General features: G+C 41.7%; 3 protein-coding genes and 2 long non-coding RNA genes across 6 annotated transcripts in view; 3 read left to right on the top strand and 2 right to left on the bottom strand.

The window, feature by feature from the left end:
• The window catches only part of LOC141985440 (uncharacterized), a 13251-nt gene extending 10931 nt beyond the window's left edge, over positions 1–2320 (top strand). The window contains exon 5 of one of the 2 annotated variants that reach the window (XR_012638942.1): positions 2128–2320. This is a non-coding gene — a long non-coding RNA (uncharacterized LOC141985440). The remainder of the gene's footprint in view (positions 1–2127) is intronic. The other variant, XR_012638941.1, reaches the window with a different exon arrangement.
• Positions 2321–6409: 4089 nt separating this feature from the next.
• On the bottom strand, positions 6410–24634 carry DNAAF10 (dynein axonemal assembly factor 10). Its single transcript, XM_074949541.1, has 8 exons — positions 24358–24634; positions 18745–18845; positions 16883–17013; positions 15114–15215; positions 12294–12409; positions 11635–11769; positions 9463–9560; positions 6410–8027 (listed from the first exon to the last, which is right to left on the bottom strand). The coding sequence occupies exons 1-8, from the start codon at positions 24544–24546 to the stop codon at positions 7820–7822; spliced, it is 1080 nt and encodes a 359-aa protein (XP_074805642.1). The 5' UTR covers positions 24547–24634; the 3' UTR covers positions 6410–7819.
• Positions 24635–24670: 36 nt separating this feature from the next.
• Positions 24671–36080, top strand: PNO1 (partner of NOB1 homolog). Its single transcript, XM_074949542.1, has 7 exons — positions 24671–24986; positions 26417–26566; positions 29767–29850; positions 30831–30891; positions 32559–32676; positions 33926–33996; positions 34755–36080. The coding sequence occupies exons 1-7, from the start codon at positions 24759–24761 to the stop codon at positions 34820–34822; spliced, it is 780 nt and encodes a 259-aa protein (XP_074805643.1). The 5' UTR covers positions 24671–24758; the 3' UTR covers positions 34823–36080.
• Positions 36081–40286: 4206 nt separating this feature from the next.
• On the bottom strand, positions 40287–127650 carry PPP3R1 (protein phosphatase 3 regulatory subunit B, alpha). Its single transcript, XM_074949543.1, has 6 exons — positions 127412–127650; positions 77305–77344; positions 51788–51964; positions 47237–47296; positions 45828–46012; positions 40287–42433 (listed from the first exon to the last, which is right to left on the bottom strand). Exons 1-6 carry the CDS (start codon positions 127412–127414, stop codon positions 42386–42388), a joined length of 513 nt encoding a protein of 170 aa, XP_074805644.1. The 5' UTR covers positions 127415–127650; the 3' UTR covers positions 40287–42385.
• Positions 127651–131652: 4002 nt separating this feature from the next.
• On the top strand, positions 131653–139480 carry LOC141985441 (uncharacterized). Its single transcript, XR_012638943.1, has 3 exons — positions 131653–132572; positions 137825–137965; positions 139183–139480. It is a non-coding gene; the product is annotated as an uncharacterized LOC141985441 (long non-coding RNA).
• Positions 139481–144179: the final 4699 nt, after the last annotated feature.

Here is a 144179-nt window from a genome sequence, read left to right as displayed (position 1 = left end):
CGGACACGATTTAGTAACTGCTTTTTTTCTGAAATACAGTCAGTTTAGCCAAACAATCCACATCTATTTTTGAATAAATTTGATGGCCATCACTTATAGCAGATGAATGGAGCATTTTTGGCAGACTGTACCTGCAGCTCTTGTGTTTAGTCCCAAAACAGCAGAAGTGTCTCTCTTCACTTTGTTCCCCATCATCCCCTTTTTATTAGTCAACCCGGGAAACCCTATGTGTGGTGGGAGGTAGTGGAACAGCTGCCCCCAAGGTTGTTATGCTGATTGCACTTCCAGGATGCCCTTGTTTATGCCCAGGTTTCCCCAATCCCCCTGTCGCTGAGGCTCTGAGTTACAGTTATCATTCATACAGCCAAAGAGCATGGTGTGGCCCTGCATGCCACTGCCGCCCTGCATGCCACTGCTGCTTCTGTGCTACAGCAGAACACACCTCTTCAAATCACAGGCAACCAGCTAATGTGTGTTATGCCCTATGTACCATATATCTGCAATACTCCTTGAACCACAGGCTGGGCCATCTCTTGCAATCACTCATCCCATGCACCAGGTGGTGTGCTGTGACCACTGATCATAACACAACTAGTAGTAATTGTAGTTACCTTTCTGCTACCTACTTGTTGATTCTCATCTCAGAGTGTAAGCTCCTTGGGGGCAGGAAATGACTTCTTGTTATGTGCTTATACAGCACCTAGTACAGTAGCATCTTGTTCCCGGTTTGGGTTCTTCAAGCACCACCACCATGCAAATAATAAATAATTTTCTCCAGCAAGCAATTCTGATATTGCAATGCAAGTCCTCTGAGCCCTGCATGCCACTCTGCTTTTTCCTTATTATCGTCTTCTCTCTTTTTGGGTGGTCTGGTGTTGCTGCTATTTTTCTTGGCTTATATAGCCTTTCTATTATAGCGGGACAGATGGGAGAGAAGGTGTTGTTATAGTTAATAGCTTGAACATCTCTACATGCATTGCAGCCACATATATAATAATCACTTGTGATGGTGGAAGTGTATTTTGTTTAAAATTCAATCACGATTAAGAACTAATTAACATTTTTCAATGAAGAAAAATCTGCATTCTGGACCAAGTTCCGACTAGTGCACAGAAATAGGCAGGATACATCCTCCATGTATAGGGCTAGATCCTCAGCTGGTGTAAAACAAGCTAATTCCATTGATTTTTATCAGTGAACCTATGCTGATGTATACTAGCTGATAACGTGGTCCAGACCCAGGAAAAGCCACGTGGGTATGGCTGAGATCATGCCAGAAAAAGTTCCCCTTCTGTGATGTGATCCTACTAAGAGTAGGAATAATTTGCACGGGGAACCATGGATAGTGGCCACTCAGGTACATTTAATAAATTAAGTCCTCTGCTGTAGAGCCATAGGATTTCAGAAGGGCCAGAAATTAGGTTGCTAACTTCTGCTCCATGATCTGGGGCTGGGCGGAGGTTTTCTGAAACGTGCTTATGTGCTGTGCCAGAGAGAATTTGGCCCTGTGCCTTTCATCTCTGATACCAGTTACGATTTTATTTAGAACGTGCTTGAGTGTTACAGGCTCAATGCTGCAAAGGCTCAGAGCCAGTCTCTAGCAAGAGGGGCTGTGACTATAAATAGAGCAGGCTGAGCAGCTAAAGGCCACTTTTGGTCTGCTTGAGTTCCTTGTTTAGCAAGTCGGGGGGTGGGGGGAGGGAACCCAATCAGGAGGAGACACCAGGCTGTGTCTGCACTGGCAGCAACTCCTCTCCAGTCCAGCCAGTAAGTAACTTTTTAAATACACAAGTAAAGCCATCCAGGAAACCTTAATTAAAGTATTATCATCCTGTTGTGCTTTCCCCCAGGCCTTTGGCAAACTTTGCCCCTGAGGGGAGCATTCCCTATTTCCAGGGAGCTCTTACGAAACAAGTGACTTCCCTGAATATAATCCAGAAATAGACAAGGTGTTAAAGACAAAGACAGACAGACAAGTTCTTGTCCCCATGAAGCCCAGGAGGTTTATGGAAGAGTCTAGGGCTCAGCTTCAGATGTTAAAATGTACCAGCTCTTGCTCTAATCATGACTGTAATAACCTGAATTCACAAGAGGCTTTGCCTACAGTTGTTTATATTGTTGATAAAGTTTTGTCTTTAATGCAGGGGGACACATATGATCACACGACCGACAGCTAGTCCAGCAGAAAAATAAACCAGCTCATTGTAACTCGCCTTATTTATTTTTCCATGTATCTCTGCTCTGAGCCGTTTCACAATGTGTCTAATTGATGCAAAGCATTTCACATTAGAAATAGATCCAATTTCCACAGGTTAATGACAGAGGCAAACTCCTGTGTTACTTTTTCAATTATGATATTACATTTCACTTATGATCAAATGTTATGAGCATTAATATCTCTAATAGCAGATTTTAGAATCAGAGTAGCTTGTTCTTTTAATCTCCATGCTCTCACCTTCAACAGCAGGGTTGCATCCAGGATTTACAAGTAGAAGGAAGTCCCCATCTAAAATGATTTAAGGGCATGTGCTCTTCAGGGTCATACTACTTGTGCACGTGGAGGGGATTATTTGGGTCTAAGAGACATGAAACGCCTAATATTATCCTTGCATGAAAATCGTTCAAACCTTAGGAAGACAGTTTACTCTCATTAGCCTTTACTTTCTCCCTGATGTATAGTTTGGATACTTTGAAGGAGCACCTACATGACTATATGTATCCACCATGTCAGTCGTGGGCAATCTGCTGGAGGGCCACGAGACAGTTTGTTTACACTGACTATCTGCAGGCACAGCTGCCCGCAGCTCCCAGTGGCCGCGGTTCGCCGTTCCCAGCCAATGGGTGCTGCAGGAAGCATCGGCCAGCACGTCCTTGCAGCCCGTGCTGCTTCCCACAACTCCCATTGGCCGGGAATGGCAAACTGCGGCCACTGGGAGCTGCAGGTGGCTGTGCCTGCAGATGGTCAGTGTAAACAAACTGTCTCGCGGTCCACCAGTTTATTACCCTGACGGGCCGCATGCGGTCCGCGGGCCACAGGTTGCCCACCACTGCACTATGTGCAACGCCAGTGGCTTTCAACCTGGGGTCCACAGACTATGTCTAAGGGGTCCACAAAAGGTGACTATGAAAATAAAGTTTCAGATCCCAGAAAAGGTATTTCATTTTTCTGATCAAAATCAGACCCATCTAAAGGTCAAAACCCAGAAGTTTACCATAGAAGTCCACAGTTTAGCACCCTTTCTTATGTTGCATCAAATGCCCTGCCGAGCACGTGCAATGTTTATAGTTGAATTCTGTTCAGTCGGTTTTTAGTCTAAGACTTCTATGGTAGGGTCCATGGGCCACAGGTTGAATTTTCAAAGAGGTCCGTACCTCCATTCCACAAATGAAAAACAGGTGAAAACCACTGTGCTACACTATAACTAGAGTGAAATCATTGGACCTACCCTGGTGGCACACAAAAGGTTAACACTGCACATTATATATATACAGTCACACCCCTCCTCTGCCCTTGATTTCTACTGAACTTTTAAATTCTTGACTCAAACTTGGAAATAATAGTCTGTGAATACGTCCATCCTTTATGACTATTGCTAAAATAACCATCTGGCATAAATACCTGCAGTGCACATGCGTCTCCACCAGGGGACAGGGCTGTCCAGGGTCTTCAGCAGTAACCACCACACAGGCAGTATGCTTTCTAACTGTAGTCACAAATGAATTCTCCTTAAGGAGAAAAGGATTTGCATGAGTAAAGCCTGCAGCTGCCCTACGAGAATTAAAATTCTGTTATAGTTCCAGGTAAACTGCTTCATCATTTACAACTATCAAATATATTTACTCTGCTATTAATCTCATTAGTCATCCTGTGACACGCACTGACACACACAAAATATATCCATAATGCTTTTGAACCCAAAGAAGCTCTCCTGAATTTCTGTACTAATGCAAACATATTATGATTTACAAAATACAGGCTGTATTTGCTAAGCATCAGAGCACCAAATACATTTGGATTACTCCTTTCCTTTTGCTTGGAGTCACATTTAGGGTGTTACATTAGTTATAGTATAACATATTGCAACTTTTATAGCACCTTCCCTCAGAGCCCCTTAAAGTGATTTACAAACACTAATGAATTTAGCCTCATAACACTGCTGCTAGGTAGGCAGCATTATGCCCAGAAGAAGGAACTGAGGCACGAGGAGGTTATGGACACATTTTAAAAAGTGATCTGTAACCTGTGGTGCCTTGACTGTAGGAGTCCAATTTTAGACACCTAGAGTCGGATTTTTCAGAGGAGTTGAAAATGTGCAGCTCCTAATGATCTGGAGTTGTCAGCATTTTGTATTGTGAAAAATCAAATGCTGGGATCTAACATTGGGCACCAAAAACAGGGGCAACCAAAAAGTAAAGGCTGTTTGAGAATTTGTGCCTTTGTTGGCCAAGGTCACAATGAAATGCTGTGCCAGGCCAGGGGAGAGATCTATGCCTCCTGGATCTGCGCTAGTAAAAATAGCTCAGGCCGTTCTGTGATTACTGTCTCTCAATGGCTTCTGGATCAAATGTGCTCACTTTACAAGTAAAAGGGTATTTTTTTCTGCCAGCCCATTTAGAATAAATGGTACATCCTTCCTGCACAAGCCAACCCTCAGGCTGTCTCCGCATGGGTGAGAGGGATGACTCACAAATAAGGCAAATTGTTATTGCATAAAATTGGAAAAACCCTGGCTTTGTCTTGCCAAAATGAGTCAACTTTACATTCAAAACCCAGTAAGTCATAACACTTTTTGAAATATGGTAGGAAGGGATTATTTCCCCATTTTTAAACAGTATCTAAAACATGTTAAGAGCATTCAGAAAGGGTTAGAGTTTCCCCTCACGCTAGTGAAACTCCATTGACTTTACACTAGATGAGGAGTCAGGCCCACAGAATGTCAATACAATTCTTGATGCTAGGTCTTGTTTTGAGAATCCACGTGGCTTATGTGGTATTTGCAGACCGTCATAACTAAACACATTTACATAATGAAAAAGAACACTGTAGTTGGTACAGGACTATTTAAGCAATACAAAAAAGATCTGGGGCTGTATAATGGAGCTCTCATTGTGACAGTCCTGGGCTGATACAAGTCAGCTCAGGTAAGGTATGTATGGAAGGAAGAGTCTCTCTATGCTGTTCTGTTATCCACAAACTTTGGAACACAGTCAAAAAATCTCTACTAGTGTAGACGTTTTTATTTTCTAACACTCCCTCAGTGCTGCTGAGGTTCAGTATCTGACCTGGGGGTAGGCTTTGGCCTTTGGTTGCGCCTCAACTTCTCTCTCTGTAAAATGGGGACATTTACCTACGTCATAGGACTAGGATTCCCTTTTTGCAAAGTGCTTTGAGATTCTCTGCAAGTAAGAACTAGAGAAGTGCTATCAGCATTGTGTTTAGAATCCATTCAAAAAACCAGTCACCATAAGGCAGAAATAGCCAAGAGCTGTGGCCCAAGCCTACAACTGGAGATCTGGCAGTACATAAGCCTATGAAGTTGGAAGCAGCAGCTCCTCCTCCTGCAGCCACACCTATGGACCAGTTATGCAGTGGGAGCAGAACTTAGGTTGAGCCTGACACTAATCAGAGGGAAAAAGAAGAGGCACTGAGCTACTGCAGCATGCAGCCAATGCTCAACAAGGAAGTCAGGGCTCATTTATGCTCCTCTTCCATCCTGCTGTGGGTAGGGGAGTATCTCTGACACTCATATCAGAGCTGAATGGGGCAAGCAGAAAGTGACAGGGACCCACTGGGGCATTCCCAAAGCACCATCCATCCTATACACTGAATATATCTAGGGTCCTGTGGCAATAATTCTGTGTGATCATGTAATTAAAGATGGTTTCATTATGCATATACACAAGGGGACTGAATTAAGATTACACAGGAAGGGGCTGCTCTGGCACCAGGCACAGAGGACAGGGAGACTGGCTCTCGTGTGTTCTTAATGGCCCCCGTTCTGACATCTAAGCATCATCGAAGAGGAGGAGAAAGCAGTCGCATTGAGGAAAGGTGCAAATACAGGGAAAGTCCTACTCAGCATAGCAAAAGGCACATCCATGACACCAGTGTAACCTCCTTGTCGAAGTTCAAATCCCTGCTCCAAACCAAGGAGGTCCCAGAGGTTCTCGGCAGAAGAGCTATGAGATTTTTTTTATTAACATGAGCAAAAAAGTGTTATTTTTTTCTCTAATCGCTTTCTCAGAAATGGCTGAATGGTTTTACTTGAAGCTTTCCAAAACAAATTGAAGCAAATAGCCAACATGGAAAATTAAAGACCAAATAGTTTAAGTTTGGCAAAGTTCAAAGCAACTGACTAATAATGGGAAGTGTTGGGCAACCTTAACTATAAGCATCAATACCAGCTCCACCTATAACTTCTATGGCCAATTTGCAAATGTAAATCTCACCAGATGCCGGGTTCGTTTTATAGTAAACTGGAACCTTGGATCTTACAGGAGAATTACACTGACACAGCTCCATCTTCCGTAGTAAGCTGTGACCATTGGGATCCACTAGAAGTGCAAACTTACATGAAATCACAAGTGGCTCAAATTTATTACTGCTGCACATTTCCAAGTAATGAGAAGACAGGGAGCAGTTCACTGACAAAACATCTTGTTTTTTGAAAGTTTAGATTAAAAAGGACACCAACTATACCTCCCACTTCTGTGAAAGTGTTGTACTTGCTGTAATTAGTAACATCTAAAGCACTACTATACATGCACACACATACATATTTGTCTTATTCCCAGTTTTTTCACTCTGAATTTGCCTGCATTGTGTATATACATGTTTCTCTGTTTCCCCTGCACAGCCAGTTTCACCTAATATTTTATGCTTTCACACAACTACAAAAGGGGAGAAAAACACTTAAAAAATAAGGAAACATTTGCAGAGACTCAGAGAAGATATAGTACCTGAAACTTCTTAATTCTTTTTTGGGGATTTTGACTAGATTTCTATTTGATGATGGCCCTTTTCTTTTTTAAAAAATTGATTTTATGGATATTATGGTTAATTTGATAAAAAAATCCCTCTATTTTGGCTGCTGTACAAAGCTTTTAAAGGTGGAAACAATAAAAATGAAGAAACCAGGAAGAAATACATCATTCTGCAGCAAACCCAGCTTCTTGCTACAAACTGTTTCCTTTTTTGCAAACCTAATTAAATGTATTCTTCCCACACATCTCTGTTTCTTGGGTAATATACTTCACATTACAATAACACAGGACACGTTTTTATTGTAGGATACAGTGTAACAAATTAATTAAAAATGAACAGAAGAACATAAGTCAGGCCAGAGAAATTCACTGTCCCTTCAATGTATTTTCTAGGATGGATCATAGGTTAGTTTCCCTAATAACTAAGAATGGAAAAATATATGATAAAAAACATAGAAAGCAAACAATTTAACAAGAGCGAACGGATTAGTGCTACTGAAGGGAAAAAAGCAATTACCTTGAGAAGAAACAGTTTAAAGTAACATCTGAACTTGCAGACATTTTAAACACACCAAGCAGAAGGCACATTTCATTTTAAAGGTAAATTTACATTAGAAGGTAAAAAAAGTTAAGCCTAGCCAACCTTTTCCAACAGCAGCATAGTATGTAGTCAAACAACTGTACCTCAATTTATCTGAGCTTTCAATGGAAAGATCTGTTTTTTAATTCTTTAAACCAGCTTTGTTAAAGGAGACATTCAAGTTATAAATAAGAAAGTCTCTTTTATATACACCCCTCAGACTATGTCGCTTTCCTCCTGAAAATCAGTTTTTTGTCAAATTTTGCTGAGCTTCGTCACGATCAGTACCCTCACAGTCTGGTCAAAAGCACTGCAGACACACAGACCCTTTTTGTCAGGGCTCCAATCAAGGCTAGAAATGGGCTGTGTTGACAAAGTCACATTCTGTAAGAGACTGACTGAACCTGCAACCCCCATCTCAACTCCTTCAGAATCCTTCTTTGAGCGCTGAGCAGGGTACTCACTGCCAATAAGAAATAAAACAAAACCAAACAAGCATGGTTTTAGAATATGTACCATAGACAAACACTACAAGAAATACCCACCCACAAACACACATTTGTTTGTTTTTCACAAGTCCAATTAGAAGGTGTCTCAGGTTTCCTAGAGACACTGAAAAGATCTGTGCTAAATATACTGAATCAGAGTTAATCCAGCTAAGTCAATTTAAGTGAATAAAGGATAAAATGCTATATGATGAAATTCATCCCAGTTCAGGGAATCCATACAAGGCCATCAGCAGCATTTGAACCCTGCATTAAGGAACAAATTCAGACCTCAACATCCAAGCCCCAGTAACCAAGCCAGGCCTCTCTCACTTCCAGGCTATGGAGCCACTCCATCTGAAGTAGGCTCCATTGGTGCTTACAAAGTCCACACACAGGAGTAAGAGAGGGTGGCCAGGGGATGAAACTGAAGGATCCATTGGCTCTGCCCACTTCTTGTTAGCATGTGAAGTGTTACTGCAGAGCAGTGCTCTGTGCCATGTAGGGAATATACACCCCTAGTACAGTCCTCTGTATCCAGCTTATTCTGCACAGAAGAACTGACTAGGGATCCTCAACGAACTCCCCTTGACTCTCAGGATTAGATCCTAAATGTGAAAAGCAGCATTGTCTAGTGAACTGAGCGTGAAGCAGTGAAACAGGAGCACCCAAATTCTAACATACCCTTTGTTACTTGCTAGCTGTTTAGTTTTTACCCTTGGGCAAGTGACTTAACTTTTGTGTCTCAGCTTTCTCTATATAACTGTAAGGATAATAGTATCAGCAGGGTAGCCGTGTTAGTCTGGATCTGTAAAAGCGGCAAAGAGTCCCGTGGCACCTTATAGACTAACAGACGTATTGGAGCATACCCATGAAAGCTTATACTCCAATACGTCTGTTAGTCTATAAGGTGCCACGGGACTCTTTGCAGCTTGTAAGGATAATATTAACCTACCTTATGGAGTTGCTATGATGACTAACTTATGTTTGCACAGAGCTTCTAATACGTAAAATGCTAAGCGTTATTAAATAATTTAAGTCCAAAGCCTTTTTATACACTTCTCAGCAATACCTGCCACAACAAGAACTTTAAGAAATCTATTATTCAATTTAACATCTCATTAACTGACAATATAATTTAGATCTTGATTATATTAGGTTAAAGATCAAGGGCCAAATTCATCCTTGCTGTAAACCCACAATGCCAATCAAGTTACAGTAGGGACTTTTTCAGTCTCTATTATGAAGTCCTGCCATGGTGTGAGAAACTACCTATTGTTTGTAATTTAATGAATTTAAATACATCTTTGGTTTGAACATGGGCCCCATACACATTTTCCAGGAAGACTTTTTACAACACATGGTAGTTTTGTTATTTTTTCACCTAATTTAGAGTGGATAGTGAACACTTACTATTTCCAGAGATGAAGGCTCCCAGCTCCTCCACTAGTCATAAAGATATCCCTGTTCTGTGGCAGGTGCCGAACTTGCCACATGGTGGATTTGTGAGCCTAATAAATACCAGAGTTAGACAAAAATTAGTTACAGATTAGTCTCGTAAGTAAGGACTTAAGCCCTGATAAATATATCTGAGTGATTACAGTAACTTTAAGCATATTAGTAGTTTTCAAGGGAGTATTCACCTTCAGTAGGACTAGTAAGGTAAGTAAAGTTAAACATGTGCATATGTGGTTGCAAGGCCATAATCAGGAACAAGAATCATGTAACTACTGGATTTCCATACTCAGATATGAAGTAGTCATTATAAAGAGAATTATTAATGCTAGCCTATGACTCTCTTCAACAATTACCAGAATTTGCTATCGAACATATTACAAAAGCCATGAAAAAATGAGTAAATATAAAATTCAAATCTAAATCATGTAAGCAGTGCATGTAGCAAGAATCAGAACAAACCAAAAAAGGCTTCAGACAATTATAGATCTCTGCTAGTAAGCAAGTTTCTGCATATGTCCCAAAAGGAACTGTTTAACACAAATTATGATAGGATTTTCATTTTAATGTTTTGATTGCCATGAACACAAACTAAATTAATATTTTTAAGTGTTAAATGGTGAAACTAGTACTCTCATTAATACGTTTAATCTATTACAAGCTTCAATGATGTCAAAAAAAAGCAAATTAAATATACTGACATTGACTTATTACTGATTTAAACAGTCACATTAGTAATTTTATCGTTAAAATGCCTGGCTCTTGCCAGTGAATTTTACTCATCGTCAGACTGCTACTCATACAGGACCTGCACCAAACAACATGGTGGATAAGAGACATTGGGAGAAGTGGGGAGAGGTCACTAGGGCAAAGATTCTCCATCTTTTGCATTCTGTAGACACCTGTATAGAAAATCTTCTCTCTGGACCTACCTCCACTCCCTGTATCCCCAGTCAAAAAGTGCTTGATTATCTGTGGGCCCTTGGTGGTTCCCAGAATGAAGCTTTCTGAGAAAAACCATTGCAGTAGACTCAGAATAACTCAGTTTATCTTCAAAAAGAGCAAGGAGTACTTGTGGCACCTTAGAGACTAATACATTTATTTGAGCATAAGCTTTCGTGCGCTAAAACCCACTTCATTGGATGCATGCAGTGGAAAATACAGTAGGAAGATAGATATACACACACACACACACACAGAGAACATGAAAAAATGGGTGTTGCCATACACACTATAATGAGAGTGATCAATTAAGATGAGCTATTATCAGCAGGAGAAAAAAAATCTTTTATAGTGATAATCAGGATGGCCCATTTCCAACAGTTGACGAGAAGATGAGAGTAACAGTAAGAGGGGGATAAATAAGCACGGGGAAATAGTTTTACTTTGTGTAATGACCCATCCACTCCCAGGCTTTATACTTGGGATACAATTAAGATTCAAGTCCCATCATTTTAGATTGCAATCACTTTACATTACACTTCCAAGGTACACATCTACTTATTAAACCAATAAATAAGAATACTAAAGCACTGGAAAAGACTCTCTGATAGCTAATAAGTGGTGTGCTAGGCTAGGCTATCACATCTAGAAAGAACTCAATATTTACGTATGTCCCCCTGGCCTACAAGCAGTGGACATCCTCCATATATCTCGTTTCTCTGCTTTTACATCCTCCTCAATGTCTCATATTGTGGCGAGCGTCCTTCTGGCCAAGTCCACCCGCAAAAACCCTGGCCTTAAATGGACAAAAAGGAAACTCCTCTGAACGACAACACTCCCTCCTCCTCAGTGAGTAGATCATGAGCAGAAGCCTCCCACACAGCAGCATACAGAACAAGCAGCCTGCTCCACTTTCCAAATCTTGAAATGATGTATGTTACCTTTCATATGGTTGATTCATGTTTTTTGAAGTTAAGGTTAGATGCTAACAAGCACTCACAAATCCCACTGAAGTCAGTTGGATGATGGGATGCTCATCACATCATATGACTGCCAATGAACATTCAATCTGCCCAGCTTCACACCTCCTACGTAATAAAGTTAAGCTTGCAATGTTTCCAGAGCAGCTTTGGAAGAGTAAGTATGAAATTTCTCCCTTAACAAGAAGAGCCTTCCCTTATACCGTACCTTCTCTGAAATGGAAGCAAAACCTTTAGTTGGATGCTGAGTTCTCATATCAAAAACATGAAACTTTCCTTCGAGCGATGTGGCCACTAATTTATTCATATTTATATCTTTTCTGTCAAATTCCACACTGCAAACCTGGAAATAAAACACACACATATTCACTCTGAAATTCAGCTTATCACTGAAGAAGCATTTATTTTAGATTTGTAAAATATGGGCCATCATAATCTCTAGGTACATTTACAATGGTAATAAGAATGCAACTGACTTAAGACACAACCAAATTCAACAAGATCATCTAAAAACACCTGAACCTACTCAAACAGCATGTTCTCAAAATACCTGCATAAATTGATAGGACTTACAGCATACTCTGAAAACAAATAATATAGGACAATGGTTCTCAACCTCTTCCCTACTGCGAACCCAAGTTACAAAATAAATAAGTTTCAGGACCCTGTCCATCTAGCCATAAAGATAAGAATGATCCCCAACCTAACCACCCATGAACTAGGTTTTGTTGGCCCAATGGAGAAAAAATCCTCTGTAGATTTTATCCTAGTGAGAATCTGAGTAGGTTTCAAATAGATACAGTGACCCTTTAATTCTTCCACATTACAAACAAATTTAAATTAAAACATGCCTTTATGACACATTACCCCGTTCTTAATGTTGGTCTCCCATCGCAATGACATGTTTTTTAGGTCAAATAATTTAATATCACCATTGTCATAGCCAGCACACACAACACGCTCCTCTTGATTGTAGGCATTGCCTGGAAATAAAGAGAGAACTATTTAGATGTATAAAAAATTATCCCCACCACACTGTAAAACAGTCATGAATTAAAGTCTGCAATTTTAACCTGTATTTGTACCAGGAAAAAAAAGTCATTGGAACATTTGTAATTAGTGTGTTAGGTGAAGGATCTGATTTTCAAGTAGTCTTCAAAATAGCTAGTTCTACCCTTTAAAACAAAAGTACCCTACTGATCATCCCCGATTCCTGCCTAAATTGCATACACCACCTCATATATGTATGCATCCCCTCCAGAAATGGTTGTGTCTGCTTATCAATATATGTTCCTGGGTCTAATAACCAATTTCTGCATAGCAATTCAAATAGATGTTGGTGCCTGGAAAACTATAGACAACTTCTCTCTGTTCCTATATAATATGATGAATTTTCAGAAAATATTCTAATATATTTAATTCATGCAATTTAAAAATACAATATTCTCTAAACAGTAGATGACGTGCCTGATCCTGATACTCCTATTCACATAAGCAATCCAAAAGCATCCGGCATGTGACTATACTCTGAACCATACACAGGCTTTGCAGTACACCATGGCACAGAGACAGCTTTAGTAGACCTTCTCTCTGCAGTCTTCAACACATTCCATCATAGAGCCCTGCTGAGCTGCTTACAAGACCTAGCTGTAGGAAATGGTGCAATACTATTATAAATCATTTCTCTCTAACAGTACCCAAGAAATAATGACAGAAAGCGGCTCATCTCCAAGAGTCCTCACATGTGGAGTTCCACAGAAATCAAAACTGTCTCCCTCATCTTCAGTATCTGTAGAACTCTTGGAAAGGATCTGAGAGATATGGGAGCTGTTGCCAAAAATATATTGATGACACCAAGCTCTGTAACACCTTCTCAGCTGACACGATCACCTATGCATCACTGTCTGAAAGAAATTAGCAACAGGGTGACAAGCAGATGGCTCAGATTGCACTCAGGCAAGATTTAAGCAATGCTGAAGGGAAAGGGAAATAATGAGAAGCTAGTGAAGGCTCAAGGTAGTACATAGTCTCTGGGTCTTAGCCCTGGTTTACACTGCAAGCTTTTGTCGATACAAGTACATCACTAAGGAGTATGGAAAATCCACATCCCTAAGCGACGCAGTTATACCGACCCAACACCCGGTGTAGACAGCTATATCTCGACGGAAGGTCTTCTCTCGTTAACATAGCTGCTAACTCTTGGGGAGGTGGAGTACCTACACCAAACAGAGAAGATCTCCCATTGGCATAGATAGCATCTTCACTAAGTGTTACAGAGGCACAGCAGTACTGTACGTGTAGACAAGACCTTAGTGGAGTCATCACTAATTCTGAACACTTAGATAGCAACAGTGATAAGCAATGCCTTCCACTACTTTACCAGAAAAGTACAGCTTTTACTATGGATTTAGTGGCAGTAATCCAAGCATTTATCACTAAACTGATCAATTTAACCCACTGAATCTCTAGCTAATGATGGAGGAAACCAAAAATACCAGCTTGTACAGCACACAGAAACTGGTCTCCTTAGCAAGAAAAATGCTGAAAACACAGACTGATACTCTGCTCAGTTCATTAGCTCCCAGTTCAAGTCTCTGTTCTTAATATTTAAGGCACTTACGTTGGAACTGTGCTACATCAGAGACGGGCTCTCAATCCACTGAGTCAGCTAAATTCTTCCTGGACAATGCAGCTACAAGTACTGGGATTAACCTTTCCAGAGTCAGAGATAAGCTCTTCACTGCAGGAGGCCATTGTCTGTGGAATAGACTTAGGTCTTTCTGTAAATTAAGTCGAAATCTGATTGCTTTCAGAGTATGTTGCAAGACTTGTCTTTGACAGTTTTGGGAACGCCTTTTTGCAAAAAGGCAATGAACAACAAAGCTACAAAGTAAGCAAAAGTTAACTAACAGGAGAGCAGTGAAAAGCAGCATCTGCTATGGTGCGATCTCCATACAAAACTTAATTACTGTATGGAGGTACTAAGGTACTTATATAATCTTTACTTATGCACGTTATCCCATTGAAGTCAACAGGACTATTTGCGTGTGTGAAGATTATTCACATCAGGAAAGGCAGAAGGATCAGATTATTTCTGAATGAAAATGCACAACTAAAGGGAAAGATGCACTAAATATCTTCAGGTTTCAGAGTAGCAGCCGTGTTAGTCTGTATATGCAAAAAGAAAAGGAGTACTTGTGGCACCTAAGAGACTAACAAATTTATCTGAGCATAAGCTTTCGTGAGCTACAGCTCACTTCATCGGATGCAACTGAATGCATCTGATGAAGTGAGCTGTAGCTCACAAAAGCTTATGCTCAGATAAATTTGTTAGTCTCTAAGGTGCCAGAAGTACTCCTTTTCTTTTTGTAAATATCTTCAGTGTAAATCCCAGTTTATTTCCCCCATACACAGCTGAACACAGAAGAGCCATATGAGAGGAAGGAAAAGCAGTAATTGGCCATTTTCCATTACCAAAAGGCACTGCAAGAATGGCATGGGTTAAAAAGTACAGAAAGTAGTTTAAGTTGGACATTACCACATTTCTTGACTTAGAAAGTTTAACAGAAATAGTCACGATTTGTTTGTTTTGATTGTCTTGATTATCGCCTCCCTGCTTCCAGTGGCAGACGAGATAGATAGCTGCTTGCAAGTTACAGACTAAAACTGAAAAGCTTATCAATTTACCAAATGCTACTGTCCAACAGTCTCTCTTGCTCTCGCTTTGTACTGGTTCCATATTAGCAACAGGTGTATCTTTTTGTCTTGGGTCCCACACTTTCACAGTTCCTGTAATAATAATTATACTGAATTTTAGATTACTGATACAGTAGCATATTGTATGCATTCTCCACTCTCCAACTTGCTTTAGGGAAGACATTCCAAACATTTCCATGTCTGATCTCTAACAAAGCTGATTGCATTTATGGAAAGAAAAACAGAGCAGAAATGAGGAAAAGTGTTTTGTTTCAACACTTGAAAAGTTCACTGACACACAGCCTATCCAATTTCAACTAAGTAATAGTATGATTCACATTGCTAAACAGAATTGTCTACAGTTTGCTTTAAGTTCTAGCCTTCTTCCTAACCCTATCTTCATTCCATGGAAGTGGTACAGTTTCCACAGCTCATTTACCATAATTTGTATTTACCTTGTTTCATATTCATTCCTTTCCACCCTCTGTTATGTTGATTTTTTTTTTTTTTTTGGGCTACAGCCTCTAAATGAAGTGAAAACTTTGTCCCCTGTCGGACTCAAAATAGAACAAACAGCATATAGATCTCATTGCAATATAATTGTAACCATATCAGATGGCAGCCAGAGATTCCCGCAGTTGAAGAGACCCACCTCGTCATTGCCAAATTCACTAGGCTAAGAAAAATAACTGCCAAGGTGTGGTAATGGATTGGAGCAATCAATAACTCTGGCAATCAACAAACCAGTTTTCCCACTGGCACTCAAGTGTAAACTGCCATCTCCTCCCCACCTCCACATTTAATTGCATTGGTTTTAAAAACCATGATTGTTTCAAAACAAAAAGGTCAGTTGGGCAATTATCATTGGGCAATTTTCAATATGCCATAGGGCTAACAGCAGCAGTCACAGGAGCCACCCATAGATACAGAAGCTGCCTCCGTTATAGCTATCAGCAGCTGCTTAAAAAAAGTTGCAAATGGCTTTAAAACATTCCACCTTATACATGAACACAAAAAGGCATGAGAATGTGTAAAATAGAGCACCTATCCCCCTTTAAGGGCAGTTGTGACCCTGAGTCAGCCAGCCTTGTTCCAAGGCTTGGCTGCTTTAAGAAGTGGCATTCTGGGACTTGTAGGAAGGACAAGCCAAGCTGAAGTAAGTCCTCTGACATGGCTATATTAGAGGAAACACCTGTGGCTCAGTCACTTAGTAAAGAGAGAGACCCCTGTAGGAGGCTAAGCTTGCTGGGCAAGGGAACCTCAGTTAGGAGGGTCTGTAAGAAAGGCTAGACTGGAGGCCTTGGATGTAGAGTAACAGTCAAGCAGAGTGTAGGAAGAAGCCCATTCACTGGCCCTGCACCATCAGGGAAAAGAAACTGTTTGAATCTGGGGAGTGCTTGAAAGGACTGTGAAGTCTTGGAGAGTGAGCTAGAAGACTTGCTTTGAGCTGAATTGTTATTTATGTTGATAAACCAGACCCTAGGAGGGGAGAGTTAGTTCAAAAGCATCAGTGATGTGGCACTATGATTGACATGGAAGAAGGTAAATTAAGGCACTGGATGTGCCCAACTGGATAAGCTGCTGCTAACCAATTCCTTCTAGGCCCCACATGAGCTGGCTAAAATGTATTTTATCCTATTAGGCCAGTTTTTAAAGTTTCATTGTAAAGTCAATGCAGACTGGGCTCAAACTCCAATCAAATCTTGTAAATAGTATTTTCTTGGCAAAGATTAAAGGAACTTTAAGGCTTGCTAACTCACCATCTCGGCTCCCGGTCACAATTTCTGGTGCTCCTTCTCCAATCCCTAAGCCACCTACGCCATCTATACTATTTATGATTTCTTTATGGCCCTTCACAGAGTACACTGGAATCTCTGGAGCTTCCAAGTTCCTAGACAACAGAAAAGAACAGACAGTATATTGTATACGTGTTCCATGGTGCTCTACTTTACTGTACAAAAGGGAGAGAACGCTGTATCCGAATGCATGCTACAAATGCAACATGATGGCTCAGACTTGCGCCGAGAACAAAACAGCAAAGTTACAACCATAAGGCTTTCTTCTAGAAAGGTCTAAAATGGAAAAGGGTGAAACTGTTTCCCCACTTGTGTATGATTTCATCTACTTTTGAGGCTGTTCAGAATTGCTCTATTAACTCCAAAAAAAATGTATGGATCTCGACTATTCATCTGATTATTCAGTCTTACCATGCAAATGAATCTGCCCTGGCAGCTATGTGCCTTAACTAGTCAGTCAATCATTTAAAATCAGCTAGTCTCAGTCAGTATTGCACAAATCACTGGTCAGAATGAGTAAGAAAAATAATTTCCCTGAATTAGGGATCAGAATGCAACTAAAGCTGGTTAAGTTCTGTGAAGTAGAAATTTCAATGAGAGAATGCTACCTCTAGGTACTGAATGTCATTTATGAAAAAGCATGTTGAAGCCAAGCAGCTGGAAGCTTACAACAGAACAGGTTAAAGGGAACAGTGCATACAGATCTCGATCTACCCACAAACACGAAGAGCCAGGTAATACTATTGAGGATATCTGCTTTACTATTCAATTCATTTTTCTACGTTAAACTCCTCAATGTCCTACAAGTTGCATGACATCATACTACCCAAATTTATATTTGGTATACAAATTTTAGAATAGTATTTTAATCTAGGACAACTCCAAAAAATTAGAATCCTCACATTACAAACTTTTAATATTGTTTATTAGGATGGACTCAGGGTCAAAATGTTGTATCTAACTGTATTTTCAGTGAGGATTTAAGATGACCCTTTGGATCCATTTTAACCAATTCTCTGCCTGAAGATCTTCATCTTTAAAGGAAAGTCCATCATTTCTGCTTTAATACTGGTCTTCTATTTGGAATCCTCCCTGGTTCTTACTTTTCTTCTAATTTTCCAATTCTGCTTTGTCTCTCCTCAATTCCTTGTCATTTAAAGAGCAACCATACAAACTAACAGTCACCCTCTATCAATACCATTCTTAATATTCCAGTGAAATGGAACCTTTCACTAGTCTCTTGGTGGAATGCTATAAATTGTATCAGATAATTAAAATCTATTTTGAAAGTCTGTAAAAGTTTCCTTTTATATTTTCAAAAAATTTACCTACTTGTATTAATCTGAACATGTTCTCTGAATCCGGCTGTTGGTAACAATAGCCAAAGCATTAAGAAAAACGTGTTCATAATCTGAACTGTAAATTGAATGTTGAAAATAAACCTCATTTTAGAAACTGCCAGAACACACATGGCTGTTATTTTTTACCCAAAAGCCTCTTTTCCACATGAGGAACCTTTAGGAATAGGAAAAGCTTTCTGCTACCTGGAGCTAGAAGATTTAAATGAATCAACAATATGTTGTTTTGTCTTAATTTTGTTCAATAGTTTTACTTAGGATGTAAATTCTTCAGGAAGATACTGTCTCTGTTTGAGTGTGTATGCAGTGCTTACCACTCAAGGGAATCTGATCCATGACTGGGGTCCCTAGGCACAACTATAATACAGATAAACACACAAAAACAGGGCAAATACAATAGGCCTGAATTGTGAGTTCAAGTATATCATGTACAGTAAGGGGTATCCTGAGAAGAGCTAGTATTCTTACCATATATTAAGGTTTCCACCAAAGTCCCCAGTAGCTAGATATCTCTGCTGTAGAGATGTAGCACCAAAAGTTCCACATTTAATAGGTTTGGCCTTTTCAATCTAAAAAGGGTAAAATTTTTGTTAGCATATTAAAAAATCTCAACAAAACCACACAATGGATAAGCAGCTGCTTGAAAGCCACACTACTAGCAGGCTTCAGTGAACTTTCAATAAGATATTCAGTATGAAATGCAAACGAAATATTCTGTGGCAAAGGTATACCACATTTTAGCTTATTCTATGATTTTAAAACTTCATATCACTACATAATGTCGATTTGATTGTAACGAGCTTTTAAGAAAATAATCACTCATTCTCCTTCCCTTTACCTGTCTCACTAATGATACTCAAAGGCTGCTGTCTCTACTGATTTGCAAATATAAAGCAGAGGAAATTTTAGCTCTTCTCAGAGATCTGCTAGCATGAACATAACAGATAATTAAACCATTCTTTCTATTAGTCTGGAGCAACACTGTTTGTGTGCCTTCTATGTTGCGTCCCTACAGAACCCTATAACTTGAGAAAGTTTATGTACTATTATCCCTGTAGATCTTAAACTCTCTTTATACAACTGAGGCACTATTGTTACTGCAGATTAGTAAATCCTCAAAGGTTACTTCAATTTAAAAAACAACTGCTCTACGTAAGCAGTCTGTGCACCTAAAAATCCATCATGGTGCCTAAAATTGATGAAACCTTGTATAACTAGTGTCAACAACGTTGCATACATTCTTTACACATGTAGCTACTAACTGAATACCTACAAGCACTCAACGCGGAGAGGACTCATGAAAATCTTTAGTTATATGGCCAAACGCTGGACCTTAAGAAGGAGAATTTTGATATTCATTTAAAACAAACAGTAAGTTTTGAGAATTTTACCTGAAAAGATATCATTTTCAAGTCTAACTAATAAACAGATGCAAAAAGATTATTAAAGCTCAATGGAACATCAAAAATCATGAATTAGACTCCCAAAAAGATGAGATTTAAAAAATAAAACTGAAGTTCTTTTTATTTGCCCTCTGGGTTTTAAGCACTCAGGGTCACATTCTCAAACTTTTCTTCACAGCCAAGAGCGCTAGGAACTATTTTTGGTTTTAAATTGAAGATGAGATTCCCACAATCACATGAATCCAGAAGCTGGAGCTTTAAACCCTCCCAACGTGAGACCTGGCAACAGTGTAACTAGGCTACACCTCCACAACAGGAGGCTGTTGAAACCTAATGATGTCCAGCTACCACAATTCCTTTTAAGAAGGTGCAGATAAATTTGGGTGTGTCCCAGTAACAGCCAGGATAACGGTTTCGGGGATATGTGCATAATTGTGAGATAGTAATGGACAGAAATTGATTTAGAGGAGAGGTGGCATTTCCCCCTCACCCACACAACTGATGAACAGAAAAGAAACCAGGTAGAGGATCCAGCTAGAGGAACCTCAGCTAGTTAGTGAGAAGCATTTAAGGTCAAGGAGTACTAGGCTGGAGGATGCATATTATAGTCTGGGGATAAGGGAGGAGTATTTTGAGAGCACATCCTGCTCTAAATCCAAATAAAGACACATCCTGCTCTAAAATTCAAATAAAGTACTGTCTGATTTGTAAAAACTCGATTAGGAACAGTAAACTGGATAAAACATTCATATATACATACAGCAGAAAAAGCTACCTGAGCTGATTTTAGGAAACAAATTAGCAGCCAGCATTATTGCAAGGTGCCTGCTAAAATCCCTGAGATCCCCAACTGAAGCAAGAAAGTACTACTCTAATTACAACAACAACAAAAATATTTAGCTTCAAATCAGGAAAAAAATATGTTACAGACAGGTGGTTTTTGCCATCCTGAGTTGAACAGTAAGAAGTCAGACTAAACTTTTTAAAAGATAAGGAGAAAAATTTAAATGTTCCTTTCACATTTCTAATGTATTACTTTTAATGGGGGGAGGGGAGAAAAGAACTCTAGACAACACAGCTAGGATCTTTAAATTTTAATCCTATTTTAAAACAGCCTTAGTAGAACCACTCCTTCACCCTCTCTTCACATCCTCCCACAATGCATGCAGCATATAGCTTTCAGAGTAACAGCCGTGTTAGTCTGTATTCGCAAAAAGAAAAGGAGTACTTGTGGCACCTTAGAGACTAACCAATTTATCTGAGCATAAGCTTTCCTGAGCTATAGCTCACTTCATCGGATGCATACTGTGGAAAGTGTAGAAGATCTTTTTATACACACAAAGCATGAAAAAATACCTCCCCCCACCTCACTCTCCTGCTGGTAATAGCTTATCTAAAGTGACCACTCTCCTTACAATGTGTATGATAATCAAGGTTGGCCATTTCCAGCACAAATCCAGGGTTTAACAAGAACGTCGGGGGGGGGGGAACAAGGGGAAATAGGTTACCTCAGGCCCTACGCTACCAGCACTCCCAGCTACCTTCGAGACACCACTGACTTCCTGAGGAAACTACAATCCGTCGGTGGTCTTCCTGATAACACCATCCTGGCCACTATGGATGTAGAAGCCCTCTACACCAACATTCCACACAAAGATGGACTACAAGCCGTCAAGAACACTATCCCCGATAATGTCACGGCTAACCTGGTGGCTGAACTTTGTGACTTTGTCCTTACCCATAACTATTTTACATTTGGGGACAATGTATACCTTCAAATCAGCGGCACTGCTATGGGTACCCGCATGGCCCCACAGTATGCCAACATTTTTATGGCTGACTTAGAACAACGCTTCCTCAGCTCTCGTCCCCTAACGCCCCTACTCTACTTGCGCTATATTGATGACATCTTCATCATCTGGACCCATGGAAAAGAAGCCCTTGAGGAATTCCACCATGATTTCAACAATTTCCATCCCACCATCAACCTCAGCCTGGTCCAGTCCACGCAAGAGATCCACTTCCTGGACACTACAGTGCTAAAAAACGATGGTCACATAAACACAACCCTATACCGGAAACCTACTGATCGCTATTCCTACCTTCATGCCTCCAGCTTTCACCCTGACCACACCACACGATCCATTGTCTACAGCCAAGCTCTGCGATACAACCGCATTTGCTCCAACCCCTCAGACAGAGATAAACACCTACAAGATCTCTATCAAGCATTCTTACAACTACAATACCCACCTGCGGAAGTGAAGAAACAGATTGATAGAGCCAGAAGAGTTCCCAGAAGTCACCTACTACAGGACAGGCCTAACAAAGAAAATAACAGAACGCCACTAGCCGTCACCTTCAGCCCCCAACTAAAACCCCTCCAACGCATTATTAAGGATCTACAACCTATCCTGAAGGATGACCCAACACTCTCACAAATCTTGGGAGACAGGCCAGTCCTTGCCGACAGACAGCCCCCCAACCTGAAGCAAATACTCACCAGCAACCACACACCACACAACAGAACCACTAACCCAGGAACCTATCCTTGCAACAAAGCCCGTTGCCAACTGTGCACACATATCTATTCAGGGGATACCATCACAGGGCCTAATAAAATCAGCCACACTATCAGAGGCTCGTTCACCTGCACATCCACTAATGTGATATATGCCATTATGTGGCAGCAATGCCCCTCTGCCATGTACAGTGGTCAAACTGGACAGTCTCTACGTAAAAGAATAAATGGACACAAATCAGATGTCAAGAATTAGAACATTCTTAAACCAGTCGGAGAACACTTCAATCTCTCTGGTCACGCGATTACAGACATGAAAGTTGCGATATTACAACAAAAAAACTTCAAATCCAGACTCCAGGGAGAGACTGCTGAATTGGAATTCAGTTGCAAATTGGATACAATTAACTTAGGCTTGAATAGAGACTGGGAGTGGCTAAGTCATTATGCAAGGTAACCTATTTCCCCTTGTTTTTTCCTACCCCTCCCCCCCCCAGACGTTCTTGTTAAACCCTGGATTTGTGCTGGAAATGGCCAACCTTGATTATCATACACATTGTAAGGAGAGTGGTCACTTTAGATAAGCTATTATCAACAGGAGAGTGGGTTGGGGGGCGGGGGGGAAATCTGGATTTGTGCGGGAAACGGCCCAACTTGATTATCATACACATTGTAAGGAGAGTGATCACTTTAGATAAGCTATTACCAGCAGGAGAGTGGGGTGGGGGAAGGTATTTTTTCATTCTTTGTGTGTATAAAAAGATCTTCTACACTTTCCACAGTATGCATCCGATGAAGTGAGCTGTAGCTCACGAAAGCTTATGCTCAAATAAACTGGTTAGTCTCTAAGGTGCCACAAGTCCTCCTTTTCTTTTAGCATATAGCTTGTATGCTGTTGTGGCAGCAGCACAAAGTGAGAAATGAAGCTAGCCAGTTTCTAGGAAATATCAATGTAATACCTGTCACTGAAGCAGATGCATTTTAAAGATGATCTTCAAAGTTCGGTTTTTGTAATTGGGTTTATGTCCCTTTTTTAATGATACATAAAGTTGGCCTGAAAGTTTATAGTTTACATTTTTTACCTTGTCAATAAAAGTTGGCCTGTGTGCAATTTGATTGCCACCCTTCACTCCAGTGGTGACTGCATTTCACTGCTACATATGTCTTACCAGAATACTTTGTGGTCATTTGAGACTGAGGTCACGTCTTCACTAGCAACATTAAAGCACTGGTCGTGGCAGCGCTTTAAAGTGGCTGTGTAGTCACGGCATAGCGCTAGGAGAGAGCTTTCCCAGTGCTATAAAAAAACCACTTCCACGAAGGGAATAGCTCCCAGCGCTGGTGCACTTTACAGCACTGAAACTTGCAGGGCTCACGGGGGGTGTTTTTTCACACCCCTGAGCGAGAACACTGCAGCACTGTAAAGTGCCAGTGTAGAAAAGCCCCAAAGGTGCCATTAAAACATAGCATATGAAGTGAAATTCATGTACCTTATTGATGACTGCAGCAAGGACACAATTGTTTGACCAGATCTTTTCCATCTTTCATTTGTCAGATGTGAGAGAAAAATGAGTCCGTTCTCTGCAGTTTTCCAGTATCCACGTTTACAGACTGGAAGCCAGGTGTTGACAGCATGGTGGGGCCATTTTAAAAAGTGAGAGGATAGCTTTGTGCTTCCAGACAGCCAGGGGCCGGGATGGCACAAGGCTTGTGCTCCGCAGCCGACTCCACGCAGGCCGGGCGCGTGCCCCACTGTTGCTATAGCAACCACCCCTCGCGGAACCGGGGCTGTGGGCCCCAGCGTTGCTATAGCAACCACCCCTCGCGGAGCCGGGGCTGCGGGTACTGGAGGGGCAGGACTGTCCCGGGGCCTGCTGGCCCCCACAGGAACAGAGAGCCGCTCACGGGGGCGGGGCACAAAGACGGGCCGATAAGAGCCACGGGCCTGAGAACAGCAGAGACCGAGACGCGGGGAGCAGGTGTAGCGGTTACCGTGGGGCTGCTCCCTACAGCCCCCCCGAGGTGTGTGTGTGTGTGTGTGTGGGGAGGGAGGTCGGTGTGTGAGCAGTCCCCCACCGCCCCAAAGGGCAGGGGGTCTGCAGCACCCGGGGGCGGTGGCGGGCCCCGCGCCGGCCGGCCGGCCGGCCGGCCACTCACCTCGCGCAGCAGGCTGAGGCGGCCGCTCTGCAGCTCGTAGAGCTGGATGACGCCGGTGCCGCGCGGGACGCTGCCGAGGCAGAGGAGGCGCGCGCTGCACGGCACCCATTTGCACTCGAACACGGTGTAGTTCAGCGACTGCTGCACGTGCGTGATCAGCTGCGGCTTCTCCAGCCCCGCGCCCGACATAGCGCGCGCCGGCGCCGCCCCAGCCGCCGCGGCCTCTGGCGACTCCACACATGCCAGGTGCGCAGGCCCAACGGTAACATCCGGGGCTCAGCCCGCCCTCCTGGGACTCCTAGGAGTTCCGTGATGGGGGCCTGAGGACGGAAGTGACGTTTCTGTGGTTCCGGCCTGCGTCAGCCCTTCGCCCGGCTCCGCCCGCACGTGTGAAGCGTTGCATGGAGGGGCCAGCGGAGGAAGGGACCGGGGGGAGCGGCCCTGCCGCGGCCCCGGAGACCCAGAGCGCGACGGAGGCTGGGGGCTTCATCAGGGTCGCCAAGCGGAGCAAACGGAAGCGGCGGGCGGCCGAGCTGGATGGGGGCGGCGGCGGGAGCCGCATGGACACGGGGCAGCCCTGGCCCAGCAAGAGGCCTGACTTCCCGCCCGTCTGCGGGGACGCGCTTAGGGTGAGCCGGGACGTGCCGGGCCTGGGCTCCGGGGGTGCCGTGGCGGGGACAGGCCCTGCCCGTGGGGCTTGAACTGGATCGAACCAGCCGCTGCCTGGAGCTCGCCGAGGTCCCGTTCGCCGTCAGCGAGCCGGCTGCTGCGGGGGACGGGGCTCCCCTGTGCCCCCTCCGTGCCCCGGCCTGTGGGTGCGGAGCCCGAGGGCGCCGGCACGTAGGCTGCGCTCATGGAGCGACACGCCGCTGTGTCCTGCCGCCGCGTGGCAGCGCAGCGCTCCGGGTTTTAGCGGGGTTGGGGCCCGGTTAAAACATGAGCGGGGTAGGTTTGAGCGGTGTCCTGTCGCCCTGGTCCTGTTGTTTTCCCAAGGTAAGTAAGGGCACACGGTGGGGGGCGGGGGAGATGGTTTTCACCTTCCTGCCGGCTGAAGCTGTCGTGTTAAAGGAGCGTTGTTAACTTGAAAGCCAGTCAGCTTTAAAAAAAGCCCCCCCAAAAAAGTAATAGGTACTAGACCTGGTCTTGAGTCCACCCGCAAACATCTGTGGTTTTGCGGTTATATAGCTTTGTAATGGTTTTTGTGCTCACAAACATGAGACATTGACTATACAGGGGAAACAATGAGACCAGTAAGTACTGTGCTGTCCAATGCAAAAACTAAACAAACATTTTATCATTCAGCTAAAATAATACTAGGAATGATAAGTAAACATTTTTAGTTAGAAGTGTGACTTTTCAGTCGACTGAAAAGGAGGACTTGTGGCCCCTTAGAGACTAACAAATTTATTTGAGCATAAGCTTTCGTGAGCTACAGCTCACTTCATCGGATGCATGCCCAACTGCTGTAGCTCATGAAAGCTTATGCTCAAATAAATTTGTTAGTCTCTAAGGGGCCACAAGTACTCCTTTTTTTTTCTGCGGATACAGACCAACACTGCTACTACTATGAAACTTTTCAGTGGACTGTGTCCCTTTAGCTGTATAGCAGGTTTATTGTTTATAATAATCTCCACAGGCACACTTTTTCTTAAGTGAAGGTGAGCTTGTTAATTTGGAGCTGAAGAACACTGTTCGGAAACTAAGCAGGAGTAGACAGGAAAACATTTGCAGCAAGAAGTTTCAGGTTTTTAAAAGTTGAAGTACTTGATAATAACTCTCCAGTTCCTTGGCACTGCCTGTTTCCAGTAAATATTAGTATTTAATCTCATCCATCATAAGTAAAATACTGGTATAAAACTTCTTTCACTGCTCTGGCAGTCTGTGCCTTCTATATTTTGGAGTCCCTGATATTTTTCCCTAACACGTTTTTTTCTTTCATTGGTGTAGTGACTTCAAGGCAAAAGCATGATTTGATGATTGAGCACTCTGATAAGCTGTCTTTTGGCAAGAATGATCATAGTGGTGGTTAGTTCTACTTGAACTTTTTTTTTCTTTCTAGAGCGGAAAAGATGAAATGAGGAAAATTCCTGTACCAGCAAACAGATATACTCCTTTGAAAGAAAACTGGATGAAAATATTCACACCTATTGTAGAACACCTGCATCTTCAAATCAGATTTAACTTAAAAACAAGAAATGTAGAAATCAAGGTAAGGAGAAAGCTCTTTCCTGCCGTTTTCATGCAGCACCTCAGTTCAGCTAAGTCAGAAAACTTATCTTTTGCTATCTCTTATTTGTTCAGAGCACAAAAACGTGTTAATTATCTAGATCCCAGTTACTAGCTATAGTAAACTAAAGTGGAGCCATGTAGAACATATGGGATCAAACTAAAACTTAACAGTTGTGTCCTGAAGTACTTTACTCATAAAGCAATAAATAAAACTTAGAGAAAAGTAACCCCCTGGCAATACTGACCCAGAGGCTGTTTATCTCTAATTTGACATCACATAAGGGAGGGAAAAAAATCAGTTTTTGAACAGCTCTAACCATTAGATTTGATTGCAGAATGCAATCCTTTGTAAATAGTTAAGACTGTATAACACTTATGTAAATGATTTGGCAGCCCAAAAACATAACTCAAACCTCATAATGACTTTTATTCATCGTAGCGGACAAGCAATCATAATTACTTACCGCATCTGTTCCTTCTGTCTAATGGACTATGCTCAAGTCACTTGGGATATAGAAAGTGATAGTTGCAGCCATAACTAAAATTCTTATTGACTGCCTATGCAGCTTAACAACTTTTAACAGCGTGTCTAAAGCTTGTGTTAAGCTCCTGACATGTGGGTAACTATATTTATAGTATGTTGTAATACTTTTATTAAGCTGTGTTCCAGATTAATCTTTAAAAGCCACGTTTTCAAATTTAAGCGTTGAAATGTGGAAGCTACTGGTAACTTCTTTCCCTTGTCAATAAATCTTATTCTGAGTACGGTCTTCACTACAAGACTTACAGTAGATAAGCCTGCATAAATGTCGTCTTTAGACAGTGTTCTGGTTTTTTTGACAGTTGTGACTTGGTCATAGATCTTATGTGTAATATACATAATATTGAATTTGGAAAATTGGAGATTTATAAATTGCTGTTTTTTGAGACTCTGGAATGTGCTTGAACAATTAGAGAAAGGCATTACTAACTTTTTTGGTATCACCTCTTGAGGATAACAATATTGACATGTTATACAAAATGTACAGTCAGTTTTCCTTTTTTTAATTTTTTTTTTTTATTTTTTAAATTCGATGTCTCCCACTGTCAAAGGAAACACGAATAAAATCCAGCATGATCTCCTCCCTCAGCCCCTAGCACATTCTGCTCCTCACTGAGACTTCAGGTTTGCTTTCCTCCTCCACCTTCTCCAGTATCCCCAGCCCTTTTTGTTTTATAATCTCAAACACAGACACACACACACACCCCCAAACACGTACTTCGATTCTTTCCATGCTCAGTACAAGCATCATTTGGTCTCCACAATCTTAAAATATAAATAGGAAAAAAGAAGCCCACCTTTATCCATATCACCATCAAATTATTGTCCAATCTCTCCCCCTATATTTCTGGACTTGCTCTCCCCTGCAGTCACTGTGTGGGGTTCTTTTCTTCCATTTCCATCATAGACCCTCTCCAGTCATGCTTCTGCCCACTAAACTCTAATATAAAGTTTAAGACCTGGCGGGACCACCAGATTGTGTAGTCTGACCTTTATGTGACAGGCCATTAACACCTACTTGCATACTCCCACTAACCCCAACAACCAAAGTTAGACCAGAATATTACAGCCCACAGGAGCCTCGATTACTGTGTGCCACAGAGAGGGAATGATGCATCTTAGTTCGTCCTAATGTCTGAGGCCCCTACAGTGGCAGGGAAATGATTAAGTGAGATGGCCAGATAATCCTGGCAAGTGACTCACATCCACATGCTGCAGAGGAAGGCGGAAAAACCTGCAAGGCTGTTGCCAGTCTCACCTTGGAGAGAATTCCTTCATATGGTGAACAGTTAGGTCCTGATTAAGTGAGCAAGAACCATCTAGCTAATTACCTGAGAGAGAGAATGTTCAGTGCACCTCAGAGCACGGCCCACCCTGTCCAGTGTCCCATCTCCAGCCATGACCATCCCTGATGCTTCAGAGGGAGGAGATTGGGGGGGGGAAGCCCCCAGAATACAGAGCTCCCACTCTCACCAGAGTCTTTAATGATGCACTTCAAGCCATGAGATTTGTCAAGGCTCTCCTCGCTCATCTTCCTCAACTAGTTGTCTGACTTTCTTGCTGTCTAATTTATTGCTCTTGACATTTTGTTTGCTCTTAATTTTTGTGGTTATCCTCCTACGTTACTCTGCCTCTAGTGTTTCATTTGGAGGGTCCTCCTCTTTTTCTCCTCTCCAAATTTTGGTGGTGGTCACACAAGGCTTCCTTGTTGGTCATCTATTTTTCGTTAGATACTTGCATGACTTTGACTATCTCCTTTATGCTGCTGACTCACAAAACTGCCTCTCCTTGTCCTATCTATCTCCTTGTCCAGACCTGCATTTCTGCGTATCATTCTGACGTCTTATAAATTTGTAGATAAGACCCCAAGGAATCACTATGATCTAATCTGACCTTCTGGATAGCCTACTCAGCAACATTTGTATCAAGTTCATAATGTCTGTTTGATCTAGGGCATATCTTTAGAAAGATATCCAGTTTGATCTAAGGACTTCAAATTATGGAAAATTCACCACATCCCTAGGTAAAATCTCATAGTTGTCCAATCATTAACTTTAATCTCATTCTGGCCAAAATAGTGGGCTTCCCCCGACACACACAGCTGTTGGCAGGAATCTCAACACAGATTGGCACACACATTCCTGTGTTGGAAGGAGATGCTAGTGAGGATTCCATTCATACAAGTTCTCAATACTCTGGTAGTCGGGGCCTGTTGCTGGTGGCTGTCAAACTGTCTAGTGCCTCCCTGCTTCTCATTTTGCTGCTCTCTATTTTAGGATGGCATGGGGTTTGTTCCAGGAGAAGGAAAACCTCAGTCCCGCCCCATTCTGGCGGAGGACTCTGTTGGGCATAAACTCTCTTGGTGGGGAGAGAGGCTGCCTAGCATTGATTGAGTGGTCTGGGTAGCAACACACATTCTCATGGTGGAGGGCCAGTATTAATTGAAGGCGCAGTGTTAATTCAGCAGAACTCCAGGGTCTCTGGACCCAAGCAGTAGATCAGACAGGAGGGGGTTGGCTTGGGGAACTGGTGTATTTCAGGCTGATGAGTAGACTTAGTTCTTGGACTAGTAGCTGTTAGGTGAGTTTCTCAAGTCCTGACCTCTTTCTCACATGCAACTTAATTTGTTTCTCATGTAGACTTGTAAAGAGACAAAAGACGTAAGTGCTCTAACGAAAGCAGCTGACTTTGTGAAAGCATTTATTCTTGGATTTCAAGTTGAGGTGAGTCTTCAGCAGCCAGGTGGTCCTAGTCACCTAGTCTAAATTGTGATATAAGTAGGGATAATAGAAACCTGCTGGCTTAAAATCCTTGGCTTCTGTGCAGGCTTGCCACGGGGATGCTGGTTATGGGGCATAGGTTTTATATAGTTTCCCAACACAGTGGTACAGTAAGCTTGCCTTTGTAAAGCTGGAGGAATGTGTGTTATGTAAACATTTTATTTCAAAACCACTCCGAAGGGATACGTTGAATCTCTGGTGATATATATTTTTTTTGCATAGATGTTTGTTTGAATTCGCTATTTTGCTTGTATCCATCATGTACTTCTAGTAAGGTTAACTTTTTGAAGAAGCATCAGACCATTTGATGCATTTTAAACTAAGCTTTAGAGGTCTCTTTTTTAACAAAACTTGGTATGCTGGTGCTTAAAGTAAATTATGAGTTGATTCAGGGTTGTAGACCAGCTTCATCATTTTAATTTTTCTGGTTATACACTGTCCTAGGGGAGGGATAGCTCAGTGGTTTGAGCATTGGCCTGCTAAACCCAGGGTTGTGAGTTCATTCCTTGAGGGGGCCATTTAGGGATCTGGGGCAGAAATTGGGGATCGGTCCTGCTTTGAGCAGGGGGTTGGACTAGATGACCTCCTGAGGTCCCTTCCAACCCTGATATTCTATGATTTTTCTATGATTCTATGCACGTGCACATTCCAGTGGGAGGTTGGTGTTTTGGGTGTAGAGAGCGTGATCGAGTATTTAAAACTCCTTCAGGGTTCCTTATACAGGAACATAAGCTGCACCCAACTAATTCTTCAGTGGATTAGCCTGATGCTGTTTGAGACATTACATGAGGTCATTCTGTGAATCTGTTCTATTATTTATGTCTTTCCAAAAAAAAAAAAAAAAAAGGTTTATGATGCAGATCCTTAAACATGTTTTGCTATCTGTATTCTGCAGCGTTATAACAATCTTTTTAATATTTTAGGATGCTCTTGCTCTCATCAGGTTAGATGACCTTTTTCTAGAATCTTTTGAAGTTACAGATGGTAAGTGTCTTCTGTTGCAAAACTTTCAATAGTGCATCAGGTGTCATTGTCTTCTCTGCCCAAAAGAAAATTGCCTTTGAATATTCAATAGAACTTGAGACCCGTTGTAAGTTGTTTTGTAGCTTAGTGTATATAAGCAAACAACATAAATCACAGATACTGTGCAGTAGTATATAACTGAACTTGTCAAATATTTATGATAATACGCTACTATAGTGTATTTTGCAAAAGCAGCAGTCTTAGTAATGAGACCTCACTACAGCACTCCCTGTTACATCTTAGCTGAAAAGTAGGGTGATTCTAGTTTGTAATGAGGATTATTGGGCTCATGTAGTGTTTGAGCAGTGGCACTGTGCCTGATGCTGTACAAAATAAGACAGACCTTGTCCCAAGGAGTTTTAGAGCCTAAATAGGAACGTGAGAATCAGCAGACCTGTGCTGCAATTTTTTAAGCATTGCGTGGGTTAATAGACATCTGCTATGGAGGTATTTAGCAAAAATAAGCAGCACTGCAAAACTGATTCTGAATTCAGAGGCAACTGTGACACCTTTCACTTGAATTTAAGACAGGTAAAATCATTTAGTGGAAATATTGCTTCCTGTAGTAAGTAGTCAGCCAGTGTAGTTCACTGCTGTGGGAGGTCAGTCTTTTTTAAAGAAGCCAGGGGCGGAAAAAAGGGTTGGATAACATAATCGGTAACACTCTGCACAATCTTGAAAAAGCATGTAATTCTCCTCGGGGACATACATTTCTTTCCTGACCCACAGAGTGAGCACTTTTACTCCTATATACAGCAGTACAAAATTGGCTAGATGCATGGTGGTAGCACAATTGCCTTTCTCCTGAAACATCAACAGTTTTGTTCAGGGTTAGAAGCAGTATATCAGACTTGTCAGGTTAGTTCTCATCTGGTTTATGAAAGCCTGTATTCCTAATCTCTGCCGCTTATTTGTGACAAATAATTAATGCTGTAGCTACCCTTTTCCTTGCCAAAAGAAGAGTTGAGGAAGTGCGTAGTGAATTTGAAAAGTGACATTCTGGGTGTGTTAGGGAATGCTATGGCTCTGGGTTTTAGACTGAGGGCTGGTAATGGTGTTTTGGCCCATCTGCCCCACACCTGACTCCCACTCATCAAATGCTGAGTGGAGCAGCAAACAAAATAAATCCTACCACTACAAAACACTATGCTGCATGTGTAGTTCTCTCCTGGGGAGAGGATGGGAGAACACGAACAACAACTGACAGATGTTAGTTACATTGCTGAATGCACTAATGGAAGGTGCTCAGATACAAAGGAATAAGAGTGGTATAGGAACCTAGATGTTTCTAATTTCAGTTCTGTTTTACATGAGCATGTTAATTGTTTTGATCCTCTCCCAACTCACTCAGGAATTGGTCCTTGTTCCCCAGCCACTTGAGGAGTGATTTCTGTTAGTCCTACACAGAGATCACTTTAATACTCCTCTCTGACACACTGCTAGTCTGGGGTGAGCTGCTGTCCCACTGTAGTGAATAAAATAATCCCAGTATAGTGTTTCCCTATCACCATAGAGGTATTTTGAAACTCATTCCTGTTTGTAAAGTGATTTGAAAGACCCTAAAAGCTGCTATAGAAATTCATATTCCTATTGGCTAATGAAATGCAGTTTTTTCCCTTGTGCTTTAGTCAAGCCTTTGAAAGGAGATCACCTTTCTAGAGCAATAGGAAGAATAGCAGGAAAAGGTGGAAAAACCAAATTCACTATAGAAAATGTAACCAGGACACGAATAGTTCTTGCTGACTCGTAAGTAGACTCTCCTTCTCATATTTAATTTCTAGGCAATGTGCGGTTCCTAAAACTTGTATTTGATCCTTCATTGATTCTTCCCTTCTGTGCAGTAACCCAGAATGCAGTGTTGTGCATGTAAATATAGGGACAGTTCTACATGATGGGGATTGTTCAAGATTCTTGCTCTCCAAACCAATGAATACTAACATCTTCAAAGTGCTTGAATTCTTGGCCTACATGGTAATGAAAAGTGAATGCTCCTTAGGGGCCAATAGTAGGATCAGCATCTGAGGCAACATCACTGGAGGTTGGAAGCTGAATGGGTAGGGGAGTTGTGTTCTGATGGTAGCTGAATGGTGTCCCCCAGAATTATAGGCTTCCTAAATTGCAGGAAGCTCAAACAGTATCAGTGAAGAGGTATGATATTTGAAAGAATGTACAGATGACAGGTAGCCATGTTTTGGTTATAAAGATGGAAGGTGCTCAAAATATGAAAATACATGTTTAAAGTGAAGCACAAATTAGCCTCCCTCTCTGACTGAATTTGAGCTATCCAGTATAATGATCTGGTGAAGGGAAGTTGATGGGGACTTGTTCTAATGCTTCCATGTTTGAGGAGACTTTAAAGGATAAGCTTCCAGAGGGAGCGCAGTTCAGCCTCTTCTCTTTTGTAGATGCAAGTTGACCCACTAAATAAAATGGAGGGGAAGGTCTGAGTATTAAGGTGCATCTTCATGTGATAGCTGGAAGTGCAGATATATAGTTTGCATCTACAAATGTGAGCATGCACAAGTTACATTGAAAAGGGTAGAGGATAGCAATGAGTTATTCATTGTTTGGGATGCTTAGTCTCTTTAAATGGGAAGTGGGATCTTGGACTTCCAGATCAGTTTCTCCTCTGGTCACTGCTATTAAACTTGGTTACAACTGCTTTCATCACAGAACAACTCAAAACCTTGACCTCTCCAATCTTGTGAGCTAATCGTAACATCTTTGTAAATAAATTATGCATCAGAAAAGACTATGGGACAGAGATTCCACCTATTGTTAGTAGCATGAAGTGAAAGGAAAACACCAGCTCAATCATGCTTGTTACAAGTGTTGTAATTAATAATGCAAGACTAGAATTCACTAGTACTTCGCTGCCAAAGATCTAGTGTGTTGATTCTTGATTCTCAAATTCACTTGAATACCGTAATATTAACTACATGCTTAAAGGGAAAAAACCTTTCCCAAATAACACTGTTTTGGTTGCTTGTTACAGGAAAATTCATATTTTAGGATCTTTTCAGAATATTAAGATGGCACGAACAGCAATTTGCAATCTCATTTTAGGTAAGCCCTATTAAGTAACTTCAGTCCCTTGTGCAAAAACATTGATTTGTTGTAAGATCTGTATTTAAGGGGAAACTGCGATCATTGCTGCTTTAAGTAGGGCTTAATATTTTTTTTGCTAGAGGATTATTCTAAATCTGAACTCTTAGATTTACTCACCTCATTCTTGACTGCTACTGCTGGGGAAAGATCTTCTGCTCCTAGGTACTCCAATTGTTGCAGAGTAAAGATAGCAGAATTGCTCCCTGCGTGTGTACCTCCCAACTTCGTGCTTTAAGCAGAGCAGGGAAGGGAGTGTTGAACGTCCACAGAGGGCTGCACTCACTAGTGACATTTCCTGTTTCTGGCTTTTGTTGTTTAGAACTAGCTAAAACAGATGAGTTGAAACTCTTACAGTACTGGGTTATTAAATGAAAAGTTAGCACAAGCTTAGTGTCCAATAGATAATTTGCCAATCCTCTCCAGCTAGGAATGACTTCTAAAGAAAAATCACTTGTAAACAACAAATCTATATTTCTTGCAATTAATTGCAAAGCTTTACCAAAGCATAGCGGCTATCTCCTCCTTTATATTGGAATCCTTAATCTGTTGACAAGCTGATGATTTCTTTTGGAGCCTCTTGTCAGTCAGGGAAAATTATCTTGGCAGTAATGCAGACACCTTGAGCTTTCAAAAGCAGCCTTAATCTTACAGCAGAGTTTGTACTAATGGTTATCTGTCAGTAGCATTTTATAATAATGTGTCTGTCTTCTCTGCAGGAAGCCCTCCATCAAAAGTCTATGGCAATATTAGAGCTGTGGCAAGCAGAGCAGCTGAAAGATTCTAAGACCCAGGACTCTAATTTGGGACTCTGTATCCAATATACAGATATTGTGGCTGGAGATCTTAATACACAGCTAATGTGTATAGAAATAACACAAGTTCTGCATGAAGCTTACAGGTGCTCAGCCTCCTTCAACTTGATTGGGAAGCTTAGAAGAAAATAGGGCTGCTTTTGCAGTCTGTTTTCATTCAGGCATAATGTCTGATCTTTTGACAAAATATTTAAGTAATTTAACAATCCTTGTATGTTCATTAAATATTAATGCTTTATCACTAATCAAAAGTATGGTTAATTTGATTGTATCTTTCACTTAAAGCAAGCATACTGATGAACAGGACCGTTGGTTTCTGAAGAAAGTGACTGGTTAGGAAGCATTGTAAACTCATGCATTCAGATTTCTTAAATTGTGTAAACTTAGTTCTTCGACCAGTGGCAACAGTCTGACTCATTTGATTGTACATCACCTTTGGTGATTTTATTTATAAAATTCCTAGAGAAGGGGGAAGCAGGGCCTGTACATATCTGAGCTGCAGACCAAAATCTTGTCATGATACTTTGTATAGTATACATCAGGAATCTCAAATTCTCAAATCACCACAAGGGCCACATGACTAGTACATTGGCCCAAGGGCTGCATCACTGACATCCCACCTCCACTCCACCCCTTCTATGAGGCCCTGCCCTGCGTCTTCCACCCCCCCCTTCTGACCCTTTTCCCAAATCCCTGCCCTGCCTCTTCTCCACCTCCTCCCCTGAGTATGCAGCTCCCTGCTCCTCCCTCCTGGAAAGTGCTAAGTGCTGCCAAACAGCTGTTTGGTGGTGGGAAGTGCCTGGAGGTAGGCAGAGGAGCAGGGATGTGGCATGCTGGGGGGGTGGCAGGTGAAAGCTTGGCAGGCTGCAGCAAATGTGGCATGTGTGTTTGAGACCCCTGGTATACATGATCACAGAACATAAGATACTGTACAGAAATGGTAATAGCTCAAGTGTTTAGTGTCCCTAGTTATGTTTTGGAACAGGAAAAGTACAGTTTTCCACACATACCCCTTGCTGGATATTGTCATCCACCTTGAATCTGGTCGTTAGGCTTTCTTTGACTTAAGTCATTACTCCAGATGATGATGGGCAGGGACATTTTCTTTCTTGTGATGAAGATGCACTCTCAGATTGAAGTGTCAAGTACTTGAACAAATTGATGCATTAAAAAGCAGTCACCAGGCCCACATGGTATTCATCTGAGATTTCTGAAGGAGCTTAGGTATGAAATGGCTGAGTTGTTCATAAATCTTTTGTAAAGATGGTTACTTTCCAAGTTTCTGCAATAATAGCTATGTTGTGCCTGTACTTAAAAAAAGCTCTGGCAATATCTGAGAAATCATAGACTAGTAAGTCTTCCATATGTACTTAACACATTTTACTTGTAATTATCATTTCAACCAAATCTGCCATCTGGAAAATCATATGATTAACCAGCATGATATGTACAAAGGAAAATAGCTTTTGATAAGGTTCCTCAGAGGCTACCGACAATAAGTTTCTCATAAGGTGAAAGACAAAATAGTGCCATGGATCCAAAAACTATTTAGGAGATGATAAAAGTGACCATTTAATCTGTTTTTATAGCAAAAGCACAACAGCTGCAAGGCCTGTGGTTCTCTATGTACTTATGTTCACTGTATAAATAATTGTTTGGAAACATAAGTAGAAGAAGCAAAGTTTAGATGTTATTTAGTCAGGACCAGAAGAACTTGAGCCATTTGACCAAGCTAGGTGAAAATGTAATGATGGATGAAGTTCAGTGTCAGTAAATGCAAAGTAATATACATTGCAGGGAAAACAAACTACTCATGAACCTTCCAGAATGCTAAACTATCAATGCAGGAAAGTGACACAGGTGATGTAGACATCTTAATGAAGACACCAGTATGCAGTTGCAGTCAAAGAAAAGGTGATTTAAGGAAGAGGATGGAAAATACACCTGTACAATAAAGAATATGGCAGAATTGGGGTGTGTTTAGGGAAGAATTAAAATAAAGGGCACAGAAAACCTCATGATTGAAAAGAATGAGATTGTTTACTTACCTTAATTTGCCCCCTTTAGGTGAGTGCATGACATTGCACCTTCAATTACATCACAATTTTTTTTTTCCACAGAACTCCTTCCTCAATGCACATGATGAATGGGTCTGATTGAGCAGCTATTCAATAACTTGTTTCCTCACTGTTTGCTGTAGGACCCCCAGCCTTATTTACTGCATCCTATTCAATCCTGGCTCCAAAGACAATTTTGTCATCAGCTTTTTGCTATAGTATTGAGTGCTTCCCAAACAACTTATTTTCACAACAGTGAGGGGGCTCTATACCCATAATACAGATTAAGGACTAAGGCAGAGAGATAGTAGACCCTTCTGATGATAAAGTTCAGGAGCTTGGTTTAAGATGTGGGGGGAAATTCCAGCTACTACAATAGAGGCAGTGGGGTAAAATGGGGCACAGTTGGGCCCAGCAATCTCCTGGGACTCACAACAGTGCAGGAAAGCTCCTCCTCACTGGGACCACCAGGACATATGTGGTAGTAAGTTTACTTATTGAATTTTCTAACTTGAGTGCTTGGCTTTAACTCATGTTTAATACAATTTTAATTTTTTTTAAAGGCAGTATATTAACTCCTACACCAGGCCATCAACAGATAGATCACCCACTCCTAGCTTTTCACCCCAGCCCACTCCTTTCCTTCCCCCTGGCTTGACTCTTGTCCGTTCTGTATTTGCCTAAGGTGGCTTCCTCTGCTACCCTACCTGGACACCAGTAGGGGCATCACTGAGAGCATCAGATAGAGGGGTTCCCTGTTACATTCCTTAGCTCAGAGGTCATGGAGGTTTTACATGGGTTGCAAGTACATGCATGAAACAGAGCATCTGCTATAAAATATATCATTTAAATACCTTCTGCAGTTTTGGCTGCTACTGCAGCAGTGCTGCCTTCAGAGCTGGGTGCCTGGCCAGCAGCCAGCACACTGCGGTCACTCAGCTCTGAAGCCGCGCATGCTGCCAGCATCACCACAGAAGTAAGAGTGGCAATGGGGTGCTAGTCAGTCTATTCTGAAGTGATATTTGTATGTTAATACCACTTTTCACTGCCTCCCAGCTAGCAAGCAATTCTGCTGTGAAAAGCGATTGTTTCTTCACATACCTCCTGGTATTAAACAGTAAATATTTAAAAATATAACTTTTCTGCTAATAATTCAATCTTTAATTTAAAAGCTGTGAGAAAAGATACATTCATTTTAAATAGGGTTATTAATTTAGCATTTAAAGTAGTGTTAAATATAAAATAGTGGTTTAATTTAGATGGGGAGGTGTCAAAGGGGTCACCCATACAAAAAGTTTGAGAACTACCCTAGTCCACAGCTGCCAAGCAAGTGGCTTCCCCCCTGCAGCCTAGTGTAGTCAGCAGTTGGAGCAGGGAAACAGAGCATGCTGGGTGCAGATAAGATTTTAGCTGCTTCACTCTGACCATGTGAAAACAGATTTTTCAGAGGCTTAGAACTTGGTCAAATTTCAGTTCCATTCTCAAGGTATGGGGGTACAAGGGCTTCTCAAAGAAATTCTAAAACCATTTTAAATATGGGAAAAATGTATTTTTCCCTAACTTTGTTCTCAAAACCAGCAGAACCATTTTGCACGAAACCTTCCAAAATGATTCCATTGCAATTTGCCAAACTTCAGCTGTTTGGGCTGAAAAGATATAAACAACGGAAGCTACGGTCTTATATGGGGAAGATGTCAGGCAAACTTCAGTAACAATGAACCAGCCAAATTCCTCCACTTTAAGCGTACTAAATACTTTCCCAATGTAAACAGGTCACTTGTTATGAAGGGAGATTTCTATTAAATGGAGCATCCTAAAAAGACCCCACTTCCATGTTCAAGTTTACACATTTTAAAATGGAATTTCAGGCCTATACCATCCTTCTGAATGCACGGACAGCGCGAGATATGTACCTGCCTGAATCTTGTACTATTGAACCAGCTCAATTTAAGTAAAGCAGTGAACCTATCTACTGGACAAGGTTCTAGTTCAGTAAATGCTGCTTGAAGTGGTACGGAGCGTATGCAGAGTTGCTGGTGCTCAGCACATCAACAGCAATACAGCAGCAGATTTCCCCTCAAAAATTTCAACTAGAGGGGCAGTTTTCAATCATGTGAAGCCTTCTGCTGGGGGTGTTAATATGGCTGCATGCTTAGAGAAATGAACCGCTGTAACCTGTTGAATAGTTTAGTAGCATATGTGTGCACCTCTGTAAAGGCACATTCTTGCACTTCAGGCACCTGCTCCCATTTATCACGTGCCCAAAACACTACCAAACTTGTTCTAAGGGTTTCCCCCCCCCTACTAATAGTTAGAATATCTAGGTGAGTTGTGATTTAAAGTTAGGCGGAAGATTGGCTTGTGTTGTCAAACTTCATCCCAATCCTGTCTGTCCTGCAACTTTGTCTTGTATACGCATTAGTACCGGTGCTGCTTTTTTGCGAAGGGCTCAGACATCTTTGCCCCAAACTAGTGAGGGCTAGTTAAATGGGAAGAAAGCACTATGATAAACTAATTTAGTCCTGCCATTTTACACACCAACTTTGAGAGCAGTAGAAAGAATAGCTACGTTGCACAAGAGTTTTCCTGAGGTAAGTGTGCACTGAATGGAAGCTACTGTAAAGCTAGCATTGGGTGCTACACTGAAGGACAAAATGCTCCTCCTCCCCCCACACTGGGCTAGCCCCCAAAAGAAGCTTCTTCTGAAGTGGGACATCAAAAGCAATGAAATAAACAGGTTTTGGTTGAAATAAAAGGGCTTCCAGACTAGGAGTGTTTTTCAGTACTTAGAAACCAGACAATTGTGTTTTCCCTCTGCTTTCTTCAGAAGATAGTGCACCTGCCTCCGAGGACAAAGATCATTCCAAAATGCCTGTCATCCTTGCATTGAAGTTAGAGCTTCCTTTTACCACCAAAAAACGTTTGAGCTAGTTGAGCTGTCTCCATGACGGCAGGTGGGTCCTATGAGACAGAGTTCTGTGTGGCTCGAAAGCTTCTCTCTCCCCAACAGAAGTTGGTCCAATAAAAGACATTACCTCACCCACCTTGTCTCTCTCATGTCCTCTGGATTGGCAGATGAGCATATAGGAGAAAAATAACCTTTATAAAATCATGTGCCCCAGTAACAAAGAGCAGGTGGCTCTGAAACACTGCAAATGGGAGACTGGCAATGTCCCCACTAACAGCTGGCATCTTCTAACGCACACAACTTTCAATAGGAATTTTATAGCGCGAGTACCCAATTTCTTTAAACTAACAGCAACTATGGAATTAGTTCTGCAACATTCATTTTTAAACGTGTAAAGTAAAGCTGCCTGACATGAAGCTCAACAGAAACATTTAGGACCCGATGGCAAGGTTCAAATATTTTATTTTTTTATTCATATAGTATGAAGGTTCTATAGTTCCCACAACATATGATGTAGCATGCAGAGGAAAAACTAAACATTCAACATAAACCGTTTTCCCCACACAAACTAAAAAAAAACCCTTATCCCCCCGATAAGGAAATAACAACAGCACTATTTGCTAGAACGCCAGCCAAGATATGCACAAGCAAGTAAGAGAAATAGAAAGCATTTGCTAAAATGTTTGTAACAAATACTTATGTACAAAAAATTCACAAAAGACTAGTTCCCCCTTGAAGCAGAGCACATGGCAGTTGACAATGGAACAGATACAACCACTGGCTGGGATTATAAGCCACGTACTGATCCAGAGGAAGAAAGTTACATGTAGTGGAGATTTTCGGTTTGAACATTAACATTTACCAAAGTTTGGCAACATTATCTTTTTAAATTATGCAAATTATGTAAACAAGAGGAACATTTCAATTCGATCTACATGCACATGTCATGCAAGGACACCAAGCACCTGGATTTCTCTCTCACAGACAGAGCCCATGATGTGCAGCACTCAGTTGAAGGAACAGCTATGGCAGACAGGTGCTCCATTTAAGTAGGTTCATACAACCTGTCCTTTCCACTGTTGATTATAAAACATTTTTTAATAGAAAAACTGCTATACAGCAAAGATGTACTATCCTAAAAATCTAGTAAATGTGTTTTTCTTCCAGCCAATAGTACCATTGCAGAAAAGGGAAGGGATGATATAAAGTTGTAAAACATGGCTCGCTACTTTTATATCACACAAATATATCAAGTTACCATCCATTAGAAATCATGATATGGACAAATCTAGGGGGGAAAAAAAAGAATTCTCCAATTGAAGGACTGGAGAAGAGGAAGAGATATAAATTTAGATAATGTGAAGTTTTCCTCCCTCTCTATGGCATAGGTTAACAAGATTCCCCCCGTATGAATCCTATATACATATATATCTCTATAGATAGAGATATATAAAATATTACCAGTTATTTATGCTACCTGTAGTACTTTTTTAAATGCAGAGGGGAAGCTGTTATGGTTGAAACAAATTTAGTGGCAAGAAACATTTTATAATCTCACTAAGCAATGTATAAAATGAGTAAATGGGAATCCTGCACAATTATATCAATCCTAAATTTCATTACGCTAAGTGCAAGAGAAATCATGAATGCATCAAACATTGTCAGCTGTTGTATCTGAAATGAATCTCACAGCTGATTTATATATCCTTAGGGCTATTTAATAGATGCAACTGCTCCCAGTTAGTAGGTGACAGAATGAAGTGACCATATAAGCATGCTGCAAGTACTATATGCATACAAGGACTAGTTCTTGGCATTAGCATTAAACTATATTTTTTCATACTATTAAGCAAAGCTGTACTACAAGTTATTTAGCAAAGAGAGACAGTCCCTGGTAATATATTAACAGGTATAAATAAACTTAGTCTCCTGTGTTACAAAAATGTAATTAAGGTTAATTAACAGGAAGCAATGCTTTGTCAGCCAGTCAATATATAGAAACATCTGAACAGCCACAGGAAAAGGAAAACAGTTGACCTAACACCCTGTTAAATTTTTACATTCTTCTATTATATATATATAAAACTGTGTGAAATAAAAGTAAGGATGTATATCCATATATTGAACGGTTAATGTTCTGCTTGGCACTTTGTACTCTAGTTTTGTTTCTGAATCAAGTATATTAAATTAAAGCCCATCTAACTACTACATATAGAAAGCTACATATATATCTATATATAAATAGACACACATATATATATAGATAGATATTTCCTTGTTATAAAAGATGAAGAAAAATAAATTAAAAAGCCAACCCCTTCCCTTTCTCCACCACACTGATATGCTCTTTCCATCTTGCTGTCCTTCAGACTTTAAAGTGCTACACTGAGTTATTGAGAGAATAAAGTTCAATAACACTTAGTTGGCTTCATGAGGCTCATGTTGGAAAATGTGGCTTCACAGAGAAAAATACTTCCATTTAAATACACAGAGAGCGTTGCTGGACGTCTTGAGCAGATCTTCAGAGATGGAGAAGAAAGCAAAAGTGTTGGGTGGTGCCCTAAAAAGAGTCACACATCTACCACCATCTTTTTGTGGATATCTAGGCCCCCTACAACCTGAAATGGGAATGAAAAACATTTAAAGTTAAGAGAACTGAGAATTAGTAAAATGACATTAAATAGCACACCACATAAACATACTTCTACTTGCATCCTCTTAGCAACTTGCTACCTCCAGTCAGTTGCTTTTTCTGCTGCACGCCTCTTTTCTGGCCTTTCCACGCCAGCTTACACTCCCATAGACTGAGTAGGCCAAATTCACAAGTAACATATAATGGGGTGTAAGTTATGGCAAGTAGGTTACATGTAACAGAATCTAGGTTAGTGCAACTCACACAGTGAGGGAGCCAGAAGAGAGAATAAATCATACCAGCTTATTCTCTCTTAGATCCACTTATACTGACCTCTGAATTAATTTGTCAGCTATGATTTTCATACACACAAGCCTCCTTGAATAGGAAAACTATCATCGCCTGAAAATTAAACCTGTGGAAGTCAACATGAGGAACCAGGAGCTTGGGGAAGCCCACCCCCATCCCTGGTAAAAGAAAGGGTGTGCACAAAAAATATGGGGAGCATCCAAAAAGTGTTTGGGAACTTCCAAAAACAGTAGGATACACATGTTCAGAAAACTAAGGGAAGATGCAAAAACAAGGAGGCAGGGGAGGAATGGGTGTGCAAAGGAAAAGTGGGGAAAGGTGTGCAGCCGAAACAAGGGAAAGACATTCAAAGAAAAATGATCGTGGAGGTAAAGGATGCATCAAAATCAACAAAACGTGAGAGAAAAATCAATGAGGGGAAATCAAAGAACAATGGCATAAGGGGAGGCAGAGATGGAGAGAGGTGGGATGAAAGGAATGGGTGAGGTATGGAGCAGAACAAACAAACATGGAAGAAACCCACACATACTGGAAACTAAAGAAAGGAGAGAGAGAACAAAAAGCAGAGGGGAACTGGGCAGAAACACTGTAAAAGAAATGCTGAGGACAATGGATATACAATGGGAGAGTAGAGAACAAGAGAATAAAAGTGTGAAAAAGGTTAGGGGACAACAAAGACATCACCTATTTAAATATGTATTGGCAGTACTGCTGTAGTCATGCTTGAGAAGGGAATTCATTCTAAGCTCTTGTTTACTAATGGATATAAATTACCAGAAAATTTACTCCTTATTATATTTCTAATGCTGGTCTTAGTCCAGAATACAAAAATTTTATATTTTAAGTTTGGTAAAAATTCCATGTGGCCATTTCTTAATTAAAGGAGCATGAAAAATTGAGATTTTAATCCTTTAAGAAAGTTTCCAAGTGTTATAAGAGAAAAGGATGTTTTTTCAAAATCTGCACTCAACACATACACCACACTTAATGAAGAATGAATGATTTGTATTGAACTGAAGCTATAACCTCATACAAAGAGCATACATGTGCTTAATACTTTTTTCATTGTATATCAAGCTATCCAGATTTACATGCCTCCATACTCATCAATTTAAATATAATAGAATCAAGATACACATACATATTTACTGTCATGTGTGATCATTTGATATTTTACAAAAAGCACTTGTATTTCAATGCATCATTTGCTACTTTCCTTTTAAGAAAAATATAAATTCTCATGTTAAGTCAATCTCGCGGTTGAGCATGTTATATGCATAAAAATCCCCAATTACAAAGGTATGATTATTAGACACATGATAATTCAAATACACTGCAGCTTTATATTAAATCAATTTTAAAATTCTAACGTCTATTAATTATTTTTCTTTTTATCACTTTATAGGACCAGAGCTTAGAATAGTTTATTGGTCCTCAGTGCATTTATATTGGTCCAACCAAGTAAACAGATAACACTGACAGCTCTTGCAGGACATGAAGTATCTATCCCACAAAATCATGTTATTCTGATGATTATTTCCATCCTCCCCTTCAATTGTGACATTTTTAGCAAAAGCATTCTCTCTCTCAGGTGCTTGGCTGGCTGATTCTCGTTCACATACTCAGAGTCGAACTAAGGGGATGTGAAGAAATTTCACCCCGTGTCAGATTGGCAGTGACCTTATGGGTTTTTCATCTTTGCAGGATATGGGTGTGGCACTTGCCAGGATTATCTGGATATATCTCACTTGATCATTTCCCTGACATTGCAGGGGCCTTGAGCACTGTTGCATCTTGGTCCCTCCTCTTCTCAGCCTGTAGCACATAACACTCTAGTCTCCTGTGGGATGTATTACTTTGATTTTATTTTGGCTGTGGTGTTTAGTCTGTGGGTCGTGGCCTGGGATATACAGAAGGCCAGACTAGATCATCTGGTGGTCCCTTCTGGCCTTAAACTCCATGAAAGAGACTCTCAAAGATGTCAGAGTACCTCTTCCATTCGTTTTTGTAAAGATCTCCACTCAACACATACACCACATCCAACACATACCCTTCCCATCCATGATCACGGACTGTCCCTGTGGCTACTAAAATAACTGTTTAGATGAAAAAGCAATTATAGAAATGTATTGGGTATTTTAAATTTACTTTTAATGAATTTTGCTGCACAAAACAAGGACAGTCTATTTCCATGGACCATTAATGGTCTGCAAATATGGTTTAGGAACCACTATTTTCTACCATTTGAAAGCCTGGAATCCAAGGCTCCTGTTTCTGGTTCCTCAATCTAGAACAGGGGTTCTCAAACGTTATTGCACCACAACCCACTTCTGACAACAAAAATTATTACAGGTTTCAAAGTAGCAGCCAGGTTAGTCTGTATCCGCAAAAAGAAAAGGAGGACTTGTGGCACCTTAGAGACTAACAAATTTATTTAAGCATAAGCTTTCGTGAGCTACAGCTCACTTCATCGGATGCATTACATGACCGCAGGAGGGGGGACAGAAGCCTGAGCCCACCTAAGCCCTGCTGCCCTGGGGGGAGGAGGGGTCAAAGCCCGAGCCCCACCACTTCAGGCAGGGGGGCCAAAGCTGAAGCCCAAGGACATCAGCCCCAGGCAGGGGGGCTTTAACCTGAGCCCTGAAGCCCTCAGGCTTCAGCTCTGTGCCCCAGCAAGTCTAAGCCAGCCCTAGCAACTCCATTAAAATGGGATCACGACCAACTTTAGGTTCCCAACCCAGTTTGAGAACTGCTGATCTAGAAGTTCACTTTTGCCATACAGCAATTACAGGCCTGGGTAGTTTTCAATTGTTTTTATACATCTCAACAAAAAGGATGCAACATTTAATCCACTGTATTTGCAGCACAATATTTTGATAATTTTTTCTATGGGCAGGTCAAATTGAAACATCTGAATGCTGAATAATGCAGTCAGTTATTTTATTATTAATTTTACTTACTGTAAGACAACAACGGTCTTATTTTAAATGTAATTGTGGCAAAACCAGTCTCTAGGTCAAACTCTATTTTAGTAAATTTAATATCAACATCTTTCCCTAAAGAATACTTACAGCACAGAACTCTTCAAAGGATATTCTTCCATCACCATCCTTATCTGCATTAATTATGGTTTTGTCTACAATTTGCTGTAACTGAGTGTCTTTGAGATTGTTCCCAACCATCATCTTCAGCACTTGGAAGAGCTCCCCATTGGAGATATAGCCATCTTTGTCCATATCATAAATCCGGAAAGCAACTGCAGAAAATGAGTTAAAGGAAAATTCAATAGTAAATATGACCTGCCAACAAAAATTTTAACTAGACTGAACACTTCTCAGGGGGCAGATACATAACTATGTATTTTATATGCACAACTGAGAAAAAAGGTTTTGCATTGTTTTCTGTAGTCACATTGATTTTTAAGTCATGAATTTATAAATCCTGGGAGACAAGGATTCTACTATATATCAGACACAGAACAGTCAACAATTCTACTATAATTTATTTAACCCTTTAGTATGAGAGATTTTTAACAAAATTAGGTTGGTTTAACTACGTTGGTCAGGGGTGTGAAAAAGTCACTCTTCTGACCAGTGTGGCTAAGCCAACCTAAGTCCCTGTGTAGACAGTGCTAGGTCACCAGAAGAATTCTCCTGTCGACCTAGCTACCGCCTCTCAGGGGAGTGGATTACCTAAGCCGATGGGAGCATCCCTCCTGTCAGAGTAGGTAGTGTCTACACTGAAGTGCAATGTTTGAAATGCAGACAAGCTCTGAGTGTAAAAGTATTCCATTAACACTGACAACATTAAGCAAACAACAAAAAATTCAGCAAACAAGAAGTGCATCATAAGCTGGGCCACTCACATTAGAGACAAAACTATGGCCTTCTGTGGCTCTAATCAACACCCCAACTGGTCAGTTTACAGCAAGCCATTTGAAAATGGTCTAAATCTGGGATGGGGGAAATGTTTTTTAGTATTTCGTGGTAACAACTTTCCTTTCTACATTCATATTATATCTCGGTTATTGCAATAAGGATTGAAAGAAAAAGCAAAGGTTTGACCACATTATGCTTCTGAAAGATACATTGTCAAAATTTTGCAGGAACAGTTTAGTATTTCTTTGTTTTATTGTATAAGCAAAAATCAAATGATTTCCATACTGTCAAAAGCAAAATGATGTGCCTTACTCATAATTCCTTTAATATAAAAAGGACGTAGACTTCGTTTTGCTCATTCAGTAGGGAATGCAACAATGCTACAGACGCAGCATGGTCAGGCCTTTTTGTGAAGGGACCAGTGACCTCAACAGGTACGGAGTCCCAACTCCTTCAAGATAGTCTCCACCTGTCCTGCCTGATGTAGACTTCTGTCAGAGAACATGCACCCCAGGAGGAAAAAGTGATTCCCAATGTTTTGTTAAAAGCAAACTACATTTGAAAAATATCAGAAAAGCTGTCATAAAAATCGAAGTACTTACACCTCAACTTCTGTTCCTTATCCCCTTTGACACTGAACTGGGAGACTCCTTCTATAAATTCTGAAGAATATAGGGCAGGAAAAGCATTTACAAATCAGTAGTGTAAATATATTTTCAAAGCCCTGTTTATTGCAAACAGAAACCAGAATATTCAGAAATTAAAAAAAAAAAAAAAAAAAGAAGAAGAAGAAGAATTTTTTTTAAAAGTCTGTATTATTGGGACTGTCCTTGGAACACAGCTTACCTCAAGAAGGAATAGTGTCTCCACATCCTTATGAAGGCATTTCTAGCTCCTTTCAGCAGGAAGCATCTCAAACCAAACACCATGCCCAATGTACTAATACATATCAAAATTTACTTAAAATAATCAAAAGCTTGGACTTTCTAGGAAATACAATTTATATAAATAAGGACTTGAAACACCAACTGTATTGACTTCAATTCGAGTTGTGCTGTGTTCAGTTCATCTCAAATCAAGCCCTAAATTTCATAATGGATTACATTAACGTGACCATATTTTTAATAAAACAGACACATAAATAGTATTTTTAAAAGGGTGTTATAAATAAATATGAATATTAACAAAATGAAACTCTTAAACTATAACAAACTCCAAAACCATGTAATTCCCAGAGCCAGATCTTGCAGCCTTTACTCACATGTGTAACAGCAAAGAATCAAAAGAACTACTGATACAAGGTACATAGGATCAGACTCCAGAGCAGGACTTTCTGAAGTCCTGGAAGGTAAGATGCTGACCTAATAAGAATTTCGTAGTTAAAATACAGTAAAGAAAAAAGTACAAAGGCTACCATTAGACTGGAAATACTAAGTACCATTTGTTGGCAAAAATCCCAAACAGCTTTCATTTTAACAATAAAATCAAACTGGTTTAATAAAATATTTTTGTAAACGTATAGGTAGAATGAAGAGAAGATCTAATACAGCTGTACTAATGTGATTTAGGTGACATTTTTCTTGTGTTTGTGAAAGATGTTAGATGGATATCAGAAAATGAGTTTCTCTAGAAAAAAAAAATATAGGTAGAACACAGGAGAAACAATGCAGGTTTCCCCACACTTCCCTGCAGTGTCTACACAGGGTGCCAGCAGTGTTTTTTTGTTTTGTTTTGTTTTTTGAGGCGGCCACCTGTTCAGCAAAAACTGGATTGAGACTACCATTCATTTACGTAAGTCACCAAACATGGCCAGATGGCAACAGTAGATTCACTGCCACAAAACACATTATGACTGCATCATTTTATGATACAAAAACAGACCAGTGCTAAATCATCTGTTACAGCTTTTCATAATCACATTATTTGAGTTCATAATCTCATGAACAATATAGTACCCCCGCTCCCCCACCCACGATGTCATTTTAACAAGTGTATTTTGACAATTATTACGTGCATTGTTTATATCGTTTTAGAGGATGACATTGTTGAGGAAAATATAGTCTTAAAATTCAAACATTCCAATTTAGTTGGGTTTTGTTTTTTGCTGTTGTGCTAGAACAGCTTGAATGTACTTCATGTTTATAGTTTTCTTCAAATTTTATTGATCAAAATATCTATATAATTGAAAATTTGGTAAATTCTAATCAGATAGGAAAAAATTAGAAACAGACTTTTTAGTCTAATCCTGAAAAAAATCCTACATTAATTTCAACGGGAGTTAAAGAAAACTTGCCACTCTGAGGATCTGATCCTAAATTAAAGAAATATTAAATTTGATAATTTGGCAGTGGAAAAACTCAGCCTCTGACCCTCTAAATGAGCAACATTTTAAATAATGTAGCTTTCTAATACTTACTTTAAAAGCAAAATAAGTTTCAACTGAATTCTAGTCATATCAGCATTCTCTCTTTTTTGTTTGAAAAAGTGGCAAACTATAACTACGGGTAAAAAAAGACTATTAAATAGAAAAACCAGTACTTCTATAATTTTTGTAATTTACAGAGAAACAGTTTTCAATCTAAACTGTCATAGAAAAATATCACATACAGAATATTTTAGTCACAGAAGAGCATGTTGTATGAAACACAAAAGTGTTGCAAATTATCTTGGAAAGATTCCCACACCAGTCTAGGCAACCTGGTCTAATACTGATGTAATGTACACACAAGATATGAGTCTGTCACGGATTCCATTATTTTATGGAACTTTCATGACTTCTTCTGGGACAGGACCGAAGCAGCTGACCAAAGCAGCATCCAGCCCCAGAGCAGGGGCCCCTGGAACAGCTTGCCAGTGGTCCGAGGCCTGCCGGAGTGATGGTCCTGATCCCAGTCCCGATCAGTCCCCTGGGGGCTGGAACAGCGGCGAGGCTGGAGCAGCTGCAAGCCCCAACAGCGCTTTTTTGCCCCTCCACAGGATATTTTTGGTAAAAGTCAGGGACAGGTCGCGAGCTTCCATGATTTTTTTTTTTTTTTATTGCCCACGACCTGTCCCTGACTTTTACTAAAAATACCTGTGACAGAGTCTTAATCTTAGTAATTGTGTAATACCTTAATCCTTAGGAAATATTCCAAGAAAAAAATCATGTTAAGAGGCTATAAAAAATTGGAACTTATTTCTCATAAAAAATGAACTATTTAGATCCAAATATTTATAGAATCATAGAAATGAACGTAGGGCTGGAAAGGAACATGAGAAGTCATCTAGTCCAGCCACCTGCACTGAGGCAGGACCTCAATCATGCATAATAGGTGTTTATCCAACGTGTTCTTAAAAACCTCCAGTGATGGGGATTCCACAACTTCCCTTAGAAGCCTATTCCAGAACTTAACTACCCTTACAGTTAGAAAGTTTTTTCTAATAGCTAACCTAAATCTCTCTTGCTACAGATTTTAGCCCATGACTTCTTGTCTTACCTTCAGTGAACATGGAGAACAATTGATCACAGTCCTCTTTATAACAGCCCTTAACGTATTTGAAGACTTATCAGGTCCCCCCTCAGTCTTCTTTTCTCAAGACTCAATGTCCCCAGTTTTGTAACCTTTCCTTATAGGTCAGGTTTTCTAAGCCTTCCTTCATTTTTGATGCTCTCTTCTGGACTCTCTCCAATTTGCCCACATTTTTCCTAAAGTGTGGAGCCCAGAACTGGACACAGTACTCCAGCTGAGGCCTCACCAGTGCTGAATAGACCGAGACAATTACCTGCCATGTCTTACATACAACACTCCTATTAACGCACCCTGGAATGCTATTAGCCTGTTTTGCAACAGCATCACTGACGACTATCATTCAATTTGCGATGCACTAAAATGCCCAGATCCTTTTCAGCAGTACTACCACCTACCCAGTTATTTCCCATTTTGTACATGTGCATTTGATTTTTGCTTCCTAAGTGAAGTACTTTGCATTTGATCTTTATTGAATTTTATTTCGTTGAATTCACACCAATTCTCCAACTTGTCAAGGTCTTTTTAAATTCCAATCCAGTCCTCCAAAAGTACTTGCAACCTCTCCTGGGTTGGTGTAATCTGAAAGGCTTATAAGCATACTCTCCACTCCATTATCCAAGTTATTAATGAAAATATTGAATAGTTCCAAATCCAGGACTGACCCCCTTCAGAAATCCCACTCGATACTCCCTCCTAGTTTGACAAGCAAACCATTGATAACTACTTGTTGAGTATGTTTTTTCAAACCAGCTGTGCAACCACCTTACAATAATTTCATCAAGACTATTTCCCCCATTTGCTTATGAGAATGTCCTGTTAGACTGCCAAAATCCTTACTAAAATCATGATATATCATGTTTACTGTTTGCCCCACTCCACTCATACAGTAACACTGAAAGAAGGAAATTAGATTTGGCATGATTTGTTCTTGCCAATCCACGTTGGCTGTTCCTCTTCACCTATTATCCTCATGGTGCTTACAAACTGATTGTCTAACAATCTGCTCCCGTATTCCAAGTATTTAAGTTAGCTTAGCTGGTTTATAATTGCTCGGGTCCTCTTTGTTTGCCCTTCTCCAGTCCTCTGGGACCTTACCCATCTTCCATGACTCTTGCTAATGGTTCTGAGATTGCTACAGCTAGTTCCATGTCTCTCTTAAACGTTTAGTTAAGTAAAACAGAACCCACACATTTGCAACTTTCTCCCACCCATCGTGTCTTTTTCATGTTAATGAGGAAAATCGTTTTTAGAATGCCTAGATTTAGATCGTTTCACGAATATATTCTAAAATGGACATCAAGCATGAAAGTGAAGTTAAGAATATGAACAGTAAGAAAGATTATTAAACAAAACACTTAAACCAACAGAAACTGTTATATTGGGTTATGCATTAGGGAATAAATACATTTAAGTCTATTTTATATACACGTTCACAGGAATTGTTAGTATCTATTTCTAATATATAAAAGTATCTTTATAAGCATGTTTCACCCTTAAGTGGATTTCACACTATTTCGTTCTTGTAAAAAAAAAAAAAAAAGAAAAAAGAATAAATTTTGTGTCAGAGCTGAAATCAACAGTTTCCAGGAGTTAGATCTTCTAAGAAAATACCAACATCATGAATGATAGAGCACTGTATCTTACCTTTGAAGTCCACTTCTCCATTCCCATCTGTGTCAAATATATCTATTACTCGCTGTACTAACGGGTTCTGTTGTAACTCAGGCAAAGACATGAACTCCTCCACACTCAAAGAACCAGAGTTGTCTAAATCAAGCTTCTTAAATCTCTTTCCTAGCCGTTTAATCTCATCTGCGTCAACTAAAGGGGAAAAAAAACTGCTTTCAGAAAGATTTCACGACACAAATTTGCTACTTAATTATAATGTTTGCTCTGATGTATTTAATTCAATGTTTCTCTTCCGGTATCACAATTGTGCCACATTTCTGCAAAACTCGTATACTACAGCCATGATCGCAGACACTTTTAATATTGAAAAGCTTTTATGGGAAGCCAGGTTTTCTATCAAAAGCCACTTACCAATTTTTTCCCCTGCACCAGCCATAGCACACAACCTTGTGACTCACTATAACTACTGTATGCTGACTCAAGATTTTAAAGGATTGATCATGTTAAGCTAATTCTTATTTATGGTCACATGGTATGTTCTGGCACCAATGACTGCAGTTGGCTGTGCAGCTTCCTAGCACTGAAACCCCCAGCCTGGGCCTGCCTGATGCACTCCCAATCAGAATCTGACACCAAGGAACCTTCGAGGAGGGGGTTTCAGCAGGATGTTCATTGGTTCCATCTAAAAGCACAGTCCTGTCATTTATAGTTAATCCTTAAACAGCTTAAACAGCTGAAAAAATCATGGATGATTTTTAATAAGTAGTAGTAAACTATTAGACTTACCATTAAACTAAGCATTAATGGTAATATTTAAAGAAAGGCAATTATGCTTTTTTTAGTTTATGTAAAACAGAAAGTAGTGGTGCTACTTTGTTATGCCAAAAAAACATACTCGTCGTATTTTACTACACCATACTGGAAACCTGTTTGGTGTTTTCACCATAGAAAGTTAAAAAGACTGATGGCCACAGCAAAGCCACTGCAATTTTGCCACCTAAAAATCTTGCAACAGACTTTTAAGAGACTCGGTAAAATTTCTTTATCAACCTCAAAACCAGAACCTCTCCCATCCACCCACCCAGCAGCCTGTCAGTGGAAGAACAGAGTAACCTACATAGGTACAGAGCCCACTTTATCACAATTATGATCAAATTTAAAACAACGTTATTAGAGAGACAGACAGACTTTGGTAACAACTCTTCAGATACTATGGTGATTGTCACAGAAATAGCTTTAATAAAATAAAAACAGACCTTTTGTACAAATATGTCCTTTCATTAAATTAGCTATACCCAAAATGTAAAAAAACCTCACTTTATGCAATATTTGACATCTGATGCTAGCTGAGATTTTTCAACAATATATTTTGCATAAATATTCTTCACAAGAGTTGTCAATCTGAACTTTTTTTTTAAAAAAAAATATACAATCATGTTATTATAACAGGAACAGTTATCTGTGCTTCCTTTAAAAAGTTAGTTTATTGGAAATACCACCAAGTGCTCTGCTCGTTCTGCAGGCGGAAAATTACTGTGATCAAACATACCCCTGTATTCACACCCTAAACACTATTTTAATAATCTTTGTACAACATATGCCTTGTGAAGTATCATTTGAAAGCTAATAACTCGCTGGTCAATAATATCATGATCAAATGTGCGTAACAACCTTATATGTAAAGTTATGAATTCCTCCTGAATGACGTTGGTAGCATATATTCAAACCCAGATAGCCCCTATTAGGCAGGACTCGTCAAGCAGGTCTTAAAGGAATGTGTGTTTACATCAATTGACATAAGTAGTAAACAAGGTCCTTGAGAAAGCAAGAAAGACAAGACAAATCTGTATTTTAGCAAAGCACAGCATGAAACGTCTCTCGCAATGACTGTCTCTGTGCTCACAGTGGGAATGAAATTTATCACAGGGTAACCTTCAGAAAAATGTAATTTCAAAGGGTGACTGCTACAAAAGTGAGGGGCAAAAACACAAGTTCTCTCTCCCTAGCCACCTCTCTCTCTTTCATCTAAGACAACAAAAGAAACAGCCTATGAACTTTGGGAGCAGACCCTGAACTGAAATTTGGTCACCCCTGTTGCTGGAAGCATATGGTAACAAGTGCACCGTGAAACAAGTTTGTTAAGTGTAGAAAGCGTTATCTTTATTTTTCTTTTAACCATTTCTGCCTGTAATGCCTTATACTTGTACTCACTTAAACTCTCTTTGTAGTTAAATAAACTTGTTTTATTCTTTAATTAAAACTAATCCACTGTTGTCTTTAAACTGAACTGTGTTGGTAACTCCATTTATGGTATCAAACTGTTGTATACAGATCCCCTTCAAGGGACAATAGATCTAATACATCTGGACAGGGCTGGACAGTGCACAACACACTTTGGGGGGAGGGGGAGAAAAATCAAGGACTGGGAGTGTGTTGGGGTCACCCTTCAAGTAGTAACCAAGGCTGCTGGAAGCCAGTGTGTGGCTGGTGTTTACTAACTGGCTGCTGTGGCCGAGTTGCTGGACCAGGGCTGTGACTATACACAGACACTCAGGGTGAAACCTGTATGCTGCTTGTGAGGAGCCCATGTTGCGAGCTACGGCAGCAAAGCATTGTGAGGCTCCCCAGGATGAAAAGCAGGGGTGACAGACATTTACTGGTCTGGATTGCACCCCAGAACATCATAATTGCACATGTATCTTAGGCCATGTCTGTATGTACAGCGCTGCAGCAGCATGTATGTACAGCAGCACAGGTGTACCGATGCAGCTGCGCTACTGCAGCGCATTGGGTGAACGCTCTAAGCCAATGGGAGAGAGCTCTCCTGCCAACACAGCACCGTGCACACAAGTGCTTATGTCGGTGTAATGTATGTTGCTCAGAGGGGTGGTTTTTAACACCCCTGTGCAACGTAAGTTATGCCAACATAGACTATAGTGTAGACACAGCCTATAGAATTTCATTAAAATGTGCAGGTTATCCTACATACTTCCTCTTATCACGGCTGTGCTCAGCAAACGTACAATAGCAGGAGATGGCATTCTCCTTGCTTTCTGTACCTCAGATTTGCTCCAACTGACCCATTCGGAGATCACAGATTTTGATACCTTCTTGCCTTTAAAAACAATAACTTAAAACAAAGAGCACTTTAGACTCATGGAACAGACTTAAATTTATTTAGAACATCCAATACTGTAAGTGCCTTTTTGACAGCCATTGCATGGCATTCCCTTTCCTTACTGGGAAAAGCTTTAGGATTGAATGATGACAACATGATCTCTTGAGACTGACAGAAAACTGGGGATGACTTTGGGAATAAAACATTGATTTGTGATCAATGTTGCTTTGTTGTAGAAAATGTAGAACTGTGGCTTGCAGAGCAAGTATCCAATTCTGCTCTGTCTGTCCAAAGTCATCATTTTTAAAAATGGTACCTTGATGGAGAAAAAGATTGATCTTTCTTCAGTAATTCATCAAAATACGGCAAGTAAAACTGACCAGAAGCAGACTGAAATCTCGGTGGAGGTGCATTATGCATCAAAGCTGGATGCAGTAGTGATGCTGTCCTCAATACTTTTTGCATCTGAATGCCTTGAAATCCTGTTCTTCTAAGCTGATCATAGGATAGTGGCATGCCTGATATTTTCCTCTTAAAGTGATCAGTTTTATATATCAGTGGTGGTACCTCAAAGCTGGTATCTGCTCTATTTGGTAGGGGCTGTGTGTGTCTATTGTCATGTTGCCCAGTCTCAAGGACAACTGCTTTCTCAACCAGTATGGAGCCTCTAGGGACATCCACATATTTTCCCTTCTTTGGACATAAGTGGAAATGGAGAGAAAAGGGTCTTTGGCTGCTTCTGTGATAGTACATCTGTCACTAGCATACCCTGTTCTTGTCTCTTGGCAAAGAGCTCAGGGATCTCACAGTTTTATCATAATGCAAAGACCGCCAATGTCAGATTTGTTCAGACTATCATGGAGAATACTTCCATATTCAGGTTTCATTCTGCCAAAATGATCTATCCACCCTACTGAGCTCTCTTCTTTTATGCAGAATTTTGAGATGTATGATTTCTTTTTCCCCAAGTCAGGCACACTATAGCTTCCTTCTGAATCCACACAGATATGGTTTCTCCCTGTCTGCAGAATAGGCAAAACTTCCAATCTACCAGCCTGTCTGCCCTGTCAGCATAACCCACAATAAATATGGCTCTTTGTCCCATCTAGAGACTGGACGATGTAAAGGACTTGTGAGTCTGCTAATTTCTGGTTTCCGGTAGCACAAGCTCTTGCTTTTAGATTGAGGTCTTGGGTTTGATCCATAAAGACAATCCAAGCAGCAGTGTCATTAAAAGTGGTGGCCTGTACGGGGATTTGAACTGCTGAGCAACTATGAAACTCAGGACATGCTTCCCTGGCCAGAAGGAGTTTGTACATACACTAACACAGTGTAGCACTCTGTCCCCATTGGCTGGACCAGTTGTAGAGGTTTGAGACTATTACTACCTCCAAGCCAAGAGATATAGTCCTTTTGCTCAGGCAGTAAAGACCCATACTCTCAGAGCCAGAGATCCATTTAAATCTTCACAGACAACCTAGCCAGGTGCGTCACTACGTCAGCAGCACTATGAGTCCTGGAAGAGGAAAGTAGTAGCTGGGGTAGACACAGCTGCAGTACCTCCGAACCAAGGTGGGGGAAAAGAACAAGGTCCAGAGAGGCAACCTGGTGCCCCTACCAACTTGGCCAGATCAGAATTTTACCGAAGATTTTTTTCTTTGTTTAACAGTTTATCGTAAAGTTCTGCAGCAGTAAGTCTGGATAACTGCTTGCAACTATGGAGACAGGAAAAAAAAAAAGGCAGGATCTTCAAGAATAGAATTTTTCCCCTGCTGTCAGTTACTGACAGTTCTGATTCTGCCTCCAGGGCTGCCAAAGCACGCTAAACACCCAAGCATGCTAAATACCCACTGTAGCATCTATGTACTTGTCTATGCTGAATATTGCTTCCTCAGCTGCCTGCACATGGAGCTGGAAAGAGATACAAGGTAAATAAAGCAGCTCTGAGCACCAGTTCATTTAATTACGCTTTGGATTGTTAACATGCTGCATTTCCCCTTGCCCATGATCTTCTGCTTAGAATGAACACTATCTAGGGTGTGTGCCTGCACAATATAGCATCTCACAGTAGTGCCAAGACTATGTTATTCATCAGTTCTACAGTGCAAACAATGCTGGCAGAGCTACGCTGAAACCCCTCTGGGCCTCATAAATAGCCTGGATCACTTTATACTAACCCTTATGCAGAAAGTGCTTAACAGATTAGGAAGGGGAAGCAAAATACTCCCAGCAATTGGCCAAGTTACAGAAAACAATTCCTCTGATAAAATCCACAGATAAGGTATGACTGTATGTTCCCACTCCTTATCAGTATATCAAAGATTTTGTTCACAGTGGGCTTGTCTACATTGCCACTTATATTGCTCAGGGGTGTGAAAAAGCCACCCCCTGAGCTATGCAAGTTACATAGAAACTTAAAGCGCTGTCCACATCACGCTATGTCGGTGGGAGATGCTTTCCCTCCGACATAGCTTCCACCTCTCATTGAGGTGGAGTAATTATGCCAACGGGAGAGTCAGCATAGCGCATCTTCACCAGACGGGCACTACAGTGGTGCAGATGCACTGATGTAGCGCAGTAGTGAAGACTAGCCCTAACTTTTTGCTTCTAGCAACAAAAGTTGCGCTAGGTTTTCAGAGAAAATAATGAAAACTATGTTGTATATACCAATATCTCAATTATTTGGAATGTCAGTCACTAGTTGAGCTCAGGGGCAGACAGCAATACATATTTTATTGAATTCCTGCCTATAGTTCCGCCCTCCCCCCCACCCCCCATCTGTGGGCAATAAAATGTTATAAGAACGAGCACAGTTTAAAAATAAGCCTTTTGGGTTGGGGGGCAGCTGTATCTTGGGAACCCCTTGACCAACTGACTCTAAATTTGTACCACTAACTCTATCCCAGGACTTCAACTGGCATAGCCACTTTCAGGCCAATCTGAGAATGTATTTAGAGCATTTTGAAAAACTGACTCCAGACAGAAAGCTTGGCTCAACCTTATCTGAAGTGCTGCAAGGGCCACCCCAGAACAAAAAAAGAAGCGTGAAAGAACATTCAGTTAAACATTTTACACCAACTGACTCATAACAAAAAGTATATGAGCATACAAGCGCACACCCTATTGTTGATTCAAACTGTAAAATTCCTCCAAGCCAAATAAAATACTTGATAAAGCACAAGAGAGAATCCCATAAGAAACCACTGTATATGAAGACTGGCAACATTAAAATACGCTGAGCTACAGGTAAAGGGCTAAATAGAAGAACTGGGATTTTAAATCAGTGAAAAAAAAAGTAAGTGCAGAAAAAGAAACTGGAAAGTGTAAATACAACCTTGAAACTCCAGAATAAATATACAGACCGAAAGGGTGATACAAAATTTTAAATTAAAAACAATATCTGAAGAATAAGAAAAGTTAATGAAAAAATGACAGAGAAACAACTAATGCCTTTTACCTTTCTTTAAAAACAAAAAAAACTTGCCTTAAAGTGGCAGAGGTTAGGAACAGTTTTTTACAGTGGGAAGGGGCGAAAGTAAAACAGTTGTATTATAAAAGTCCATTTAAAGGTGGGAAGAAAGTGTGCAAAGAAATGCTTCGTCTATCTGATAACATTTACCTCCATGCTTTCTTAAAATTCTGGCAGATACAGACACCACCTAACCATTTCTCTCTCCTCCACAAAATTATAAGTATTTAACTATTGTAGCATCAAGACAGTTTTCCCCACTCAGTTTAGAAGGTCTATTTTAAAAGTAAAAAATCATCATTCATGCCTGGCGACTTGTTTCAAAATTTCTTAACAGAGAAGATTATCATGGAGCTTTTGTAAGAAAAATGGGCAGCGCACCAATGAAATAAAATATACTGTATTTCAATGGAAGAGAAATTCACAGATTTTAGAGGCAAAAGAGACCACAATGATTAACTAATATGACCTCCTGTATAACACAACTTAAAAAGTACAGTCAAGGGAGAAGAGGTAATTACTTGCATATAATTGCTCACCAGAGGTGCAAGTGGTAGTAAATCCCCATGCTTAAAATCCATGCTCCCAGTCTAAACCAAGCAAGAACTCTCCAAGGGTTACTATGAAGTTTTCCAAGCTATTACCTCCCTCCCAAGAAGTGGCACATTTTACTTCTAAAGAAGGGCTACAACAACCTCTAGGGCCCATAATTTTCAGTTCCTTTTTCAACTGAAAACCACAAAGCATTAACCAATACACACGTTACCCAAACTCTGTGAAACATTGGAAAGTGTGGATCTACTGAAACCTGTACCTTGAGAGAACAGTTTCTTTCTGGAGAAAAGGCAATTACTTATCTGTAATAGTTGCAATAAATCCCCCTTCTTGGAAAGTTAAATGCTTCAGTGAGTTCTCCTTCAAAGAGCAAATCTAAGACAGAAGTGAAAAATAAGGAAGAGACTGCCAAGCCAGGCTGCAAATAGGTGTGAGAGCATCAGTGAACCAACTACCACAAGCAGCAATCATTACAATAGCATGATTTTATAACTGTAGGAAAATATCAAATGCAACTGGTGTTGCATATCCCATGTTCCCTTAAATATATACTGTAATTGGTGAGAGAAATTGATATATGCAACTTGAATATATACTGAAATTTCAAGACAGAAAGTTGAGTCTACACAACAATGTCCCCGCCTACCTTCAAAGATGTAGGGAAAAACTGCAAATAGTCTGATCCAGAATATCAGCATAATTCTGGAGATGGAATAGTTATCAGTTATAGTAGTAGGATAGTTATAGCGACATAATCAGTAATCAAAGTATAGAATGAAGTCACAAAAAGAAAGATAGGAATGGTCATTCCACCAGTTTGCCTTGCTCCAGTGAAGCATCCCAAGATCTTCTGATAGGAGATGTACCTAAAGGGTAAGATCACTCCAAACAGTCTAGCTTCTTTGAAATTGTGGTTCCAGTGCAGTCATCCTCTCAGAGGGCCTAGAAATGAGAAGAGGAAGTTACCTTGTGCAGTAACGATGGTTCATCGAGAGGTGTCCTCCTATGGGTGCTCCATTGTAGATGTATGTGCATCCCTGTGCTTCCAATTGGAGATCTTCAGTAGCCTTGTCCATTCGGCCCACACATGGGCTCTCCCCTCCTCGTGCTCTGTCTCAAGGCTAATTAGCACAGAGCAGGCAAACCACCCTCAGTTACTTCTCTACTGCAGAGTCCCTGATAAGAACTCAGGAGTAGAGGGAAGGAGGGTGGGTTGTGGAGCACCCATGGGGACACACATCTCAAAGAACCATCATTCCTGCACAAGGTAACTTTTTCTTCTTCGAGTAGTGTCCCTATGGGTTCTCCACTGTAGATGACTCCTGAGCAGTATCCTTAATGAAAGGTTGGGGCTTTGGAGTTGAGTCTGTTATGGATAATAATACTGTGGAGCCGAAGCTAGCATTGGAAGTAGAGTCCCCAGTGATCAGAGTGTTCTGTGAAGCTTTGTACAGATGCCCAGGTGGCTGCTCTGCAGATTTCTGAGATAGGGGACATTCCTGAGGAAAGTGACAGACAAGGAACCAACCTCATGGAATGTGTGTGAATTCCAGATGAAGACACTGCATTGCAAACATGATAACAGTGCTTAATACAGTTTGAGACTTTGAAGTGTCTCTGGGACGATACTTCTGTGCCTTTAGACGTTTCCACAATGGAAAGAAAGAGCATAGGGCATTTCCTAAAAGTCTTTGTCCTGTCCAGGTAGAAGGCCAAGGCTCTCCTGGCATCTAGCGTGTGCAATATGGCCTCGCTGTTTTCACAATGAGGCTTAGGATAAAAGGTTGGGAGGTGAATTGGTTGGTTCATGTGAAAAGATGAGTACACTTTAGGAATAAACTTTGGGTGTGGCCTGAGAGTAACCTTGTGTGAAAGAAGACTATAAAGGGTGTGTGTGCTGTAAGTGCTGCTATTTCCCTTATTTTCCTCACGGAGGCCATGGCCACCAGAAATGTCTTCACTGACAGATGTGTAAGTGAACAAGTGGCCATCGGCTCAAACAGTAGTCTAGCCAGGCTCTTTAAAACTAGATTTAGGTCCCATGTTGAAGGGGGGCATCTAGGTTGGGGAAAGAGGTTCATTATACCCTTGAGGAATCTCTTTGTAGTTGGGTGTGAGAAAACTGAGTATCCCTCTATTTGCTGATGGAAAGTTGCTATGGCTGCCAGGTGTACTTTGAGCAAACTGAAGGATAGCCCTCTCTTCTGAGAGCTAACATCACAGGGAGAGTAGCAGATATCAGGATAATGTGTCTGGAATTGCATCAAACCTAAAACCTGGTCCACTTTTGTAGGTAAGTATGATGGGTAGCCAATTTCCTACTGTACAGTAACACTTCCTGTACCTCCTCGGAGCAGGTGCTCTGTGTTGGACCCATGAAGTAGCCAAGCCTTGAGTCCGAGTATCTGCAGGTTAGGATGAAGAGTGTGTCCTTTGTTCTGCAAGAGGAAGTAAGGAGAGCGACTGGTGGACACGCTGCCAGCTTTGACAGGTACAGGTACCACATTTATCTCGGCCAGGTGAGCGCACTCAGTATGATGTTTGCTTTTTCCTCTTTTTATTTAACAAGACCTTCAACAACAGAGGGAATGGGGGAAAGGTGTAAAGAAGGCCCTTGTCCCATGGAAGTAGGAGAGCGTCACCTAATGAGTGCTGTCTGAAGCCAGCCCTGGAGCAGTAGTGTGGGCATTTCCTGTTCATGTAAGTAGCGAACAGATCTATTGTCTGTGTCCCCCATTGACAGAATGTGGAGTATTATGAAGTACTGCTGGGTCAAGTTCCCACTCATGGTCTTGTGAGAACTTGCAACTGAGACCGTCCGCTGTTGTGTAGGTAGGCCGCTGCTATCAGAACATTGTGGCAAATGCAATAGTTCCAGAGCTTTAGTGCTTCTGCGCAGAGAGAGGATGATCCGGCACCTCCCTGACAATTTATGTAGAACATGCATGTGATGTCTGTCACAACCTTTTTGTGTGAGTACCTCTGAGCCATGGGAAAAAGTGAACGCAAGCATTCCTGACTGTTCTGAGTTGAAGGAGGTTGACGTGGAGGGTTGCCTTTGCAGGCAACCATTTGCCCTGAGTTCTGAGATTGCTGAGATGTGAAAGCATGGCACGGTATTGCCACCCTTACGTATGCGCTGCTGCTTGCAGAGCTGGGCCCTCAGTCAGCAGCCACCATTCTCCAGCCACCCAGCTCTGAAGGCAGCAGAGCAGAAGTAAGGCTGGTATGGTATAGTATTGTCATTCTTACTTCTGCACTACTGCTGGCAGGACACTGCTTTCAGAGCCGGGTGCCTGGCCAACAGCCGCCCCCTTTCCAGCCACGCAGCTCTGAAGGCAGCGCAGACATAAAGGTGGCAATACCGCAACCCCCCTAAAATAACCTTGCAACCCCCTGCAACTCCCTTTTGAGTCAAGACCCCTAATTTGAGAAACACTGTTCTCCCCTGTGAAATCTGTTTAGCATAGGGTAAAAGCACACAAAAGACCAGATTTCACAGGGGGAGACCAGATTGCACGGTCTGTGATGCGTTTTTCATGGCTGTGAATTTGGTAGGGCCCTACCAATAGGGCCACTAGGGTGGTAGAAAAGGCATGGGTGGCTGAACCCATGGTTGGTCATACTAGGTGGGCTGAAGTCCAGACTGAGGGTATGACTGGGAAAGCCTGAGTTGGTAGCAGGAGGAAGCACAGTGAGAGTGATGGGATAGGACCTCCTCCTGGTCACTGTCTGACTCTTCACTGGAAAACGTGGAGCCGATACAGAGACTGGAGGTACATGGCTTGGTGTTGGTGGTTATTCCGGGGCTTGAGATGTACCCAGTACCAGAGCCCTGGTATCGATCAGAGGAAACTCTGGTTCCTCAGATACCATGAGGTCCTTAGAGAACCTAAATTCCTCTGGTGCCACAGTAATTGGTAGTCAGTGATTGCTGGTACTGAGACAATGGTACCAAGGGAGCAGGCAACCTTCACCACACTAAGTGGTCCAATGTTGGTTGCCTTACAGTCGTCGGTACTGGGGGCATCCATACCCACACCATCTTCCCAGATGCGGCACGGTCTCCAAACCTGTCCCTAACCGGCAGTACCACTGCTTCGATACCTGTGCCCAGGGGGTCCTTAGACATACCAGTGGTATCTGTCTCACAGACCCTGGCAATCTGTAGGTACTGTGCTTAGATGCCTTCGGTGCAATTGATATCGAAGAGACCTAACCTCCTCTGGCTGATTCAGGACTCACCTTGAAGCTCTTTTTTTAAGAGGTCTTGCATGGAGAGTCTAAGGATTTCTTCCTCGGTTTACTGGCCTGGAGAGGGAAGGCTGAGGAGAAGACTCATGTTGCGGGTCAGACGTAGGCTGCAGAGCTCCCTCCATGAGAGCAGCTTTAGTTTCAGTTCCCTTTTTTTTTTTTTCGGGATCTGGTGTTTAGCTCATAACAGAAGGTATACTTCTGTGGAATGTGGCCCTCCCTGAGGGCATGGACACAGCAGGAAAGCCCGCCCGTAATCGGAACGGACTCCTTGCAGGAAAGGCACCTCTTAAACCCGAGTGAACCGGGCATGCACTTTACTGGGGGAAATCCCCAGTTTAAGAGAAAAAAAGGGTAAAGCAAAAAAAAAATTACTTTTTTAAACAGGAGAAGAGGAAAAAAACTAAAGGAAATTCTATCAGATGATGCTAAATGAAGCATGTAACCCAGTTTACAACAATTGTGTGAAACAGCTAAACAACTTCAGCCAGCAAGATGTCTGATGGGTACCTTGGGACATCCTGCATAAAAAGGATGTCTGCTTTCCATAATCAAATAAAGGGATTGAACTTATTGTCAAAGGAAATAGTATCCAAAAATTTTCTGAGAGTGACCAGACAGAACCTGTTTTTCTTTTGGACAGTTTATACATACCATGAACCTCTGATGAAAAAAATGAGTAGCAGGAGTATCTTTCCTGGAAGCATTCTGAAAAATGTATTTATTATTACTGAGTGACGAGCCCTTCTAAAGAGTGTCATTGACCAGTTGTGTCCATTTGAAAATATGTTCTTCATTCTTATCAAAAATGGTAATATAAGGCGACCAGTATTAAGTCAACCAGTCTTGAATCTTTAGTTACCCACACCGATGAAAAGTTTTCTAAGAACATACTGGCGCAATGCTGACTAGAAAGAGGGGGCAAATTTCCAAAGAAGAAAATGTCACATTCCAAGGTGATGGCAAGATTATGGACAGTGGAGACAGGAATCTAAGATAAGAAGGGGAAGGAGGAGATGGAACAGAATTTGAGAATATTCCTTTAGCCCAAGAGAAGCACTTTGGTTTTAGACTTTTAGCTGAAACATAAGAAGCAAAGCCATCAGTCAGAAGATTACTTCCACACCACAAAACAGTGGTCAGATGAACCATCTGAACTCAAAGTTCAAAAAGATGGCCACTATTTCCCAGGTTCAACTTTGAACTGGAAATCTAGAAGCAAAGGGCTCTCAACCCCATTTCAAATACCAGGAGTTCTGTTAACTATTATTTTAACAGAAAAGGTTTCTACTCAGTCTGTAATGATGCAATGATTTACAGGACTTTTTTTTAAGTTTTTAAAACTTGAAAGTAAGAAAAAACATATTTGACATTTGTGTGGTTAAACAAAGGGGGACAACCCCTTAAAACCACTTCCTTTTCTATTCAGGTTGTTTGATTGTATGGTAAATTTCAGTTCAATTGGGATTCAGGTTAAATTACAGATGCTGAACAATAGGTCTTGTGCCAGAAATAGCTACTAAAATCTCAGTTCCAAAACAATTATCTTGAAGTTGTGAAGCAAAGGTGTTATAACCTAAACTGAAAAACGTTTCAAGCTATATTTTGAAAAAATTGATCAATAAATGCAGATAGATTGAAGTTCCATGTTGAATACATTAACTGCTATATCAGAACCAGACCAGCATTCAGTCTAGTTTGGCGTCGGCTTATACTGGATTCTTCAGAGGAAAGCATGGGGAGGATGACATACTTGTTCATGGCAATTGAGCAATACTAAACCATATGAGTGGAAAAATTTCTTCATTATCCTAACTGTTGATCAGCCTATGCCCTCAAGCATAAAACTCTTATAACTGCCATTCCCAGTTAGCATAACTGCACATACTATTCTTATTCATGTAAGTGTCTAATCATTTTAATTACTAAGCTATTTGCATCAATAATATATATCCCAGAGCAAGTTCATAGGTTAATTATACACTGCATGTCTCAGCAAGTATTTTTTAAAAATAAAAAAATTCTGTTCCACATGCTCAAATTTAACAAAAAATGCTTAAACTGTCAGAAAAATTCAAAGGTGGGTGAGGTAACAGAAGTTGGTCCAATAAAATCTGTTGATGAGAGAGACCAGCTATCCAGCTTACACAGAGCTCTTCTTCAGGTCTGGGAAATGTACTCTTCACAGCTAAATAGAAGGTGGAGCAGATTGTTTAGCATAAGTAGCTAATACATTTCAGGGGACCATTCAATGTGAACTGGCTTGTTAATACCTCTCCAGTCAGTGTTCTAAACATTGTGATAAAAAATTCCAATGGTATATTTAATCTTCATGAATTATCTTGGAAATGCTTTCACATTCTAAAAAATATTTTTAAACAAGGCCTCCTTTTAAAAAATAAACAGAAGGGTAAAAAAATGCAGAATGTAAGACTTGTTCTAAATCAAGTGTGTTTTTGTCTATTTTCATGTCTGTCTGTCTTTAATTTTTGGTGCCATCTGCTTGTTACAGTATTCTCTGCCCAGCAGTTTAACTTCATATTTTTACCATTTACATAAAAGAAAATGTCACAGAACAGATTTTATATCAGATTTTAAGTGGGGTACCCTGTTTTGCATAAGCAGTAGAAACGAAACCACTCTCCAAAAAGTTGAGATGATATTCTTACTCATATTCTTATTCATTCTTTTGATGAAGGCATGTTCTTCTCCATTCTTCTTGAAACCATGTGGGTAGATTCATTTACCTGGACTTCCTCCACAGATACACAGGTATCTCTGTTCTCACCCATCACCATTCTGCTCCTTCCTATAAAAAAACCTCTCTATATACCTGATAGCAATCTGCCCCACCAGTAAGGTTCATTTTTGACTCCTTTAAGTGGAGGAAATCAGAGCCTGAACGGAATCTTTACCAGCTGTTTTCTAGATCCCTAGAAGTTAACTCAGAAAGGTCATCTATTTCAACCACATAAAACATAAATCTGTGGATAAAGTATAAATCGTGGGCCATTCAGAGACAGCGAAAGAGATACTCTGACCTATGAAGATTCATAGGGGCAGTAGCTGCCAGTGAGCTTGCTGACTGAACTAAGGACAAGCAAACAATACCCAGCTCCAAGCACTGTTATTGCACATAGGCCCAAGGTCCACAATAGTAAGCTGGGCCACAGATCACTGAAACAGTAAAGGAGAAATTAACTTGATCGACATTTGTTGAAGCAGAGTTTGCCTGTACCTCAGTGGATTGATTTGAGTATCCTTGAGTGCTGGTTGGGGCCAGCATTCTTCTAACCTCACACACTGGAGAGGTAACCTTTATTGTTCCAGATTTCCTTAGATAGCTGAAGTGAAGATCCACTTAACCCTCATTTTCTGCTTTTTAGGTTTAACAGTAGTATTAAATGTTTTTCTTTTGAAATAATCTGGAGTAGGTAAAAAACATTTTCTGATACAAGTGTCATCAAGAGGCATTGAAAACTGGTGAAGAGTAGGAATGTCATGTGAAGAGGGGAGGTACAGCTGATGCCAAACCTATGAACTTTAACTGACTCCACTAACTGCTAGTCACCACAGAAAGGGTACCACCCATCAGTTGTAAATTGCTACTCTGAGGTTGCAAGAGATGCAATCCCACATATAGAGAGATTGGCATTTTAAATGGATATCTTGAAAAGACAGTCTGCTGGTAAAGAAATAAATTAATTCAGTTCTGATTATATTCATATGCCATTGAGAAAACCATCTAGATTTTTTTTAATAGAGTTCCAATTTCAAGTATTTCTTAACAGAAAGACTATTACTAAATGCTTCCTCATTCATCCAAGCAGCTGTTTTGTTAAATTACAGAGGCAACTATTAAACAGGTCTTACTAGTAATGCTGTAGGGAATTCTAAGCTCTTACATAAATCCATGGAAATGCAATGGAATGCATGTTCTTGGATTGATATTAAAATTAAAGATATTCATGGTATTCGTTCTAGGGCTATCGAAAGATTTTTTTTCAAAAACATTTGAATTATCTAGTTCCATTTAAGTGTAGTAGACACTTGAGTTGATACTCTTTTCAGATACTTAGCAAGTACTGCAGAATACATGGGTTCCCCCTCTAAAATGGCGATAGGGAGTGTAGAGATTACGGAGGCCCAGGACATGGTGGTCTCTTACCCCCTTATGCCCTTAGTGGCCATCCTGAATAGTGCCTCGAAAAACACTGACAACTAAATGCTTGTCTAGACTGCAAGTTACTGCATGGCAAAACCATGGTGTGAATCTACAGCCACACAGTACTGTCCTGCCTGGACACTGCTACAACACACTGCACTCTGGCGCTCTCAGGGTGCTGTAGCAGCGTCCACAAAGGACATTACTGTGTGGCAAGCTGGTGTGCTGCAGATTCACATCTTGGCTTGCCGTGCAGTAACTTGCCATGTAGTCTGGCCTTAACACCATGGTGAGGAGAGGAAAATCAATTCTCCTATCCATGATTTTTTTAAAGATGCAATTTTATAGCTGGCAGTCTGTCCACATATGCCAAGCAGTGATAGGTGCTTCAGAAATGCAGACACACAAAGAACTTTACATCTGTATATTTTTAAAAATAAAGTCTCTCAAAAAACTTGTGTTAATGATATTTTGCTAGACATCGATAGTACCAGTAATTACATGGCCATTGTTTCATAAATGGTAAGGCCAATGTTAAAAAAAATGTGCCCTGAAGTTAGGTCTAAAAGGTGGCAGTTTTGCAAAAAATCTTAATTTTTGTAGTTTTCCAATTTGTGAACATGGATCTTACCAAAAACATTGCTAGAAGTTAGCTTTGCTGAGAACAAAATATACCCTGAAATTCATTTTAAAAATAAGTTATTTAAGATAAAAGTTTCTCATTAGAATGGACTGCAGAGATCTCAAAATAAAGGAGACCTTCAACCAAAGCTCTCACCTCAAAGTCTTGTCTGATGCACAAATATAATGTTTCAGAGTGAGCAACTAAGACAGCCTCTATTTCAGTCTGAGGTCAAATGTCAAAAAAACTGATGCCCTTGAGAATGCACTCAACCACGTGCTTGCATATGCTTACACACAGCTGGTTTAATCCTTTTCATGGTTTCAGATGTGCCATTTACAATTTTTAAGTACAGAAAATAGATGTTAGGCTCAGATACTGAAATAAAATGTATGGTACAAAAGTATAAGCTTTAGTAGCTTCTTCTCAGGCAGAAAAATCTCAATTTTGAATAAAGGTGGAATATTAGGAACCTGGTTATATCCTATGCTCATTTACCAACTGAAAATACCAATATTTCAAAATGGAAGGTAGAATTAAATGAATCCTTCTCGACTAGTTAATGCTTGCCATCCTTTGACCTATACCCTAGATGAGCTGGGGGTTTTGTTGTTTTTCATACATACTGTTATGCTGAAATGTAGTGGGGATTGCTTGGTTCACAATCATCTGAGATTGGGTGTGAACACACCCTTCAGTTAACATAACTGTCAAGATGAGTTAATTAGAAGCCCCCCATCAAAGACAAAAGGGGATTGGTAAACTTGCCCACGAGCTTTTGCTGAGGATTTGTGCTTTGTGTGGGACTGGGGTCGGAGCACAAAGAACAGACAACAACAGAGAGGCAGGGGCAAAAAGCAAGAAAGCCAAGCAGGAGCGGTGTGAGCACAGTGTGACAGAGAGAAAAACTAGAGAGAGCACCTATGGGCTTGGTGTTGGCTAAAGAGGCTTGGAGCGGTAAGCTAAGAAACTGCTCTTTTTGTTCTTAGTTCCTCCTGTGTTTGGAGAAGGTCTTTGTACATGTCTTGCATATAATTAAGACTGCTTCAAAGTGAATACAAGACTCCCTCAGTTTCTACTTCCAACTGGAACGGCTCCAGGGCTCCACAAATTGACTAGCTGCTCAGGTTGAAAAGGGGCAACACTGATGTTGAAACTGGATCCCATTCCCAAGGACAGACTGGGAGCTGGTATTCTTGATGACCCAAAGTAGAATAACTGAGGTGCTTGCAGTAAACAAAAATGGCCAGGTGGATTTCAAACAAGACCCAGAACAAGAACTGGAAGTTCCACAAAAGGAATTAAAGCAGCACCTGGTCGTTTGTCAGAAAGGGGTCAGAGATGACTGGCAGGTGGAGTGAAAAATCAACACCCTTAAGCAACAATTATACCAACCTAAACTCTTGAGTGGACAGTGCTGTGTTGATGGGAGAGCTTCTCCTGCCGAGATAACTACAAGCTCTCAAGGAGGTGGATTAACTATGCTAATGGGAGAACCTCGCCCGTCGGCATAGGAGTGCAGCTGCAACACTGTAGTGCTGTACATGAAGACAAGCCCTCATCAACAGAAGCTGGTCCAATAAAAAAAAATATTACCTCACCCACCTTGTCTTTCTAATATCTGGGACTGACAAGGCTACAACTACACCATATAACTACTGTTCTCTGAGATGTGCATGCAGATGCATATTACACTCAGGTGTGTGAACACCCAGTGCACCAAAACCGGAGAACTTTGTCTAGCAGTACCAGTAGGGGCAGCACTTGTGCCCTTTTTGGCCACATTAGCCCCTCCCCTGCTTATTTAAGGGTATTGCTGCCCCAGCCCCCACTTCCTTCACAGGAAATGTCAAGAGTTGAGACTCCAATACAGAAGGGACTAAAGGTGGGCTGTGGAATTCGTGTCTGCACCCATATCTTGAAGAATAACAGTTACCATACAGGTAGGTAACAGTTTTTTCTTCGAGTAGTTGCAGATGTGTATTCAACTCAACTCTGGCAGCTCAGCAGGAGGTAGGCTCAGAGTCCACTTAAAGAATGACTGCAGAACTGCATTCCCAAAGCTTGCAGCTGATCTAGACACAGCTATAATAGCATAACATTTGGTAAAAGTATGTATGGAAGACCCAGTGGCCACCCTGAAAATGTTCAATATTGAATCATCGTTGAGAAATTAGATCAATGTTGCTTGGACCCTAGTTGAATGAGCCCATAGCTTTTGTGGAGGTGTGACCTGAGCTACTCCAAATGCCACTGTGAAATAGGAAAAAGAAAAGCAGTACTTGTGGCACCTTAGAGACTAACCAATTTATTTGAGCGTGAGCTTTCGTGAGCTACAGCTCACTTCATCGGATGCATCTGATGAAGTGAGCTGTAGCTCACGAAAGCTCACGCTCAAATAAATTGGTTAGTCTCTAAGGTGCCACAAGTCCTCCTTTTCTTTTTGCGAATACAGACTAACACGGCTGTTACTCTGAAACCTGTGAAATAGGAAGTTATCCATCTGGAAATCGTCCATGCAGAGACAGCCTGACCCTTCGCTCAATCCGCACAGGAGATAAAAAGGTGAAGTGATAAATGAAATTATTTAGTCCTCTCCAAATAAAATATCAAGCAAGGTCTCACATTCAATGCATGAAGCCACTGCTCATCTTCATTTGAATGTGGCTCAGGAGAAGGTGAAACCATGAAACTAGTTTAGGCAAAAATTTTGGATGAGGTCTTAGGGCCCCTTGGTCTTTGAAAAACTGAGTATACTTGGGCTCTGCTATTAAAACTGCAGCTCATTTACTCTTATTGCAGATGTGATAGCAACAAGAAAAGCTATCTTGGCACAGGAGGAACAGAGAATAAATTGCCAGGGGCTCAAACAGAGGACCCATAAGGGCAGCCAGCGCAGTATTAATGTCACACAAAGGAACCACAGCTTACACCACTGGAAAAAGATGAATGATATGGCGTTTGAGAAAATTGACTTCCCTTGGATTGGAGGATGGAACACAGATCGCAGCAAAGTGGATCTTGAAGGAGCTGAAGCATAGCCCAGAGGACTGAAGATGTAACAGATACTCCAAAATGTCCTGAATGCAGGTTAGCATTAGTTGAATCCACTGAGCTAGTGATTAAATTGAAGAGAGCTTATATTGGTAGCTTTAGTGGAGTTTTTTCTACTGTAGAGTAGCACTTGTCTAACTGCATTTCTCCACATCTAGCCACGCAGCTGTGACGTGCAGACTGCTCAGCACTGGATGCCAAACTTGAAACCAGTGCTCAGTTAGTAGGTCAGGATAAAGAGGAACAGATATTTGTGACGGAGGGTCAAACCAATAGACTGAGGAGGTTGGAGAACCAACACTGTCTTGGCCATGCTGGTGCAACGAAAATTAGTTTGACATTAGTTTGAGAATAAGCTGAGGAATGTGTAGGATCAGAGGAACGGTATACATCAGTGCCCATTCCCAAGTCAGCTGGGAGGTGTCAGTTAAGGAGCCTGGACTGAGACCCACTTAAGAACAAAACTGATGGCACTTCTTGTTATCTTTCACTACAAACAGGTCAATAGCTGAGATTCCCTATTCTGCAAAGACAGACATCAGCACACTGGTTTTCAGATACGATTTGTAATACTGGGAGAAACTCCTGTTGAGGTGATTGTCCAAGTGATGCTGAACCTCTGATAAGTGAACAGGTGTGGGAATGATGCTCTCCTTGATGCCAAACTGACAATATTTTATTGCCTCCTGACAAAGCTGGTTGGAGCAGGCTCCTCCCTGCTTGTTCATATAATTGGGACCCTATGGTCCATTTTGGTCAACTTCATAGACATTTTAAAATTGTAAATTTCATGATTTTTGCTATTTAAATCTGAAATTTCATGGTGTTGCAATTGTAGGGATCCTGACCCAAAAAGGAGTTGTGGGAGGGTCATGGGGGGCGGGGGGGTTGTAGCACTGCTACCCTTACTTCTGTGCTGCTGCTTGCGTCAGCTGCCTTCAGAGCTGGGCAGGCAGAGTGTGACAGCTGCTGAATGGGAGCCCAGCTCTGAAGCAAGAGCCACCACCAGCAGTAGCGCAAAAGTAAGGATGGCATGGTATGGTATTGCCACCTTTACATGTGCGCTGCTGTCTGCAGAGCTGAGCCCCCAGTCAGCAGCCACCACTCTCCAGCCACCCAGTTCTGAAGGCAGCAGTGCAAAAGTGAGGGTGGCATGGTATGGTATTGCCACCTTTACAACTGCGCTGCTGCTGGCGGGGTGCCACCTTCAGAGCTGGGTGCCTGGCCAACAGCTGCTGCTCTCCAGCCACCCAGCGCTGAAGGCAGTGCATAAGTCAGGGTGGTAACCCCCTTAAAATAACCTTGTGGCCTCCATGTAACTCCCCTTTGGGTCAGGATCCCCAATTTGAGAAATGCTGGTCTCCCCTGTGAAATCTGTATAGTACAGGGTAAAAGTACACAAAAGACCAGATTTCACTGTCTGACATATTTTTAATGGCCGGGAATTTGGTAGGGCCCTACATATAATACATTGTGGAGATGATGTTGGTGAATATATGTACCACTGTCATTTATCTGTGCCTGAAAAGCTCTGCACACATTATAAATGGCTCAAAGCTTCAGGATATTGATATGAAGGGAAGCTTCCTGTTCTGTCCACAAACCTTGAACCTTCAGTGTCCTCAGATTCACTTCCCAACTATCATGGAGGCATTGGTACCTATGGTCCTGACTGGAGAAGGATGGGGAAAGGGAACACCCTGACCCATATCGATCTGATCTGTCTACCTCTCTAAGGACTCAAAGATGGGCGGTGGGACTCCCACTAGGCCATTCAGTGACTAACAGTTCAGCTGATATACCAACTTCAAGCAGTCCAGAAACCTATTGTGCCTTGTGAAAATCGCCACATGGGAGTAAGTGTCCTGAAGATCGAGGGACACAAACCAGTCGCGTGCTGCACCACATAAATGCAGGCCCTCATGTGGCCTAGCAATCTCAGGCATACATATATTGTAGTTGAAGGGTGGGAATGGAGACAAGCACAGGCGACGAACTGCTTGAAATAGTTTGTTCAGCAGAAACAGCCTCGAACGTGTAGAGTCTGGTAGGGTCCCAATGAACTTAATTTTACATGTTGGTATTAATGCTGATCTTTTGTTCAAAAATTAGACCCAGACAATCAAAAGAGATGCAATGTGTACTGGACATGACAGATTACTTGGTCTCTGTACTTGTCCCTCACTAACAAATTGTTCAGGTATGGAAAGACATGAAGTCCTCTATCTGAAGCACACTGCTACTATGATCATGCATTTGGTAAACAGACAAAGGACAGGGCAAAGGGAAGTACTATGTACTGATAATTGTGACCTGTCACCACGAATCTCAGAAACCTCCTGTGCCTTGATAAAATCGACCCACAGAAGCAAGTGTCCTGAAGACAGTTGGTGGAAAACCCGTCATTGTGATTCAATGCAGGGAAGGCAGTGATAGGGACTAAGGCTCATGAGCCACAAGTGGTTCTTTGCAGTACATGATATTAAAACACTGATTTATTAACCAATCAGGATGCTTTTGCTACGTTATTAACCAACTAAGTTATCAACTTGCACTAAGTTATTAACTTATTTGCTGTGAGAATAATATAGTACTATAGTAAATGAAACAATGAATTCACACTACTGTGGCTCTTTTGGGTAATGTTGATTGCTAATTTGGCTCCTGAACCACTGAGGTCTGAGTATCACTGAGCTAGGGTAACCATGCAGAATCTTGTTTTTGATGTACTTGTTAAGACAATGGAGATTGAAGATAGGTCTCATCCCTCCTTTGGGCTTGGGGATGAGGAATTACCAAGAGTAGATCCCTTTCCTCAATTCTGAAGGGGAACCTCCTCTATGGTTCCCGAAGCCTAGAGAGCCTGAACCTGCTGTAGGCACCGAGACTCATGAGAGTGGACTCTGGAAAGGGAGAGGGTAGGAGGGTGGGAAGGGGGACCGAACAGGAATTGAATGACATAACCCAGTCCAACAGTGATTAACACTTGTCTGTCGTTAATGACTCTAACCCTGTAGAAATGGGACAGCCTGTCCGCAAACAAGAGGAAAATGACTTAAAGCTTGATGACTGGAATGTCTACCTCGGAGAGACCGTCCAGTTCACTGCTTGCATGACACTAATGAAGGACAGGCTGACTGGTTGAAATTGGGACCACAAGACCTTCTCCTACATGACTTGTCTCCCTTTCTGGAGAAATCCTGCTGTTTAGAGGGATAATTCAACTGAAAGAGCTGTTGAGAGTGATATTGCTGCTGTTGCCCCATGAAATGATGACTCTTCATTGCCAGGTTAAAAACATCAGATGAATGCAATGTAGCTCAAAAGTCCTTAAAGGAATGTAGCATTTCGTAAGTTTTGTCCAAAAACAAAAATCTACCATCAATAGGTAAGTCAGTCCTCAACGGTCTGTTGGAAATCGGGAGCTATATCGGAGTTCTTCAATCATGAAGACCTTCTCACTGGTACAGCAGAGGCCATAACTCCAGAAGCATCCACCATGTGCAAAGCTGACTGTTGTGACATCTTTACCACTAGATGGCCTTCTGCAACAAAAACCTTAAACTCTTCCCTGGAGGATTCTGGCAAATGATCTGTAATTTTTGCCACAGTGTCCCAATTTACAGAGTCATACTTTGGTAATGCGGATTTGTAAGGATGAGGTTGAATAATTTTTCCTCCCCAAAAGTCCCATTTTTTAGAGTCCTTGTCCTTTGGTGTCCTTATATCCCCCCGTCTTAACCTCTCATTAACTGCCTTTATGGCAAGAGTAAGGCACTGGATGCAAGAACAAGCTCTCAAAACGGTGCATAGGCACACAGTATGTCTTATCAGTACACCTCGCTGTAGGTGGTAAGGACGCTGGGTGTTCCATAGCATCTTCCAAGATTCCAGGTTCCAAGATCACTTCATTTATGGAGAGAACCACTCTCCCTGAAGCTGAGGACTGGAGAATATCCAGCAACTTTTAAGTGTTCTCCTGAACAAACACCCTATACACTCAAGGCTGAAGCCATGCACCTTAGGAGGTCCTGACACCTTTTAAAATTCTCAGGTACAGGGGAGGAAGAAATCTGGCACCACAGAGTTGTCCGGTGACGAAGAGGAGGAAGGAAGCTGAGCAAATTGCATCTCCTGTGGTGCCTGTAACACTGGTTCAGGCTGAACCAGTTCAGCAAGAGCAACAAACCCCCATCTGTGGCTGCAGCGTGGGAGGGTTCAGGAGGAGAGGCTATCAGCAGAATAAGTCCTCATTCTGGACTGAGGAGAGGATCAGGACCTCACCCATTGCACAACATCCCAGGGGTTCCAAGCTATCCCTGCTATAGGAGCAGTCCTGATCTGAGTACTAATGGTGATCCCCACAAGGTCTTGATAACTTTCAAAACTGATAATGAGAAGGTGACGGACAGGAGGAAGACATCTCTGCGCCCAACCCTGAAGAACCTTCCAAGTAGTCCACAGGCAATGGAGGAGCCTCCCCCTGGAAGGGCCATTAAGTATCCAGCCTCATCTTAAGTCTAGAACGCAGGATGTATCAGTGCCAACAAAGGTAAAGCAGTCAATACTTTAAGTACTTATAGGGAGCGGCCTCACACTCACATTTGGTACCAGAGCAGATGTTGGTACTGAAATCAAAGCCGGCATCAGTCCCACAGATGGAGCACGCACCAGAGTCATCACAGCACCAAAGATAGCACCTGCACTTACAAGCCCCTCAGTACCAAAAATGCATGAGATATCAACTCTGCACCCTGAACTGGAAAAGGCACAGAAGACAGTGCCAACAATAACAAGTCTGCAACCAATCCAGACAGTGCCAGGTACACAGAAGAAACCACCACAACTGAACATTCCTGAACTAGTGCAGAGTCAGGAACAGATAGGGAAGCACGTCCAATGCTGCCCGATATGCTACTTGCATGGGAACAGTTGGTGCCCACACCAATGGCGTTGGTTCCAAACTCAACAGAAGTCCCACAAGTGGTACAACAGGGAACGATACTGAGCCCACTTACTCTCACCTCACTCACTCAATGGCCCTATTCTAGCTCAGGTATCAGATCAATCACAGTGCTGATCTGCACTCATCTTAGAAGGAGAGGAGGAATCTCTCTTAGCTTTGGAATGGCCCCAGTCCATTGTAGGAGACCTTTTTCCTAGAAGGACCAGAGGAAGGAGAACTGTCTCTCTTTCTCCTAGAAGAGGAATCCAAAACTACCCAAACCACCACCTCTGCTGGCTCAGATGCCTTCTGGGGGGCCTGATGATCTATGGAGGTCCCCAGTGCCAACAACAGACCTCACGGCCTGCTTCAGTAGATACTGCTTCAAGTGCAAGTCTCTGGCCACCAAATTCTCTTCTTGAACAACATGCAGTTGAAGCACCTTTCTTTAATGTGCCCTTCCCAAAGGGACAAACAAACAGTGAGAGTGTGGGGATCACTACTGGGGATAATTACTCCACACGACGGGCAGTGTTTAAACACCAGTGGGGGCATCACACCAGGCAAATCCTAACTAACTAAACCTAAATCAACTGCAACTAACTCCTCTACGCAGGAAAAAATAAATAAATATCACAGATGACACTGTGAAACAAAACATCACATAAAAACTGCACTGAGCACTCCAACTCAAGCCATGGGCAATGAGAAGCAACTGATGGGGTTGGGCAGCACTGCCCTTAAATAAGCATGGGTGTGGCTAAGAGGCCAGAGGGTGTGAGCACAGCCCCTATGGGTATTGCTAAGCTGGGGGACACAAGCCTGAGTGGAAGATATGAGTACTACCACTTGAAGTATTTCTTGTAACATGTTAAAGACACTAGCATATAGGCCTTTTTTTTTGAAGTCATTTTTCACTTAGTGCAAAATGTAATTGGAAAATAACTTCTCTATGCTTGGTTATCTTGACCAGCCAAATTATTATTATTTAGCATGTGTATTATGATCACGATAGGCGTTCTGTTACAATTGGCACTGTACAAGCACAGAGTACCCGCCCCGAATAGCTTACAACCTATTTTTAAGACAAAATATGAGCAAACAAAGAATCAGAAGGAAAGGTTTTATCAAGCTTTCCACACAAGGAAAAAATCAGTCAGTCAAGGTGGGTGAGGTAATATCTTTTATTGCACCAAATTCTGTTGGTGAGAAAAGGAGCATAAAAAATATTACCTCACCCCCTTGTCTCTCTAATATCCTGGGACTGACACTACTATACTTCAGGCAGACTCTCTCTCACTCTCTCTCACACACACCCCCAGCTGAAACTTAAAAAAAGAATCGACTTACAGTGTGAGCACATTTCCAAAGGATAGCTTGCCTCATTTCCCTGCAATATAAAAAAGTTTTATTAGTGATAAAGTAAGCTTAGCAAAAGCTAATTTTAACAATGTTTAAGTTTAAATAGGAGACCATAAACAGTATAGTGTGTTTTGTTGGGTTTTTTTTTTAAATTACAGATTACTGTCAGTGTACTATTATATACATAATTCTGCATTACCAACAGGTACAAAAATTAAGTTTACCATGCAGCAGAGAAGAACTTTTAACAGTTAAGGATAGCAACATTATTTCCAGGAAAATATCAGCCATCAAGAAGAGGTTTGTAGCGACTAGTAACCCCAAACCTATATCCTAAACATTAAGTCACATTTTACATGCTACTTGTGCAAGTGCTTATGACAGGTTATATTAAAATAAATTAAAATGATTCAGTTTTCACACAATAGGTGCTTTATAATTTTATTTTAGATTCACAAAAAGGAATACATGTCCTTATAATGTATTAACATGGAGAACCTTACATTGCTGAACAATGGGATAGTACCAGAACAGGCCCCACCCACATCCTCCACATACACACAAAAAATCTATTCAAAGGAGAAATAAAGCACACAAATTGTTATTCTCTTCCCTAGAAGTTTGGAAATGTCTTAAAATACTGGGATTTAAACACATCAAAGTATTACTACTTATGTAACACCAGAGTGAGAGACTGGAATACAAAACTAAGAATTTAAAAAAAATTAAATCTGCTATAACAATCTTAGAAATGTTCAACTTAAAAATATTTACAAATTATAGGTTTCAGAGTAACAGCCGTGTTAGTCTGTATTCGCAAAAAGAAAAAAGGAGTACTTGTGGCACCTTAGAGACTAACCAATTTATTTGAGCATAAGCTTTTGTGAGCTACAGCTCACTTCATCGGATGCATCACAAAAGCTCACGATGCTCAAACAAATTGGTTAGTCTCTAAGGTGCCACAAGTACTCCTCCTCTTTTTTACAAATTATGTAACTACTGTAACAAGAACACAAAAGATTACTAAATCAAAAGTTACTTTTTTTCAGTTTGTATACTTCATGCATTTGAACACTCATGTGCAGTGTTTTTCAGTGGTCAGTTAGCAGGAGAGAATCTCGATAACTGTAAAGAGCTTTAACAAACAAACTAGGGAACAAAAAAAAAAAAAAAAAAAAAAAAAAACACAAAACCCTATACAAAAACTTAAGGGATTGTAAAAAATAATTTCAGGACAGCGTTTTTAAAGAACTCTCTACCAGAAAATGGAATAAATGTAAAGTTAGTCTACTTAAAAAATTTAAGATGACAGTGCTTCTTTAATACCGTAGATTGGGAAGGGTCAACCAGTTCAGCACTCTGGCAGAGAATGGATACTTAAGATCACTCACAGGCTAAAAAAAATTGCTTCATGAAAAAGAAATCCTACAAGTGGCTTGGGAATGTGACTGTATGTCAATAATAGGAGGAAGGGGTAAATCAAAACATCTCACAAATACTAAGTTTCCTCCTTTAAGAGAAGTCCTTTTTGTAGCAATATATTTGCTATTTATCCCTACTCTGTCTTCTTAGAAAGTACTCTGTGCCCATCTAATTTTTATAGAACAGTTAAACATGTACCCTTCATTTTCTCCCTAAATGTCTATTTAGAGCTTATACTGTAAAGAACTGGAATAAAAATTTAAATAGGGATAGTTAGGTCCAGGAAAACAATTTAAGAAGTGCGACTCGTACTCCAGGGAAGCTTCCATGAAGGAAAATTTTTCACTGCTAAGGAACATCAGAACTGCCTGTGCTACATGGGAGACCACCGATGGAGCCACAATAAAACTTGGGAAAACAAGTGAAGAGCAAAATATAAGTAGTCAAAACCTAAAAGATGCAGAAGAGATCTTTGGGAATGTGGGGAAACAGAACCAAAGAAAATCTTGACACAGGCAGAAACAGGAACCAAAGGATCCGGATAGGCTACCCTTACAGGATGAGGCATGAAGTGGTAAGAAAACATCAGACCGGAAGGCTGCAAATTAAAGGAGAAAGTTGCATTAAAAAAAAAAAACAGTGGACTTTTAGGTACAACATACCCATGCATTAAAAGACTGTTCTGAACCCGTTATGCATGAGGACAAAACTCATTCCTGGTATCTACAACAGAAATCAGTCTGGCAACAGAAACATAAAACGTTTCTGAGACATGAGAGAGAAATATTATAAAGGAACTTAATGTGCTGAGATATTTACTCAATTTATCAATTCAAATATAATATAGATGGCATATTCTCATTGCAATGACAAATATTTACTAATTATTTGCATGAAGGAGTATAGTAAACTTTGGAGGGACCGTAGGGGGGGGAAAAAAAAAAAAAAAAAAGAGACCTGAGCAACTAAGCAAAGTTATGTTCTGTGAAACTGGTACTGCTATTGAGAAAAGAGAAGAGTGCTTACCTATCCTGAACTGGAACTTTTGTATCTAGAAAGAAGACAACAGACACTGTAAATCACAATATAAAGTTTATATCTAATTTTTGCTAATCATCATAAAATATATGGTAGTTAAAAATTAATCACTTATCTGTTAGTGCTGTGTTGAGTGTTGATTCCCTGAGAGAATCCAAAAGTCTAGTGCATTCTTAAAAAGATCTTAAACCTTCATCTTGGTTTTCAGGAGTAAGTGCAAAAGCTATTCATACCATTCTTGCCAGTAAACCTGTGACTTGGACAAATTCAAACGTGTTGGGGGGTCCCCAATCCAGAATACCGGATGCCTAAACAATGAAAATTAATTCTCTCCTCTTGGGAGCAGGCCTTTTTAGTCAGTTAATCTGGTTTTAACTGTACAGCAAAATTAATTGCTTAATTCTTACTAGTAATCATTTAAACATGAATTGTTGCTAATATCTGATGTGCAAATACAATTCAATTCATATATTCACAAAATTTCCTGTGAAAAACTGGCATTTTTTGACCAGCTCCAGTAAAATGGTCTTTCTGCTACATTTGGAATTTGGTCAGTCAAATATTCCCTTATACCCTATTCTTCAAACCAACTTGTGTGTAACAGATGCTGAGGTGCATACTTCTTCCTTCATGACTGGGGGTGGGGGGGACGGAAATTTCGGTCCAGAAGATATGATTTCAGTGCTTATTAACCATGGATTACCTTACAAGAATCTAAAATATTAAATCTGACTCATTATTAGGGCTTGAACAAGACAAACTTTTTAACATTCTCTCTCCCAACCAAAAAAGGAAGACAAATATAGCTGCTGGTTTTGATATTGAAATGCAAAAGGAAATGGTTTTAAAATATATTTTTATTAAGTGGCCTGCCAACAACGTAAGAAATTCTTTGTTTTGTCCATCCAACAACACAGCAATAATATGCAGAGGTGCACGTGAAGTAAGACTCAGCATTGTAGAGTCACAGATAGTGCAAAGTGAATTATGAAGTTGATGCTTTTTAGTCCATGGATGGAGGGTATAAATTCACTCTCTCTCTCAATCCCTGTTGTGAGTAATTTCCAAGTGTGATGGTATTGGCAACAGGCAAGGCACCCTCACAGTTGGAATGAGATACTATACTACAGAGCACCTTTGACAAGGGGAAATTAGATTAATGTAGAGCTTTTTTCACATGGTGGTATATTTTCTTCTTGAGGGAACAGTTTCACTGGAACCTTGTTAATCTACACACTGTTATATGTTGTATAAAGAAGGCGCTCTCTCCATCTCAAAGAGTTAATGGCAGATGCTAGAGTAAGATTTAATATTACTATGACTTCTATATTTATAAAATATACTGCACTACTAGAATATTCTGAACTATAAAATCTAAATAAAATGTGGTAAGCATTCTTTTCTTCATTTGCTAATTCACAGGTTTATAATTCTAATGGGCATCCATGTCCCTTGAGCAAATTTGCTAGGTCTACTTAAGTGTCTGATATTTTTAACAGTCAAATCAGACATTCATACTGTCAGTATTCTTAATAGTTAGCTTGTTATTGTTAGAAGTATAATTCTCTATATTTTAATACAAAATTGAATTATTCATGTTAAGACTACCAACAAATATTACACATTGTTATGTGGATACCTGGCCACTAGAAGTTAGACGACCAACTTATTTCACATCAGCAAACGAACAGCTGTTCCACTATTGTTCTGTAATCAAGCTAAGAGGAAAAGGCTTGAAATTCTTTGCCACTTTTCTCAAGTCATCTAGTACCCTAACTTGTGGAGCTTCTTTTACATCATTTACCAGAGTTAGGTCCACTGCCATCAAAATTGGGTATTTGGAGGAGGCTGCTTAAAGTGGTGATAATTAAAAATGATGCAAATAAAAAAGGGCAGGTAGGTATTGAGCAAACTTCCTCTGACTGCTCTATTAATACACTTAATTTGTTTCATACACACTGCTATATAAATTGGAAAATCTTACCACAGTTAGAGTTTAATGTGCCACCAAGTACAAGGGACAATGCTTACAGTACAGTACATCACAAGATTTTTCAGTTTAGCAAAAATGTGAATATTTAGCTTAAAATGAGTCTCATCCACATTAGAACTATGTTTTGTGTAACTGGGTTCTAATATGCCAGCCTAACTGACAACTGATACGGCTCAATATATCCACAGGTTTCAGAGTAACAGCCGTGTTAGTCTGTATTCGCAAAAAAAAAAAAAAAAAAAAAAAAAGAAAAGGAGTACTTGTGGCACCTTAGAGACTAACAAATTTATTTGAGCATAAGCTTTCGTGAGCTACAGCTCACTTCATCGGATGCATCCGATGAAGTGAGCTGTAGCTCACGAAAGCTTATGCTCAAATATATTTGTTAGTCTCTAAGGTGCCACAAGTACTCCTTTTCTATATCCACAGGGTGGCTCACTCCCACACCCACAGGTGCAAATGTTTATCCTACTGCTTGAGTTCCAACAGGTGACAAATCATTGAACCATAAAATACTGCTTGAAACTGGTCAGAGGAAAAAAAAAAGACAGTCCAGTTTTATAAAAAAAATATATATAAAACCAATTCATATGTGGACAATTCACAGCTGTGAATATCATAAGTATGCTGTCTTGCTCATCAGGTACAAAGATGGGCGAATACAAGCAGCACAAAAAGTGAAGTGAATAGAAAGAACGAAGGAAGTAGACAAACTGGTAGAATATGTTTTGATGAACCAATGCTTTGTAAGCCATGGCTAAAACAGTATTAAGAATCAATTAAAACATTACATGCATTTTTTTTTCCCCTCTGCAGCTGGTCCTCTCTCCCTACGGAAGACATTCAGTCATCCCACTTATTGTTCCTCTTGTGCACATTATCCACAAAAACGTATTTGATTTTTTCCCTTCCTCAGGTGGTTATTTGGAGTTAGCACCCAAGTTTCTCTTTTTGGAAATGATTTGGCATATGCTGCTCAAAGGCAGGTTAGTCATGGGTGACTTGTCGAAAAGACTTTGCCCATACAGCAAGAGAGAGAAGCAAGGAGAGTTTGCTACTTGTAAAAAAAAAAAATCCGCAAAATTTTACAGCTGGCGGGTACAATGGGAAAAATAAATTCCCAAGACAATAGGCAGTTATCTAGTCTCCTAACTAGGAAAGATTATCTCAAAATGTTGTGTATGACATATCTTTCAAGAGAACATATGTTGTAAAAAATGTTCTAAGTATATTTTATTGCATCCTACTGTGCTGTACTGTGTGCACCATCAAGTTTCTGTGAAACCTATTCAGAAGCTGAAATAAAACGTTAATGGACTGGTATTTTTCAACTAGTTTTCTCCTTTTACAAATGCTATCATGAAAGGTATTCTGACCTTAATGCCTTTTAATGCTGGCAACCCAGGATAACCATCCTGGCAAGTTTTATGGCTGCCCCCATCCCAAATTTCTCTGTCCCCACAATGGTGTTAAGTATGAGAGATTATATGTACAACCTGGCACCCTACTAAATGCTTTGACAACTGTTCATACCCTAAGACTGATGGGCCAGAACAGTGAATTACCTCTACCAGTGGCAAGCAGGCTTTTAAGATTAGTTTGATGCATGAACTAAAGAGTAGAGGTCTGAGATTCAATATGGGCTCTGCAACAGCTTAAAGACTGATCCAAAGCAAGATGAGTTTATCTTTACTTTACCAAGCAGCAAATGGTCTTGGGATTACTGGCTGCTTCAATACAGCAGTGTGGGCTACTACTTTTATATACTGTATTGAAGCTACTCAGATAAATGAAATATATTACTATCAGTGTTTGTACTTTTTTCAGGTGTAGTGTTTGGATGTTGTCACGTGGCTATATCAACATACAGAATGTAATATATCCTACATATATCTCCACACTTCCCAAAGGCAACGCTGGCAAGTGCATCAAATCAGTAAGGCAGGAAATCATTGTCACTTTTTAGGGATCAGGACTGGGGATCTTGTTTTACAATATTAGCAGGGTTGTAGTTTCAGGTGAATTTAACAAACAGTGTTTGTTATTTAACAAACAGATGTTTTTTTGACATCACCCATCACCACTGCCAGTTTAACAATGGCAGTGACAAGAGTTTCATGGAGAGTGGAGGTTATCAGCCCAGTATCAACAACGAGTCTTGCAGGCAAGTCCCCCTTAGTAGTCCTACCAACAAACATGTAAAATCCAATGCAAAATACTTGTTTTCCCCTACCCATTCTATTTTCTGAACTCCCTTCCCACAGCATCAAATTAAAGATTAAACACACTACCTGTCATGGCCAAAGTCCTCTTTCTTTTCCTCTGATCTCATCTTCCATATGTTGTAGTTATCACAAAGCTTTCAACTATGAAGTGGACCAAAATGCCAGCCTGGTGCTGTGATACTTCTGTTTTTGTAAAAAAATGTACGTGATCCAAGCAGTTGCCAGGACTCTGGTTGTCTTGTACATGGCAATACCAGATTTTGACTGCCTCCTTTTTTCCTTGGCAATGAGGGATACTGATCCAGGTCACACTGACAGTTTCAGATTTTGATTTGTCAAGTCAAGATGCGCTTGGATATTCTTTGCTTGCTCATGATCTCTCCATTTCAGATAAGTAGTCTAGTAATAACTAGCACACGAGTTCTACTCTCCAGCAAAACATGCACTGAAGTGGCATAATGAGGCTTGCTATGGTTAAGCAGGAAGTCGCAGGCTGGTTTTAAAAGCCTAGACTTGGTTACTGCTGTGAAGACATTATTGCCCCATACATGCCTGGTAAAACATTCATATTTGAGCCTTGATCACAAGCAAAGTCAAACACATGCATAGTTAGGAATCATGTGTTTACCATAGTGTGTGAATATGAAGAGTGGAGAGAACCATGTCACAACTTGAATAAAAATTTGGTAACTTTAAAACGTATTTATATCCAGACTGACAAGAAGTGAACTAGACACTAGTGAAAATCTGCAAAATTACAACAGCACCTACAAAAGCCAAACTGATTTACAGTTCTCTGTGTGTATCCTAAATAACCCAGTAGTAATTAGTACCCAGTAGTTAAAGAACATCAATATCCTGAAGTCCCATCCACAGTAATTTGCCCACACACTCATGTGGGTTAATGGAACAGTTAAAAACAGGAAATTATGATTCACACAAAAGTGAAAAGAAAAAGGGAGTAAGTATGTCTGGACATGTAAAGTCATTCTAGAACAGTGATGGGCAAACTACGGCCTGCGGGCCACATCCAGCCCGCGGGACCGTCCTGCCCAGCTCCTGAGCTCCCGGCAGGGAAGGCTAGCCACTGGCCCCTCCCCAGCTGTCCCCCCTCCCCCACAGCCTCACCTCGCCGCCAGTGCTCTGGCCCACCACTCCTGCTGGGCAGCATGGCAGCGAGCTCCTGCTGTTCTGAGCAGCATGATAAGGGGGCGGGAAGCAGGGAGGTTGGATATGGGGCAGGGGATCCCAGGGAGCAGTCAGGAGGCAGGGAGCAGTTGGATGGGGTGGAGGTTTGGGAGGGGGGCGGTCAGGGGACGGGGAACTGGGAGGGGAGGGTTGGATATGCGTGGGAGTCCCGGGGGGGCCTGACCGGGGGGGGGGGTGTGTGGATAGGGGTGGGGTGTCCCAGGAGGGGGTGATCTGGGGACAAGGAGCAGGGGGGGTTGGATGGGTCAGGGGTTCTAAGGGGGGAGGTCAGGGGGCAGGAAGTGGGAGGGGTGGATGGGGGCGGGGGGCCAGGCTCTTTGGGGAGGCACAGCCTTTCCTACCCAGCCCTCCAAACAATTTTGCAACCCTGATTTGGCCTGAGGGCCACAAAGTTTGCCCACCCCTGTTCTAGAAGGTACACAGTGAATCTGGCTCATCAGATGTAAAGATACCTGCACTTAAGAGGTTGCAGGAAGAAAGAAATGAAAATCTTTAGGCAACATTTCTGACCACCCAATCCAGAAATAGCACAGGTAAATCTGATCATATGGTTTCCAACATCTATAAACTGTTCAGTATAGAGAAGCCACAGTCTGACCTGAGGAAAGTTGGAGACATGATATCAATATAAACATCAATAATCCATAAGAATACAATTCCTAGAAATATCCATGCTTCCACTGATCTGAGATCTATTATTCCTAATACAAACCATGTAAGAGACATATGGATGTATAATTTTTACCATGATACACCAGACTTGTATTGGAGATGGAGCGACTAGGGTGCTAATGCATTTGTATAGGGAAAGTCCCAATGCAACATTTTTGGTATTGCCAACCCCCAAGCATCCAAAAATCTCAAGACTTTTCAAAAATAATAAATGGTTTCATTTTTTGTGTCCTCCAGTTTCTATGCCTTTAGGGTTACATTTCAAGTTTTCCACTGCAACCATAAGGGCTAGAAACGTCGCTTCTTGAAAAGAAAAAAAAAAAGTTGTGTATTCAGTCAATGTTATTTGGCGATGAGTTTTAGCAGAGTATCTATGCTTTCCAAGCAAAAGGGCTATAAATACTTCCTGCACAAGAGTGTTCCAAACATGGGGAAAAATGAAGCTGCCCCAAATGCTATCTCCTTCTGCATTTTCTCTCAGTACAATTAAGGGAAGGCTGACAAATCCATTTGATTTATGCAGAGACATTCCCTATTTCTTATCACTTGTTATAAAAGCTTTATTCTAGAGCTTTCTGTTGGCGATTCAGTGGCAGTGTAGTAGTTTCTATAATTTGGGGAGAAACAGGCAGCGTACAGGACATTTTCCTCCCACCTCATCCACTCCCTGATTTGTCTGTCATCTCAGTTTTTGTGTTGAATATTACAACTAGTCAGCATGGCCTATTTTGGGTGTTTTCATATCTATATCTATAGATAACAGAGTCAAGGCTTTCTGTTCCAGCTTGATAAATGTACTCCGTAGTTGATACAGAGTTATGCTCTCAACATAGATTAGGTAATATTGCCCTATACCTAGTTACATTTATATATATTTTATTTGTATCACAAATGTATTCAACAAAATCTGCTCAAAATTAGTTTAGCTTTGTCCTCAATTTCTGCTGTTTCAACTGGTATACTGACATTATCATGGCTATCATAAGGTACATAGTAGACATCAGATCCAAGAGACAGTTTTACACAAATGCTTAGACAAGGCTGTATATATCTGAAAACATCCATTCCTTATGTTTATATTTATGTCTATGTAAAGATCATCTATGCTTAATCCGCTGTTTGCAATATCCAGATCAGAAGGTTGATAAAGGTTTTTCTATATTCTGGACACAGATGTGGGCAGAGCCAGTTTTTTGAGAGACATTCCATAGCACAGGTTTTAAAGAAATCAATTTTAATTGTAAATTAGTGTTAGTGTAACAACCATTTGCACTTGACACTTTTCAACCATACCAGTGTTAATAAATTTAAACACACAACATTCATATGATGTAACTGAGACATGGAGAGATTAAATATAATTAGCCAATGACATCAGGAGTTGTGTAACAGAGGAGAAAGCAGCATCTCCCAGCCCAATGCATTAACACAGCCATCCTTCGTACCACACATTTTGTGTTGCATTGCCTTGCAATGTTCATTTAACTTTTGCATATTATTTATCCTGTAGACACTATTGAGGAAATTATGTTCCTGATTCTGGTGAAATATGTACCAAATCATTTCATGGTCTTGACTATTTTACACTGAGTCCAATATATTATGAACCTCAACCATATCTGGATCTCTAAAAGTCTCCCCAGGAGTGAAGTCAAACAAAGCTAATCAAGCTTGTCCATCCCAGTCCTTCTGAAATCACATGGGAATTTAAAATGGAAACAGCTGTTGATTTCTGGTTATTACACAAAGGAGAAATGAGAGTTTGTCTTCAGAGCATCTATTACATATCCAGAGTTAGAATACTGAATAAGACATGGATCAAAAAGGTTGGACACCTATTAGTCAGAGATAAAACATGAAATCTTTTGGGTGGGAGGGTTTACACAGGAAGACCCCTTCATTAATGAGACCCAGAAGCTACACCTTTGTAAGAAGCCCAGTCACCTTGCCACTCCCAGCTACAGGGATTTCCAGTAGACCGCTACCCTTGATTCTACCTAAGGACTCCATCTTTTGTATCAACTTCTGGCCAGCAGATTGAGAAGCCTCATACACTCTAGCTACTGGAATAGAGAAAAACTTTGCCCGCTCTCTTACTATTAAAAGCCTTCCCTTTGCTATGAAGGGTGGATCTTCATTATTCCACCTCTCCTCCAGACCGTCCAGAGTCCTCCTCCCACACAATAACTAGTACATGCTTCTGCTGTTTCTCACTGTCTTTCCAAAGCAGCTGCAGAAGCATCAGACTGACATTGACAGTTTTCCTACTTGACCACAAGGTTCTGAATAGTAGTAGTATTCTTAGTTTTGGTCTGTTGCTGCTTTGCAAAGTTTAAGCAGCACTGGAGCTGTCTGGAGATTCTGGAAGAGAACACCGCATCAATTTAATTTCAGTTCACATTGGAAGATTACCTTTGCAACCATAAAGGCTACAGACTTCACTTTTTAAAAACAGAAGCTTAAATTCTGCAGGTTTCAGAGTAGCAGCCGTGTTAGTCTGTATTCGCAAAAAGAAAAGGAGTACTTGTGGCACCTTAGAGACTAACAAATGTATTTGAGCATAAGCTTTCGTGAGCTACAACTCACTTCATCGGATGCATTCAGAAATGGATGTCTCAGGTTCTCCAGGATCTCTCAGAAAAATTACCCACCCACCAGACTGGAGAGTGAATTTTTCTAGCCCTAAATATTGACATGAATGAAGTGAGAACTATGGTCTGCATAGTCAATATAGGTCTATGAAACACAGACTGTTCCAGCAGCTTATTTTCTCTGCTATCCTGCCAATTTGTAGAAGCAGAGGGAAGGCTCCAAGCCTCCTTGTCTTGAATCTTGCGTCTAAAATTACATACTGTGGGAGAGAATTAAGGGGATTTGCTAACAAACTGCTTGACAAGGTACACCTTAGACTTGTAAGCAATGAATAAAGCCATCTCTAATATCTCCCGGATATCTACCATCCCCTCAAACTCAATACACTCATTGATTTAGACATCATCTCACACTCTACCGATGTACCTATCCTAGCCTTCTTTTACCCAGCCTCACAATTTTGGTGTCCTTTAATATTTCTTATTTATATACATGCCCTCAGCAACTCCTGATCCTTGTCTTGTAAAGTACATTTCCAAAAATGTTTCCCTTCCTCTCTATCCCCAAAACCAAGATGTTAGCACAAGGGTGTCAAATATATGACCTATTATCTGGATCCAGCTTACATGATTGATATTTATGTGGTTCACACGACTTTCATATTTTCCCAAATCTCAGCTTTGATTTTGTTGAAGTCTTTAGCTGTTATGGTTGTGAAGAAAGTCTTCCAAACGTGAAAATTAGCGTAAACCAACATACGGATGTCTGCCTGAGTCTGCAGACAGCCCAATACAATACCACTGAGGGTGGAGAACTACCTAAAGTGCCAACTCAGAAGCCCAATGATAATGTCAACATCATTTTAGCAGATGAAATGATGGAAGAGATGTGAAGCCCTCAAGGTGGTGAGAATTGCTGCAGTGAAGGAAATGCAGAGGAGAGAACAAAGACAACTTAGGCTGTTTCTACACTGCCACTTTCAGTGCTAAAACTTTAGTCGTTTTATCGCTCCCGGGGATAAAGCTACCACCCCTCATTCGGGGTGGTTATTTTTTAATCACCGGGAGAGCTCCCGCAGGACAATAAAGCATGACTACACTGCCCATGTCACAGCGCTACCACAGCTGTGCTGTAACTTGGGCAGTGTAGACATACCCTTAATAACAATCAGGGAAGAAGGAGATAATGAAAAGACAGTGGGGAAAAAAAGAGAGGACAGAAGTAGATAGCGCCCAAGGGGAGAAGTAAAAATGCCGAACATGACAAAGACTCAAATAGCAAGCCTTTAGTTACTACCTAAAGCCTGTATTTTCCCCTTGCTCTTTGTGCTTTCCCATTAACATCAGTAGCAGAAAATGCTGTAGACTGAAAGGAATACAAAGTCTTGAGTTTATATCCCAGACCATGGATCATAATAAAACATGAAACTTGGCCCTCTCGAAGTAAGTTTGACAGCCCTGTGTTAGGAAGTGGTCAGACCGCGGCACTTTTTAAAGTGCAGAGGTTTCTCCCTCATCTGTTTCATTAGTCCACCAAAGAAATGTGGGCAGATGCCACAGTGATGGGTGTAGCATGAACACCTAGACAGATAATAAATGTAATCCTATACTCAGATGAAATTACACCATATATTAAGCATTATAGTAATGTTATCTATGGTCCACAGTTCTAAGGCAGTATCAAAAACCAAGTTTCTAGTGTACCCAGAGATAAGGAGTGGATTTAAGAGGCATTGTGGTAAACTATCAGGCACATGTGAAAATAATCTGGAAGGCAAATTTGTTTTGAACTCCTTCATTCTACACCTTTAAAATTAGTCTCAGGTTTTTCACCTATGATTGTTCGGATGCATTAACCAACAGACTAACCAATTAACTATTCCTACTGTTGGAGAAATTGATCTTCAAACTCAATTTGATGGGACTAGAAGGAGAAGCAGTTCTTAGGTTTAAAGTTATAAAAGGAATGAAAGGGGGCTGTTTATTCTACTGAGAGGATATCTGAACTTAGGGTCAAATTTTTGTAATAGCTTCATTAAAGGGCTTCCCTTAAAGGTTCAACATCATCAAAAGGTTACTGAAGAACTTTACATGACAGGGCCTAGGGAAGAGATGTTATATAATAAGTGTTATATGACTAATATATAGGAAAGGAATGTTTGAATTATTATATGTGGCATCTTAGAGTAATGTGTGTACATTTATGATCTTTGGATCTGGATTTGCCATTGGAAGCTAAATTATTAATCCATGAATTAATCCTGCTACCACAGAAACTACATCAAAAGTAATAGATGATTATGCTTCTTTTAAGAGCACTGATATATCTTTAGTAAACTGAAATACTGATGCTTATCGAATCTTAACAAAAAAACTGCAATATGACTCGTTTACAGGTTCACAGAGTGAACCTACTAATATTCAACGGTATTCTAGGCAGTTATTCCCCCTTAAGATTTTTCATTAAAAAAACTAACAAACAAAAAAAAGATCCCTATTGGAGTCTCCAGTTTGGAATTAATTTTCTTAATTCTCAGTGCTGTGTGTCCTTCTTGAAAACAGGCAGTCTCAGAGTCAGTTTAATGAGGAAGAAAATTCCTGCTCCGACTCAAAGGCCCCCTTCTACAGTTTGAATATTTAGACATATCATTTGGAGAGGGTACAAATTGAGAGAATGAAGAAAAGGACTGGTTTAAGCATGCTTACCATCTGTTAGGGTTCTATGTTTAAGCACACTTGTTTTCATCAGGCTACTAGTTTTGCAAACTCACCATGGGGAACTGAAGGCCAAGTTGTGTTCTTTCCTTTTTCCATAAAAATATTCAAAGGCCAAATTATGCCCTTAGTAACATCTGTACAGCCCAGCTGAACTGCCTTCAAATTAAATCAGTAGTACAGTGTACAGCTGCACTGAAGAGTAATGATGTGACATGGATGTAAACAAAGGCATAATTTGGCCTGCACAATTTGTATTGTGTGTGGGAACTAACAAAAACATCTTGACTTTCAGATCCTTTGTTAAGTTTACAGTGTTAGCTGAAAAATATTTGTATGTTTAAATTGAAACTGAAAATCACTGAAACATGACACTCATGGTGACGCCATTTTTAGTCGCTTTTCAGGTTAGAAAGGCAAGTGGAAGATAGATTACCAAACAGAACACAGGAAAACTGCCTGAGAGAAATATCACCTAAAGAAGGTATGTTTTGCAAAAGCTAGATTTTACAAAATCTGCATGTGAGGCCAAAATTAGTTGACAGTCTCCCTAAAAATAAGGAGGAATTCACTAGTCACCCAGAAAGACGGGTAGTTTTGTAAACAGACCCCACTACAGTGTCTAAGAGAAGCCCTGCACTAAAAAATATTGTTTTACATAAGTATTTGTGCCTTGTAGTTTCCTCAGACATCCCAACTTCTGAAAGTCATGCTCTTTGTAGGAAGTCAGGTCAGTTTTATAAACCCATTAAAAAACTCAACCTTTCACAGTTTTTTGACTGACGTCTCTTGACAGGCAAGAACAACCACATCAAACAAAACTGAAAACCTCCCTGAAGCCTCTGGGTTACAGGCCTGAGAAAATGCAAAATTAACCTGTCTTAATGCCACTCTCTCTTCTGGTGGTCTGGCAGATTGCTGAGGCAAGAAGAGAAACAGAAACCTATGGTCACTACAGTGTCCCAGTAGCCTACTAAAATAAAGAAATTTATTGTATTTATGTAGTTTGTGTCAAAATCCACAAGGAGCAATGAGCAGAAAGTCAGCTGCACAGCTGAGTGAGGCATTTAACTTGAACAGCAATTACTTGTGACATGCTATTTATAGCCATAGAGGCATCAAAATTCATGGCAGATCTAACAGAGTAGCTATAACTTTGGAATAGCAGATTCTCTGTGGTAAGTGTGGCCCAAGTATCTCTAAAAGGAGTAAATATAAATGTTTAAGAAACAGATCTCAGTTGCTACGAGCTGAGGAATGATCCCCACATCAGAGTTATCATGTTTTCATGCCTTTCTATTAGGAATTTAGGGATATAGCTGGACCTTCATCTTAAAACCCCCATTCTTCTAGACATCCTAGCAGTATATTTTATATTCAAGAATGCAAAAATCTTAGATTATTAAATTAATAAACTACTTGCATGTTCCCTAAAGAAACATTTCACTTAGTGCTGCTTACCATTACAAATACAGTGCATGTTGAGACATCCAGACCGTCAGCACAAAATGTCCATAGTCTCATGACAGAGTGAGAAAGCATAGGGGAGTAGATCCTCTGTTGAAGTAAGTTGCTAATTGATTTCAATGGACCTAGACAATTTACACATTGGCTGAGGATCTGTCCCATGGTGTGTAAGCACCATTTCAGGATGAAGCAGCCACATGTGAAGTCACCCCGGCTGAGTGCCAATAAAAAATTCCTGCCACACTATCTTGTATGTACCACATATTTTTACAAAAGGATTTTACAAAAGTTTGAAGGTTTTTTTTAAAATTGGTATTATTTTTAATATCCCATCACCAAAAGGCAGAATAACTTGTTACCACAATTCCAATTTTCCATCAAAAACCTTGAAAAAAATGTTTGTACACTTCTCTGACAAAGTCTTATAACTTTATGGTTTTGAAGGACTTTAATAAGACATTGCTTCTTTCTTTTCTGTCAGTTGTGAAGAATGATTGCGAGATCATCCTTGGAGTAAGACTGTATCCCATTTCCAGTCCAGTATTATGTAACAAACTTAGTGAGTGTACTCTATATTGTAATACTATATTTTTTCTCTATATGAGAACTCAGTGCACAGGAAGCTGGGGTATAAATCTAGAGCACTACAGCATGACACACACTAAGTGTCCATGTGGACCCTGCTGCTGTTCACTAAAAGAAAACACTGTGCACATTACTATAACAGAATGTCAGTGACCCATTTTTAGTGCATAGCTGCAGGGTCCACGTGGACAGAGTGCAAAGCACACAGAGCGTTCTAGGTTTACTCCCTAGCTTGCTGTGCAGTAAGTGCTCATGCAGCCATAACTTCAGTGGTAGACTCTAGAAGTGAGTGAACAAGTTGATACCATGAGTGCATAAAATTTAAGTCTGGGGCTGAAATCAGGCAATCATCCATCTACAGTGCTGACAATCTCGACAGGAATGCGGAGGATGCCATTTTATAGAGCATGTATTTCTGTATGTGGAGGGTGCCACACAACATCTGGATCACGACATTGAAAAGTTTTGACCACAAATTAATCTTAGCCACACTATCTTCTGTTCACACTAGAGTCTATTCTTCAGACTCATGGCTTCAAAATGACACCTGAAAGGTCTTCACACTGAGGCTGAAGGTAGGGTAGACTGGCTACCAGCAGTGCAGCAGATTTGCTCTAAGAGCAGATGAAGCACAACTGGCATCAGAAGACCCGAGCTTTATTCCCAGCTTTTCAACTCATTTCCTGTGTGATACAGGCAACTCATTATTACATACTTCAATTTTCTCATCAATAAAAGACAACTATATTTCCCTAATTCATAGAGAAGTTGGGGAATACACAGTTTTGTAAATAGCTCGAGATAGCGTAGATTTGCCTTCCATTCACTATCTTGAAGCAGGGACAGCAAGACATTCCAGAGCCCGAGACCCTTCTCGAGAATAGTAGCCCCCTCTCTATTATCTCAAGCAGGATCTAGCGTCAGTGCCCCCTCTGACTGAAAATAGGGTGGTATGATCACAGGAAAAGAGCAGTTTCAGATAATCCAGACAATTTAGTGCTTTATATTTACATAAAGCAACTTAAAATCTATTCAGAAGCTCCCAGGTAACCAATACAGATATCAGAAAATAGGTGTCATTTATTCTATACATGATTCCTCTGCTTACCAAGCACCTTCTGGACTAGTTCTACCTTCTAAACATACATGATGTAGCTCTAAGTAGAGGATGTCACAATAGTCCAATCTTAAAGTCCCAAAGGCACACATTATAGCAGCAAGACCTGCATTCAAAAGATAAGGCTGTATCCTTCTGGACAGGCACAGATGGTAAAATACCTTCTCTACCATGGCCGCTACCTGATCTCCTAAAGGCAGCAGTTTGTCTAGTCAGACCCTCTAAAGTATAAATTTGGATTATCAATAGCAGCTGAATGCCATCAATCCTAGGAGCAAATATAACTTCTGCCAAATTTTCTGGTTGTTTTCTCCAGTTTACCAAAATCACCTGTCTTGTATGGATTAAGCTTCAGCCAGCACCCAATCTCCATCAGAGTGAAACTTGGGTGAAACTTTTCAGCTGCTCCTGCTGGGCAGCCAAGATGGTGACAAAGCTGAGCTCAGCATTCTGAAAGCACTGTAGCCCAAGTCTCATCACTGAATCCTGCTCCCATGCCTCATATATACGTGAAACAAGGAGGACAATAAACTGGAACCCTGAAGTACTCCACAATATTGATATTTATAAGCAATGGCCCAATACAATTCTTTGGGACCATCCAGCTACGAAAGAGCAAAACCACTCAAAAGCAACTCGACCCATTCTTGCCTGTGACCACAACGGAGTAAGCAACACTCTGTGATTAACAGTATTGAAAGCAATTACCAGATCTAGTAATATCAGAATGGACACTTGTTTTTTGGCCATCACTAGGAGATGATCAACAAACACAAGGACAGTCTTTTTACCAAACCAAGTCGAAAAAAAGGTCAAGGATGTCTGAAGCTGCTGGATACTGAGAGAATTTTCTCACCATTAACATTTTTCTTCTTGCTTCCTTCTAGGATCCAGACTTGGATGTGACTAGAGCCAAACTGTGAAGGGAACTGGTGCTTGCCTAGCCAGTTTCCCCATCCTCTCTGTTCCTTATGTAGCAGTAATTTCTAAAGGACAACACAGGTCCTTGGAGAAAACAGAGAAGGTAGAATCAGTGGTACTTCAAGCTCCACAGAAGGGTAAACTGGATTTTTTCTTCAGTGGGGGTAGGAGGACAGAAGTTTAACATAATGAAATGCATCTATTTAGCTACAATGTCACTAGTTTAAACATTCACTAAGGTTCTTTCCCCTATTTACGTTTTCAGTTGTGTGACCCAAGATGTTGCTTATCTTTTGGGGGGGAAGATATGGGAGAAAATGGGTAGTTTGGCTTGTGAATTGTTTTTAAAAAAATTGTTAGTAGAGTTTTATTCAGTTAAGATGTATGGCTGTTCCAAGCTATTTATGGCGCATTTCAACAGAGCTAAGGGATGCCTTTGCTGCAATCTGGACAGCCAGGGCTTTCAAGAAGATGAAACAGACTAGCAGGACACACCCAAGGATCTTAACTTCTGCTGTGACCACATCCAAAATTTGCATATGAGCCAAAAACAGACTGCAATGTCAGCCTGCCCACATAACCACAGAACTTTTGATAACAGACACCATTCTGGAGCACAGAAAAGCAGGAACATGTAGATTCCTCTATGCATGCACAGAGCTGATGAAGATTTAACGCTAAATTCTTTGTTGCCATAACGTTTTCTGTAATATTTGTAAATCTAGTTTCCTTTGAGTTTCTTCTTAGCATACCCAAATATAAATTAAGCTGTCTTCTCATTCCTTGAATAGCTTTTATCTGTAATCTTATCTCAAAGATGCAAGCTAACAACTAAAAAATTACAAGAAATGGGTTAAAGTATAGTTTTGTTGTTGATAGCATTCCATATAGACACTCACTCCTTCCCTTTTTTTTGGAGACACTTATTTTCAAGGGTCTCTCACATGAGACAATGTGAATCTCAACTCTTAGTATTGAGTAACAGCAAAAATCAAGGAGGCTTACAAAATGTTTTGGGGGCAAAAAGGAAACCTTTGTCAGGAAAGACAAGCTTGTTTTTAACTGATCCTTAGTAATAAAAGATTTCAGCTGTAAAAGGGTTACCATCCTCAGAGAACCCTGAGTTAGTTTGTTATACTCTCTATAACAGTGACCTTCAGTACTGAAGGTATTCAACTAAAGATTAATATCTCTTGAACAGAGCATTTAACTGCAGACATCAGAGATAATGAACCAAGGCAAAGGAGATTGCAGGATTTAGGATTATAGTCAGGATCAAGTCAGGTTAAAGCTGTTACAGCACTCTGGCATTGTTGCTCTTTGCAAGTGCACTAAAAAATGCTACAGCTGTTTTAGCACATTTCATAGAACAAGACTATTTATTTGCTTCCTCCACTAGACTATTAGTTTTAATGTATCTATTAAGAGTGATTGGCATGTGCCAAAATAGTTAGCGGTTCTGATAGGAATCTAGCCTTTTGAATACCTATTAAACTCTAGGGATTCCTCACTCCTACTGGCACTACTACAGGGACATTTTTCCTAACATTTTTCCAAAAATAAAGGCTCCAGTTCTCTCCCTGGTCATTATCCATAGTTCAGTCATAGCTGTGCTTAGGATTTAGCAGCCAACATAAGGGAGAAGCTGCATGTCCGGCTGGCTGGCAGCTGGCCAGTAGTCTCTGCCGCGCTCTATTTACATCTTACATTGCTCAGGGGTCTCTTCCACCACCAAACTACTTGTACTCAAAAGTGAAATGTGAATGGCTTTGGGCCATCTGAGTCAAGTAGCTATTCTAAGAAGCCATAAGGAAGCCCCAAAGCAGCAGAGTATGACCTGAGCTCAACTGAGAGGTAATTATTTCTGCTGGACCCTCAACCTTCAGAATTGGGGCTTGTCTTCACTACCGGGGAGATAGATGCTGCTGCAATTGATGCAGCTGCAATCGATGCAGCAGGTGTGGATTTAGCATGTCTAGTGAAGACCCACTAAATCGACAGCAGAGTGCTCTCCGGTCAACTCTGGTATGCCAGCTCCCCAAGAAATGTAAGGTAAGTCGATCAGAGAGAGTGTCTCCCATAGGCACCAACTTCCCCTCTGCCCCGTGGATGCTCGACCCCCAAGTCCCCACCCCTGTCCCACCTCTTTACTGCCTCCCCCTCAAGGGCACCGCATCCTCACTCCTCCCCCCTCATGCCCAGCAAGTCCTAAGCGCAGCCAAACAGCTGTTACACAGCAGGCGGGAAGCGCTGGGATGGGGAGGAGTGGGGACGCAGCGAGCTCGAGGGAGGAAGAGGAGGTGGTGGGGCAGGGGGAGCTTGGCTGCCGGTGGGTGTGGATCACCTGCTAAATTTTTCCCCATGGGTGCTCCAGCCCCGGAGCACCCATGGAGTCGGCACCTATGGCGTCTCCCATCGACGCAGCAAAGTGAAGACACTGTGGTAAGCTGACCTAAGCTATGTCGACTCCAGTTATGTTATTCATATAGCTGGAGTAGCATAGCTTAGGTCGACTTACCCAGTAGTGTAGACAAGGCCTTAGAGAGAGAAGGGATAAAAGGAGTAAGAATAGAGTTACTGGAGTGCTGAGAATTAGTGTTGGTAGAAATCTAGGAAATCCTCAGATGAAAAATGGTATAAAAATGCTGATTAATTATCTGAACAGATCTTAACAACAGTTTTGGTTTTGAATGATTGGAGACAGTTTAGGTAGCTTTTTGAAATCTTGCCTAAACTAGTTTATTCATCTTTATTCTACATACAGTATCCAATTCTTTGCAGTACACAAAATCACAGAATAGTTATTTGCTACATTTCTTTATCCCAATCCAAAAAACAGTGCTAAACAGTAGGTGGAGGGAGAAAAAAAACCTATGCTAAAGCACTAATTTAAGTACAAGCAACTGCTGCCTTCTCAAAAAACATTCAAGATTTCTACTGAATTCAATAAGATAATTCAAAGTTTGAGCAGGGATCTGACAAGTTTCTCTATTAATCTCAATGGATTACCTGAATTCTGTTTATTGAGGCAAGTGTACTAGTATTCAGACTAGCACTTCACTTGAGTTCAAAACAAACAGTTGTATCTGACAGCATGACAGCACACTCTGGCCATGACAGTTTGCAAATTACATGAATCACTCCAATTAGCGTAACCATGATATTCTAAAATCTCTGTGCCAGATTTTCAAAAGTGCTCAGCATCAAGTAGCTCAATGAGGGCTACCAGGGGATGAGCACTTTTGAAAAATCTGGCCCCTTCACTTAGTGCATAAATGGGATCTTAGGTCTCCTAATAACTTGACCCCAATTAGGGGTGCTGAGTACCTATGAAAATATAGATCTCAGAACAAATGGAAATCTATGGTCGTTGGGTAGGAACCCACTCAAGGAACTTGCTTGCAGGCTTTGCTGAATTATGTAACTTCATAGAGAGCAGTTTGGCAGTGCTGAAGACTAACGTAGGGCCGATGATGATGAAGCAGAGAAAAGTCTGTGTTAAGTGTCTTGCTATACCCCTTGAGTGACAATCTTTTGGCTGTATGAACACGAAACAGGACACTGAATACTGATGGTGGCGGATAAAACCTCTGGTGGCAAGAGAGCCTGCTCAAACACTGCACTTTATTTCAAATACAGAGCTCCTGAGGGGGGAGGGAATTGTTTCACAGGGAAAACAAACCTCTTGCAAAAGACTCTAAGACAGCAAGAGAGAAAACATATGCTATCCTCTGTGAAAATAGACACAGTGGGAGGATGTGGTAGATTCTGCAAACATAACAGCAGGAAGAACTTTCAATTTCAAAAGGAAAAAAACTCTCCTCCACTTCTCTAGATGAGACAGAAATCCTGATTAATTATGATTTTTGTTCAGAGTAGTGGATCCAATGTAAGAGAAATTGTATACTAAAGAAAAGCACTTTCATTATATAAACATGTTCATCCTTTTTTTCCCCCCTGTATAATAATCTGGAATTTTTCCAAGAGATGGTTAGAAGTTTCCTTGCGCAGTAATGATGGTTCTTCGAGTTGTGTCCCCCTATGGATGCTCCACTATAAGCGTGCCTGCATCCCTGCGCTGCTGATCAGAGAACTTTGGCAGCAGTATCCATTAGGCCTGCACATGTGCTGTCTCTCCCCGTGCTCCACCATGAGGCTAACCCGCATGGAAGGGCGAACCTCCCTCAGTTCCTTCTCTACTGCAGAGTCCCTGACAAGAACTCCCAAGTAGAAGGGAAGAGGGTGAGCTGTGGAGCACCCATAGGGGGACACATCTCGAAGAACCATCGTTACTGCACAAGGTAACGTCGTCGTCATCTTCTTCAAGTTGTGTTACTATGGATGCTCCACTGTAGGTGACTCCCAAGCAGTATCCCCTCTGGAGGGCTAGGGCTTTGGAGTCGAGTCAGTTACAGATGACAATACTGTGGAGCCAAAGATAGCATTGGAAGAGAAGTCTCCACTAATTGCATAATGCTCTGCCGAAGTATGCGCAGATGCCCAGGTTGCTGTTCTACACATTTCTGAGATAGGGACATTCTTGAGGACAGCAACAAAGGAGGAAACCGACCTCGTGGCGTGAATGTGAACACCAGATGGAGGTGTTGCTGCAAGCCTGATAGCATTATTTAATGCAGTTCGAGCCCCATCTGGAGTCTCTGGGCTAATATAGCTGAGCCTTTGGATCTCTCTGCAAAAGAAAGGAACACCCCAGGAGACTTGCTGAAAACCTTCATCCTATCCAGATAAAAGGCCAGAGCTCTCCTAACATCTAATGTGTGTAGTATAGCCTCTCTGTTGCAGTGAGGGTAAAAAGTCAGGTAGTGAATCAGTTGGTTTATGTGAAAGAGGGAAGTCACCGTGGAGAAGAGCTTCGGGTGTGGTCTGAGGGTGACCTTGTCCTGAAAGAATATTGTATGGGTGTGTGTGCCATCAGTGCTGTTATTTCCCCTCTTCTCCTTGCTGAAGTGATAGCCACCAGGAAGGCTATCTTCACTGACAGTTGTGTGAGCAAACTAGTGGCCGTGGGTTCAAAGGGAGGTCTAGTCAGACTCTTTAGCACAAGGCTTACGTCCCATAATAGGGTGGAGTGTCTGGGTTGGGGAAAAAGGTTTAATATACCCAGAGGAATTGTTTTGTGGTTGGGTGTGAAAGCACTGAGTATGCCTCTACTTGTCAATGGAATGCCGCGATAGCTGCTAGGTGAACAGTGAGTGAATTGATTTTTTTGAGAGAGACAGCATGTAATCTAGGACCATTCAGAGAGTAGCGGATATTGGCAAAATGTGCAGGGAATCACACCAAATCTGAAACCTGGACCTTTTTTGTAGGTAAGTACAACATGTAGTGGATTTTCTACTGTGCAGTAACACTTTCTGTACCGCCTGAGCACAGGATCCTTCTATGTGGTGGAACAATGAAGGGGTCAGGTCTTGAGGTAAAATATCCACAAGTTGGGATGGAGAGTGTCCCCTTTGTTCTGGGATAGGAGGAATGGAGCGGGTTGGAGAGAGATCAGTAGGAGGTCACAGCTGTGCCAGGGAAGGACACCATGTCTGTCTCAGCCAGGAGGGAGCAATGAATATGACATTTGCTCTCTCTCTCTCTCTATCTTTAACAGGACTTTCAATAGTAGTGGAAACAGGGAAAGGCACAGAGAAGGTCTCTGTCCCATGGAAGGAGAGCATTGCCCAAGAAGTGTTTCCTATGCCTACCCTGGAGCAGTGGTGTGCACATCTCTTGTTCAGGTAAGTAGCGAACAGGTCTGTGGTGGTTGTCCCCCGTCACCTGAATAGGTCAAGAAGCACTGCTGAGTTTTTCTCCCATTCATGGTCATGTGGGAACTTGTGACTTGGACTGTTCATTATTGAGAGTTTTGTACTCCTGGAAGGTAGGTCACTGACAGTGTGAAGTTGTGGAAAATGCACCAGTTCCATAACTATAGTGCTCGTGCGCAAAGGAAGGGCAACCTGGCTCCTCCCTGCCAATTTATGTAGTAAATACGTGGCCTGTTATCTGTTAAGACTCTTGTGTATGTTCCCTTGATCAGTGGGAGGAACCGGGTGCAAACATTCCTGACCACCCTGAGCTTGAGGAGGCTGATGTGGTGGGACATTCTCCATGGTTGGCCACTTGCCTTGTGCTCTAAGGTCATTTAGATGTGTACCCATCCTATAAGGGATGTGCTGGTGGTGAGAAGTAACAATGGAGAAGTTTGCAAAAAGGGACTCCCCTTGCAAATATTGGTTGGATTTTTCCACCAGTCCAGCAAGTCTTTGACCTTAGTGGGTAGTGACAGAGGTTTGTCTAATCTGTCTCTGTTTGATCTGTAGACCAAGCTGAACCACATCTGGAGGCACTGCATGTGAAGTCTGGCATGAGCATCACCGCTGTGCCCACTGCCATATGCCTCAGGAGTTGGAGGCAGTGTCTGGCTGATATTTAAGGACTGTTTTGGACTGTCTGTATGAGCATGGCTCAAGGTATGGAATCTGTGCTGTGGAAGGAGTACTTTGGCCTGTAAGGAGCCTAGGTCTGCCCCTATGAACTGTAGCACTGTACAAGGGCAAAGGCTGATTTTTGGATGTTTATTTGTAAACCCAGTTCCATGAACGAGTCCACTGTGATTTTGGTAACCCAAATGGCCTCACTGAAGGAGTGGGCTCTGAAGAGACAACAACTGTCCAGATAGGGGGAAATCATAGAATCATAGAATATGAGGGTTGGAAGGGACCTCAGGAGGTCATCTAGTCCAACCCCCTGCTCAAAGCAGGACCAATCCCCAATTAAATCATCCCAGCCAGGGCTTTGTCAAGCCTGACCTTAAAAACTTCTAAGGAAGGGGATTCCACCACCTCCCTAGGTAATGCATTCCAGTGTTTCACTACCCTCCTAGTGAAAAAGTTTTTCCTAATATCCAACCTAAACCTCCCCCACTGCAACTTGAGACCATTACTCCTTGTCCTGTCATCTTCTACCACTGAGAATAGTCTAGAACCATCCTCTTTGGAACCACCTCTCAGGTAGTTGAAAGCAGCTATCAAATCCCCCCTCATTCTTCTCTTCTGCAGACTAAACAATCCCAGTTCCCTCAGCCTCTCCTCATAAGTTATGTGTTCCAGACCCCTAATCATTTTTGTTGCCCTTGGCTGGACTCTCTCCAATTTATCCACATCCTTCTTGTAGTGTGGGGCCCAAAACTGGACACAGTACTCCAGATGAGGCCTCACCAATGTCGAATAGAGGGGAACGATCACGTCCCTCGATCTGCTCGCTATGCCCCTACTTATACATCCCAAAATGCCATTGGCCTTCTTGGCAACAAGGGCACACTGCTGACTCATATCCAGCTTCTCGTCCACTGTAACCCCTAAGTCCTTTTCCGCAGAACTGCTGCCTAGCCATTCGGTCCCTAGTCTGTAGCTGTGCATTGGGTTCTTCCGTCCTAAGTGCAGGACCCTGCATTTATCCTTATTGAACCTCATCAGGTTTCTTTTGGCCCAATCCTCCAATTTGTCCAGGTCCCTCTGTATCCTATCTCTGCCCTCCAACGTATCTACCACTCCTCCCAGTTTAGTATCATCCGCAAATTTGCTAAGAGTGCAATCCACACCATCCTCCAGATCATTTTATGAAGATATTGAACAAAACCGGCCCCAGGACCGACCCCTGGGGCACTCCACTTAACACCGGCTGCCAACTAGACATGGAGCCATTGATCACTACCCGTTGAGCCCGACAATCTAGCCAGCTTTCTACCCACCTTATAGTGCATTCATCCAGCCCATAGTTCTTTAACTTGCTGACAAGAATACTGTGGGAGACAGTGTCAAAAGCTTTGCTAAAGTCAAGAAACAATACATCCACTGCTTTCCCTTCATCCACAGAATCAGTAATCTCATCATAGAAGGCGATTAGATTAGTCAGGCATGACCTTCCCTTGGTGAATCCATGCTGACTGTTCCTGATCACTTTACTCTCGTCTAAGTGCTTCAGGATTGATTCCTTGAGGACCTGCTCCATGATTTTTCTGGGGACTGAGGTGAGGCTGACCGGCCTGTAGTTCCCAGGATCCTCCTCCTCCATCATGATCATGATCCCGAGAGCGTAGGTGAGCCACCATTACAGAGAGGACCTTGGAGAATACTCTCAGAGCCAATGAGAGGCCAAAGGGGTGTACTCTGTAATGGTACTGGTCCTGACTCCAGGTATTTCTGAGAAAACGTCTATGTGAAGGTAGGATCGATATGTGGAAATAGGCATCCTGTAGGTCGAGGGCTGAAAACAAATCTCTCTGTTCCAGAGAAAGAATAATCGCTGATAGTGTGACCATCCTGAATTTTTAAGCTTTGACAAATTTGTTCAGAGTTCCAAGGTCGAGTATGGGTCTCTGAACTCCCTTCTTCTTGGGTATCAGGAAAATAATAATAAAAACCATTGCCTTGCACAAGTTGACGAACTGGTTCTATGGATCCTAACCAGAGGTGGTGATCTATTTTTGTCATAACAGACTCTCGTCAGAAGTATATTATGGGAAGAGGGAGGGAGAAGTGAATGGCGTACCCACTGCGGATGATTTCCAGAACCCATCGGTCTGGTGTTATACATTCCCAGGAGCTGCAAAATAGGGCAAGTCGGTAACCAAATAAGTGTAATAGGTTGGTGGGCTGAAGTGGTTGAGGGGACTGTTTTGAGGTAGATGGTTGTGACGTAGAAGGCTGTGGGCCTGATGATTTACATTTGGAGAATCTGGATTTCTTTCTCTGAGTCTTACACAAATGTTGGGTTGGGAATTATAAAGTATGGGATTTGTGTTGAGGTTGTGGACTAAACTTTCTTTTTAGTCCAGGAGTAGAGATTCCTAATGAGTGGAAAGTGGCCCTAGAATCTTTAAGGGTATGGAGGGACGAGTCAGTCTTTTTGTGGGAACAATATGGTGCCTTCAAAAGGGAAGATCTTTTACAGTCATCTGCACTTCCCTAGGGAAGCAAGATAGGTGCAACCAAGACGCTCGTCACATAACCACCGCAGTGGTGATGGACCAGGCTGCTATGTCAGCTGCATCAAGGGCTGATTAGAATGCTGTTTTGGCCACTAATTGTCCCGCATGGATAACAGCTCGGAACTGGTCATGATGTGACTCTGGGAGCTGATCAATAAAATTGTTGAGCTTTGTATAATTGATAGAGTCATATTTCACCATTAATACTTGATAATTTTCAATTCTAAATTGCAGTGTGGCAGAGGAGTAAGCCTTTTTTCCCCCCAAAGAGGTCAAGGCATTTCCAATCCCTATCATATGGGGTGTACCTCATTTGGTCCTGGTCCAAAAAAGAGGAATTCCGTCTCCCTAACCGGGACATAATATTTTTATTGGCCCGTTTGCAAGTGGTTTGCCTTATAGTCTTGGCTGGGTCTAGAAGGGCCTCAATGATGGGAAGGGGCTATTCTGGAGGACGAGGGAGAGTGTAACATGTTGAGGTGTTTGTGATTGGTATCTTCTACCTCCTCCAAGGGTATCTGCAGGGTGGTTGCTACCCTTTTAGCCAAGTCCTGGAAAAGCCAAAAATCATCAACCAACGACTGGGGAAGGGGGGGAGGGGCAGCATCACTGTCTTGTCTGGAGAAGAAGAAGAGATGTTGGTTCTTGGTGTCACTTGCTCTTCTAATCCGCCCTCCTGTTCCTTCATGATCTCCTCTGGAGGTTCAAAGGTTCTGGATACTGGGCTGAGGGAGAATCTCTCAAGCCGGAAGCCTGAGAGGGGTGAAGTCTATATGCTGCCCAGGGATCCCAATAGGGCCTCTGGGGCAGTGGAATGGAGCCTGGTGGTCATGCCCATGGCTAGCGGTAGTATGGTGGTGGAGAAGCAGGCTGAAGGTATGACTGAGGAGCCCCTTGATAATGGGCACTATAGGAAGCATGATAGGAGTAGTGAGAGACTACCTCCTCTGGCTCACTGAGTCACCACTAGAAAGTGGAGGTGCATAGCACAGTACTGGAGAAGACTCCTGCGTCTGGAAGAGATTCGGTACCGGAGCCCTGGTGCCGGGAAGGAGAGTCTCTGGTATATCCGATACCCTGAGTTCTCTTGAGTGCCAGAACTCCCGTGGTGCTGGCCAACCCAAAGCCAATGGCAGTACAAAGGGAGTCTGGGATCTCATCAGTACCAAGCATTCCGGTGAAAGGTGGCTCTCAGTTGAGAGCACCGAAGGTCCCACTCGTACCAGCAGCATCTTCTTAATGGTATGCTCCCTGCTCCTGTCCTTAGCCCCTCCGATACCATTGGCTTGGTGCCTGTGCACATCAGGTCTTTAGGAGCATCAACATAGACTCTTGTAAGCTATGGGTACCATACCTGGACTGTCTCTGTACTGACAATACTGAGCATGCTGGCAACCTTTTTCACAGGTCACTCCAAGGACTCACAGCTCTCTTTTTTGATGCCTTACATGAAGGGTCTCTGACTGATTTCTTTGACTCATAGTTCCAGGATGTCGAGGGTTGTGGGGAAGATTTGTGCCTCCTGGGTGACTCTTGATGTGGATCCAGAGAAGGCTGAAGGGCTGCCTCCATCAGGATGATTTTCTGTCTCAGTTCTCTGTCCTTCTGAGACACGGGTTTAAATTGCTGAATGAGACCTCACTTCTGAGGAATGTGGCCTTCCCCAAGACAGTGTATGCAGCGAGAATGTTTATTTGCCACAAGGATGGCCTCCTTACAGGAGAGCCACTTCTTGAATCCCGGTGGCAGGCATAGCCTGCTGGGGGAAAGGGTCTCTGACAAAGGGGAGAAATTAAAGGGAGGGGTTTTTTGTTTGATTTTTTGAAGAGAAAAATGAAGAAAATAAAAAAATTTACAACTATGAAAGAGGAAGTTTAACTAGCTAGTAAAATGCTAACAAAGATAACAATCACAAGTGGACTGCTAATGGCTCCATCTCTAGCCAGTGGCAGTTGAGAAGGAACTGAGGAGGGGGGATTCGCCTGCAGGTGCCATTAGCCTCATGGTGGGGCAGGAGGGATGACAGCACACGTGCAGGCTAAATGGACACTGCTACCAAAGTTCTCTGATCAGCAGTACAGGCATGCAAGCGCACTACAGTGGAGCATCCATAGGGACACCACTCGAAGAAGGAAGTGTAGATCTCTCCTAATCAGCACTGATCATACTCATGGCAGCTAGGAGGCTCTGGGTGGGGAGAACAAAACAAATATTCTCTTTTTCCTTTCTTGCAGCCTCCGAGGGGTGGGAAAAGGTTCCACATTGATCAGATACCTACTAGCCAGAGGCTAGATGGAACTCTACCAAACTCTCCATGCTTTTCTAGATGCTTGAAGAGTGAGGCTAATCACCAAGGTGGTATCCTTCGACAGTGGTGCCCCAATCTTTCAAATGAATCTTAATCAGGCATTGACCGATGCAAGTACAGAGAGGAAGGCTGATTTAATAAGTTTGGAAACAAGTATGGCAGAATTGTTTCTGGGGCAAGGGGAACAGCAGTGGGAGAAGAAAAGGGCTCATTAGCTAGATATAAGGGGAGGAGAGAGAGAGAAAAACAGATACTTGAGGACAACCATTTCTAGGAAAGAAAAAGTGGAGTGAAGACAAGAAAGTAAAGAAGGTATAAAAAAAGTAAAAAAAAGACTACTACTAAGTAGGTCTGGTTGCATAACATTCAATTATTCTCTGATTATGTTGTTTCTGAATACTTGTGAAATTCATCAATGTGTACATCTGATTGATTATATTAAAAAATTGAAGAGTTTGTAAAATACTATTTGACAAATATATTTAGACCAGTGGTTCCCAAACTTGTTCCGCCGCTTGTGCAGGTAAAGCCCCTGGTGGGCCGGGCCGGTCTGTTTACCTGCCGCGTCCGCAGGTTCGGCCGATCGCGGCTCCCAGTGGCCGCGGTTCACTGCTCCAGGCTGGAAGCAGCGTGGACTGAGGGACTTACTGGTCGCCGCTTCCAGCGGCTTCGATTGGCCTGGAGCAGCGAACCACGGCCACTGGGACCCGCGATCGGCCGAACCTGCGGACGCAGCAGGTAAACAGACCGGCCCGGCCCACCAAGGGCTTTCCCTGCACAAGCAGCAGAACAAGTTTGGGAACCACTGATTTAGATAATACTAGTGAAATTAATCAAATATATCCAATTTGATCTTTCTGCTAATTGACAAGTTCTAGTAGTTACATTTTTAAAAAGGGTATTAAGTCAGTTGATTAGCAAGGTATTAAATATAGTACGCAGCTTTTATCCCTTTAAATTGCAAGGGTTGTGGCTTTCATGGGCATGGCAGCATAGATATTTTCCAATGTGTCTCACAGACCCTAAATAGCACCCCTGAGAGAAAAGAGATGAAATTGATGCAGTCCTATTACACATAACTGTCAGGCAATAATCTAAAGCAAATACGATTTTTTCTCCTCCTAAAGGCATTTGAGTCAAGTGCCTACTGTTGCCAGTTCATATAGGCTGTTTCCCAGGATTTATGGTACAATTAAGATTCAGGAATTCATACATTTCAATGCACAGTAGTTAAAACAATGAAAGCATTTTAAGAAGAGGATAAAAGGAGGTGAGGATAACTGAAAGAGTTGTGGAGGGCTGATAATGGAGAGTGCCTATTTAAGGAAATGGTTGACTGCTTACTAACATTAGGCAGAGAAAAAGTGGATTTTGAGCTCTCTTTGAAAGGGGAAGCTCTATAGAGTCTTATGCCTGGAAGGTACAAAATGGGTACACACGTCAGAAAAGGCAGAGCACAAAAAGCAACACAGGGTTATATAGAGAGAAGATCAGTGAGGTAGTTGAGAAACATTGGCACTAAGGCCCTACAAAGAATGGCAAAGAATTTTGCAAAGGGTAACTATGTGGACAGGAAGCCAGCAGAGGTCTGTCAGGTCAGACACAAGATTTCTGGTATAGACAAATTCAAGAAAGAGACTTTGGGAGGTCACATGAGTAGACATGAGCACGATGTAAATTAGCAAATCCGAAAGAACCTAAACGTGAATGGCTGACATGCACAGTGAAGCTGTGTAAGACGCAAAGAAGAGCTTGAGTGTGTATTCTAACATTTATTTAACTAAAGCTCTCCATAACAGCTAACATAGATCTTGATACTCAGAGTATGTCTAGATTACAAGCATTAGAGGCACAGCTGCAGCTACATCAGGGTAGCGTAAGCACTTACTACAAAAAGAAAAGGAGGACTTGTGGCACCTTAGAGACTAAAATTTATTTGACCATAAGCTTTCGTGAGCTACAGCTCACTTCATCAGATGTAGCTCACGAAAGCTTATGCTCAGATAAATTTGTTAGTCTTTAAGGTGCCACAAGTACTCCTTTTCTTTTTGCGAATACAGACTAACATGGCTGCTACTCTGAAACCTGTCACTTACTACAGTGACAGAAGGGGTTTTTCCATTGCTGTAGTATGTCCACCTGCTCGAGAAGCAGTAGCTAGGTTGACAGAAGACCACAGGGAGTGAAATTTTTCACAGCTCTGAGTTAGGTTGATCTAGCTATGTAAGTTTTAGGTGTTGAGCAGGCCTTAGTTCCTTTCTGCAAAGAGAAAATAAATCCATTAGAACTAAAGCTGTCAGCCATTTTAACTGAGTCACTCTAACAAGTTGTGGATTAGTTAATGCGGGTTGAAGATGCAAGAAGAATTAAGTCTGCAAAGGATAAAGATGAGTCACAGGGTATGAAAACAGTCCCTGACATTAAGTGAGATAGCATAGGTGGATCAAGATTATAGAAATCTAAAATTTCAAACAAGAGCTTTGCAACTTTCTATGGAACCAACAAAATGCTACAAGAGCCTTTTCAAGGCAACAAGATCCTCAGTTTTGAAGAAACTCTTGGACTGAATTTTTAACAGTAACTGTACATAAGCAAGCTGATGTTTTAAATTTACTTTTAAATGAACTGAAAAAGAGTTTGTTGCAAAGTTCTAAAATGCTCTAGTTACTTTAATTACCAGAGTCTTAAAATTCAAAGAACTACATAAAGAAAAACAACACAAAAATAGATTGCTTTCATATGAAAATGTCCCACTGAAGGATATCCATCCTTGAGACTTGAAACAGTATTTTTTCTCAGTTAATCTGTACCATTAAAACAAATTCAGCTTTTGTTTGTTTGTTTTCGTAAACAAGGATCAGGACCCCAAACAGGAAGATGGTCCCTTGCCCCAAAGAATTTAAAACCTAGGTTTACTATAACTTATTTTTTGTTTATGGGTGCAATGGTCTAAATATTTAATATTGAAAATCAAATATAAATGCCTTATCTAGAATCTCTATTGAAACCTTAACGAGTGCCTGGTTTCAGTAGAACTTTGATGTACCAGACTACTACAGAATTAAAGTTGCCCATTAACCCAAATTATTTTCCTTCCATCTGAAATCATATACTTAATCCTATTTAATTTTCAATACTCTGTCCACATTCTAAGTCTACTTCAAATGGTAGCAAGAATTAAATGTTCTGACACACTTCAGTATTTGAGAGGGCCAAACTTCTTTAACTATTATCTGGAACATCTATGTTTCAAAATAAATTGGTAAATAACTTTTCACATTCCTTCAGCCATTTGTTTGAGATCCAACTGGAAATTTATAAGAACAAGTCCTGGTAAGACATTTGAACAGATCCACTTCAAATAAGAGGTTGTCATAGAATGTAAGATAATGCCTTTTCCTTTCCTGAGTCAAAAAGAAAAGCAGTATTCAAAATTACATATTTCAAAAGTTTTTCAGGTTGTACTTAAGTCTTTCTATGGAAAACACTAGTAACTCATCTCTGTGTATTTTCCTTTTGACGAAATATCCTCAAATTTATTCACAGAGACTCAAACTCTAATAGTTTTTCTAGTTGCCACTAGATACTGAACTGACCGTGGAAGACATTAGATTCAGTAACAGATCCACAAAAGCTTGTGTTCACCTCTGAAATCCCAGAGGAACCACATGGGTGGCCCTTTAGTTTTATCAGTGAAGCCTGCCTCACAAACACTGAGATATCAAAGTGATAAGCAACTTAGATAGCTCCTAAATATTAAATTAAACTGCTCAAACGTATCATTTTATATATAACACCGATTCAGTGGCTCTGTATAACAGGGCTATTAAAAAGCTACCCACCAGCTCTAGAACAGTTGCTTGCAAGAACCCCTTCAGTGTGAAAGACCCCCCAAGGGGTCCCACTTTTTGACAAGGATGGGCCACGTGGCCTCAACGTCTCCAAGACTGAGCCTCTGGGCTCCAGCAATCCTGTTTCACTGTGACCTCTGCCCAGTGAGTCTAACTGAAATAAATGCCTGTTCAGAGACTTTTTGCCCCCTTCAGGGATCATTGCTACTTCAGCAAGTATTTGCAGTGACAGCAAACAGCATTTTCAAAACAGAGTAGGGTTTATTAGAGTATGTCTATATTACACTATAGCAGCACAAGTTTTGCTGTCAGTGTAGTTAATCCGTACCTCCAAGAGGCAGTTACTATGTCTACCTAACTACATCAGACAAGGTACACAATTTTTCAAAGCCCTGAACAATAAGGTCAATCGAATTTTGAAGTACATATCTGGCCTGTGTCAAACGGAATACAGTGTTGGGAAGTCCTCAGGTTAGCACAGAGAAGCAAGGGTTAAGAATAGTCCAACACTGACCAAACCAGGGCTCCCTTGAGCTATGCTGCTGTAGTAACCATCTTGGTTTCCTCTCTGTATCTGTCCCTTCGGCCTGGTCTACACTACAGAATTAGGTCGACCTAACTCAGTAACCATCTACCCTATAACGTTGCTCTCACCAATGTAAGACACCCATTACACAAGCTTAATAACTCCACCTCTGAGAGAAGTGTAATGCTTAGGTCGGTGTAGTTAAATCAATGCAGTGTCAATGTAGACACTGTGTTGACTGTTCTAGCTGACAGCCCAAGCTCCGCCACTGCAGAGCTGGAGTGGCGGGGCTCTGGCTGTCCGTGCCCCATGATGACAGTTGGTGCAAGCACCTCTGGTGAGGACGTGTACCACTGACAGAAGGAGCTAACGTGAACATACAAAACAGATTTAATTACTGCAGTGGCTGCATGGTGACATAACTTAAGTCAACTTAAATTTAGTAATGTAGACATGCCCTTTGTGTCTCAGTCCCAGATGTGAGCAGCTGTATCTATCCAAAGGCCAGCTCTTAACATAGCTACCTGACACCTTTTCCCTTTGTTCCCAGTGCAGGGTCTTGGCTCTGCTTCCCTGCAAAGAGGTGGGGGAAAATCATCTTCCTCTGGGCTGTTGGTTACAAAGCATGAATATCCCAGCCATTGGAATTCCCATTGTTTTTATGAATCCTTCATTGATACGGGTTGGCTTCATCAAGTCCTTTAATGACCCATTCATACCACCTAGACAGTTACATCACAGACACAGACACCCCTTGTGCCTCCTGCTCTTCCCCAACAGCACTTTTTAACTCTTTTGCACCCACTTGGTAGCAATCAAATAAGTCACTAGTCAAGTAAGTCACCAGAGATAGCTGGTGATTTTTTTTTTATTTAAACTCTGATTTTTTTGATAAAATGCTTTTTGAGGGAAAAAACCTATCTTCATTAAAGGTCAAAGATATCTCATCATAGAATAGGGATTATAAATTCTATAGTATGAGACAATATATTCATGTAATGTTTAAGAAAAGTTTTGTAAATGAGTTCCCATAGTTCGTGGATTACGGACCCAATCTTATGGGGTTCTAGGGGCTTCTGTATAGATTATTTAGGTTAATCTTTCTATCTACCCAATGGGACTCAGTGCTGAGTGTAGACGATACCATCAGAGATGCTTAGTTTTGCAGTTCTCAAACTGTAGATTTGTGTCTCCAGAGATAACATGCTTGTTAACAGCAAAAATGATTTTAAATACATAAATATATAGAGAGGTGAGAAACAACAGACCTCAACCCTATTGTCCCTCTGCAAATTTCTGTACACAGAGTCAATCCCTTATCTCTCTCTAAAAGTGAGAAGTTTAAAAAACAGTTCACTGAACAGAAGATTGTTGGGGTGGAATAGATCTGGGCAAGGAGAAGAAGTCTGGAGATAAATGTGATAAGGGAGGGACAGGCAGTAGAAATAAAAGTGAAAGTGTTTGAGCAGCATATTCCAGAAGTCTTCAGGTCTTTCTGAGTGTAGCCTTCATTGATTTGAGATCTATCATACCATTCTCTAACTAGAAGGGAAAACTTATAATGGCAGCAGACTGTAAAAGAGACCCAGTTTGGGAATAAGAACGATTCAAGAAATATATGTTTGCTGATGATGTTTTAAAGAAAGTCACACCAGTGAACTGATGGAAGTCATGTAAGTACTTGGATTCAGAGACTGTTGAAGTGATAATCTCACTTTTAACAGCAGTAGCTTCTTCTGATAGCGTAGAAAGAATATTTTCTTCCTTTGGACTAATTCATTCCAAATTGAGATATCGTTTGGGACGTGAAAAAGCAGGAAAGCTTGTTTTTCTTTTCCAGATTATGAACAAACAGGAAAATGAAGGTGGTGATGACTGAGTTAGCTGCAGAAGCCAATATTTTAAGTTTCTCATATTGACCTGGCTGACAGTCGATTTTTTTTTTAATATTTCATTTAAAATTTTAGTTAAAAACAATTTTAACAAAAACAAACCTGATTTTAAAAAACTTAAATGTTTAAATTCAAAAATTCATATGCTTGTTTTGTTAAAATATTATATGTTTGCTGTTGAAGAAAAAAATCGAGAATAGATAACGTTGTTGTTTTAGTTAAATAAAACAATTTTAATATCTGTCTGGTGATGTTCTCCTACTAATACAGCATGGCATGAAAATCCTCCAAATATTAGAGTTCACCTCCCAAAAGAGTTCATAAATATGTTTCAATTATCTTTGGTAAATGAAATAACCAAACAATCATTCATTTTCTGATATAGCTGTAAAACTAATCTGAAAAGTTTTCAAAATAAATCACTTAAAAATGAAATCTACATCTATCTCTGAGTTGTGATGAGTATGTATTAAGGTTATAACAACCAACAAGAATGCACTTTTATGTAGAAATCCATGATTAATTCGAGTCTTCCTGACTGGTGATTTAAATCATGATTTAAAATCAATTTAATTTAAATCAAATCCACCCTGATTACAATAACTTTTAACAATAAATGTTAATGGGAAAGAGGAAACAAAAAGGCTAGGTTTATCCAAACAAAAAGGCCACTAATATAATTCAACGACACTCTGTTAAGATCATGCCTGGTAAACAAGATAAATGTGGGACCAGAAATCAATAAACCAATATTGGTGTGTCAGAAATTAGGTTTAATTAGGCCTAGAAGAAAATAATGAGGAGATGGGCTACTCTGCCCACCATCCTCTTTTGGGGTCCTCAAAGAAAGACTTTGGAGGTAAAAATTAACAGAGATCAAACTAACACAACTTCTTCTTTCAGTCAGCAGATGTCCGTCAACAACGACTACAGAAAACTTCAATGTCATGAACGGCAACCTCACTGTCACATGGGACTGTGGGATCTACCATGACATCATTTGGTCTTTGCCATCCTCATCCTAAAAATGTCCGGATCAGACCAGGCCAAGACGACATTACCATCTCCACTTGCTTTGGCTAAATCCCAAACCCACCCAATATGAAACAGGATTGGACTTTTAACTGTAACAGCAGCAGCAGCTAGAGGCCAGCTCAACTAAATTCTTTTCCCCAAAATGGACAATTATAATCATCTAGGAGACTGTCAAACGAGGGAAGGGGGCTCCTAATAAAACCTCTTTCCAGCTAACGGAAAAGGAACAAGGGATGTTGTTAAAATGAAAGCCTTACTTACTACTTTATATTGCAAATGCTTTAATGTTTTTCCTCATCTTTTCTATATCTTAAATAGAAGGATGAAAACAATTTTAATGGTGTGTATGCCACAGTACCAAGGTGGCTGAGGTCTCTTTACTCCTGGGGGAATTCATGTCCCCCACAGATTTCTTTGCTTCCCTGCAGAAATATGACTTTCTGACAGGGAAGCAAAGGGAAGCCACAAGAGTGGTCATGCACCCCTCCACAGCAGCATGACCATGTCCTTTTGTGTGCCCGGAGCAGCTGGTGGAGAGGTAAATCACTGAAGGAGGAGGGAAGGGGGCTGGGGACACCCTGTCTGGTGGCTCCTATATTGCACTGGGCTCAGCTGCTAGTCCCGGCTGGGCAGGGAAGGACAGGACTTCCTTTTCCCACACAAGACCCACCCCCAAAATCCTTCCCTGGCTGCAGGAAGCTCTCCACTCCCCCCACCCCCACTTCCTGAGCCCATCACTCCTCAGCCACAAGGGAAGGGGTCACTGTATGGGTAGCTGCTCCCCCATCCACCCAACCAAAGGCACTGGCTTCCTCCGGGCCCGGGGGAGTGCTCAACCCTCTGCTCCACCTCAGGCCCCACCCCCACCCGACCCTTTCCCCAAGCTCCCACCTCTGCCCCGCCCCCTCCCCCTAGCATTCCCCCTCCCCACTCCTCCCCTTCCCTCCCAGAGCCTCCTGCACACCACGAAACAACTGATCGTGGCGGGTGGTACATGCTGGCAGGGAGGGAGGCGCTGATCAGCGAGGCAGCAAGCGGGTGTGAGGCACTGCAGGGGTAGAGGGGAGCTGGCTGCCAGTGGGTGCTCAGCACCCACTAATTTTTATTCCATTGATGCACTGGAGCACCCGTGGAGTCAGCGTCTATGCACCCAACCACCATGCATCTAGACCCCCCCCCCATACCCAGAATCCCTTGCCGACCCTCACCACCCCATCCCCGAACCCCACCCCCGAACCTCCACCATGCTGAGCCCCACCCCCTGCATCCAAACCCCCACCCCTACACCCAGATCACCCCCCACTTAGCACCCCACACTCAACGCCCCTTGCACGTGGGCCACCCCAATAAGCCCCCCCACACCTGGACCCCCATTCCACCCACCCCCACTCCCCGAGTATCCAGAACCTCTCATCAAGTCCCCCACACGCAGACCCCCCCGCCGAGCCCCATCCCTCCACACCCAGACCTCCCCTCCAGCCTCAACCACCTTCACCTAGGTGAAGGCCCCCCCTTCAGAGTCCCATTGCCCCTGCACCCGGAACCCCTCAACAAGCTCCAGTGCATCCAGATCCCCCCTGCACCCAGATTCCCCCACACAGAATCCTCTCACTCCACACTAAGATCCTGCCAGGCTGAGCCTACCTGCTTACACCTGGTATGGAGGGGCAGGGCCACAGAGTATTTCTGAGGCAGGCCTGGCCCTTGCACTGTCAGGATCAGGTTCAGCCTCACAGTCAAGTCTATGTTGGGGGGGTGGGAGGGGTCTGCATAGTGATCTCCCACCTCCGTGCAGCCAGTAGCCTGTGCTCCCCACTGCCATGCTAGAGCCTCCACCTTTTATTTACTGATAAATAAAATTTTCAGAAATTTTGAAATATTGTGCACAGAATTTTTTTTTTGGGCACACAATTCCCTCAGGGGCACTCTGTATACCAAACCCAAAACCTTGTTTAACATTGTTTAATGCTAGACAATGACGGGGTCACATTAATATATTTGACTCCTTGGGCCCATATATTCCATCAAAATGAATGCAGCAAGACTTAAAAAGACAACTTCAACATTGCTGCTGCTGTTCATAACTTTGCTGACCAGAAAAAAAAAAAAACGACTAGACTCAGTTTCAATGCTGCTATCCAGTCACCAGTGAAACAGTCAAGAGTTGTGTCAGTCTTTTCCTGCCACTGCTGTCTGGAAATGCCAGGAGAAACATCAGTGGTGCTCAGTGGCGTTATTCATTGGGAAGTGGGGAGAATGGAAACTGGATACAGTAGCAGAGGCCTGCCCCACTCATAGCAGCTAGGACATTCTGGAAGCAGGGAGAAGAGACAATAGTCTTCTCCCTCCTAGCCAACATGGGTGAGGGGGAAGAAGTGGAGTTTTAAATTTAAATGAGATATACTCATACCTAACCAAAGGCAGATGTAAAAGACGAACCTCCGCATTTAACCAACCACACAGTCAAACAACTGTCAATAACCCCAGTTAAGTTAGCCATGTTAACACACAGCACTGCTTTCCTTAGCTGCATAGTCTGAAAGTGCAATTAAAAGTCCAGTGTAATCTCTATTGCGCATCCACAATATGAAATTTAATGGGTTATAACTTTTGAATGAAAATCAAAAAATTATCTTTGATGCGAAATGCATGAACACCAAAAATTAGCTTTCTACCCCCAACCATTTTGACTGTCCAGTTGTTAAAAAAACTACTGGGAGGAATATTTTTTCCATTCTTATTCAAAAACAGATTAAGCATTTTTATTAAACTGTGCATGCACACAAAACACTAAGAACAGAAAAAATGAATCATAGGTAAAAGTTTTAGAAAACACATGGTTGAAAAATGAGGTTCAGAAGAAGCGAAAGAATACTTATTGTATGCATATCAGCATTTCCAGATCAGTTAAGAACATGGTGACCATTTTAAATGTTTCTTGTCTGAAGGAAAAGGAACTGTGTGAAGCAAGTTGATATGAGAAACTGCTGTGGAGCTGACCTGGACAAAAAGCTGGACAACTGGATAGGAGAATTTCTATGGTCTTAAAGTTAGCATGAATGAGAGGAAAACTGCAATATCTCAAATCTGCAAATATTCTCTTCTCTTATGCATAACGTTTGCTTGTTTTGATTTTTTTTTCAACTTAGACACTAGGCAGCTAACACTTTTAAAAGTATTTTTAATTCACTAATATTGAGGTGCACAGGTATTTTCCTCTTTTCTTTTTTTTTTTTTTTTTTGGTGGCTTTTTTCATTCCTATTAAACGTATTTTAGCCCTATATCTTCATCAAGAACTCCCAGACAGCCCACGCCTAGAAGGTAATATTGATTTGTTCATGAAGACACTTTTGGCTGTAATCTAGAAAAATGCTAGTTTCCACTTCGTCACACAGAATAAAGTAAATTTAGTCCCATTAGGAAATTATGTATGTTAACAGACTTTGGTAAGAACAAAGATACAATATTTGCACTTTAGCTCAAATACATTTTTATCAGTTAAATTTGCCTTGATATTCAGTATTTCTATTGCTATCATGCATATCTATTTCTTCTGGTGACCAAAATAATCCATAAATTCTCTATGATATATGGTGTGACCCAGTGATCCAAGTGCAAGACTGGAAGACATGACATCATGAAATCTAATCCTGCTATGACAGAAAATTTAAATTCTCTAATCATCGTTCCAGGTCCACAACAGTAAAGGTCGCTGGTCCAACTGAAGTATACCTAGCTATGGGCGGTCACATGACATCAGATCTTAAATTTACATATTTTGGCTTTCATCTAGTTCTGCTTCTTCCCCACTTGTGTTTTTGTTTTTTGTTGTTGTTTTTTTAAACAGACCTCTTACACTGCCAGAGTTATCATTTCTTTAGGTTACTGGCAACTTGGATACAAAATTGCTTTCACACAATGTAAAACACTAGTTTCTATATCTTGTCTTTCAAGAAAGTGGCCACTTTATGTGGTAGCCATATTGGGTGTAAAATGAAAAAAAATGAAGTATGAAATATATTATTTTAAAGTTTGACAGCCTGTCACATGTCTGGTGCCACCGGGAAGCAGAGAACAACAGGTTTCCAATGGTACAAAAGTTGCATTTTTAGCCCTCATGATTTGTAAATTCTGAGACCTCAAATTCTTACTGGGCCATTTGGTTTAGCATTGCTATTTTTCCCCCAGAGCTGGGAATGCATCTCAACACATCTCAACAGTTATTTCTAAGTACTTGGAAAAGTAACTTAGCTTCTCTGCCTCAGTTTCCTCATTTATAAAACGAGGACAATTTTTACAAAACTGAGGGGAGTGTTGTGAGATTAGCTTGTATGGTAGTTGGAAAAGAAATAGAGCTGTTAAGTCTAGTGCATCAGATCTCTCAAATTCCAGAGGTATAAATGTCAAACATTTTTGTGAGACAAGGTAGGTGAAGTAATATCTCCTGGGACCAACACAGCTACAACTATACTCCGTACAAATCTTTTTGTGATATTTACTAAAATACTTCTTGATGATACAGGTGTAAGGATGGAAAAGAATCCGCATTTAATACAGTAAATTTGTTTCATGAAGAAATTTTGCTTGAACTTTTTCAACTATACATCCAATGAGCAGCACCACTTCTATTTCCCTCTCTCCTTTTAGTTAACATATAGATCTCTGCCTTAGTGTATCCCTCAACCTTAATTTCAGTCTTTTCTTCCACCCCCAGAACTCCTCCAAAAGCAAAGGACTTTGATTATGGCTGTGCTTCATGCACAGTTATGCTTTCCCTGCGCCTGCTGATGCTTTTGAGGAAGGATTAGTGTGTAGGAAGCAAAGCACAATCAACCACCTCTGCTTCTGGGGTCTTTCTGTGGGGAGAGCTAACGCACAGAAATAAACATGCGTCGGGGGGGGGGGTAAATGCATATAAACCAACAAGAGAAAGGGTGGAAAAATGGGGAAGCATACCACTAAGTGAACTGGCTGCTAAACAACAAAGAACAGCGTGATCATAGAGATCAATTATGCTAACTCTCCTACACAAGAAATTCACAAAATGGGATCACAAGAAGTAGGGTCAAGAGAATCAAGAATGCAAGACTCCCCAACCTGAAATTAGAATTGTGGACAGTGCTTTAAAAAAAAAAAATTTAATTTAAACTATGGGTAAAAGTTTTGCTTTATTTCACTGGAAAGGAAACCTGTAAGCACTTTGATTAATGGATCAAAAGCTTGCCTATCACTTATACTTAATATCTGCATTAACTCACTATTTTCTTACTATTTTCTTTAGCAACACTCAACAAATCATAGGAGGAAACCACAGGAAAAAAATTACTTACTACTAGTGAATCACGCCAGAGTTACAAAATCCTGTGCTTCGTGGACGCTAGTCACCATAATATAAATCAGCCCTTGAATAAAAAGCAAACAACCAAAAAAATCCTCTCATTTCTACAATCCTTCCAGACAAGTGTTGCTCAAACATCCAATTAAGTCTGAAGTTAGATGGAAGCTACAAAACTTTCATCTTTACAAGTTAGTTCCTTTTAAAATTTGCACTACATAAATTGAAGGTGACCTGCAAAGGATTTTTGAACAACTGGATATGTCTCCCCCCACACCCTTTTTGTAAGATTCTTTATGATATATCAAGATTAGAAAACCAGGAGTGAGGAGAAGGAATTACAAGTAGCTATTTTTCTGTGCCCCCCCCCTTTTTTTTTTTTACTCTAACAGCTTGTCTACATTACAAAGTTAAGTCAACGTAAGGCAGCTTCCCTCGTGGACCTAACTATGGAAGTGTATGCACTGCAATGTTCCTCCCATCAGTTTAACTCTCCTGCTACACCAACATAATAAAATCACCTCAACGAGATGCATAGCACTTAGGGCACCACAGTTAGAGCGTGCACACTGCATTGTTTATGTTCCTTAAGTGGCCTCCAGGTGGTGTCCCAAAATGCCTATCATGACTGCTCTGGTCATTGGTTTGAACTCTGCTGCCTTGGAGCCTTGTACACAGGTATGCACTCCTCCCATTTTAAAGCCGTAGGAATTTTTGAAATTGCTTTCCCTGTTTGCTCAGAGTGCAGAGCTCACATATCATCTGCCCAACTGACCATGCTGGCTCCCCGCAGCAAATGCACTCCTGCCTGGAGTACACCGGAGGTGGTAGATCTGTTGGGTCTGTGGAGGAGAGGAGACTGTGCAGTCACAGCTCCGCTCCAACTGCCGGAACTTTGATATCTACAGGCCAACTGCTTGTGGCATGAAGGAGAAGGGGTATGATAGGGACATGCAGCAGTGCTGTGCGAAAAAATCAAGGAGCTGAGACAGGCGTACCAAAAGACAAGGGAGGCCAACAGTCATTCTTGTGTGGCGCCAAAGACATGCTACTTCTATATGAAGCTTCACACCATCCTTGGCAGTGACCCCACCTCCACAAGTCCTGTGGATAGTTCAGGGGGGTCCGGAGACAGTGGCCAGCGGAGTGAACCCCAAGAACGACGTGGTGGATGAGGATGTGGAATTGGAGGAGGAGGATGGGGGACAGATAACAGGGATATCCAGTGGTGTGGCAAGCCAGGAACACTTTTTGACTCTGGAGGGATATAGCTAGTCCCATCACTCCGGCTTGGGCACGCCTGATGCAGGAGAGGGAAGCTCTGGTAAGTTCTCATTGTGCTTCAATATTGCAGGGACACATGTGGTAATGCTCTGTTTTTCAATCAGGGTAGAAGAGGGATTGAAATAACCAGCATAGGTAAAGTTTGTATCTGCTTCTCATTCCCCTGTGCAGCTAGGCAGAGGGGGCCCTGCGGAAATGTTTCTTTATGCACACCGGCATGTTCTGGGAATCCTTCACACAGATCTCTAAGACACTTTCCTGGAAGTAATCTGCAATCCTCTGCCGAAGGTTTCTTGGGAGGATTGCTTTGTTTTTTCCACCGCTGTAGGAAAAACTTTGTCGGCAACTACTTCAGCAGGCACCATAGCTGCACATATGTGAGCATCACACAGACCCAGTCTACTGCCACACACATTCAGAAGCTGCACCCTTGCATCCTCGGTTACCCTCAGGAGCAAGATATCAGCTATCACCCCTGCCTGTGGAACACAGTGCCAGTATTCAGAGTAGTAGCCCTATGTGCTTGTAGCGATACCCCATTGAAACCCCCTACCCTCCAGGCCAAACTCACCAGGGCTGGGGCTCCCACTGTGATGTATGCCTGCCAAGGGAAAGTGAGAAAGTTGTATTGCTAACTTGTTTGGATCAAGAGTGTGACTGCACTCACAATAATGCCTCTGTCTATTGTTTCTTTACCATCTGCCGACATGCCCTTGAGGATATCCTCCTGCACACCAGCTAAGTGAGTCAGGCTCATAAGGAGACAAAACAAGAGGAGTAAGGAAGACATGTTCCAGGAAGTGCTGCAATCCTCTGGTGCTTCGTATTGCAAGTAGAGAGCATGGAGAGAGGCTATCAAAGGAAAACTGCGGATGGATAGTCAGGATAGGAAACACAGGCAGGAGCAGATGATAAAGGGGCTCAGGGAGCTGACATATTGAGGTCCCTGACTGAACTTCAGGTGGAACACATCCGTGCTCACCTCCCCCTGCAGCCCATGCAGAACTGTCTTCCAGGCTCTCCCCACACATTCCTCGCATATTCCAGGGTCATCGCAGTACCCCAGGCACTCCACCCCAAGGGATGTTTCACAATGACAGCTGGACATACACCCAGCTGTGAGAGCCTCATTGGCAAATGTGATCAATTTTCATGTTCCTTCCAGAAGATAGAAATGTTTGCATGACTGTTGAATAAAAATGTACTTATAGAAAGTAAATGAATCTTTATTTGTCTCTTACATATGGTGGTTGCTGCTAAAATTCTAAGACAGTGCCAAAAGGTGCATTTGCTTTGTTGCATTCTTGCATGCATAGCAATCATTACAAGGTTCATACTACAGTGCAAGAATACAATGCCTGGCTCAATGCATTACAGAAACATACATAACTGTGGCTCATTATCAAAATACTCCTTCAAAGCCTCCCTGATTCAACCAAAGCCACATTGAGCCCCTATAATAGCCCTCGTATCGGATGCTCAAAAGCCAGCTGATCCACCTCAACACTCCACCCCTACAGAAACTTCTCCTCCTTAGCTTCACAATGTAGGTTGCTATGACCATGGGAATATTTTCCTTACTGAGGTCTAACCTGCCAAAGAGGCAGCACCAGCAACCTTTTAAGCGGCCAAAGACACATTCAACAGTCATTCTGTACCTGCTGAGCCTGTTGTTGAAGCACTCGCTGCTGCAGTCAAAGTTGCTGATGTAAGACTTCCTGAGCCATGGGAGCAAGGCATAGGCTGAATCTCCCAGAATCACTACTGGCATTTCAACATCTCCAATGGAAATCTTCTGGTCTGGAAAGAAAGTCCCTGCCTGCAACTTTCTGTACAGTCCAGTGTTCCTGAAGATGCACGTGTTATGCACCTTCCCTGACCAGCACGTGTTGATATCAACGAAACAACCCCGATGATATATCAGCACTTGCAATACCATAGAAAAGTAGCTCTTTCTGTTGATGTACTCCATCGCAAGATAGCACGCATATCACCATTTTGGCCCCAGACTATCTATTGCCCCTCCGCAGTTAGTGAAACCCATTGCCTCAAACCCATCCACTATTTCACGCACATTGCAGAGTGTCAATCCTTCACAGCAGGAGGTGATTAATGGCCATGCACACTTGCATCACTGCAACCCCCATGGTGGACTTCCCCCTCTAAACTGATTCGCAACTGATCAGTAGCAGTCTGGCATTGTCAGCTTCCACACTGCAATTGCCAGTCACTTCTCCACCGTTAGGGCAGCTCTCATTTTGGTGTCCTTGTGATAGGGAGCAGGGATGAGCTCCACACACGCTTCCAGGAAGGTGGATTTACGCATCCAAAAGTTCTGCAGCCACTGCTCGTCATCCCATATCTGCATAACAATGCGATCTTATCACTCAATGCTTGTTTCTTGGGCCCGGAACGAACAGTCCACTATGTGCAGCTCCTCCATGAATGCCAACAGCAATCTTGAATTGTTTCTGTCCATGGCACACACAACAGGGCAGATACCATGGTGTCATCATCAGAGTCACCGCTGTGTTGCGTTCATAACGCTCACCAAAATACGGGAGAGCACTGCAGGATCCATGCTTTCTGACAGATGGCAGGCATGTGTTTACAGGATCTGTTGACAAGTGGCGCGAAATGTACTAGGAAACCCGTGGATTCATGGGAGGGAGAAAACTGCATCATGGGACGCTCAGCCCGCCCCCGTGAGACACTGCAAACCCTTTCCCAGAACATCCAGTGGAAGATGGTTGCAAGTTGCACAGTGGGATAGCTACCCAAGGCACAGTGCTCTCTGTCAATGCAAGAGTTAACTACTGTGGACACGCTCCACCATCACAAGGAGCATTGTGTGGACATGCAACTGCAGTTTAACTATAGTGGTGGATGAACGTTGATGTAACTTAAGTCGACAATGCCAAATAGGTGCATTTGCATTGTTACATTACTGCACACACAGCGATCATGAGAAGGTTCATACCACAGTGCAAGAAAACAATGCCTGGCTCAGTGCATTACAGAAACATACATTACTGTGGTTCATTGTCAAAATACTCCTTTAAAGCTTCCCTGATTTGAATAGCTCCCCGTTGAGCCTTAGAAATATCTGGAGTGTCAAGTCTGTCCTTCCCTGATTTTGCTGCAGAACCTATGGATGTTTACTGTACCTGCTAACACCTTAACTGAAGGAGAGTTTTAAATCACAGACTTAAAAATGTTTATCAGCCATCGAAGTTAAATAAGTGTTAAAAGTTAACAGTTTCAAACACTGACTTAAAATCCTTCTCCCGCAATTGCTCAGCTTTTACTCTCCTCGGTTTTGTGATGATACCATTTTGTTAGCTCTACAGTCATTAAAATGTTCCAGCCTAGATAGGACCCATATTTCTAATATAAAAAAAAAGTTGACTTTTTTTCTTTTAATGTCAAGTCTTCATACCTTCTTTGGACATCATGATGTAAAGAGCATAATCCTCATTTTCTTTCCTTTGCAAAATTTAATTTCTAGTCACAAAACTGAGAAAATATGCCCTTTAAATGTAATCTTCAAAATAAGAATCCTTTGATAAGAAGTGCAAATGCCTTCACACAAGTCTAAGTTATTAAGCAAAATAACCTTAAACTTACCATTTTTCACTGTATGTACTCTAGGACCCCCCTCCCGATTGATTCTCTTCTATTGCTAGCCAGCATATTCAAGCGATGGTCTATGGTAGACACACCACCTCCAGAGTAAAGGTAGGCATAATCTCCGAGTAGACAATCATGAGGTCCAGATTTTACAGAAAGCAAGAGTTAAATTAATAATCTGCTGCAATGCCCTGAATTTTTTTCCCCCCACTAAAAGCACATATATATTATGTTACATCCAGTTAAAAGACTTCTGGCTGAATTCTTATGTTTCCTTTTCTCCACGTATAAAGTTCAAAACTAGCTAGAAAAACCATGTCCCAGTGGGAAAGAAGCTATCAAAAATAATTTGTCCCAACAACATGTTTGCCCAAAACCAACATAGTTTACTTTTATAGAACTCCCCAGTAAGTTTCCCTCTGATTAAAGTAATTTTTCCCTTAGACCATATTGTCTAGATCAAACTCTGATAAATAAAGTGTGTACACTGCTTCAAGTAATCTGTAATGCACCCATCACCTTAGTATTTAGGTGCCCATTAGAAAAATATTTAAATAAGCTGCTATACTAACAAGTTCAATATACCTCAGAATTGTGGTTCTATTTTCACTCTCACTAATGTTTATATTCAGAATACATCTCAAATCACAACTGGATTTTTTCCCCCTAAAAAATATAGTCTAGTTCAAACGTGAATTAATTCACAGAAATCCAATGGCCTGTGTTATGCAGGAGATCAGACTAAATGATCACCTCAGTCCCTTCTGGCCTTACTATCTATGAAATCTTAGAATAAATCTACCTATCATGCACACTACAATACATTCACCTCAGCTCGTTTACTATAACTGCCAGTACTTTGGTCCTGCAGGAACACAAGAGAAATGTTACTTCAAACTCCGAAAACCATCGTCCTATTACAAAACAAAACAAAAAAGTAAAAGTTAGAACTGAAAAATAAGATTTGATCTTAGTTTATACACATTGAGACTGGTCTCTTGCAGTGAAAGCATCCAAATTACCACAAAGTATATTCAATTTTTCCTAAAAATGAAAGGCAGTTTAAATTACGCTGATCTTAATTTCTCAAATTAATCTATTCTTAGATTTTATCCAAATTTCAGACTTAAAGGTCAGGTCTACATCAGAAAAGGTTTTCAGGGACTGCTAGTGTAGACGCAGCTTATCCTGGCAATAAATAAATAAATAAATAATAAAAATGCTTTTGCCCAGTACAGCATATTATATTAGTTCCCCCAACAAAATAAACTATACCAACAAAAGTATTTTTAAACAGCATAGCTGTGTATACACTAAGGTTTTTGCTGGTATAGAAATGACTATGCTGGCAAAAGTTTCTCACAAGGCAGTGAAAAATTAGGGTGAGTATAAAGACCTTTCACAGACACACAAAAATACATCTCACCGTTCATGAACTCTTTCTTGTGATTTGTGCACATTAATAAGCATCAGAGAAACCTTCAAGAAATTCTTCTCATATAACCTTGGCTAATGACTGCATTAATGTAATTATAATGTAATGAAAGCTACATATCGTTCAGTTATTAGACGTACATACAACAACTGGAAGCACTGCAGTGGTAACATGGCTTCAAATAGTAAAGGTTTGTTTTGTTTTTAAGTCCTGATTTTATTACCACTTTTTCAGAACAGGGAAGGGATTTGATAGCCTTAGTGTTTTCTATGTATTTCAAATGTTTGGCAGTAGCTTTCCAGAACCACAATTCAAAACAAAGCAAGCCTCTAAAATGTTTCCCTAACAAAATATTTCTAACAGAAGGTAAAGGCACAATTACAAGATCAGTCGAAACATGCAGCATAATATTCTACCATAGCTTTGCTGCACAGTAAAAAGGAAAGTTGGCAATTGCATTTTTAAAAATAAAAACAAAAGGAAATCCATTTTTGGTTCACACGCACTGCTAGACTTAACATGTAATGGTGATAAACAGCTGGTTTTCCACATAAGGGAAGAAGAACTGGGAATGAATAGCTCCAATTGTATACATTTCCCAATTCCAAAACTGAAACTTTGACAGAAGTCACCCTGCAGCCAGGGGTATCGGATAATTAAGCATAAAATAAATGTTTATTAAAAAGGGCGTTGATTTCTTGGCACGAGTGGTAAGCAGGAGATACCCCTAGTGTCGACGTAAAATACTACAGCATAGAATACCATATGTCTGGATTAATTTTACGGCAGTAAAAGGGAAATTTAAATCGCTATGATTTTAAAAAGACAACCCCTTCATGCACACCGTGATATACTGCAAACCTTCTTACAACATCCAAAAATATACGTACAGATCACAGTTACTGTAAGATTTACAAACTCTGAGCAATAAAGTCTGCCATGGGCGACGTACATTGTAGCCTTCCGGGTCTGCACATGAAAAGCAAACGCTGCTGCACCAAAGCAAAAAAAAAAAAAAACCTGCAAGACTGCAAAATAACCACCACGGAACAGCACCACTGAGCAATGGCAGAGAAACGCAGGACTACATCTGGGAAACAGATGAAAAGCAGTCTAGGATTCAATCCTGTTTCAGAGATGGGAGGGGGCCTGGGGACGCTGAGGTTGCGGGCAGTGGAGGGGAGGGTATAAAGGCAGAGGAGCAGTGGCGTGGGGATACACGATAACGAGGGGAAGGGTAGGTGAGGGGGCTGACGGGGTATGGGCTGTTACTGACAGGGTGGCAGGAAAAGACTGGGGGGGGGGGGTCACGTGGTAGGAGACAGGCGGTATCTGGAGGCGGCCGGAGGGGGGGGGGCAGCGGGGGTACCCGGAGGCGGCGCGGGCCTGGAGGGCGGGACAATCCGGAGGCGGACGAGACAGGGGGTATCTGGAGTTGGCCTCGGCGTGGCGGGGACACGGGTAGCTGGAGGCTGCCGGGGGGCGGGAGGTCAGCTGGAGGCGGCCCAGGGGAGGGGACCGGGGTATCTGGAGGCGGCCCAGGCACGGAGGTAGCTGGGGTTTCGGGGGGGGGGGAGGGTAGCTGGGGTTGCGGCCGGGACACGGGGGGGGGGGGGGGGGGGGGGAGGGGACGAGGATATCTGGAGGCGGCCCGGGCATGGCGGAGGGGAGGGCCCGGTCCCGCGGGAAGCAGGACGGGGGCGGCTCCTAAGGGCCGTTGCCGTCCCCGCTCCCTCCCGATCTCTGCCCCAGACCCGCAGGACCAGGCTGGGTCTGGAATTTTCTGCCGGGCCCGGTGCAGGGGGCTCGGCGGGCGGGGGAGGGGGAGCGGGGGCTGCTCACCATGGTGGCGGGTGGGTGTTGGGAGCCTCCCCGCAGCTGGATCCGCCGAGTGCCGGTCTCAGTAGCTGCCCGCGCCCGCTCAGTCCCGCCGCGCTGCCGCTGACGGTTTCTCTGCAGTGGCTCGCGCTGACCCGCAACCTCACCGAGAGGGAGGGAAGAAGAGCGAGCGAAGAGCGGCAGCACAGGGCGGAGCAGCCAACATCCGGGCACCCCCGCCACCAGGGGCTAATTTGCATACGTGCGGGGGGCGGGGGAGACTGCGCGGGACGTTCTGTAGTTTCAGCCGGGGGAGGTTGGACACATAGGGGTGTGTAAAATGGCGGCTGCCGGCCGGATCTGGGTTAGCCCTCGCGCGGAGCGGGAAGTGGGTTGCCTCGGCCCATGGTTCCTGTAGCTCATGGAGGGAGTTTCTGCTGGGGGCTGGTTCTCCTGGGCCTGTTGCCCCACATGGGGCCCCTCTCCGGACCCCCGTCGACTTCCACCCCCAGCTCCCTCTCCCAAGCTTCGTTTCTCCCTCGGCTGGGGGGCAGGAGCCCCCTGCAGGCAGGGAGGTCTGTGCCACTGTGTTGCCTCCTTTTCTCTCTTTGCCCTGGGGGGAGGCTTTCCTGTCCCTGCCCAAACCGTCTGCCTGGGGCCCTTTAGAGACACTGGGGCTAAAGCCGTTTCCTTTTGGGTTGTCTTGTGCCCTGGTTAATGTGGGGGAGGGAAGGAATAATCCCGGTTCCGCACAAATTGATGTTCTCTACAACCATCACCACCTGCCCCCTTGATGATTTATCTTGCCTCCTCAGCCTTTCTGGGGGAATCCAATGAACAAAGAGGGCTGCAGAGGTGGCTACCCCGCCACACGCTTAAGTGCACATGGGGAGGGATCTGAGTGTGGCGGTTACCTTCTGTGTGTGGATCTGGGTAGGATGAGCTGATCCTGTGTTACTGGCTGCTACCCTCCACCAGTTATAGTAACACTTCACTGGAGTCTTCATGCTGAAATGCCCCCAAATAATATTTTACCTGTGTCATTTCTAGCCAAGTGCTTTCAGTGTGTCTTTGATGTTAATGCAATTAATTATGCAAAACTAAGATTATTGACAGGTTTCAGAGTAGCAGCCGTGTTAGTCTGTATCCGCAAAAAGAAAAGGAGGACTTGTGGCACCTTAGAGACTAACAAATTTATTTGAGCGTAAGCTTTTGTGAGCTACAGCTCACTTCATTGGATGCATTCAGTGAAAAATACAGTGGGAAGATCTATATACACAGAGAAAATGAAACAATGGGTGTTACCATACACACTGTAACAAGAGTGATCAGGTAAGGTGAGCTATTACCAGCAGGAGAGAAAAAAGACCTTTTGTAGTGATAATCAAGGTGGGCCATTTCCAGCAGTTGACAAGAACATGTGAGGAACAGTGGGGGCAGAGGGAATAAACATGGGGAAATAGTTTTACTTTGTGTAATGACACATCCACTCCCAGTCTTTATTCAAGCCTAAGTTAATTGTGTCCAGTTTGCAAATTAATTCCAATTCAGCAGTCTCTCGTTGGAGTCTGTTTTTGAAGTTTTTTTGTTGAAGAATTGCCACTTTTAGGTCTGTAATCGAGTGACCAGAGAGATTGAAGTGTTCTCCGACTGGTTTTTGAATGTTATAATTCTTGACGTCTGATTTGTGTCCATTTATTATTTTACATAGAGACTGTCCGGTTTGGCCAATGTACATGGCAGAGGGGCATTGCTGGCACATGATGGCATATATCACATTGGTAGATGTGCAGGTGAACAAGCCTCTGATAGTGTGGCTGATGTGATTTAGGCCCTATGATGGTGTCCCCTGAATAGATATGTGGCCACAGTTGGCAACGGGCTTTGTTGCAAGGATAGGTTCCTCGGTTAGTGGTTCTGTTGTGTGGTGTGTGGTTGCTGGTGAGTATTTGCTTCAGGTTGGGGGGCTGTCTGTAAGCAGGGACTGGCCTGTCTCCCAAGATCTGTGAGAGTGATGGGTTGTCCTTCAAGGTAGGTTGTAGATCCTTGATGATGCGTTGGAGAGGTTTTAGTTGGGGGCTGAAGGTGATGTCTAGTGGCGTTCTGTTATTTTCTTTGTTGGGCCTGTCCTGTAGTAGGTAACTTCTGGGTACTCTTCTGGCTCTGTCAATCTGTTTCTTCACTTCAGCAGGTGGGTATTGTAGTTGTAAGAACGCCTGATAGAGATCTTGTAGGTGTTTGTTTCTGTCTGAGGGGTTGGAGCAAATGCGGTTGTATCGTAGAGCTTGGCTGTAGACAATATTATTGAGCTACTGGATAGTGGCATTCTGCCTAAAAGTGCTTATATAGCACTAACATTTATATGGCATTTTGCAAAGTGACATTCCCTGCCCTGAAGCGCTTACAAATTAGTTATAAGAAGTGGTGCTATATAAGTGCAAATAATACAGGGAATGGAGCCTGAGTACCTTTTCAGGGCCAGCTTTTAGGACAGTGATTGCTGGCATGAGTAAGATCGGCCTTCAGAAAATGACCTATTTATACTGTAAGGTGCTAAGTAGGCCAGCTGATGCTTTATTAGGAAAGACTTTATGAAGGGTAAAGTGAAATATTAAGTAAAAGTGGTTTTACTTTTCATTCCTTTAGCTGCTGTAGGTTACAACTGCCACCTTATGGCATTTACTCTGCAGATCAGAACTTTTTGTGTTGACTATCAATACAATATGACACGGTTCTGATAAATGAGGTAGAGAGATGAAAATAAATATAAAATATTACCATGTTGATATCCCTTAAGAATAATCATGCAGAAACAGTTACACTGATGTCATTTTGCAGGCATTTGATTTTTTTATGACATTTTATTGACGAATCAATCCTACCAAATTCAGGATGATAGCTTTTTGGGGGGAGGAGTAGGGGAAATCATTTAATTTAGCACTAAGCTAATCATTTCCAGCATTATTATTGAGAGCAAGGTCCCCAAACTGGACTGTGAATTTCATCCCTTTCTAGCCTGTTATCAAAGGAGTGAATTGTCGCCCACTCTTGTCTTGCTATCTGAGTGGGAGACGGAGCTGGCTTACGACTTGATGACTCAGTGCAAGAACAGTGGTCCCCGCGTGGTCACTCTTTCTGCTTGTGCCTGGAGCCAACTTGTCAACTCTCCAAGAAGTAACTAGAATCTTGAAATCAGGTGTTAGTGAGCAAAGGCAGTAAAAGAGGAACCAAGGGTCAGCTATCCCCTGTAAGAGGCTATTAACATTTTTGAGGAAACTAGATCACTGGGTGAAACGTGAAGTTTTATCACAGATTAGAAACTTCTGGCTAAAAGACAGGGTAAGAAAAAATGGACAGTTTTCAACATGGCAAAAGATGAAGAGTGGAGTACTGTAGGTTCCATAGTAGGCATGATGTTTAATATTTGTTAGAAATATCTGAGAAATATGGTGAACTGTGAGGTGTCAAAATGTAGATGACTCAGTTCTGGAGTTTAGTCTGAGCTTGAGTTGACTTGGGGAAATTGACAAAGACCTAACGACGGTGAATGAACAGTATGGTGACACACACAATTCACTGTTGATAAATGCAAGATAATGCACAGTGGAAGAAACAATTTTTAAAAAGTCACACATTTCTGAATGCTAAATTAACAGCAAACAATCAAGAAGTACCTTAATGACTAAAGAATCTTGGCCCTGCCACTGTCAAAGATCAGTACTAGACTAGGTGGATCACTAGTCTGCTCTGGTATGGGAGTTACTGTATTCATATTTTGTCACACATTCATTGCCATGATAATAGATACTGTATGCTTGTGTAACTGTGCTCTTGTAAATTAATCTAAACTCTATAACACAGATGCTAATAAAACAGTCTTAACTTTTACTAGTGATGCTATTACTCAAAATACAGCTTTCTCAGGGGCAGCATTGCCATGTACATTTAGGCCCCAGACTTGTTTTACAAAACCTAAGATCAACAGAAATGTTTCCATGACTCTTAAAATTCCAAAGGGAAAAAATAGCTTCAATTTAAAATTCTGCTGTGTTTGCATCCTTAACGCTGCAACCCGACTGAGTACATGAGAACCAGGAAGTGAAATTGACTAGATGTTGACTGTAACTGAAAATGAATCTGACTAGTCTAATTTTATTGCCCAACCTGAATGAAATGAGAGAGAAGCAAATGGCGTTGACGAGAAAGAATGCACTAACTTTAAAATTCTTCACCTTATTCATGTAAGGCTAATGAAACAGCTCAACTTTTTTTCCCCCAAATACATCATTTTTATCCTGTAGTACAATAGCTAATAGTTCAGAAGCTCTTCAACACAAAGCCCTGGTCTACACTATGGGGTTAGATTGAATTTAGTCGCCTTAGGTCTATTTTAAAATGAATGCATCTACACAACCAACCCCATTCTGTCGACCTAAAGGGCTCTTAAAATCCAGCGAGGGGAGTAGCGCTAATATAGCCCTTGCTGGGTCAAATTTGGGGTAGTGCAGATGCAATTCTATGGTATTGGCCTCTGGGAGCTATCGCAGAGTGCTCCAATATGACCGCTCTGGACAGCACTTTCAACTCTGATGCACTAGCCAGGTACACAGGAAAAGCCCCAGGAAATTTTGAATTTCATTTCCTGTTTGGTCAGCATGGTGAGCTCAGCAGCACAGGTGACCATGCAGTCCCCCCAGAATCGCAAACGAGCTCCAGCATGGACCGAAAGGGAGATGCTGGATCTGATTTGCTGTATGGGGAGAAGAATCTGTGCAGGCTGAACTCCGATCAAAATGAAGAAATGCTAATATATATGCCAAAATCGCACAGGGCGTGGTGGAGAGAGGCTAAACAGGGGGACACAGCAGTGCTGCGTGAAAGTCAAGGAGCTCAGGCAAGCCTACCAAAAGACAAAGAAGGCAAACAGTCACTCCGGGTCAGAGTCCCATACATGCAGCTTCTATGACCAGCTGCATGGCATTCTAGGGGGGGGACCCCACCACTACGCTACCACTGTCCGTGGACACCTGAAAGGGTGGAGTCTCACACAACAGGGAGGAGGAGAATGCTCAGCAGGCAAGTGGTGAATCTGTTCTTCCCGGCAGCCAGGACCTTTTCATCACCCTGGAGCCAATACCCTCCCAAGGCAGGATACCCGACCCTGAAGCTGGAGAAGGCAGCTCTGGTGAGTGCACGTTTGTAACTACAGTACAGGGTTTAAAAGCAATAGCGTTTAATGTTTGATTTGCCCTGAAGAATTGGGATGTATTCGCGGCCAGTACAGCTACTGGAAAAGTCTGTTAACGTGTCTGGGGATGCAGCAGGAATCCTCCAGGGACATCTCCGTGAAGCTGTCCTGGAGGTACTCTGAAAGCCTTTGCAGAAGGTTTCTGGGGAGGGCTTCCTTATTGTGTCCTCCACAGTACTTTACCACGGTACTTTACCATGCCAAGCCAGTAACAAGTAGTCTGGAATCATTGCAGTACAAAGCATGGCAGCGAATGGTCCTGGGTTTTGGCTGCATTCAAGCAACATTCAGTCTTTTATCTTTCTATGTTAGCCTCAGGAGAGTGATATCATTCATGGTCACCTGGTTGAAATAGGGGGATTTTTGTAAGGGAACAGTAAAAAGACCCCATTCATGCTGGGTTATTTGCCCTTGGCTAAAAGGGATCATCCCGGAGAATAGCCATGTGGCGGGGGGAGGGGTGAAGGGATCATCCCAGAGAATAGCCACGCGGTGGGGTGGGGAGAGGTGTGTGCCGCATCCCCTCCTTTTAAATGTGAAACCCAACCAGCATTGCTTGCTATGGGAAAGGATGGTGCTGCAGTTTGAAACCATTCCCACATGTTTTGAAGGCGTAAGAAGCCAAACCCGCGTCCCAAAAGGCTTACCATGGCTGCCTGGAAACTGAATTCTGTTGCCCAGCCGTTTGTGATGTGTCACCATACCGGCAGGCACTCATTATAAAAGGCAAAATGGGACCTTGTACCTAAAGCACATGTGCTGTCTGCTGTGAATCGCTTGATTCACTGTGAAAGAGTCTCCCTTTGGTTCTCAGAAATGTATCTTCTTAAATTTTACTCTCCCTTTTTATCGCCCCCCCTCCCCACCCCAGGAGCAAATGTTTCTATGCTCCCCTTATCATCTCCATCCCTGAGGTTATCGCAGATTAGAAGGCGAAAAAAACACACTCGCAATGACACGTTTTCTGAGCTCATGCAGTCCTCCTGCACTGACAGGGCACAGCTTAATGCATGGAGGCATTCAGTGGCAGAGGCCAGGAAAGCATTAAGTGAGCATGAAGAGCAGAGGCAGGAGGTGATGCTGAGGCTAAAGGGGGAGCAAAGGGACATGATGAAGCATCTGTTGGAGCTGCAGGAAAGCCAACAAGAGCACAAACCCCTGCTGCATCCATTGTATAACTGCCTGCGCTCCTCCCCAAGTTCCATATCCTCCTCACCCAGACGCCCAAGAACACGGTGCAGGGGGAGGCTCCGGGCACCCAGCCACTCCACTCCAGAAGATGGCCTAATCAACAGAAGGCTGTCATTCAAACAGTTTTGATTTGTAGTGTGGCTACAATAAGCAATGTGGCCTTGTCCTTCCCTCCTCCCTCACTCCACCCCACCCGGGCTACCTTGTCAGTTATCTCACTTTTTTTAATTAATAAAGAAAGAATGCATGGTTTCAAAACAATAGTTACTTTATTTCCTTTGCCAGCTGTGATCGAAGTGGGGCGGGTGGTTGGCTTACAGAGAATTAAAATCAACAAGGGGGGCGGGTTTGCAGCAAGCAGAAACACACACAACTCTCACACTGTAGCCTGGCCTGTCATGAAACTGGTTTTTAAAGCCTCTCTGATGTGCAGCATGCCTAGCTGTGCTCTTCTAATCGCCCTGGTGTCTGGCTGCTCAAAATCGGCCTCCAGGCAATTTGCCTCAACCTGCCACCCTGCCATAAATGTTTCCCCCTTACTCTCACAGATATTATGGAGCACACAGCAAGCAGCAATAACAATGGGAATGTTGGTTGCGCTGAGGTCTAACCTAGTCAGCAAAGAGTGCCAGCAAGCTTTTAAACGTCCAAAGGCACATTCTACCACCTTTCTGCACTTGCTCAGCCTATAGTTGAACTGCTCCTTACTGCTGTCCAGGCTGCCTGTGTATGGCTTCATGAGCCATGGGAGCAAGGGGTAGGCTGGGTCCCCAAGGATAATTATAGGCATTTCAACATCCCCAACAGTAATTTTCTGGTCTGGGAAGTAAGTCCCTTCTTGCAACTGCTCGAACAGCCTGGAGTTCCTAAAGATGTGAGCGTCATGCACCTTTCCCGGCCATCCCACGTTGATGTCGGTGAAACATCCCTTGTGATCCACCAATTCTTGCAGCACCAAAGAGAAGTATCCCATGCAGTTTACGCACTGGTTGGCAAGGTGGTTCGGTGCCAAGATAGGGATATATGTTCCATCTATCGCCCCACCACAGTTAGGGAACCCCATTGCACCAAAGCCATCCAGTATGACCTGCACATTTACCAGAGTCACTACCCTTGATAGCAGAACGTCAGTGATTGCATTGGCTACTTGGATCACAGCAGTCCGCACAGTAGACCTGCCCACTCCAAATTGATTCCCGACTGACTGGTAGCAGTCAGGCATTGCAAGCTACCACAGGGCTATTGCCACTTGCTTCTCAACTATCAGCGCAGCTCTCATCTTAGTATTCCTGTACTTCAGGGCAGGGGAAAGCAACTCACAAAGTTCGAGGAAAGTCGCCTTACGCATACAAAAGTTTCGCAGCCACTGTGAATCATCCCATACCTGCAACACTATGTGGTCCCACCAGTCTGTGCTTGTTTGCTGGGCCCGGAATCGGCGTTCCACTGTATCAACCAGCCCCACTGCTGACATGATGTCCCAATTGCCACAGCCCGTGCTTTCAGGAACATCTGTGTCCATGTCCTCATCACAATCGTCCTCTTAGCCCGGTTTTGCACATACTCCAGGATAAAGCGTGAGGTGTTTACAATGCTCACAACAACAGCGGTGAGCTGAGTGGGCTCCATGCTTGCCGTGGTATGACGTCTGCACGGGTAACCCAGGAAAAAAGGCGTGAAACAATTGTCTGCCGTTGCTTTCACGGAGGGAGGTAGGGTGGGAGGGAGGGGCAACTGACAACATGTACCCAAAACCACCCTCAACAATGTTTTGCCCCATCAGGCATTGGGAGCTTTACCCAGAATTCCAATGGGCAGCAGAGACTGCGGGAACTGTGGGATAGCTACCCACAGTGCACCGCTCCATAAGTCGATGCCAGCCACAGTACTGAGGACATACTCCACCGACTTAATGCCCTTAGTGGGGACATACACAATCAACTGTATAAAATCGATTTCTAAAAATTGACTTCTATAAAATTGACCTAATTTCATAGTGTAGACATACCCAAAGACAAATGGGAGGACACACTAAAATGAACTAATTGTGAAGTACCATCTCTCTATTATGCTATTTTGTGTTGAGCCATACTAGCTATTTTTACCTGCTTATTTCCTACACTTCTTTTAGTGGTTTGCTTTTCTCTGGTGTACTTACCATTCTTTTATAAGATGTTAAAAATACAATACCAGTGTTTACTGGTGGTGCCCGTGCTTGTAACACTGTGTACTAAACACTGAATAGTACTCATTAATATTCTTCACTGCATTGTTCCTTTGTGCCTGAATGTCAGTCTGGCGTAGTATTTTTGCAAATGTATTTATTTTAAAATATTTTTTTTAGAACAAGCTTCAGAAAATTTCATTGCTTAACACTTTCTGTTTGGCTCTTGAGTAAGTTTTCTTTGCAGCATAATTACTTCAGTTCAAACTAGAATAAGTATGTATTTTATCCTCTAACCAAAATGTCTCTCCACACAGATAAAATTAAAGTTAACTCTGTGCTTATTGGGGCTCCTCAGCAACATTAATAGTAAAGGTGCAGTTTGCAGAAAGGTTGCCTACTAAATTTAACTTAATAAATTATACAACAGAAAAACATGGATATCCATTTTAATTAAAACTACCCTATAAATCTTCCTGACTGCTTATCTAACTAGAATCTAGCTCTATTTTTTTCCTTACATAACTGATTTTTTTCCTTAATTAACTTACTTTGGGGTGTTTTTTCAGTATATAAATTTTGAACTTTTTTGAATAAAGTCCATTGTTTACACTGGTCCCTCTGTGTTCTGAGCAGATCCTTTTTATCTTGGGCTTCTATTTTCTTGATGTGTATTTCATTTTTGAGGGGTTATATTTAGCAATTTTTACATTTTATGTAATGTCAAAAATCAGGGGTTTTTTGGCTTTCTCTTTGTAGTGTAATGAGTAATGTATAGTATATTATACGTTACTCATTATGGTATACACTGCTGTAATGGAGCAATATTTGTAACGTTCCCAATGTAATGTTTCAAACAGCACCACATTAAAGCGCACTAGGGAACATTTAGTGCATACCAGGAGAGTTTACACAAACAAATTAATGCACAATATGTTAGTGCACGTTAGAAATCGCACCCCCATAGTTGGCATTATGGCTCCGTGTAGACAAGCAGTTAGACACAAGTAAATATTTTCAGTGTTTTTGTGTTTATTGGTTAAACACCAATTTCTGATTTATTGTTTTGGGTTTTTTGGTATTTGTGGTGTTTTATTGATTATCAGTTAAAAACCAAAAATCAGGATAAAAATAGGGCATCTATCTTACCCTGTATTTTGTCTCTTCACACCTCATTCACAACTGTTACTAAACTGCCTCTCATGGAGCATTCACTTGTCAGTTAACCCAGGGCCTGGGACTCCATCTAATTAAATAATTTTCTCTTCCGACCCTTAAAGGGCTATAAGAAGCTTTCCTCAGCAAAGCAGGTGAACTCTTGAGGCATTGCAGTTATGTTCTAAAATGTCTATCATTTTAAAGAATATACATGTTTCTCAGTAACTGTTTTTTAAGGCTTGTTATAGTTATTTTTAGTAAGCATTACTGTTCACCTTTACCGTTGTATAAGAAACAATTAGTCATCTTACTGCGAACAGCTTTGAAGGAAATTGTTCTTTATCTACCAGCTAAAATATAAGGCAGCATTTTCCCAGGGAAAGAGCATTTACTAGTTGACGTGAGAAATGTCACCATTGTTAAAGTATAAACATTGGTGCTGGCTTGTTAGCCACAGCTCAGTGCATTTAGAAAGTAGCTCCCATGCATTCAGTCATCAAAACTGACAAACCATTTTTCTCCAAATCCAATTTAGGTAAATGAAATTAATAGATTATAAAACAAATATAAATATACAGTATAAATGCTGACTGAAATGCATTCACAAATGGACTTAAAAATAAAAGGTTGCTCAAATTTATCTCAAATATCAGCTTTTATCTGTTCTTTTTGGCAGAAAGAAGTAAAAATGTAGTCCTAATATTTTGCTGGTTGCTCTGTGAATGTCTTTGGGTTGTGTAAATTCTATCCAGAGTTCGGGAAGAGGAAGGATGAGACAACCCTAATCTACAACAGGATGCCTGCTAGTAAACTGTTGGTACGTATCCCAGTTCTGTTGTCAGGGTCATTATTAAAATGGCTTTTTTTAAAATGGGGAAACACTGTTTCCCTTCCAGATTCATTCATAATGGATGTTGGGGGCGTAGGTGTTCCAAATATATGGGGGTATATTAACAAAACTATTACTTGGCTTAGCTGCACAGGGTTTTCACTAAATCCATCCTGCTACCTCTACCTGCCCCCCACTTCCTCCTTTTCCTGTCCTAATTTTAAGACTCTTTATTTAGAACCTTTGACCAGCTTCTGTTTCAGGTATCTAACCTAAACACAGCTTCAGAATTGCCTAAAATCATTTGGGTGAGAAAAGTACTCCTCCCACCCTCCACTCCTGTCCCCACAGCTGTGTGTGGGTATAGCACCTCAAGATATATAGCTGGTTCCACAGAACAAACAAGTGGAAACAATGCTTTGGAGAAACCGTTGAGTTTTTCAATGAAACTTGAGGCTGGGTTGTTGGTGGCATAATGGCTTGATATTGTGACCGCTTCAATTACCTACCAGCTTATAATAATAGGTGATTGATTGCACATCTTTGGTGGGCAGCCAGTTATAATTTGCTGATTTTCAAAAAGCACCTCTTCTGGAGAGCTGTGCCAAGAACTGTGGGAGTTTCTCAATACCCTAGTACTATCGCAGAGGAACGGAACACAAGCACTTTTCTAAAATTGATAGGACAAATGTTGTACTCAGAAGTTCACTCTTTGTCCTTTCACCAATGTGCTTGGCTAGTGTAGTCAGGCTCTTACGTGTTACCTGCAGAGGCTCATCTTATTTTTCTTATTTTGTGGTTGTTTTTGGACTCTGGTTGTGATAAACCATTTATCTTGGGTTTAAGTCAGAAGATGCTAAATCTTAGCCTACAACAACTGACCACACAGCAGAGGTAGGCCTCTTGCACTGCAAACCACTAGTGGACTTTCAATATATGCTCCTCACCAGTCTTGTGCCCCCCCACCCCCCAAACAAACAATTTGAGTTTTAAAATGGCATTTTACATCTTGTTTCCTAGGATCTGGCCACTGCCACTTGTATCAGCTGACTGATTAAGTTCCAGACAGTCCAAAGTTTTGAGGAGATATTGAGACAAATACCAACCATTTAGTTTTGGTTTATTGTGGAAGCTGAGTTGAAGCTATTCCAAAAGGGGAAAATTAAGACTGCAAACAAACTGAAAACCTTTCTTTTGCTTTCTAGGGAATGGAAGAGAGGTTGTAAACCATTTGAAGTGAAATAATGCAGAGTGATCAGTTGCTGAACCCAGTGAATAGACAATCTCACAAAGATGCTTCTAAATATAAAATAGAGAAGAGGCAGTTGTAGATGATGCCCAGAATAGCAGTTGATTAGTACTGATTCAAAATAATGGAAATTAGTAAAAATACATTTGAGTTGATGGAAGCCCAGTGACTTCAATAAAGATACACCAGCAGGTAACTTAATTGGAAATCAATGAAAAATAAGTACTGCATTAACTTAAATAGAGAAATATTAAAAGGCATTTTGGTGTAATATAGTAGCAATCCTCATTAGCAAAATTGAAATATATTAGAATGCCCATTAATGAATGCCATCTATTATATAGTATAGTAAATATCCTGGATTTGCATGCCTGTTTTGTGAATCTATGCTAGTCTTCCATTTCCTCATTACTTTGATTGCTAAGGCCTCAACACTCATATAGTTTACAAGTCTCCATTCATAGTGCCAGCATTCTTATCTTTTCCATTTAAAAAATGCAGTATTTCACTTTCTTTGAAAGCATTACAACAATGAAGTGACAACATGACATTGCTTATTTCTGTGATTACCATGCAAATATTCAAAGATAATATTTGCATCTCACTTTTGAGCCCAAAATGAGTGGTAAGAAAATAATATGCATTGTTCTTTGAACTTTGTTTGTATGGATTCCAACTCTTCCCGGGCCCTTTGTTCAGTCTGATGCAGCACTGGCTTGCAAGATCTTTGTGAGCATATCCCCCCAGTCGGCTTCTTTTTCCTCATCAGGGTCAGGTGTTCTGCAGGTATGGAGGGGCACCCCTCTAAGCTGAAACAGCACCAGCGATAGCTAAAATAGACAGATGTATTGTGTTTACAGTCAGAATGGAAAGCGAAACATAAGTTTCAGGATTACCTTATTTCCCTCAAAGCTTTTAATAAGGCACGCTCATTGACACTTCAGTTTTGGTGCATTTCTGCACAGCATCACTCTCCAGCGACAGCCACAGTGTGTATGGCCTGCCGAGGGACAGGGAAATGGGGGGATTGTTCAGTTGCATAGAACAATAAAATTTAGGCCCCGGTTTCCCTGAATCTGAGAACAAGGCAGTAGCACTGAGGACTGGCACTGTTTTCCCGAGGTGGTGGTGTTTTTAGCTGGTCTCTCTCTCCTGAGGGTCACAAAGGCACAGAGAACACAGCTGCTGCTGGCGTCCCAAAGCTGCCCAAACCATTAGCCCCTTTGCTGCTATGTTGCCTGCTGAAGTCATTGTGGAGGGGCATGTGAAAGTGTCCTACTATGGAGGAAGAAATAAGGCTGCCATCCCTAGAAGCCTTTGGGAGAGGATTACAGGGTACCTCGAAGATTTCATCAAGATCTCTCAGGAGAATACAAGGGGCATCGCTCTGTACATAAACTGCCTAATCCTACATGGAAATGAAGAGCACATAAGTCTGCGTCTGTTTCTTGGACCACTACCTCTTCTTCTGTGATTAAAGCAATGAAAAGTAGATACTTGTATCCTGCTAATTTGGGATTGGGCTGGGCGCCATCTTTACATTTACACATCTAAGGAGAATGCTGCACACACTTACCTGAGGTTCCTTCCCTTGGATTGGGCTCGTCTGTGCTCAGGTGGCGGGATTGTCTAGACTATGGTGGAGTCTCAAAAAAGATCCTGTCTTGTGGCACAGCTGACCCCCACCAGCACGTGTCCCTCCTCCTCCTCCTCACTGTTCACAGCAAGGATCTGTGTCTTGGGTTCCTGAGAGGAGGGTGGGGTCTCCACCAAGTATGGTATGCAGCTCATTGTAAAAGTGGCAGATCTGCAGGTCAGCACCAGATTGACTGTTGTCCTCCTTGCCTTTCAGATATACCTGCTGCTGTTCCTTCGCTTTCACGTGGCACTGCTGCTGATCCCTGTCATACCCCTTCGCCTGCATCCCCTGTGCAATTTTTTTGTAAATGTTCACATTTCTATGGCTGATCCATAGCTGTGTTTGCACAGCCTTTTCTCCCCACCAGCCCAGGAGATCCAATACCACATCTCTACTCCAGGCAGGAGTGTATCTAGAGCATAGAGCTGGCATGGTCGGTTGGGCAGTTGCATACAACAAGGGAGAGAGCTGCTTGGTGTGGTTTGCCAAGGTGGGCAATCAGTAAAAAGCATTTCAAAAATATGCAGGGGCTTGAAAAGGGGTGATGGCTTCTAGTCTATGTATCCCCTGGGCAGTGGAGTTCACGAGCATAACCAGAACAGTCACTGTCATTATGGGATAGCTGCAAAAGGATTGTTAGGGTTGTCATCGGTCACCTCCAACTGCATCAACCACACTATGTAGACCATGGCTCAACACCATTCGGCGAGGTGGTTACTGTGTCACTGTCTGTGGGGCATTTATGCTGGCAGGAGACAAGTTCAAGAGTAGACCATGCACACATAGGTTGACACAAGGCAACTTTTGTCAACCCAACCTTGTATACACTAAACCCAACTAGAAGGCCAAGGCTATTTTCTGTAACAAGGGGCAAGCAAAACATTTACTTAGGGACACTTAAATGTTTCCAAAATCAGAGGCAAAGGCTGTGATCATGATAAGATTTTTAATTCCTGAAGTCTTCTCTTCCTACAGAGGTAGAGACTATCATTGATGATCTGCATTTTTAAGACCCAGACCTATTTAGTGGGAAAACTGACAACTCACTCCAAAAAAGAGAAGGATTCTAGGGCTACTTTAAGATTTCTGCAACTATATACTTCCTCTGCTAAGAGATGTTCTACCATCTTCCATTCCCAAAGGCAGGGACTCTTTAGACAGCTCTTGGATTCTACTTGGAAGCAGACATAGTTGAACAAAAGAGCAGGTTTTATTACAGGATAGGCTGTGCCTCAGCTTGTTCAGCTTCCACAATGTCTGGAGAAATTCACCAAATCTGATGGGTTGCACCATATCTGAGGTTTGGGAGCCTCAAACTAACTCTTCCTGTGAATGCTTTTCCCTCTTCTTTCCCTTTTGGCAACTACCTTTCCTTTTCCCTACTGGCATAAAATGGAATTACTGGGGACCAACAGCTTTTAGATTATAGAGAAGAGTTTTTCTGTGGAACCAAGTCCATTCTGTCACTTAATCCTTTTCAGGGATCCCTCTTATGAAACATTGCTAGAGGCTGAAGTTGTGTCTCTCCTTCACATAGGAGCCACAGGGGAAATCCCAGAGCAGGAAGGGGTTAAGGGTTTACATCTGTTTCTTCCTGGTACCCACAAGAAAAGAGGCTCTATGGACCATAATGGAACTGAAGTGCATAAACAAATACTAAATTTCAGCCACTTCAACTGCTTGGTAATAGCAACCATAACATAATTAAATTAAACATCCTGTGTGGGGGGAGGGAAATACCAAAGAAGTCCACCACAGTAGCATTTAACTTCAGAAAGGGGAACTACACAAAAATGAGGAAGCTAGTTAAACGAAAATTAAAAGGTACACTCCCAAAAGTGAAATACCTCCAAACTGCATGAAAACTTTTTTTAAAACACCGTAACAGAGTCTCAAATTAAATATATTCCCCAAATTAAAAAAAACATAGAGGACCAAAAAAAGCGCCACCATAGCTAAACAAAGTAAAAAGTAGCTAGAGGCAAAAAGACATCCTTTAAAAATTGGGAGTTAAATCCTACTGAGGAAAATAGAAAGGAGCATAAAGGCTGGGAAGTGAAGTGTAAAAATATAATTAGACAGGCCAAAAAAATATTTGAAGAGCAACTAGCCAAAGAATCAAAAACTAACAGCAATTTTTTTAAGTACATCAGAAGCAGGAAGCCTGCCAAACAATCAGTGGGGCAGCTAGATGATCAAGATGCTAAAAGAGCACTCAAGGAAGATAAGGTCATTGCAGAGAAGATAAATGAATTCTTTGCATTGGTCTTCACTGAAGAGGATGTGAGAGAGATTCCCACACCTGAGCCATTATTAGGTAACAAATCTGAGGAACTGTCCCATATTGAGGTGTCAATAGAGGTGGTTTTGGAACAAATTGTCATCAGGACCAGGTGTATTCACCCAAGAGTTCTGAAGGAACTCAAATAAGAAATTACAGAACTACTAATTGTGGTATGTAACTTATCATTTAAATCAGCCTCTGTACCAGGCGACTGGAGGATAGCTAATGTGACACAATTTTTTTTTAAAAGGCTACAGAGGTGATCTTGGCAATTACACAGGAAGCCTAACTTCAGTACCAGGCAAATTGGTTGAAACTATTGTAAAGAACACAGTTATCAGACACATAGATGAACTTATTGGGCAAGAGTCAACATGGCTTTTGTAAAGGGAAATCATGCCTCACAAATCTATTAGAATTCTTTGAGGGGGGTCAACAAATGTGGACCAGGGTGATCCAGTGCATATAGTGTACTTGGACTTCAGAAAGTCTTTGACAAGGTCCCTCACCAAAGACTGTGAAGCAAAGTAAGCAGTCATGGGATAAGAGGGATGGATCTGTCATGGATCAGTAACTGGTTAAAAGAAAAAATAAGGGTAGGAGTAAGTGCTCAGTTTTCAGAATGGAGAGAGGTAAATAATGGTATCCCCCCCAGGGATCTGTACTGGGACCAATGCTGTTCAACATATTCATAAATGAGCTGGAAAAAGGGGTAAACAGGTGGCAAAATTTGCAAATAATAAATCACTCAGCTAGTTAAGTCTAAAGCAGACTGCAAAGAGTTACAAAGGGATCTCACAAAACGGGGTGAATGGGCAACAAAATGTCAGATAAAATTCAGTGTTGATAAATGCAAAGTAATACACATTGGAAAACATCTCAACTATGCATACAAAATGATGGAGACTAACTTAGCTGTTACCACGCAAGAAAAAGATTTTGGAGTCATTGTGGATAGTTCTCTGAAAACATCCACTCAATGTGCAGTGGCAGTCAAAAAAACTAACTGAATGTTAGGAACCATTAGCAA

The sequence above is a fragment of the Natator depressus genome, chromosome 3 (assembly GCF_965152275.1).
Source record: "Natator depressus isolate rNatDep1 chromosome 3, rNatDep2.hap1, whole genome shotgun sequence".
In the NCBI taxonomy this organism is placed as follows: domain Eukaryota; kingdom Metazoa; phylum Chordata; order Testudines; family Cheloniidae; genus Natator; species Natator depressus.
Note: the sequence above shows the minus strand (reverse complement) of the source record. Positions and strands in the feature narration are given on the sequence as shown.

Coding starts and splice junctions, on each gene's coding strand:
- DNAAF10 (XM_074949541.1), bottom strand. CDS start 24,546: ATGTCGGGCGCGGGGCTGGAGAAGCCGCAGCTGATCACGCACGTGCAG. Junction 12,410..15,113: donor CTGTTGGACAGTAGCATTTG/GTAAATTGATAA, acceptor CTTTATTTCCAG/GCAATGCCTACAATCAAGAG. Junction 9,561..11,634: donor TTGCTTCCATTTCAGAGAAG/GTACGGTATAAG, acceptor GGTATTTATTAG/GCTCACAAATCCACCATGTG.
- PNO1 (XM_074949542.1), top strand. CDS start 24,759: ATGGAGGGGCCAGCGGAGGAAGGGACCGGGGGGAGCGGCCCTGCCGCG. Junction 24,987..26,416: donor TCTGCGGGGACGCGCTTAGG/GTGAGCCGGGAC, acceptor TTTTCTTTCTAG/AGCGGAAAAGATGAAATGAG. Junction 33,997..34,754: donor AATTTGCAATCTCATTTTAG/GTAAGCCCTATT, acceptor TCTTCTCTGCAG/GAAGCCCTCCATCAAAAGTC.
- PPP3R1 (XM_074949543.1), bottom strand. Junction 47,297..51,787: donor TGGAGAAGTGGACTTCAAAG/GTAAGATACAGT, acceptor TATATTCTTCAG/AATTTATAGAAGGAGTCTCC. Junction 42,434..45,827: donor CCTTTGAAGAGTTCTGTGCT/GTAAGTATTCTT, acceptor TTCCCATTTCAG/GTTGTAGGGGGCCTAGATAT.